This window comes from Panthera pardus, unplaced genomic scaffold, assembly GCF_024362965.1.
Source record: "Panthera pardus isolate Hobbes unplaced genomic scaffold, ASM2436296v1 HiC_scaffold_13, whole genome shotgun sequence".
In the NCBI taxonomy this organism is placed as follows: domain Eukaryota; kingdom Metazoa; phylum Chordata; class Mammalia; order Carnivora; family Felidae; genus Panthera; species Panthera pardus.
Window position 1 is genome coordinate 92172814 of NW_026526688.1, and position 144179 is coordinate 92316992.

General features: G+C 36.5%; 1 protein-coding gene and 1 long non-coding RNA gene across 5 annotated transcripts; one reads left to right on the top strand and one right to left on the bottom strand.

Moving 5' to 3' along the window:
• Positions 1 to 17522: 17522 nt before the first annotated feature.
• Positions 17523 to 80329, bottom strand: PCDH10 (protocadherin 10). Of its 3 annotated transcripts, none has more exons than XM_019419650.2 (5): positions 77219 to 80329; positions 75579 to 75637; positions 74915 to 75021; positions 66721 to 67026; positions 17523 to 18022 (listed from the first exon to the last, which is right to left on the bottom strand). In XM_019419650.2, exons 1-5 carry the CDS (start codon positions 79847 to 79849, stop codon positions 17955 to 17957), a joined length of 3171 nt encoding a protein of 1056 aa, XP_019275195.1. In that variant the 5' UTR covers positions 79850 to 80329; the 3' UTR covers positions 17523 to 17954. The 3 variants fall into 3 exon arrangements, with proteins under 3 accessions (XP_019275195.1, XP_019275205.1, XP_019275201.1); XM_019419660.2 differs by lacking the exon at positions 17523 to 18022 and adding an exon at positions 35779 to 40271; XM_019419656.2 differs by lacking the exon at positions 17523 to 18022 and adding an exon at positions 60793 to 61069.
• Positions 80330 to 80878: 549 nt separating this feature from the next.
• Positions 80879 to 89830, top strand: LOC128776538 (uncharacterized). Of its 2 annotated transcripts, none has more exons than XR_008421675.1 (4): positions 80879 to 81038; positions 82261 to 82352; positions 82781 to 82858; positions 87064 to 89830. It is a non-coding gene; the product is annotated as an uncharacterized LOC128776538 (long non-coding RNA). The 2 variants fall into 2 exon arrangements; XR_008421674.1 differs by lacking the exon at positions 80879 to 81038 and adding an exon at positions 81864 to 81970.
• The last annotated feature ends 54349 nt before the right edge of the window (positions 89831 to 144179 follow it).

Below are 144179 nucleotides of genomic sequence, written 5' to 3' on the forward strand. Positions count from 1 at the left end.
ACTGTGAAAGGTACTTAGAATAAAGAATTGTATAAAAAGTGGTTTCCTCATCTTAAAGTAACTGAGGATCCTGTGCAGCAGGCAGATATTACAAGGTAGCCTTTGTACCTCTGAATCTGTCACTTCCACACCCTGTCCTTCTCACTTCTATCCAGCCACTGATAGCCTGCCTTTATTTTTCAGATGCACAAAAGACTTTCCATCTCAGTTGCTTGTGCTGAAGTTTCTATCTGCCTGGGGTGCCCGATGTGACCAGCTATTTCCCAAACTAAGGTCTTTGGAATTCACTAATAGTTGCCAACTCTGTATGCTTATTTCCTGTCTTTTTGCCTAAAATTTTACATGGAGGAAAAGATGATGCTTATTCCAAGCCAAGTATAATAAAAACTGTATGCTTTCTTAATTTCCTGTCTATTAGGGCATATATATTCCCCAGTTGTAATACAATGTAGGCAAAAATCTGTTGGACACTACACTGGGAGATCTGTTGTTTCTCTAAAAACATACAACAAATGTAACTACTCCTTCTTTCTGCTTTGAAAAGAGGTGGGATAGATGGAAATGAAGAAGCTAGTGGGTAACCATGAGACAGCAAGCAGGAGGGAGAAAGCAACAGGCTAACAATAAGTATGTCGCTGGTTGCATAACTGAACACTTAAACCACTGTAGCAAAGGACTACTTCTAGAATTCTCAATGAGAAAAAAAAACTACCTATTTTTTTAATAAATTTGTTTTATTTTTTAAAGTGTATTTATTTATTTTGAGAGAGTGAGAGAGAGAGAGAGAGAGAGAGCCAGCCCAGGCAGGAGAGGGAGGAGAGGGGGGAGAGAGAGAGAATCCTAAGCAGGCTCCACACTATGTTTAACTGACTGAGCCACCCAGGTGCCCTTATAAATTTTTTTTAATATTTTTTTTTTTTTTTTTGAGAGAGAGAGCTGGGGAGGTGCAGAGAGAGAGAAGGAGAGAGAATCCCAAGCAGGCTCTACACTGACAACACTGAGCCTGATGTGGGGCTCTACCTCACAAACCATGAGATCATGACCTGAGCCAAAATCAAGAGTGGGACACTTAACTGCTTCAGCCACCCACGCACCCCAAAACTATCTATTTATTTTTATGCTACTATAGTTAAATGCCATTACTGACTCGTACAAAGCCCCAGTTCAAGTTCTCTGTTCAAACCATAGAGGATGTTCTCTAAAATTCCTTCCCCAACTAGTTATGTTTAAGTACCTGAACTTTTTTTATTTACTTCCAAGCATGTATAATAACATGTGATTTTCTCATTTGTTTTATGTGTTCACTTGTTTGTTGTCTCTCTCCAACGCTGGATGGAATGGAATCTCCACGAAGGCAGGGACTTTGTCTTTTCCTGTACCCTTGTATTGTCAGCACTTGAACCTATCAGAGAGACAACACGGCGCAAGTGAAAACTGCCCGAATCTAGGAGACAGGAGAAATTGTGCATGTGCATGGAAAGGAGAAATATTCTAGGCAAGACAAACTAATTTGGGAAAAGACAAGGAAACTTGAAGTGGCAAGCAGTTCTTCCTGGGTGGAAGAGTGTGATTGAAAATAGTACAAGATGAGGTTGTAAAAGATGTCACGTGGGCAGGAGATTATCCCTCACCTGCTCTAACATGGGGACTCTCTGATGGAATTGAGTCAACAAGGAATGCGATAGTTATGCCTTTCCAACAGGTGAGTTTGATGCCTTGTGTCTTAGGGAAGGTTGCTACCAGTAAAAAAAAAAAAAAAAAAAGAAGAAAAAAATTCTGCCACAGTGAGTTATGCAAAGAAGCTTCAATCAGGTTGAATATACTGGGATGGAAGAGGACAGGCGTATTAAGGAGACTTGGAGCTAGAACCTATGTTTTGGTGATGAATTATAAGAAGAAGTTTCGTATCGGTATTTCAGAAGAAGGAACACATTAGGTATAACAATAAAATTGATTTTATTCATCTTGATTATGAAGTGCCTGTAGAACAGTAAGGTGCCAGGATGTAATGATAATCAACAGGCGGTAGTTAACCTGGACTGGAACTAAGATAAACCATCACGTCTGAAGATGCATACAGGTATGAGTTTAAAAATGTGGACGTGGAGAGATACCTTTCAGGCAGAGCATGTAGAAAGAGACGATGGAAAGGCCAGAGGAGAACTTTGGAGAAAACCAATATTGGATGGAAAGGAGGAAGAAAAATGAGAGAAGTTATAGTTAAAAAAAAAAAAAAAAAACTAAGAAAATCAGAAAAGAATAATTCTTCAGAATGCAATTAAAAGGACAGGTCAGCATCTGGTGAGAAAATATTTTAATCTCTCCTCTTGGAGCACTAGAAAACTCTCTGTTACATTTAAAGTTTTTCTGCCGATAAGAGTATACGTGCACAACTTTCTGCTCTTGTCAAAAGAGGAACAGAAAAAAAGGAAGGATCTCCATTAGTTGGACATCTCCCGACTGTGGTAAATGTGATAGGAGAACCAAATTCAATCTAATTTAGGAAATCATAAAATGTGCTGCTTCTGGCACACACATGTTCTGCAGCATAGTATGCCTACGGGGTACAAATCAACAGCACGACTAAAGATGACTACCTCGTGCACAATAAATAGAATACATCTTGTCAGTGGATATAATTCCATCAGGAGCAAACCATCCATCCTTAACTTACCATTTCCAGTTATTTTTAAAATCCGAAATGACAACTGGTAATAAATGTTACTGAGTCGGGAACAGTAGCACTCACTATTCTCTCAATGAGAGAAAAGACTCCTCTATTTAATGAGGGATATTTCTGACTTACAGTTACATGGTAACAGCTGAATTTGTGCCTCCATGTTACATGGCAACTCATGCACAAACGATGATTTAGTTTTGTCATCTTTTTTTTTGTCCTTAAATTCTCTTAGCTACTAACTGTTTCTGCATTTATTCCCACAACAGAATTCTCCAACATTTCTGAAAAGGGGTTTCTTGTTTTTGTATGTCTCTGGAATAACTGTGTTCTTGGGTATGTTTGAATTTTTGCTGAAATTAAACTGCATTGAGAAAACTGCACGTCATGGGGTCGCTCACAAACAAAGTGCCCCTGAATGATCAGCACCTAAAGCAAGACCTGGAATTGTACCAGATCCTAATCCTTCCTTATGCCTGTTCAGATATTACTGAACAAACTATAACCATTACCCTGAATTCTAACATCATATATTATTTGGTCTTTTCTTGCACCCTATCTACACAGAATTTTACAACGTGTACTCTTTTGTGTCATATTTTATTAGCATAACATTATGTTTGTGACATTTATCACATTATTATATGTAATTATAGATTATTCATTCTCATTGCTATATAATATTTCATTGTATACCTATAACTAAAATTTATTTAGCCATCTATTTTTGTTAGCCATTTGAATAGTTTTAGTTTGCTTTCTGTTTTCTTTTATGAGAGTTACCTGTTTGTTTCTTTTTTTTTTTTCCAGGTTTTGTTTTTTTGTTTTAATTGTGTATTTGTATGTCTGAGTATATGTTTACTACAAATAGAGCGGGATCTTAAAATATGTTTATGTTCTTTAGCAAATATTGCCCATATTTCCATACTGTATGAGAGTCCCCATTGCTCTAAATCTTGCCCCCAAATTTGTATTATCTGTTTTTCATTTTAGCCATTGCAATGAATGTGTAATGTATCCCATTGTGGTCTTAATTTGCCTTTGTCTGATGACCAACTCAGCACCATTTGTATGTTTACTGCATTTTGGTTATTTGGATTTTTTCTTTTGTTAAATATATGTTGAAATCTTTTACCCATATTTCCACTGGATTTATGTGTTTTCACGATTACTTTGTAAGAGTTCTTAATTTATTTAAAAGTCTTTTATTTGAATACATGTACTGTAAAATCTTCTCCGTTGTATGGGTTGTTTTTTCACTCTGTGTCGAATGTCAATTGAAGGTAGACATTCTTATTTTTAATGCAGTCCAAATTATTTTCACTTCTCATTAGGTCTGTTTAAAAAATCTTATCTACTTCAAAGTCACAAAGATACTGCATGATATTTTCTTCTACAATACGACATCAATCTACAATTGATTTTTATGCATGATGCAAAGGAAGGGTATGTAGGCATCTGTGTGGTATATATGTGTATGTACATATATGTGTGTGTGTATATATTAGTTGTGCAACATAAATGGGTGAAATTCTAAAGCTGCGGATTATACAATTCTTTACTCTTAAATGTTAACCTTAACCCTCTGAAACTTTCTTACAATTTTAACAAGGAAAAAAAAAATGTTGCAGTGAAAGCAGACCTTGCTATCCTAAAAACTACTACAGAGAGTTAATTACAATAGGACGCAGAAAATCACAAACTAAATCTGCATCTTCATCAGAAAGATCCAGGAAAGGTATACTCACACAGAGAACAGTGGGCCCTGGATGAAAGGAGACAGAAAGACTGGAAGGCAGAGTAGAGAGTTATATAATAGAGATATATTTATATATATTTCACAGGACATCCAGCATACTATATAATGTAAACATTTTAATATGTTTCCCCTACAAAAATCTTTGGCAATTTTCTAATAATGTTCACTAAATAAAGAATATTTATTTTATCAATCTGCATTTGGCAGCTCTATTTCTTTCTTAAATCTTCGTACATATTCAGGTTGGCCTTGTATTATATATTCCATCATGTTTCATATTTGTTAGCCAAGAACATGTAGCCTAATGCAATGTCTGATAATAAAAAAAAGAGATATGAAATGACAAATATAATACCAGATTTGCATAAAAGATTTCAGTAGTCTTCCTTATTAAACACATAATTTGGTCTACAATTCATTAGATGGCCCAGGATATTTTTATAGCAAGTAATGAAATATCAAAGTTGTATTGTTTAAATTCTGTGAGTCAAATGACATTGATGGCCTAAGTTATCTGTAATATACAAATACATAAAAGTCAAATAGATTCTCAAAAAAAAAAAAATCTGTCTCTGAACAACCTGAGTTAACTATTAAAGGAACCAATGAATTTATCATTATCAGAGGTTTCTTTTGGCATTTTAAGTCCATAGATCAATTACCATTGATATTTAACTTGCTTTGATGGGAAAATAAAGTCAGCATTTGTAGCCCATATAATTTAATAAAAATTTCATTGGGGTATTCGTGTTTTGCTTCATTTCAGATTTGATTTCAGACTTGAAGAATGGTTTGTCTACTATGGAGCTCACAGCAAACCTCAAACCAGAGAATATGCTCAAAAAACATATTCCATAGTTATTAGAAAAGAATGCTACTGAGCACACTATCCTTGACTATACAGAAGATAGATTCTTCCTAGTGGCTGTATGCTTACATGTATATTGTAAACAAAATGATATGTTCATTCGTTTATATAGTTTAGAGAACTTTTTGCTCATTAAAGTTTCCTACTCCAAAGCAGTGGTGGTTTCTTGATAACGGCATTTTCCTGACTATGGCAGTGACAGAATTGATACACCTGCTGATCACGGACAAGACAGTGTTTCTCTTACAAACTTGCTCTTGCAATGTCGCATTAAAAGGGGTTCCTAAATTCTCACCCAAAGATCTCTTTTCCTTAACTCTACTTAGGATTATGTGAGACAGTTAATAATCTGTAATAAATTCCCTCCTGCTTAAAATAGCTAGAGAGGATTTCTTTCTTTCTAATATACTTTGACCAATAGTATGTGGTGCAAAAATTAAGTGTGATGTAAATTGGTTAACACAGTGACTGGGATATAGTTAATGTACAACAAATGTTAGTATCGTGATTATTGAGGAGCCCTTAAATATGTATGAGGTATAAGGTATAGCTAACTAGTTGTATATTAAACAAGCTTTTGAGCAAAGTTCAAAGGCAAAGAAAATTCCTGGGAATTTTAAGATACTTTTGGCTATCTTTTACAATCTTTCTTATTGTCAAATGCAATTTACAATAACCTGGGGATGTTGATCTTATTCTTATCTTCATAGATGAAAATTTTGATGCCATTCTGCCTCAGTTACAGTTCAGAGACTTTGTAAACTCATCTGTGATTGCCTTTAAACAGAGTCTGGAACATAAGATATACTTGAAGACCAAATGAAGGAATACAACTCCTCTTTGGATGTCCTCTAAGCTTATCTAAGTATTTATTTCTAGGAAAAAAGGGTATTATTCTGCTCCATTTGAAATGAAGAGAAGGTGAAACCTTCAGACCAGATGAAGATAATTTGGACAAGCTTAGCCAGTTTGCATCATAGTATTTTTCATGATTATGGAATACTCGTGCAAGCAAAGGAACATTTGGATATGATGTTCTGAACTGCCAAAACTGCCTCACCCATCCATGAATCCCATGATCTTAGCCCAGGGCTGGTAGGGCGGCTCACTTGAAAATTATCCTTGTCACCATTAACACCATAGCAACCAAAAAAAATCTACCAATTACTGCCACTTTATAGTTTGTCCATGTGACAGTGTTTGGGGAAAGATATTACAAACTCAAATTTACCCAAGTAGGCTCTGAGAATCATTGAAATTACCCACTATTACACCAATAGAAAGTGGCAGAACCAAACATTGAACAGAGATTTTTCTAAAAGATCTCAGTGAGTGAATGAAAGAAACATCCTTCAGTATGAAATATCGTTCTCCCTCCCCCCATGGCAGTTCAGAGATGTTGCTACTACTTGCCTTCCCCAACTATCATTTTTATCAACTGAACACAATGCGGATTTACTGACCCCTCTACTTCTACAACTGAAGATATTGTGTCTCTTCAAGTTTCTCCTTTGCCTTAAAGAAAAAAAAAAAAAAAAAAAAACCCGACCTACAGGAATTCCTTCTTGAAGCTATTTTTTTTCTCTATGATTAAATGAAATAATTGTATTTATTAAAAAAATGGCATTGTATTAAGTAAATAAATGTCAAAACATAAGATAAAACTGGGGCACCTGGGTGGCTCAGTCGGTTGGGCGGCCGACTACAGCTCAGGTCATGATCTCGTGGTCTGTGAGTTCGAGCCCCACGTTGGGCTCTGTCCTGAGCACTCAGAGCTTGGAGCCTGCTTCCGATTCTGTGTCTCCCTGTCTCTCTGCCCCTTCCCTGCTTGCTCTCTCTATGTCTCTCTAAAATAATAATAATAATAATAATAAACAATAAACAATTTAAAAAAATATGAAACTAAAATGATAAAACAGATTCCATAAGAAAAAATGGCAAATATTTCATATATTTTGTTTTTGTAAACACTAAAATAAAACAAAAAATAAAAATAGATAATGAACATTCTTTGAAAACTATTATATGTACAGTTGACAATTGACTTTTAAATAACGTGGGGGTAGAGGGACTGAACTCCTACACAATTGAAAATCCACATGCAACTTTTGACTCCCTAAAAACTTAACTACTAATAGCCTACTGTTGGCCAGAAACCTTACTGATAACACAAAAAGTTGATTAACACGTATTTTGTATGTTTTATGTTTTATATACTGCATTCATATAATGAAGTAAGCTGGAGAAAAAGAAATGTTGTTAAGAAAATCATAAAGAATAAAAAACACATTTACAATACTATACTGTGTTTATTTTTTTATAATTTTTTTTAAACGTTTTTATTTATTTTTGAGACAGAGAGAGACAGAGCATGAACGGGGGAGGGTCACAGAGAGAGGGAGACACAGAATCTGAAACAGGTTCCAGGCTCTGAGCTGTCAGCACAGAGCCCTACGTGGGGCTCGAACTCACGGACTGTGAGATCATGACCTGAGCCGAAGTCGGACACTCAACCGACCGAGCCACCCAGGCGCCCCTACTGTGTTTATTTTTAAAAATCCACGTATAAGTGGACCTGCTGTTCAAACCCAAGTTGTTCAGGGTCAACTGTAAATATAATTGTGTCTGTAAAATTAAAGGAAACAGTTATTCAAAGAACTCATATCATTTCGTGAAGGCAATTAAGTCACACCGTGGAGATAGAGTTGGAAACCTATCCAGATATTCCTTCTGTTGCCAAAATAAACTTTCTCTGCTTTTATAACATTCTATGAAAAAAGTCACGTTACTTCTCAGATTAATGCAGATCATCACCTGAATTGAACTGCTTCATTCATAAAGGCTTTTAACTCAGAATAAATATTTAAAGTATACTAAATATTGGACAAAGTGCTAAACTCCTAGGATGATAAAAATTAATTCTTTATAGTTCCTGATATTGATATCATTACTGCTAAGCCAAATGCTGGAAATAGAAAAATCTTTCCCAAATAGTTTTGATGAACATGGTTAAGAAAACTCAAAATGCCTTTTATTTCAATATTCTAAAAAGTCTAGGCTGTACTTCAATGACAATGTACAGATAAGATGGTAACGTATATATACAGCAATAATAATAATAATAACTATTCATAAACAATTTAAAATCTATGGCTGTTATATTAAACTGGTCACTTTTTCAACATATTGCTTTAATGTATAAACATTACATTAACAAAATTGGAGCACTTGGGTGGCTCAGTTGGGTGAGCACCTGATCTGATTTCGGCTTAGATCATGATCCAAGGATCGTAGGATTGAGCCCCACGTTGGGCTCCACGCTCAGCATGAAGCCTGCTTAAGATTCTCTATCTCTCTCTCTCTCTCTCTCTCCCTCTGCCCCTTTCTCCCACTTGTGCTCTCTCTCTCAAATAAGTTAATTAATTAATTAATTAATTAAAGTGGTCTTTACCATAATACAAGATTTATAAAGAGCATACATACAACTACTAATAAGTGATAATAGAGATAAACTAGTCACTAGTCACACATAGTATACTTTCCTTTGTTTTCTGTAATCTCTAAAACTAATCTCTATAAATAAATCATCCCCAATAAACTCTACATAGACTTACTCCATAATTTCTCACTTCATAACATATCTTTTTTTTTTTAATGTTTATTTATTTTGAGAGAGAGACAGAGAGCGGGCAGGGGAGGGACAGAGAAAGAGGGAGACACAGAATCTGAAGCAGGCTGCAGTCTCTGAGCTGTCAGCACAGAGCCCAACATGGGGCTCGAACCCACGAACTGTGAGATCATGACCTGAGCCAAAATTGGATGCTTAACCAACTGAGCCACCCAGGCGCCCCACTTCATAACATATCTTACTTAGACAATGCTTGTAAATTGTCTTCCTCATTCTTAAGCATTTTGCATGTGACTCTCAGATATATCTAGATTATAAACAACATAATGGCAAAAGTCATTCTTCGATTTATTTTCAAGTTACTTCTAGAAGAAGTGGAACAGAATCAAGTAAAAGAAGGGTAGACATTTATCTAGAGCAGTAAAGATGTCACAGAATAATCAGCATTTGATTGATTAAGGAGTGAAGAATGAATTGGGGTTCCTTAGAAAAAGTGACTGAGACTGTTCCACACAAAATGAATATCAAATGTCCAGGGCAAAGAGATTGAGGGAGGTTTGTTCAACTAAGAAATACAGCTCAGGGTTCCTAGACTAAAAATGTGACGCAAACTTAGGGAAAAGAAAGGTTGACTCACTGGTCAGAATATGCACTGAAGTTGTTTATGTTTTATCCAGTAAGTCAACGGTGTTAAAATATTTTAGAGGTAAAAATATTTTGAAATATTCTTTGGTATCTTAAACATAAAATAGACAAAAGGGAATTGCCAATAGTTTCTGGATAACTTGCTGTAGCTTTTTTTTTTTTTAATGTTTATTTATTTTTGAGAGAGACAGAGACAGAATGTGAGTGGGTTAGGGGCAGAGAGAGAAGGAGACACAGAAGCAGAAGCAGGCTCCAGGTATACCTCAGAGATACTGTGGATTCAGTTCCAGACCATAGCAATAAAACCAATACTGAAATAAATCAGGTCGAGTGAATTTTTTTGTTTTCCCAGTTTATATAAAAAGTTATGTTTGCACTGTATTATAATCAATTAAGTGTATGATAGCATTATGTCTAAAAACAGGTACCTACCTTAATTTAAGAATACTTTATCACTAAAAATTACTCTCATCTGGGTTTTCAGCAAGCCACAATCTTTCTGTTGGTGGAGGGTCTTGCTTCGATGTTGATGGCTGCTGACTGAACAGGATGGTGCTTGCTGAAAGGTTGGGGTGGCCGTGGCAATTTCTGAAAATAAGACAACAGTGAGGTTTGCTTCATCTACTGATTCTTCCTTTCATGAATGATTTCTATTTGATAGCATTTTACCTGCAGAAACTTCTTCAAAATTGCAGTCAGTCCTCTCAAAGCTTGCTGTTGCTTTATCAGTGAAGTTTGTATAGTATTTTAAATCCTTTGCTGTCGTTTCAACAACCCTCACATCATCTTCACCACTAGTGGTTTCCGTCAAGGAACCACTTTCTAATTCTAGTGCTTCTGCTATTTCCACGACACCTGCTCTTACTTTTCCCACCGAAGTCTCGAACTCCTCAACGTCATCCATGAGGGCTAGAATCCACTTCTTTCAAACTGTTGATATTGATATTTTGACCTCTTCCCATGAATCATTAATGTTCCTTGTGGCATCTAGAATCCCTGTTCGAAGACTTTTTCAATTTACTTCATCCAGATCCATCAAAGGAATTGCTACCTCTGGCAGTTATGTCCTAATGAAATATATTTCTTAAATCGTAAGACTTGAGAGTAGAAATTACTCCTTTGTCCATGAGCTATAGAATAGACGTTGTGTTGCATGAATCTTGTTATACCTTTCCATCAGAGCTCTTGGATAATCAGACCCATTGTCAATGAGCAGTCATATTTTGAAAGGAATCTTTTTTTTTTTTTTTTTTCTGAGCAGTAGATTTCAACAGGGACTGAAAATATTCCGTAAACCATCTTATAAAAAGATGTGCTGTCATCCAGGCTTTGTTATTCCGTTGACAGAGCACAGGCAGAGTAGGTTTAGCATAATTCTGAAGGGCACTAGGATTTCCAGAATGATAAATGCGCATTGGCTTCCATTTAAGACACCATCTGCCTTAGCCCCTCGCAAGAGACTCACCCTATCCTTTAATGCTTTGAAACCAGGTATTGACTTCTCCCTTCTAGCTATGAAGGCCAAGGTGGTATCTTCTTCCAATAGAAGGATGTTTCATCTACACAGAAAATCTGTTGTTTAGTCATCCTTCTTACTTATCTTATCTAGATCTTCTAGACAACTTGCTGTAGCTTCTCTATCAGCTGCTTACCTCACACTTTTATGCTGTGGAGATAGCTTCTTTTCTTACACCTCATAAACCAATCTCTACTAGCTTCTACTGTTCTTCTGCAGCTTCCTCACCCCTTTCAGCCTTCATAGAGTTAAAAGAGTTAGGGCCTTGCTCTGGATTAGGCTTCGGTTAGAGGAAATGTTGTGGCTGGTTTGATCTTCTATTCAGACAGCTGAAATTTTCTCCATAATCAGCAATAAGGCTGTTTTGCTTTCTTATCATTCATGCGTTCATTGGAGAAGCACTTTTAATTTCCTTTGGGAACCTTTTCTTTGTATTCACATTCTGGGTAAGTGTGTGGCACAGGAGGCTTAGCTTTTGGCCCATCTCCGTTTTCAATAGGCCTTCTCACTAAACTTAATCATTTTAGCTATGGTTTAACGTGAAAACCACGTGACTCTTCCTTTCACTTGAACACTCAGCGACTATTATAGGGTTAATAATTGGCCTAATTTCAGTATTTCAGGGAATAGGGAGAGGGAGAGGGGTGGGGGAATTACCAGTGGGTAGGTCAGTGAGAACACATATTTATTGACTCAATTTTCTGTTTTATCTGGGTACTGTCAATAGTGCCTCAAAATCGTAGCCTCAAAAATTACTGATCACACACACAGAAAAATCACTGATTACACATCACCGTGACAAATATAATAATAACAAAAATGTTTGGAGGGCACCTGGGTGGCTCAGTCAGTTAAGCGTCTGGCTCTTGATTTCTGCTCAGGTCATGATCTCACAGTTCAAGAGATGGCGCCCTGCATTGGGCGCTGTGCTGACAGTAACAGAGCCTACTTGAGGTTCTCTTTCTTCCTCTCTCTCTCTCTGTCTCTCTGCCTCATCCTCATGCACTCTCTCTCCCTCCCAAAATGAATAGAAACCATAAAACATTTTGAAATATTGGGAGAATTACTAAAATGTGACACAAAGACATGAAGTGAATAAATGCCATAAGAAAAATGGGACCCCAAGACTTGATGGGGTCCTTTGCCACAAATCTTCAATTTCTAAAATATGTACTTATCTGTGAAGGGCAATAAAGCGACTTATACCTGCTATTCCTTTAGTAAGAGGAGGCCTTGGCTCATTTAAGTTGGAAGTGAATCCACAAAATTTGTTAAGTGTGAACAGAAGAGCTGAAAAGCAAGGATTCTCAGAGACTAAATAGTGTTTGGCTCTAGCTTTGGAGAGTACCTTGATCACTTTTGTGGCAGAGGTAAATCAGCAGTACCAGGACAAATTCTGTAGGGTCCACAGTGAGGCTTTAATTTTCTGGTGTGTTGAGTTTGAGAAATCGGCGTGAGAAACATGAGGGTTTGAGGTGAAGGGACATCGGAGTGGTTGAGCCAGGATATACAGAGAGAAAGTGAGAAACCACACATATATCAATCCAGATGTTGTGTAAGTGTGTATTTTTAAGTTAGGGTAGCTTGGACATGTTTATATACCGAGGGACAAAGCTGAAATGTTACTGGAGAGGAGAAAAGAAAGGAAGAGATAATTAATGGAGCAAGATGTCTAAAGAGCAAGCAAGAAGAAATGGGATTAAAATCATAAGTGAATGGATCAACCTTAAATTTAAGACTTAGTCTTGTTTCTCACTTGGATCCTTGAATACACCCATGCATAGACCTTTCAGTTACCTGAGCCAAAGTACTCCTTTCCTCTTAAGCCAGTGTAGGTTGACATTCTGTGGCTTACAAGTCTTGACAAAGACAAACAGTGACAAAAATTTTCCTTTTAAGACGTAAGGATGGATGCAGATGATGTTGAGACTATGAGACGTTTAGAAGAAGTTACAGGATCCTTTCTGATGGCCAAACTATTTCTCTAAATTAGGAGGCAAGCTCACCCCTGAAACGTATGGGTGAGACAGGCTTAGGGTTCAGGCTTGAGTAGAGTAGTGATGGTTTAACATTGAGCAGGGAAGGAATAGAAAATAGTATGAAATGAGATGGCATTGCAAAGCTTAGACTGTGTGATGCCTGATTCGAGGAAATTTAACTAACTATAGAAGGTATTGTCAGATTATCCAATTTGCTAAGAACCATTTTTCAGAAAAAAACCCACATTTTTATCAAATGTTATGTTAATTCTGATATCCCTTGGTTTTTGAATTGGAAATCTAGGTATCCTTACCCTATATCAACTCTTCAAACTTGAAAATGTAGTTACATGATCTGGTATTCCTGATAATTGCACACATCAAACATTAACTAGACAAATCATATTAGAAAGGCTTCCCATTAGAAAGGCTAAAAAAAACTATCATTTCCTCCAATGCTTATATTAATTCCCCTCTCTCCATTAAAGTGTGTTTTTGATTCCTTTTAATTAAGAATAACTAATGAATACAATTTATCAGTGTCTTAAAAAGTTCCTGATGAGCCTTGATTTCATGCAAATCAATTACAAATAATTTGTTTTTAAACAAAAAACACTGTTTTTCACTGCATTTCTGAAGGATGATATACTTTTAGATCATCAGGTAAAATGTTTATTGCATTTTATATATTGTATAACATGCAGGTCTGTATTTATATGCGTGTGCATACATATGCACTTACTTGGCTAAAAAGCATTAAACAGGACTTTTTTAAGTTGTAAGACTCCTGTGAGACTTTTTTTTTTTAATTTTTTTTAACGTTTTATTTATTTTTGAGACAGAGAGAGACAGAGCATGAACAGGGGAGGGGCAGAGAGAGAGGGAGACACAGAATCTGAAGTAGGCTCCAGGCTCTGAGCCATCAGCCCAGAGCTGACCCGGGGCTCGAACTCACGGACCGCGAGATCGTGACCTGAGCTGAAGCCGGACGCTTAACCGACTGAGCCACCCAGGCACCCCAAGACTCCTGTGAGACTTTTAACATGGCAAGGTGAATTATAAATCTTTCAGCATGCAATGTTTACTTGAAAATTCCTGGGGCTCCTGGGTGGCTCAGTGGGTTAAGCATCTGACTTTTGATTTTGGCTCAGGTCATGACCTTACAGGTTTATAAGTTCAAGCCCCACATCCGGTTCCATGCTGACAGTGCAGGGCTTGCTTGGAATCTCTCTGCCATCTTAAAAAATGAAAACCAAGATTCCTATACTTTTCCCTTTTCCCCCACTTTCAATGAAGCAAAACTAAGTTCATGTAACACGTTTTTGGAAATTTTAGACAAGGAGATCTCTAAATCCCATTTTACTGCAGCATATTCTATGGAACTTTATTCTATACTATTTTGTTCATGTCCAGTATTGTGACCATGAAGTTCCTACCTCATTTTACACACACACACACACACACACACACACACACACACACACGCATACAGGGTCTGTATGCATTGTAATTTAAAGATGTAGCAAAAGCATACAACCTACAATTTAAATCTGCTCATCTTTTTCCTCATTTCTAATACATGTAACACACGCTTTGTTTAAACCACAAGGATACGTGGTTTAAATGTGAGAGAAATATATATATCTTAGTTTATATTTAAAATTTGGCATGTATCTATTTGGGGCATTTCTAATGAAACATAATATGCTTAATTGCCTCATTTTATTTTTTCTTCTTTCCATATTATTTTTTTTTAATTTTTTAAAAGGTTTATTATTTTTGAGAGAGAAAGAGCAAGCAGGGGAGAGGCAGAAAGGGAGGGAGATACAGAATCTAAAGCAGGCTCTAGGCTCTGAGTTGCTAGCACAGAGCCCGATGCGGGGCTCGAACTCACAGACCATGAGATCATGACCTGATCTGAAGTCAGACACTTAACCAACTTAACCACCCAGGTGCCCCATTCTTTCCATATTATTTAAGGTAGCTGATAGCAGGGGTCCATATGTCAGAAGTTATTTTTAAGTTTCAACACTCACTAGCCTTATAATTAAGAAATAATCAAGTTTACATGCTTCTCATAGTTTCATCATCTGCAAATTGATTAAAACTCTCATTTTTTGATCTAAATGTTGTGAAATGTTGTTTCATATAAATGCACAGTACTTGTCACGGATGGAATATTTAAGAAATATTAGTTTTCATTATAACCTTAAAAGTATCATAGTTTTGATTTTAAAATGAGCCCTATAGGTTTACCTTGGTTTGTGCAACAATTTGGAATTGTAAAAAAATTCATGGTAGCAATAGTTTATCACCTTTATCAAGAAAAGATTATTTGTAACACCCACCAATATAACTTAGAATATAACTATTCTCCATCACTAATAACTAGAACCATTTTAGTAGGTCCTTCACGGGATTGACAGAGTTTTTTAGTTTGTTTTTTATGCTAACCCAGAACTTCCACTGAGCAAGGAGTTTCACATGAATTTCTGGAATGAGTATGCCCCCCACCCTGATCATAAAAGATTCTCTCTAGAAAATGAAGATTGTTTTCTTCTTTAAAAAAAAAATAATGTTTATTTTTATTTTTATTTTTGAGAGAGACAGAGAGAGACGGAAGGAGAGAGAGATTGAGGGAGCGGGAGAGGAGCAGAGACAGAGGGAGACACAGAATCCGAAGCAGGCTCCAGGCTCTGAGTTGTCACCACAGAGCCTGATGCGGGGCTTGAACTCACAGACTGAGAGATCATGACCTGAGCCGAAGTAGGACGCCTAACGGACTGAGCCACCCAGGCACCCTGGGATTGTTTTTTCTTAAATTATTCCCAACTCAATTTTGATTCATGACCCTAATTTAGATATGAGAACTGATTTGAGTCTCCAGATCAACTTCAGAAATTTACCTAGGTCACATGATTTTCAGCAGACATAGCAGAATCCAGTTTGAAATAATTTCAGAGGTATCCTGCTGCTCCTTACACACTGTGTATTTTCTACAGTATCAAAGTTAAGAGTGGTACTAATCTAATATACACATTAAGTATATACATTAAGTTACATGACATATATATATATATATACACACATATATATATTTTTAAATTATAGCGCGAAAGCTAATTAATGATTATGTTTTTCTCAACTACTGCTTGAGTTATCATTTCCTTTCATATATATTTTGCAGATTAATAAGTGGTAAGCTTTGCAAAATGCCAAACACAGCACAATTCCCTAGCTGTATTGAACACATAAATACTATACTCATCATCTACTCAATTCTGCTTGAATCAGTATTAGTATCAAAGTGTCTATTTTGTCCAAAGTTTTGCCCCACTCTTGTTCTGATTTCAATTACACTTAGTATCTCTGCACAAGCTAAAAACACCAGAGTTTAGACGATTTTCATCTTCAATTTTAAGACATATTTCCCTTTACTGACAAAACCAGACGAGATGAATATTTCATTCTTCTGTTTGGATTATAATTTCAAGAGAGCATGTGCCCTTTAAGCAGAAAAAAAAAAAAAAATCTTTATTCATGACTGATCCAAAGAACACTTCTAAGATGTACTTTTACTTAACGCAAAGCGGTTGGGATATTAAAAATGAGCAGTGCGTACTCTTTCAACATAAAGTTAGGGTTTTTAGAGTCTCCTCGTAAATAAACATAGTATTGATTTTCAGGTTTGGAACATAGAAAATGCACTGGTTTCCTTTTATGCTTTTATCTCCCCGCTAGCTGTAAGGAAGAGTGTGGGCGCTTTAAATCCTCTTGATGTGTCTGTCACTGGCACAATAAACTCCCCTCCTGTGCGGAAGAGACCCTTGTCTGTCACTGGATCTCTACGGAGGTGACGATTGCCAAGTGGGTTTTCTGTCGACTTCCTAAAATGTAACCTCCTCATCTAGGCTGCCATCTCTCGCGTGACAGATTGGGTGGATGATTCCATCATGGCATCACACTATGTTTTACCATGTGGGGCCAGATGTCGTCTTTGGGGAAGAGAGTTAAAGCTTTTGTCAGAGAGTATTTCTCTTGTTTCGCTTAACATCTACTCACCTTTTGGTATTGAAAGAATAAAACATACAAACTGATAACACTATCCCCAGGCAGAGTTTTCATGCTACCCAAAGCAGTCTTGGCAGTTATAAAGATCCTTCAATAATCTGTCAAAAACTGACATCACTGTGTAAAGAGCTGTTCATTTCTATATCTCATTTTGGATTGATGTACGTGCACTTTTATATCCTTCAGTTCGATATAACATTTGGCCTTTCATGTTCTCAGTTTAAGCTACAGGGAATTCAAAGCTATTTCAAAGCATAATTATATCAATCTGCATATAAAAGGCTCTATGTCCTACAGAGGGTTCGATGGAAAAGCAAACTCTTTCAAAGAAGAAAATTAGAAGTAATTCCCACAACTAAAATTCACAAAAGTTAATACATTTTTCATCTGATGAGAACAGTTTTATTTTTTTTAAGCCAATAGAAGTTTAATCAAGAAAGTGATGGGGACTTTTGTGTGAGGTAGGGAGGAGACGAGGAAGAAAGGAGAGCAGAAAATTGGAGAGGAAGGCAAAGAAACGATGCACGTACATTATACATATTGTTCGATTATACACATCACATCAGAAAACATCAAGAATTCATATTGCTGTGGCAGACAACAGGATTCTCACTTCCATATTGTATTAGTTATCTATTGCCGCATAACAATATATTCCAAATTCAGATTCGTATGATTCAAAATTCTTAGTGCACTTTAACTGGGTGTCTCTGACTAAGGTCTCTTCTGGGACTGCACTCCAGATGTTGGCAGAAGCTCTGGTCTCCTTTGAAGATGCCGCCTGGGGAAGGGAGTCTGCTTCAGGGCTCACTCATGTGTTTGTTGAGAGGCCTTGATCTCGCGCCGCGTGGGTCTCACCACAGAGCTGCCTCCAGATCTCTGCAAGCAATCCAAAAGAGAATGAGAGCGTGTATAAGAAGCTTCCCAAGATGGAAAACATAACCTTTTCATAACTTAACATCAGGACCACATTCTGTTTCATAGAAGTGGGCTCCGTATCTCAACGAGCTTCAAGGGAAGGGGGGTACTCAAGCGTTCAATACCAGGATATGGAAATCACGATGGGCCATTCCAGGGGCTGCCTACCCTGTGTATATACATCCATGTGAAGTTACTCTGGGCACTTTTTTTTATATTACCAAAGACTTTTCAAAATAGAAGTCCTGTGAATATGGTTTTAACCTGAAAGTAAATGTGACTACACGAATTTATTTTTTCCAAATATTTGCTCTCCAAATATGATCTTAGTAGTTTTCAAATGTTTCATAACTTGAAAATCGCAAGTACAGTTGCTTCAATCTTTAAAGTGACCCTTTTTTATCTTTTTTTTTTTTTTTTTATCATAGCATAAGGAACATTTTTTAAAAAAACCTCCCAAACAAAATTCTGTAAATTCTGGAGCTAGCAAAATACTTAGCACCGAAGTTATGGAGCATATGGTTATCCTCGTCCCAAACAGTAAAATGCGTCTGTCTGTGCCAGCTCTTAATTACCGGCTCATTAACACTCAGGTGCCAATTGCTGGTGGCAAAGGCAATACCCAAATGGCCTAGTGTCTGTCATGCACAGTGTAATTACATTGACCTCAAGTCCTAAAGCTCGCAAGTTGCCTGATACTATTTGGACACTAATTTCAGGCACTATTCAAAGTAGAATGATATGGTGAACAAACCAATGTAATAAGAGAAAAGCACTATGAGGTTTCAAGTTATTTTTTTCATATGAAACTGTAACCTTAAAGACAGTCGACTGTTCTGTTACATACAACGACACATAGGACATGTTTGGTTTTAACATTACTGATCTAAAATTTTGTTAGATCTCAAGATAATGATAAAGTTGTTATAAGCCAAAAGTGAAAACTAAGTTGTTGTAATAGTCACGTTTGGGAAAATAGAAATTCCATATCATAGTTTATGATCTCATTTATTGATATGTAATGGGAGCATTATTTATATCTTACATTTAAATTATGAATTCCCAGGAGGGCCTGGGGGGCCCAATCGGTTAAGCGTCTGACTTTGACTCAGATAATGTTCTCACGGTTCATGAGTTCGAACCTCACGTTGGGCTCTGTGCTGACAGCTTAGAGCTGGAGCCTGCTTCGGATTCTGCGTCTCCCTCTCTCTCTGCCCCTCCCCACTCTGTCTCTCTCCCTCAAAAATAAATAAACATTAAAAAAATTTAAATATTAATTTAAATGTGACCAAATGTAAAGCAAATCTATATAATCCTAGCAACCAATAAATATGTACTTCCAGCAAGAATTACACCATCTCTTAATAATCTAAGAGCAGATTTCTTCATCACTTTCTGTTTAAGACTTTGCTATTATGTGCAAAGCTTATTTTTAAGGTTCCAGTTGAAAAGAGAGAAGGGATGAATTCATGCACGAAACTTAACTTTTATAAAACTTCACAGAAACGAAAAGAACATTTTATATGGAAAAATCTACAAGAACAGTTAAAAGACAAAAAACAAAACAAAATAAAACAAAACACCCACCACCAACAACAACAGTGAGAAAACAACCGTAACAATATTTTGGAAGTTTGGAAATGGACCACCAAAATGTTATCGTCTTACTAGTTTTGAAAATGTTTAATTTTGAGCTGAAAGTTAAGAGTTTAAAGAAAAAAAAATCTGATTTATCCCACAGAATATTCCAAAGTCTCAGGAATTAATAGAACAAATTAGTTCTGAAGTGGGAGTGAATATAAAAATAAAAAGAAGGATCAAAAATGTCATTGAGAGGCAATTAGACTCCCAGGTTTCCCTCATCCACAGTGCATAAGTAGGTGATCAATTATCCCCTCTGGTTAGAAGACAGGAGATTTATTCTCAAAGGAGGTTAAAACAGAGGTGTCTACATCAGAAGACAGCAGGTACAGTTTAATGTGAGATCATCATACCCAGAAAACTTAGGATTTTGAGTATTCCAGACATCTTTCCCCAATTAACTTTCAGCATGCATGTGCCCAGGCAGAAGACCCAAAAATACTTCCCTGAATATCTCCAACTAGCTTAAGAAGAAAAATACACTGAACATATTTACACTGGGGTTTCCTTAACTAAATGATCCAGCAAGATCACCCTATAGACAAACATATTCAACAAGCTTTCCACACAAAACAGTTTTACCTTCAGCAATTTTGAATACTGTTTTTTTTTAATAATTTATTGTCGAGTTAGTTAACATATAACATAGTCTTGGCTTCAGGAGTAGATTCCCGTGAATCATCACTTATGTACAATACCCAGTGCTCATCCCAACAAGTGCCCTCCTCAATGCCCATCAACCACTTTCCTTTCTCCCCCAACACCCATCACCCTCAGTTTGTTCTCTGTATTTAAGAGTCTCTTATGTTTTGCCTCCCTCTCTGTTTGTAACTTATCTTCCTGCTCTTTTTTTTTTATATTTATTTATTTTTGAGAAAGAGAGTGAGAGCAGGGGAGGGGCAAAGAGAGAGGGAGACAAAGGATCTGAAGCGGGCTCTGTGCTGACGGCAGAAAGCCCCATGGGGGGCTCAAACCCAAGGACTGTGAAATTATCACCAGAAGCTCAACAGACTGAGCCACCCAGGAGCCCCTAGAGTACTGTCCTTAATTATGGGTACACAGCTAAGTGTAAATGTCACCAGACATCTGCAAAAAATCCCTACCATAATTCCAGAGATATTATTCAGGGAAAATGAAATGCAATATAAACTATCATCACTATTTTCAGATGAATAAGAGAAAATATTGAATACATGAAAAGAGTTCAAAATACCTTAAAAAAGAATTTTGGGAAAACACGAAGAACTTTTATACTTAAAATAATAATAAAATAATGAAGTTAAAAACTCAGTAGAAGGTTGGAAGATAAACATAAGAAAATCACTGAGAAAGTAGATTAAAAAACTGTAGAAAGTAGGGAAGAAAACATGAAGAATATTGGTAGGTCAGTAAAGGAGGTTCTATATTCAAATAATAAAGGATAAAAAAGATGAAAAAAATGGAAGAAATGATGAAAGCAATAATTCAAAAAAAAAAAAAAACACCCAAAACTTGAAAGGCTTGGGTTTAAAGATTGAAGAAACTTAATAAGTGTCTGCAATTCAGATGGACACAGATCCACATCAAATTACATGATATTATGAAATTTCAGAACTTGACAAATAGACCCTCCCATAAGAATCCCATAGGAGGTGGGGGACCTATGTTCATAAAAAGTTTAGTTTAGTTTTACTTTGGAAAATGTTCTACTTTAAAAAACAATATAGAAAACCTTTCAAAGAATCAAAGCTTAATATCTGACAAATTTGGTTTGAATCTAGTGACCAAGACCTACATCCTTCAAGCGGTCTCAGGGATTTTGGTCCTCTGAAACATACTGTTCATTCTTGCAGTATGACCAAAATTAAGCCCAATATATGTGTTGTCCTGACATCTGGCATAACCAGGAAGACTTGAAATAACCTAACTCCAAGTTTCTCTCTCCATTCTGCTCCCAAAGATAATATTCCCTAGCAGGACAACCCTACTGGCCAAAGGGCTCAGGTGAAGGTGGGTGTCAGTTCCCTACTAACTTGCAAAACAAGCCAATTCAAAAAGCCTATCCTATCTCATCAGAATCAGGGAGCACCTCACCCTCTTGATGCTACAAAGACTTGCCTCCATGACCCCTGGTTGTTCACTCTGTTTCTGAGTGCAGCCCTGTGAAGCCTTGTGCAGGATCCTTCCTGCCACCTTCCACCCCAGGGTTGTGATTATATGAGACTAATAAATTGCTGTTGGTCTATTCTGTCCTATGTCAGGTGCTACATAGTCTCCAACTCCATTCTGGAGCAGACATTTTCCCCTCACCAATGGAGTGATTAGGAGGCAAGTTAAACAACCCTAAACAAGATGATCCAACAATGACCCAGTCAGCTTGAATTAACTGCTCTTGGATAACTTAAATGGTTTCATGATACAGGGAAGGCTGCCTGGGACTAAACTGCTTGTTACTGGTGGACTTGCACTTCGGCCTACTGGACCCTGTGTTGTCTTTAGCAGGTATTTCCCTCCCTTTCCACCCCAAAATGCTCTTGTTCTAAAGAAGAGAATTGTGGTTAATTCCCTATACCTCAGCATGATGTTTTGTCAGTTTTAGTCTACATTTGGCAGGTGTCTCTAGGACCTCTGCCTGTAAAAGCAGTGATAACACAGCACCATACCTGGTCTTCTGGTTCTTCAGCTCTAATTACCAAGGAATAAGCTAGAGCTCTCTGGTCACTGGATCTAACTTGGGAATCATTACTAGCTGCTTGGGCAGCCATCTGGACGTTACTGTGATTGCACACCATCAGAGGGATTCCAGGGATGGCTCATTATGTGGTTCGTGGAAAAGAAGGACATCACTACCCTACAGAAGATTACTCATGGAACCTAAGTCACTTAATAAGTCATTTTAATAAGAGTCGTTCAGGCAATGGCATCTACCTTGCCCATTTCTTGTGCTACTGTTTCCCGTGCTGCTATCCCAAGTATTTTCCTGATCTCCAAGTATAGGTATACATGTCTGGCAACCCATGGACCAGGAACTGATGAAAAAAAAAAAAAAAGGAAGAAGAAGAAGAAGAAGAAGAAGAAGAAGAAGAAGAAGAAGAAGAAGAAGGAGAAGGGGAGGAGGAAGGAGAAGAAGGGGAAGGGGAAAGAGCATTGGCTACCAGTTCCTCCCCAAACAATGGAGGAGGTAACACAACTGCCATCTCAATGAAAAGGCCCTACCAAGGATGCCTGGGTGGCTCAGTTAGTTAGGCATATGACTTTGGCTCAGGTCTTGACCTCACAGTTTGTAGCATTGGGGTCTGTGCTGATAGCTCAGAGCCTGGAGCCTGCTTTGGATTCTGTGTCTCCCTCACTTTCTGCCCCTCCCCTGTTTGTGCTCTGTCTCTTTCAAAAATAAATAAGCATTAAAAATTAAAAAAAAAAAAAAGATAAAAGTCCATAAACAATGTGCCTGGGCTTGTCTTAGTGCTGCTGGCTACTAGCATGCCAAAGGGCTAACTTTCTAATCATAGGGCTTGACTGCATGACTAGCACCATAGACAGGAGGATTTTACTAGAGGTGAACCCTGACCTTGGGAACATCGCTTAACCCTGGAAAAGGAGATAGCTGTCTACAGGAGTTGCTGGGCTGCCAGGTTTTTCTCCTCCCCTATGCAGAAGGTCTGCACAAGGTTGTAAGTTTCCTGTGGACTTCTGATAAAGGAAACTGCTCTCCTTGGCCTTGCACTATATACCATTAGAGTGGTAGTTCTTGGCCACACACTGAGCTCTTCTGAAAACAGTCTCTCACAGCCCCCTGTGCATCTATTCCTCCATACCAAGCCAACCATTATGCCTTGGGTCGTGGAGCTAACATGCTCCATGCTTTGCACGGCTCACAAGCTTTGCACAGTTATCAAGCCTTCCGTTCTACAAGCTGGAGTCAAATCTGACCCTCTGACATATCCCATCTGCAGGGTGGTGTAGCCCCACCTCTCCTCAGTTCCTTGACACAAGACATGGTGGTAGAGGAGATGAACCCTCTCCTAGAACCCTTAGCCACATGGAGAGCCCCTTCGGAGCAATTGAGTGAACAATTAAAGGGAGTTTATAAACTTTATGGGCCATATTGCCACTCTTCTCATATATGATGGAACTTGGTGGAATGTTGCTGGGTTTCATTCTTTATTCAGGATGTCCTTGTAAAACAACAGGATCTAAGGGTCAGCCATACATCAGGTAGTCATCTTAGCACCACATACCCTGGCCAGCAAATGGCTCCATACGTACATATTCATAAACTCTTGGTGTATTACATAAGAATTGCTTCCTTTGAGGTAAAGCACTCTGGGAACCGCTTGTCTAACAGAGACCCAAAATATAAACCAAGGTAGCAGATGTCACTACCTGTACTAAAGCCACGATTCAAGGATTTGCCGGTATACTCTTCATCCCCTTTGGAACTTCAGAGATTATTGATAGTGGCCAAGGCATTCATTTCACTTCTTAAAACAGACAATGTTGGACTCTTGAAGAAGACATTCAATACAACTTCCATGCCCTCTATAGACCTAATGGCCCCTTCAAAGAATTCCAAATAGAGCAAATAACCCCCCGTGATTGCCACAGATATGGCTTAGTCTCAATCCACGTGCCATGGGGACATGCAGTCCCTGTACTAATGCCACCAGCTTCCTTAATTTCTTTTATTGGTCATAAAGGGAAGACCTCTAAAGTTCCTGTTTTTGAAGGTCACCTCACTATGTGGCCCTCTGTGTTGGGGGGCCCGTAGCTGATGTATTAAATTAAAAATATGCAGTTTATGATCTGCTGAATGAGGAGGCATAAGTCATCCATACACGTTTGGCAGATAGCTCCCTCAGCATCTGAGCTCCCACTTTGGGGAAGTAAAACCCAGGATTATTTTTTATCAGTAACACAGTGTCAAAATACTCACACAAAGGAAATAAAATCACAAGGTTTAGTAGTTACAAATCTCAGGGTGGGGGGCAAAGAGCCAGGGAAAGGGCAGTCCCCTGTCCCAGGCCATGAGTAAGGAGACAGAGAGCAGGGTAGTAAGCACCTGTAAGGTGGTTGGGGTGGAGATCACTAACTTTTCACTGGCTTGATTCTAAGTGGTTGTTCTAAAAGGTGCCCTGGGAAAAGCAAAGCAGGAACTTTTGACGGGAATCCTAAGCTCAGGTCCTTATCTAAATGTCCAGACTCTGGGTCTACGCAGGGTTATCATACTGTGGAATGCTTAGGCAGCAACTCAAAATAGTTCTTTTTCTCATCACACTGCCTCTTCCTCCAGGTCAAGTGCCTACTTCATGTGTTGGAGAGGTACTTCTCTTACCCAGAAATCTCAGTTCATCACCAAGATAAAAATTGATGTCAAGACATCGGGGAGTCAATTTGATATGAGGACTAAAATTAAAGCTCAATATTATGTGGTGCCTTGACACCTGGCCTATCTTAGAGTGCCTTGAATGGTCTAATCTTACCTCCCTCATTCCCTTCTAGAAAAGGAGATCCAAAGAGCCGAACAGCTCTGCTGGACAGAGGAACCAGGCCCAGTTCATTCTTAAGTAGTGAGGTTTCATTTCCCTGCTAGCTCCACTGAATTCTCCCTGGTCACATCCTCCAGCAGGAACCAGAGAGAATCCCTCCCTCTTGATACCAAAAGAAAGCCTGCCTCTCACGGCCCCTGGTAGTGTCGCCCTGTGTTTCGTGTGATATCCTTCTTCCCCAGCCTGTGAAAATACATGACTCATAAATTGTTGTCAATTTCATCTGTCTGTCCAGTGTCAGATGTTGTATGTTCTCCGTCCCCATAACTCTAGGATGGAAATCTCTCCCTCTCCAACAGGGTGAATAGTGGATGACTAAAACCACCCTTTACCTAATTTCTTCTTTCTCTTTCAGTATTTCACTAAATTAGTTGAAGTTAGTTGACGATGATTTTATAAAGTCCAGTTATTCAGATCTATTCTTGGTGAAGCAGCAGTTGCTTTATGGGATTTCTCTGGGAGATGTACTCATATTTGTTTGACTTTAGTTTTGCTTATTCACTGCCAACATAGCATGTTGTTAAGAGGAATAAAAATGCATATGTTAAGACAACATTTTATTCTAAATATAAACCATAAAAGGACAGTCAAAACTGTCTAGTTTCTTAGGCCACATTTCATGGTGCCTTATACATGAGAACCATCCTTAGAAATGAGCATGTGGCATAGGGGGAGCATTGAAATTTAAAAATATGAAGTGGAGTTCTAGATGCTATAACTTATTTTTGTATTTTTTAAATATAGTTACTTCTAGGATTTCAAGTTAAAATAAGACACAGGGACTAGAAATGCAGCCTGGAACAGGTGAAGAATTCAATCAAGAGCTAGGGTTCAGGCGTTAAGTTCATGGTTATGCTCTGCCATCATCTGGTCTATATTGGTCTCATTTTCTTCATAAGTAGGTTAAGGACCAGAATATTTTCAAAGACTTGCTCTGCACTAAAAACCTATTATTCTGTGGGGCCCACTTAAAAAGAAATAAAACATAGAAAATAACATTCATTGCTGATAGTAGTTGATGAATAAAGGTCAAACACCATGAAGGTGTTTTGATTTAAAAAAAAAAAAATCTGGGGCGCCTGGGTGGCTCAGTCGGTTGGGCGTCCGACTTCAGCTCAGGTCACGATCGCGCGGTCTGTGAGTTCGATCCCCACGTCGGGCTCTGGGCTGATGGCTCAGAGCCTGGAGCCTGCTTCCGATTCTATGTCTCCCTCTCTCTCTGCCCCTCTCCCGTTCATGCTCTGTCTCTCTCTGTCTCAAAAATAAATAAACGTTAAAAAAAAAAATAAAAAAAAAATCTGCTGAAAATGTTAGTTGAACTTAGATGGAAAGGAAATATAAATAAATAGATTTTATGATTCTTATAACTTTATTTTTATTTATGTATCTTCCTCTTCATTATGTAGTATCATGCATGTGTCGCAAAAAGAGTGAGAGGGTTTTTGACTTAATCTGCATCCTTTTTAAATTAGTCAAGACCCCTTTTGGCATATACACTAGCCAAAGTTGCACAGAGAAAAAGAAGAAAACCTTTAAAAATATTTCTAATTTACATATTACATATGTATTACATATTACATATGTAATTATTTCTACATAAACATAATGAAAAAATTCAGGTTAAGAGACATAATTTAAATGATTCTAGTTATATTACTACATGGAGAATAAACTAGAATACAGTAGAGAGACTACTTTTGATATAAGGATAAAAATCTAAAATTTTATGGTATGTTTAAATATAACTCAGTTCAATTTCCACTTGGATAGCAAGCATAGCAAAAAATTGAATGATAAAAGGAAATTAGCAAACCCTGCTACAAATAAGATTACCTTTCTCACAAAGCTTTTACTTTCTTTTATGTTGCCTTATTTAAGTACAGCGTGATCCACTCAGGTACACACAAAACCCCCGTCATAGTTACTTCTCCCTCTCTTTCATCAGTCAGGAAGCAAGTATAATGTTTTCTGAAATGTCTCCCAGTTGTGTCCTTCTTCCATTTTTACTAGTCCAGACTGAAAGTTAATTGTGCTCAATTGCTTCTTAGCTAAATATTTACAATAGATCTCTGTTATCCCAAATTCTTTTTTTTTCTGTTTTTTTTTTTTTTTTTTTTTAATTTATTTTGAGAGAGAGAGAGAGAGAGCTGCATGAACAAGGAAGGGGCACAGGGAGAGAGAATCTAAGGCAGGGTCCATGCTCAGCACAGAGCTGGAGGTGGAGCTTAACCTTATGACGCTGGGATCGTGACCTGAAACAAAATCAGGAGTCAGTCGCTTAACCCACTGGCCCCCCTTGCCGCCCCATTTTTCTTGTTTTTAATGTTATGAATTGTCTCATAACATTATCTAAATTAGTAATGCTTTTACATTATGTGCAGCATTTATTTTCATCTTTTCATTATTATTATATCTAATACTGGAATAGACTCTTCTAGAGTGCCAAAGGAAGTATTACATTTAAACGAAAACTGTGCTTCATATGTAAACTTTAAAAATACTAATAGGGGCGCCTGGGTGGCTCAGTTGGTTAAGCGTCCGACTTCGACTCAGGTCATGATCTTGCGGTCCCTGAGTTCGAGCCCCGCATCGGCCTCTGGGCTTATGGCTCGGAGCCTGGAGCCTGCTTCCGATTCTGTGTCTCCCTCTCTCTCTCTGCCCCTCCCCTGTTCATGCTCTGTCTCTCTGTCTCAAAAATAAATAAACATTAAATTTTTTTTAAATAAAAATACTAATATACTTTGTTCACTTCACCCAACTGATGGGCGATTGAAAACACTCTTCCCACCTCAGCAGCAATACTCTTGACTAATAATCAGTGTTGTAAACTTGCCATGTAGCTTTATGAAATGTTATGTCAGTGTCACCTGATTCTGCATGATCTGTTCACAGTATTCCCAGTTTCTCCCCTGTACTGGTCCGTATAATTGCAAATGCATTTTCTTAAGATGATTGAGACACCTTTGAACCCAGTAATATTTGCACACATTGTCATGTAAATCCATACATCCTTGTCAGAGAAGCAAGGCACACAAAGCAAGCATCTACAGAGGCATCCCAATGAGATAGCTTGGTATTCTTAGATTTTAAAATAAAATTTATATATCCTTTCTGTGTTTTACTCCTTTCTAGGGTATACCAGGTCACTTCACCTCGTTCTTTATTGTATTTTAACTAGAAATACTCAACCATCTTTTATTTTCATTACTTTTCTCCTTGTTTTAACTTATATATGTATACGACCACATGAACTTTGAAAATCATAACTGCTTCTCAGTCTTTTAAAACTTACTGGAGAATGAAGGAAGACAATGGTTATATTCTCTTTCCTTCTTTTTGGCCTCACATTTCTTACTTTCTCTCTCTAATTCAACTTTACTTGGTACATTTTATCATAAACATTGTGTTGTCTCTTTGTGGTCTTTGTCACCCGGTATAAAATAAGGGTTCTTATCAGAGAGTGTCAAAAGAAATTGACTATTGATTGCCCACCAGTGGAAAAGCCCATGGTAGGAGCGCCTGGGTGGCTCAGACGGTTGAGTGTCCGACTTTGGCTCAAGTTGTGATCTCGAGGTTCGTGAGTTCGAGCCCCGCATTGGTCTCTGTGCTGACAGTTCAGAGCCTGGAGTCTGCTTTGGATTCTGTGTCTCCCTCTCTCTTGCCCCATCCCTGCTCATAGTCTCTCTCTCTCCCTCTCTCTCTCTCTGTTTCTCGAAAAACAAATAAACATTAGAAAAAAATTAAAACAAACAAAAATAAAACCAGAAAAGTCCATGGTAGCTTGTTGAAGATCAACCAGGTTTTCTGATAGTCTAAATATTAATTAATAAAGGGGCACAGAATGTGTGTGTTTGCATATAGGATGATTCCCTTCATGTATTCCTCCATGAGTCTCCTTTGTGTTGCTTAATACCTCTCTCCATCACACACACACACACACACACACACACACACACACATCAATTTTGAGAAAAATGTATTGCCAGAAAACCCTGAAGTTGGCCATTCTCTCCATTGTTAATTAGGAAACACAACTAAGAATATAAACACTATCACACTATGAGGATACAATTCAGTTTCAGGCTTATGCAATTCACCACACCAACGCTTGTTTTCTTCGCTTTTTTCATGATTAAAAGAAGAGTCACTCACAATGATAAAGGGAAAAAGAGGATGGTGACTGTGTTCCAAATTAGATAATTGCAACATTCATTAAATGTTTCTTACGCCCAGGCAGACTGGTTGAGCAATGACCCAATGATTAGCAACTGCTCTCAAAGAAAAGTAAATATGTAAGATGAAACAAAACAAAAACTGTCTTCAATTATACAATATTCTCAATAGAAGTTTTTACATGGATTGATACATTTCTTTTAAAATAGAAATGCTCCCTCTGAGACATTTAGTCACAGATTAATATGAACTGGTTTATTTGATAAATTTAAAACCCTAGCTTTCAAAATAAGGAAATAAAAATTGCGATTGATTAACAGAGAAAAGCGGAAAATAAAATAATTTTGAACAACCCGAGGACAGCTCTAGAGAACCGGGTCTGCCGAGCTAAGAAATTACAAGTTCAACAAGTCTACGGTTAGAACCACCAGTGAAAAAATCCATTTGATAGAGCAGATACTAAATACTGCAGATTTACAGGGCACCCCTTTAACTAATCCTGATGTAATCTTGATGTTTACAGGTCATGTTGTAGAAATGAAGAAAGACATTTCCAAGCTCGCCAGGTGCTTGCTTTCCAATAAGGCCTATTTGAAAGGGGGAATTTCCCAACAAGTGAAGTTAGACCAACAAGCAGATCCCAGGCCCTCACCAGACCATGTCAGTTATCAGAAGGACAAACTGTTAATATTTATACTAACAGCCAGTATGTTTTGAGGGATGTTATGGAAACAAAGGGGTTTTCTTATGCTCTCTGAGACCCCAGTCAAAAACAGAGAAGTAAATGAACTATTATTTTACTTTCTGAAATTGCTCTCATCAATATTGGGGCCCACACTGAAAGGACTGAACCTGAATCTCAAGGAAATGCCCTAGCTGACTTTCCTGCACAGACAACAGCAACAGAATCTTAAAAGTTGTGGCTCAGGTGGTGGACTTTATTCTGCTTCGGCAAAAAATTAATCCTCATTGTCAGACTTTTTTGTCATCCTGATGTTCTTGGCACATAGTAATTGTCTGTTCCTGATTCAGAGAAAAAAAATAATAATAATAATAAGATAAGCAAGCAGTGGTTTAAATCAAACAGTTTGGGGCTATGGGAGACCCAAGATGATAGTTTACCCTGGCTCCCTAGTAAATCCCAACTTTGGGTTTTTGCACTCCTTTATCTGCCATGGTGCATTTAAGAGGACTCAAATTATGAATAGACATTGGTATAGCAACTTCTATACAATTGAGAAACAGTTTACTACCATCTAACCTGTCAAATCCATAACACTGGAAAACTATTTTTGTCCCAAGAGGCCTCAGACTTAATCCTTCTGGTCCTTTTCAGCACTGGAAGCTGGACTTTATTCAACTGCTACTTATTATGGGTTATTGATATGTATTTCTTATTTTATTTATGTTTCCACATGGTTTGGAGCTTCCCCCTGCCACAATGCTGATGCTCTCGCCATGGCAAAGAGATTATTAGAGACTGTGTTTCCCACTTGGGGCATACCTTCCACAATCTCCAGTGATCGAGGCACCAACCTCACTGGATAAATCATATGAGCCTTAATGAAAATCTTGCAGACTTCTTGGAATGATTGCTGTCCCTATTATCCTCAGTCATCAGGCAAGGTCGAGAAAACTAATGGGATCCTCAAACTCAAAATCTCTAAACTTTTTGGAACTACTGGACTCCCTTGACCTAAGGTATTGCCTCTGGCCTTGCTGACTGCTCGCAGATCCCTTTCGGGAAACAAACTAACTCTACATGAGATAGTCACCAGTAGACCAATGTCTATTGGTATACAACTTTCTGCTGATCCCTTGTTGTCATGATAGTATGACTCCTTACCAAAAGTATTTAATGCCTTATATTAATATATATTAATAAATATGTAAATGTCTTATTTAGTGTCTTATATACGATCATTATTTAACGTTTCTAAGTATCAACAGATTAAAGAAGACTTCCAAGTCTTGGGATCCAAGATCCCAATTCAAAAGATTCTGTTTGTTGGTCATTGTCTGAAGCCTAGTGACTGGGTATTCTGGAAACATCAACCTGAGCCCCACTGGAAAGAACATTACTGAGTCTTCTTGACCACTGACACTGCTGCAAATCTAGAAGACACTGAGTCTAAGGTACACATCTCACAGCTAAAGAAGGCTTTACCTGACATCTTGGCCTGTACAGACGCTGAAGACCCCCAGATCAAACTGACAAGGAATAGAAGCAGCTGACATGAATGTAGGCTCCTTCCACCCAGGACACCAGATCCACATTTCATACTTTAACTGAACATGAAAGCTTTTTTTTTTTCCTTCTCTTTCTTTCCTTTACTCTGACATTGGTCTGGAAAGATACACAACACCCCCATCCATATTTCCTACACCAATGCTAATGGGGGTGAACTCATCAATCTTGGAAGTCTCTTACCAAGTTCCACTTTTATGATCAGAATATCCAGTGCCTTGTTTTTTTCCCTTTCTCCAATTATAGCTGTATTTAGGCAGTTAGACCCATATACCTATGTAAATATTTGTACAATCCCACTCCCACATTGCCATGAGCATCTGGATCAGATCTGCCCACTAAGAGATCTCTTCAGCAGCACCCATCTTTGCAAGGCCTTTTTATTTCAGACAATGAGATTTACTTTCTGAATGTGCTGAGAACCTAGTTGAGCCCTGGGTTGAATGGGGCAAATGCATTAATCTCTGTAAACGAATCCATTAACAGAACCTCCTTAATGGGAATGGTTTGTGCCCTAATTGGCTTTGTCTTTGTCTATGATACTTATCATTCTTCTTGGACCTGAATACCTAGTTATGGCTGGTACATAACTGGGCCATGCCTCTTGGGTTATCCAACTGTGCCTCTAATTTTCCACAAACTAAGATACTTCGTGAATTGACTCCCCTGAATTCACACCATCCAATTAGAAAGAACTTCTCAGGAGGCACTAGTGACTCAGGATTTGCTTCCTTTGACAGGGCCATACTTCCTTGGCCAGGAGTAAATGTAAATGAGAATATGATGGGAAACCTCTCTCTAATTCTTGAAGATATTGTAGAATCTGATGCTAAAACAATAGCTACCCAAGAAAAATTTTTAGACGTTGCTGACCAAGGTAGTTCTTAAGGACAAGATAGCTCTTGATTATCTTTTTTTTTTTAATTAAAAATTTTTTTTAATTTATTTTTGAGAAAGAGAGAGACAGAGCATGAGCAGGGGAGAGGCAGAGAGAGAGGGAGGGAGACAGACAGAATCTGAAGCAGGTTCCAGGTTCTGAGCTATCAGCACAGAGCCCGACACGGGGCTTGAACTCACAGACTGTGAGATCATGACCTGAACCGAAGTCAGACACCCAACCGACTGAGCCACCCAGGCGCCCCAGCCCTTGATTATCTTTAAGCTCAGCAAGAAGGTATCAGTGCTATGGCCAACACCAATGTGCTGTACCTGGATTAATACTTCTGTGGAAGTTGAAACCCAGTTATATAAGATCATTGAGCAAGCCACTTGGCTGAAAAAGGTGACTCTTTTAGGGGGGTCTTTCTTTGACTTTTTTGATTTTGATGGGTTTGGGTGTGGGGGACCATGGCTCCAAAGTGCACGCCACACATTAAAAACTATCCTGCCTATTATAATTATAATAAGCTCCCTAGTGCATTGTATTCTCTCAAAAGCTTTAAATGTATGTTCACAGCTGCTAACCACCAAGAAAATGATCTCCCCAAGACTGGGATTTCAAAAAAAGAAGCAAAGAGAATGATGAATCTAAGGACTATGAACCTGGAACAGTGACCTATGGAAACCACACAAAGAAACAACAAAAGCTGCGAGTGGTAGCCGAGAGGGGTGCTAATGCCTTCAATTTTGATGACATATCTCAGTCAAGCTGACAGTCTGATCTAAAGGAAGGAATTGTTAAAAAGGAAACCACACATCCAAAATGGAGTTGCTTCTGCTAGGCCCGCATTGCCAAACAGGGGCTTTATTCCTAACCTAATTGTAGTTTCAACCTTCCCCAGAAACGCAATCTTAGTAAGTCTGGAATTCTCTGCTCAGCACCAGTGAAGTAATCCACATAATAAGTCCCTGTTAGCCCCCCAAAGGGAGGCGATCTTGCCTATCTTGCCTGAAATAGCCCTTTGTTTGGTTTATGATTCCCTTGTTCTGGATTTATGAAACCTTTCCCTTTCTGTAGCCCTTTGGAGCTCTTTTCTACTTGCTAGATGAGATGTCAGATTTCTGAATTGTTCGATAAAGCCAGTTAGAACTTTAAAATTTACTCAATTGAATTTTTGTTATTTAACACTGTCCAGACTCATTTTATGCTATATCATATGCAAAAAAATATGATTCTGTCAATTATTCAGTAACTCCAACAAACATTTATTTGCATGGAAATAGAAAGTTATTCAAAAAGCACACTGGGGGTCAAGGGGAAATATCAGGTAAATATATCCTAGTGCAATCATACATATATATATTTTTCAATAGTAGGGATGGAGGGCTATTTGAGAGTTGCAAAGGGGGTGAGGGAAATGACTGGAGCTCAGCAGCTGTGAGTTTTACTTCCTGGACTCCATACCACCAATAAATAGAGAGGCAAAGGTGAACTGAGCTGATGAGTAGATACCAAAGGCAAGTTAACTTTCATCTTGCAAATTTGCAATCAGCGCTGCTTAAATACAACTCAGAAGCAGACTAGAGTTTTGAGAAAGGAATGATTTCCATTTGTTGCCTGTATTCCATACTTTTGAGCATCAAGAATAGCGACAAAGTGATGAAAAGCAATATTAATAATTAAATACACCACTTAATGTGCGTTAGCATTGTGCTATGCATTTCACACATGTCAGTTCACCTAATTCTCATAAGAATTTCACAGCTAAGTGTACTTCATATTTTACAAAAGTAAAGATCAAAATTCAGATGTGAGATAACTTTTTGAAAAGATCTCCCCTGACTTTCTATAGCATTAAAGAAATTTAAATTTGAAATAGTGATCATACGATGCGGTGCTTTTCAAACATTTGGGTAATGATTCACAGCGAGAAATATATTTCACATTGTGACCTATTTTACACATGTATCGGAAAAAAAAATGTTTCACAAAGAACTATTTGTTTTTACCATGAGTGACGTGTTTTCATACTCTTCTACTCTACTTTTTTTCCTATTCTATTTACTTCTAGTTTTATTTTTATGTTATCATCTTAATACACTGAATTACTCTTGTGACCCACTATTGGGTTTTGACCACAAATTTGATTACTTAATTATTTGACTGTTGAATTATTTAACATTTTCCTATAGTTTCTTTGGTTCTCAAAGCAAACTAGAATTTTCATGAAGGCAGATATTACTATGCATTCCTACCTCTCCTCATTGTTGGACCTTAATAGAAGTGTGTAATTTAACAAAATTTAATTTTTACATCTGAAAATTCATAATCTTGGTTACATAGAAGAGTCCATGATATGATTCCCAGAAAGGGTAAAAGTAAGGGACAGGAGGGACAGGTCTAGGGGAACAAAGCAACTTGTAACTATCACTGTTAACATTCTCTTGAGAATCATTCCTGTATATTTTTATTAGTTTTTTTTCCACCATAGGGCTGGCTTTATTAGACATAAAGAGCAAGAGAAATACCTAGTCCTATCCTTATCCCTTGTTGCTTCATAAAATGAGTTTCTGTCCAGGTATGTGTAGTTTGAACTCAAGAAAATTGGTTACGTAAACCACACATTAGGTTACAAAGCACACTTTTCTTTTACCTTTTAGTTATTTCGGAATATAAATTTCTGTAAGATTTGTCCAGATTATTGTTATCATTATTAAAAAACACTATACCTTAATTTACGTTTTCTTCTTGGAATATGATACCCATATGAATTTTATTTTTTTCTTATGTGTCCATTGATTTTAAATATGAAATAATTTGTGTCTAAAATTTTAGATAAAATATTTTCCTTTTATTGCTCGAAGGCACTCATAATATCCTGTGTCAAACATCTACATTATTCCTTGTGGGCCCTTGGTATTACTACAAATCAAAAAACTTAAGAAGAAAATATAACAATAGGTGGAAAAATATATACATTTAAAATATTCATTGTGGGTCTCATGAGAATCATATAGAATTAAATGCCTACTTTCAAAAGTGTAAATATCGCAAAATCCTTTAAACCTAGCATATGTTTCTTCGAATGAGACTCAGTTTTGAACAGATGTCCCCTTAGACCTGTTATATTAAGACTGAATTTACTAAATCAGCATTAGTTGTTTTTAAACTTAGGGCCATATTTTGCCACTGATTTTTATTCAAAGCTCCCACGGGCGTCAGTGGAAGATCCATGCATGGAAAAATGGCATAATATGTATCCTAGTTTTATTTATTTCATGTGTATACAGCAGTATAAAATAATATATTACATTTACACTCATTTTACTTATGTATTATTATAGCATTCACAGTAACAAACACTATAGTTAAGATTTAAACTCATCTTTTGTTATAATACCCTGTTTTCACTCACAGATAACTGTCTTGAAAATGTGTTTAGAGCTGAAATTCCCTGCTTACTTTCAGCTCTATGATGTACGGATGTATTGGAAGTCTGAGTTCTATCGTTCAGAAGTTTTTGAGTCTCATGCGAGATTTTAATATTTGCATCATTAATGCAAAAATTGCACGCAACTCAAAAACGTCTGAAGTGTAAAACTTCAAACTAAGCATGTGACAAGTTTTCAAGAAATAAAAGTCATTTTTCTAATTTTACAAATACTTAAAAAATAACAGTGGTTAGAAATACATGCATGCACACTAAAGGTATTAGAATTTTAGTCATATTATTGCCTTCAATACTCTGGCGGCACCCATCTCCCAGCATTCTCATAGAATGCTATAATCTAAAACCTATGCCAAGTTTTAGAAGAAACAAAAATATTCTATTGAACAGTAGCTTCACAAATTACTGTATAAGGATTTTGTTCGACCTAGCAGAGGGATATTCCTTGAAGTGCTAACAATATATATAAAATAATTTTACTACTCCATGGCATAAAAAATATGGAATTTTGTCATTTTCTGTTTTTCCTTGTTAAAAAGGAACATAAAAAGGATGTTAAGTGCAAAGCCTTTACCACTACAAAATTAGAGTTTTGAAAAAGATAAAGAACCCAAGAAATTGCAATATGAAAAATATAAGATTTTCAGAAAAATTATCAAGTATACCAAGATTTTAAATGTTTTTGAGTTCCTCGGGTATTAAAAGCACACATAGAAATATGAGGGGGAGAAAGAAAACCACATGTAATGACAAATAACAGTGCTATGATCAGTCAGCACCGTAAGTAATTTTCTTTATGCTGCCTAACATTTGCAACATTCTGAGTCAGTAGTTGTATTAAATATTAATTTTACTCCAGTAAACTATTTTTGTAAAGTTAAAACGGCATAATTAATAGACAGTTATTAAAGTTTATGTTGAGAATTGTGAGGATGTTTTTTCTTCCTCTTATTGAAGAAATAAGAAGGTTTCTACAGTACAGGAGATCCGGCGGCAAATTATAACACTATTAAGAAATGAAACAGGAGGAAATTAAAAGGAAACGGGAGTAATTAAAATATTTAAATCCTCTACTATAGTACTTAATTTGCAATGTTTGATAAAGGCATTGCATTTAATATCTTCAAAAAACAAAATATACATATTTCTCAATAGTTCCCAAGAAAGATGATACACTTAGAGTGATACCATTTTATCTGTAAAGTAATTATGATGTGATACTTAAATATTGATTTAAAATGATTTCACAAAATTATGTTTACAAGATAAGAATTAGAATTTTACACGTGGAGAAAATACTTCTAAAAATTGTCGTTTGACATACCTTTGAAACATTAAGACACTGTTTCCACAGGAAAATATTTTGACATTTTTACTACTTTAGAACGAACCGTGTTTATCAAGGAGTAAATGTCATGATCATTCGTTTCTGAAGTAATTTATTGATGAAATGTCATCTGATAATTTAGATAGTATTTTTTGATATGTATGGAATTATGTAAGACTGGATATTAAGATGACTAGATTAAACAGAAAACTATTCTAAAATTCCTTTTCATGGTAATCTAATACATGTTTTTTTGTAAACCTTTATTATTGATTGGTTGCATTTTTCTATTTTATAGTCCCCCTCTCATTGGTAGAAAACATCCTAGCCAAATACCTAAAATTATATCATTACTCTCTGGTAACTTCTGATTTATTCTGGGTACAATACATGATTAATAACTGTTTAGCATTTTAGCAAATTCTATCTTTCCCACAAATTGGGTAAAATTTTCTTGTTTTTGTTGTTTGCTTTTGTTGATTAATGATATAATTTAATAATTAGAATGTAAATTAGAATAACTGTTACTATGATATATAAAAAACGAATGCGTAAATATATGGCATAAGAAGTTTGTTCAAGGGAGATGATATACGATGACATAAAAGTCTAAATAATTAAAGAAACCTTCTTAACATTGAATGAATGAATATAAACATAATACATGAAATGAATATAACCTTATTTTTAATGCATGTGATAAGGCAGATGGATGTGTGTTTTCCGCCATAATTGGAAAATGATGAATGAAAGGTTTTAATTAAAGCAGTGATTCAACAAGAAAATCATTTTCTTGTTTAAAAAGCAATTACAACAAACAGACATTTTTCCAGCTAAATTATATAGAAACATATCCTTATTAAAATAGTCTATCATTCAAAATCTTAATGAAGTAGCGCCAAAAGTTTGAGAAAATGTTACTGCTGCACTTTTGTGAACGTATGTGCTTTTGTGTCATAGGCGATGGATTGATTTTACGTATTTTTAAAGGGTCCCCAAAAGACTGGAATATTACACATACTTCAGTAGATAAAATGATTGGGATTACGACGTATTAATCTCTGTCATTTGATAAGTCAAATGAGTGATGCCAAGATATCACTCAAATCTACATATCAAGGTCCTCTGAAAATATGTATGCATTTTATTGTTAAATCGAAGGAAAATATTCCCATTTACATGACCATAAAACTAGGTGGGAAACATTTGTTATGTGTTAAGCTTTAGTCTGCTCTTTAATAACATAGCGCAGCTCAAACTTTCACTGAATCCAGAAGATCAGTTAGCAGTTAAGGTAAATGTGTCAAAATTGATCTGTAATTTGGATTGGGCAAACATTTAGAAACGTTGAAGGCTTTCTTAGGAGGGAGCTTTGAGAATTCTGTTTTTTGCTAAGATTATCTCACATCCTCTGATTTTTCTCTCTTAATTTCTCTCTTAGTTAAGCAATAAACAACAGCTGGTAAAAAGAAAACTATGTAAAAGAAAGGAAAATACATCTAAATGAATTTAATAATTAACTTCGTGGACATGAAAATAAAAGGCAAGCTTAACTTTTCAAGGCTGACTGAAAGAATTTTCTCATTAATAAAACACTGACTATATTTAAGCTATAAAATCTTCACATGTAATACTGAAACAATAATGTACCATATTTTTATCTCCAAATTTATTTAACTTATTTTAAATTTAGAGATCACTTATATCTTATAGTTACTCTTTACCAGTTCAGATACTTATATATCTCTATATGTTCATATAGAGTTATAAATAGATTTTATATTCATGTGTTAGTAAGAGTCACAAAACTATGTAAAACTATGTAAAATAAAATTCTGTGTGAGTTATACGGTTGAGGACTTCTTAAAATAGTAATCTCAATTACGTATTTTACACCACAAAATGTACAGACACCCAGTGTTTGTTTTTGTTTTTTTTTCTAACAACAAATACAGGTGGATTTATAGATTCTTTATAAAAGCTTTAAATGATTCTAAATTCAAAGCCATAGAAATAGAATCGAAAGAATGTAGATTGTTAGATATTCTGATATTACATATTCAGTGCTCTTCTGATAACATCGACAGCTATATCTTTGGCATTGAAAATTCAGTACAAGTTCTTGACAAAATTGTGTAGCTTAGAGCTTCATTTTCTTTTAAACAAGGAAAAACAGGGTTGTATAAGATGAAAATTGGGAGGAAACTATTAATGATTATTCTTTTCTTAGTAAGTTTATCTTTGGGACCCTGAATTACCTTCACTTTACTATATGATGTGGACTGTATGAATCCATTTAAAAACCAACTGAGTTGTACCACATTTTAGGAAAATTATATAATATAATATATATATTTTATATTTATTTAGAAGCTTTGAAATAGTACAGTAAACACTTTGCAACACGGTGTATAAACTACAGAATGTCTTTGATATTTTGTGGGTCTTCAGAATACAACATTTTTTATAACCCACAGGTGAAAAGAACATAATCACAATCTGTCTTGTAAAGTTGGAATAGTTTGGGGAACACTTGATCACACAAAAAGAATATAAAACAGTCAAGTTTAAAACAGTGATATTGCATTTATAATGCACAAATTTCCTTTATCTTTATGACTGGCTTCTCGTGGTGAATATAAACATGTAAAGGGCTCAGTGACATTTGGAGAGAGAAAGATATATAGTGCTGTAAACAGGCACACACTGATCGGAGAGGCAAAAGCAGTTGCCTCTAAAGTTTCTACAGTTCTGCACATTTCAACTCATTTCTCAGGCCTGCTGAGAGCAATTAGGTCCTATAATTGGCCACGATGACTCCGCCGGCAATCTAGTACTCGGTTACACACAACTAACTGATGGCCAAGATAATGAAGTTGAAAAGTTGATGCTTTTGTTGGTCGACTTTGTGCAAATCATGCTGCTTCAGGTAAATCCTGTAGAATTGACTAGCATATCCTTTTCCGTGCTGTGAAAAAGAAAGAAAAATACTCTAAGAAAAGGAGCCTGCGTTTGGGAGTTTAGAATTGCATGTTACTGGAAAAGAAACAAATACAACTGGAAATAAGTCGTCTCCCTATACCAGACCCACGTCGTGTCAACGTCTTTCAGTGTTAGCCTTGGTTTCTAATTGTCAAGTCAATCCGTTGCGTGGGTTTCTAAAAATGTCAATTTTGGTATTTTAGAAAATGAGTTTTGTGTGGGAAAGGTATGTTTTATATATCAAGCACCAATTATGTGGAGATTAAACTTTTGAAGTTACATACAGAACAATCCCCACTTCATTACTTATGCACGATCAGAGTATAGAAAAAAAAAAAAGTGTGGCCTGTAAGCATTCTAGAATGAGTCATTAGAATATCTACAAATAACTGGTTATATGTTTAATTGAAAAAATTCCAAATTATATATATTAAATCAACATATACAGAAACCTGTACTAGAAAATGTTGATGTAATTAAAAAGTTAAAAAATGCTTCACATTTTCTGGTTTTACTTTACTTCATCGTTTATATTATGTAAAAACCAAACCTTTTAATGTGTACAAAAATAATAATAATAAATTTATTCCCTAAAAGGAATCCGTTTTCTTATAAAAGGGTGACAGGAAAAAAGATATTGAATTTGGTCCAGTCTTATAAAATGTACGAATTATGAGGTAGAATTTCCAAATCCAATCATTTAGATTTTATGATTTTAAGTATTTTATTTATTTATAATGATAACGGATATTTCTTCCTACCTTTCTATAATCTTTATATTAGGCAATGAGCACAATGAGAGCAGAAACTGCATTGGCTAGGTCAGCATCTGGCACGTAATAGATATATAATGAAAATGTGCGGAAAATAGTGTTCAATTGTGATAAAAAGCAGTTCTTTTGTGTAAAATCGATTGTAATAATATATATACATATATAAATTAAAATATAATTAAAAATTAAGAATTACACTAAATGGCATAACTGGATTGTTTCAATCTGGTAAATAGTTGGCTTTTTTGTTTCTTTTGTTTGTTTTTTTTAACACAAACATAAGAACATACTGATCAGAATAATTTTTCTTCTGTGGTATTTCCATTTATTTCAAGTAGATTATCTAGTTAATATATTTTTCTTAATTTATTTCTCCAATTCTCACATTTATTTTTCCTTACAAATTCAGTTTCTGAACAAATCACCAAACGTTTTTTCCCTAGGTCACCATTTAGCAGACACATCAATTAAAATTGGAAAAGTCAGGCACCATAATTGACAGAAATAAAGTGAAAATGAATATTTACATGTCCCTGGTGGTAACTCATATTGAGCAATCAAAATATATATATATTTGTAATATAATATCATGAATTATAAAACAAGTTAGCTACAACCCAGGATTATATGGTAGTTATTATAACTTACCTGGTCATAATGCTATAGAGAATATTCTATTAAAGAAAATAGAAATTTTCCTCTTTTTAAGCAATCAAATTTTATTTTCCTATGTTCTTGAATTCGAATTCCCTGTTTCATGATAAGCGTGAATATATATAGTTTAAATATATTTTGTTTATACCAATCAGAATTTAAAATTCCTCAGTAAATTACAATAATTAAGCACCATGGAAATTCAGGTTTATAAAATGAATTTGAACAAATAATTGCAGGGGTCAAATAATTTACTGTCTAATCCAAATAATTGTGTGAGTAAAAGGAAGCACAGGACATAATCTTGTGCTTTCATGGATAACTCAGGACACATGAACATTCTGCAAATAATACTACTTTTCTCAAGATAAGGAGGGGATACTACTTACAGGATGAAACTTTTTTTTTCTTAACATACTGATTTATAAGAAACAACTTTCTAGTAGTTTGAGGAGAAAACAAACTCGCGTGACCTATCCACAACCTATAGAGTAATTTATTATGTGTAAAAATTAATATACCGAAAAGCACATCGCAGTATAATGCAGAAATTAGTCAACCTAACACATATTTAAATCAGTAAAATGTTTCTCATTAGGTTAAAAAATACTTATGGAGAAACCCTTTAGCATGGATACTACATGTTTATTTCATGTAGTCAAAAGACAAAAACAAATTGTTTTTACTGAAATAGTCCAGAATTTTAAGAACACAGAAGTTTAGCACACATTATACTTGATACCTTAAATTTCAACATAAATTTAAAATGCATACTTTAGTTACTGCTTAGGGTTACTTGTGTGCCGCTTTTATTTAAAGTGCACCTATTTCAAGTAGTTGTATGAATAATATAACCGCCTTTTATTAAATTACCACCTCCCACCTATCTGTTAAGTCAGGAATGCAAATCTGAATAGGACAAGTGTAAAGGCTGAGGTTGAAGGTCAGAACCAAGTAGGATGGGAAGGAAAGATTTCCTCTATTTCAGCATCAAATTTCCCAAATGTGAAGTAGTGCCAGATAAACTAAAGAAAATGAAATATTATTACTAAAGTTATAGTCACATACATTTTCTTTCAAGCCCCTTAAGAGCTGATTTTGAATACTGAATATTCATTGTCCTTGGGGGCTGTCTGGGTTAATGTTGGACATGCAGCACACAAATATATATACATATATAAAAGCAATGTTACTACATTTTAGAGTCAGTGCCAAGAACAGTTATCCCACAGTGTTAACTATTATGGGTATGCATTTGCTGAAACATTTCAGGCTAGAGAGAATGGGTCAAATACGCTGAATCTCTATGCTTTATGATATATTCTACATATGTTTTGGAATTATGAAAGCGTACTTGAATTTTTTTTTTTTTTTTGCTTTTTCTGTTCACTTCACAAATGCATTTTTCCCCTAGTTATTCATCAGCATACATAAGGAGTTGGTCACTTGATATAGATGAAAGATTTTCTTTTCAGTCAAATCTAAAGTAAAGGCATTGCTGGTATTCTTTTTATATCAATTTATTCATTCACTTCATTTATTCTTCAAAGTGAGTCATAAAAATCTTACATTTAAGACCTTTATATTATTTTCTGAACTATGGATGAAAAAATTACTCTTAATGGAAAAGAGATATTCAAATATCTCCTTTTTTATAATTTTGCATACATGTATGTATGCATATATTTAACATTATAGGTATGTATATATTTAACATATATGTTTTTAATGACACTTATGATGCATATTTTTCTTTGTAATTTTTTTTAAGTTTATTTATTTTTGACAGAAACAGAGTACGAGCATGACCTGGGGAGGGGCAGAGAGAGGGAGACACAGAATCCGAAGCAGGCTCCAGGCTCTGAGCTGTCAGCACAGAGCCTGACGCGGGGCTCGAACTCACAAACCGTGAGATTATGACCTGGGCCGAAGTCGGATGCTCAACCGGCTGAGCCACCCAGGCGCCCCGATGCATATTTTTCTTTATATTGTGTCATACTGTTATTGCCTTTGATCATCTGTAAAGTATATTAAACTTTGGGACATTTACAAATTCTGATTAATGACGTAAGAAGAATAACTATAAGCATGTATGCTGCAGAAATAATTGTAAAAATAAAAGTGCTGATAATCTATTTATACCATGAATAATATTATAATTTGCCTGCCGAAAAATAATTTAGTATAATATATTAAAATGAAAATTAAATAACTAGAATATTCACATTTCTATATTTGCATAACAGGAAGCAAGTTATCCTTTATACTTTATGACAGTATGAACCACAGAAGCTAAAGAAATATATAAACGTGTGAAGTGATCTAACCTACTTCTGTGACTGAAAGAAAGAACAGCCTTCAAATATCCCAAATGATTGAGACTCCACTGCAGTGAAAAACTTCCAGATACTGAGATCAGTAACCTACTCCAGAGCGCATTCAAAAGTTTAATGAGCCTCAAGGTCAGGACACTTCTTTATAAGTAAAGTGAATCTAGCAGAGACAAGTTAAAGCCCATTACCCCTTCTAGAAATCAGAAACACCTGCCCTCTGTGTCCTGAGTAAAAGCATATCATAAACTGAAAGATCGTTTAAAAGGAAGTCTCCATTAGAGATCTGTCCAGCTGAATAATCAATTCATTTACCTTTCCTCTATCTTATTCCTGAGACATTTTTGAGGATTCTCTTTAAAAATCTATTTTTTTTTTCTGTTTAACAGTAAAGTCCAGAAATAAGCATAGTAGAGGTTACTATTAAAAGTGGGTCACTGCTTGATTTCTCTTTTATCTTCCCACTTGAACAGTATTATATTTGTTTTTATATTTTAAGATATAATCGTACATTGTCCATATTGTAAATGCTTTCCTTTTCACAAAAAAAATGACAAAAAGGTTTAAAATTTTAAGATCCATATAAGGCAAAAACTGATTAAATGTTATAATTATTATGAATTATAAAAAGCTTGAAAGCCTTCTGTTAATATAATATATATTGTCTTTTGTCTAATAGTACTAGCTTAGTGCAGCATAATCTTGAGGTCTTACATTTATTTCGTAATATTCACACCATCCTCATGTTAAATTTCCTTTTTTCCTTTCATCAAACAGTATGCTCTTTATTTTAGGTTGACAGAGCTAAGAGATTATAGAATACATTTAGAAAACGAGAGTTCATCTGGAGAAAGTGGTTCCCATATGTAAAGTTGATTAGTTTTTTAGAAAGAAAAATTTATAAAATGAATGACTCAAACAAGCCTTCAGAACATTCATGCAAGAAATATGTATTAAATCCAAGTGTTTAGTTTAGCCTTTAGACTTATGTAATGCTTACAATGTAGTTTACAATTAATAAATGTTTATTAAAAGTTAAATTCATGGGTGTTCGCAGAGATAGGTAATTGGCAAGCGTAGTTTTGTGGTATAGAATTTTACACCAAGAATGAGCAAAATGGATCATTTCTGAGAGAAAACAAGCATGTTGAGCATATTCTTTTCAGAAATATTAAAAAGAAAACCATTGCCTGCCGTTTTCATCTTTCAAAATGGCATCACTTGGACCACATTCCTATACAGGAGCCTCGTACCTAATCTATTTGCAGTTTCAACCTCTCCCTCCCAGAAATCCAGTGTTAATCGTCAGTCAGAAGAAACTTTTCTTTTTGATTAGCGATTAGGGACACAAGGGCCCTCTCTCCTCCCCAGAGGAAGATGAGGTAATTTGCATGATAAATCCCTTTCTTACCCCCCCTATGGGAAAGCAGCCTTGCCTGGAACAATCCTTTCCTTCCTTCCCTTCCTTTCGTTTTGCTAATAACTTTCTTGTCCCACCTTTCTTCTATAAAAACCTTCCATTTTGTAAAATTCCTCAGGGGCCCCCTGTATTTGCCAGATGGGATGCTGTCCAATTGGTGAATCATTTAATTTTTTTTTTTTTAACATTTATTTATTTTTGAGACAGAGAGAGACAGAGCATGAACAGGGGAGGGACAGAGAGAGAGGGAGACACAGAATCGGAAGCAGGCTCCAGGCTCTGAGCCATCAGCCCAGAGCCCGACGCGGGGCTCGAACTCACGGCCTGTGAGATCGTGACCTGAGCTGAAGTCGGACGCTCAACCGGCTGAGCCACCCAGGCGCCCCTGGTGAATCATTTAATAAAGCCAATTAGATCTTTAAAATTTACTCGGTTGGATTTCTGTTACTTAACAACAGTCACCATCTCCCCTAAAAATCCAAAGTAACCAATACTGCTATATTTCAGTTGTGGTAAAGACTATATACCAATTTGAGGCTATGGATTAAAAATGAATTAGGACTCATATTCTCACTGAGAATGGTTATGTACAAAGATACTTTATTTTATAAGCTGGAATGTGCTCCCAATATCAAGAAGAGGTTGATGTACTGTGCAAAGCCCTGAATTTACTACCAGGGAAAATTTCAGAAATCATTGCTCAAAATTTATTTTCAAGCCAAACTTTATCATTATTTAAAAGGTTTAACAACCTTCAAAATAGGAGCTTCTATTTGTCTACAAGTACAGTCCACAACTATGACATATATCATGACCCTCACACAACTCTGTATGAGGATGTGAGTCTCCTGAAACATCATGGGTTCTTTCTAGATAGAGGATCCATAGGCTTTTAGAAATTTCTATATACTTGCGTGTGTTTATGTGCATATGGGTATGTGTTATTTAAAATGACCTTCTCACAAAGGTACATTTACAACTGGTTCACTAGAAAATATCTACCCTGTGGGTTACTGCAACCATGTCAACTATCACTATTATTTTTAACAGGAAAGCTGTACAATTATAGTAACTCAATTTTGTTTTTAAAATCTTTAATTCTAATTAGCTAAATTAATTAAGAGTGCTTTGAACTCTACAGCAAAAACCAGTGATCATGTATCAGCTCCTTTAATTAGACAATACACTTTGATTATTATCATTATCTAAATTGATTCAAGCTAGATATCTAAAAACACAGTAATCATGCATAATTTTTCCATCTAAACACAAGAGTGGTCAGTATTCTAAATATCTGTTCTTTAAATATTAAAACCATTAAGCTTTTAAATTATTTATGAAAAAATAAAAACCCATATGACAAGGTATTGCATAAAAGTTACAGATTGAAGGAATCATCTAGAAATGTGGAAAATTATGCCTTAGAGGCTTAAGAAATTTTCCCTGAGAGGGGAAAAATAGTAGAAGGTGACAATACCTAGCACACATTGGCCACTCTGTCAGGCTCTCTTGATGAATAAAACCACCTTGCATCATTGGTATCTTAAAATCAAAGCTGGGGATTGAGTTAGTTTTTTAATACTTCCATCCCACATCGGCATATATTTAGGCAATGGAACTCTAATGTATATTGCCCTCTATGTTTATAATATCATCGAACATTTTTCTGTAATCCTTTATCATAATCCACTAAAATATGAACACTATGATTTGTTCCAGAGTTATTTGAAAACCACATTTTTTTTATGTTGGTAATAAAGAAGTACCCTTGAAATATCTCTTGAAGACAAGCCACTCAGTTATCTTGCTTTAATAATGACAAAGGATGCTTTCATTTAAGTTACACAAATACCATTAGTTTATGTATCTAAAATTCTAAGAAGATATCCTTATACTCCTTTACAGAATAAATGGTTCTTCTTTTTTCTTTGACAATTATGAGCGATAACATTTACTGACATTTAGACGCTTGTATTTCAACTAGTTTTCTTCAAAACAACATTATAAGGAGATCAAATTAGTTGTTTCCCTGTAAGGTTGCAATTAGCATTAATTTTCAAAGCAGAAGACATGAAAAATGCCTGAATGGGATCGGTCATTCCTACAGGTATAAGGATCTTATGTACATAGACCTATCTGCAACAAACATCATTGTACCACAATATTAGATCAATTATTAGTGATGTGTGCACCTTTGTCTTTTATATGAAAACTAATCATAAATTCCAACAATGAAAGATAGGAAAAACTTTAAAAACAAATACATAAAACCTTCATTTAAAAATATATAGCTATGCATTTAATTTATTAACCACTAATAACCTACTTAAGCCAAATACAATTTCAAAATAATGTAAGTAAAACCTTAGATAATTAAGCCATGAAAATAAATGCAAAATATTCAGGACTGGGAAATAAAATACTTATGACACAATTCACACAAATTTATTTTCAAAAAAGACACACACGATATACACAGCTTAGAAATTATGTATAAAAATATGGCTGTATATTTAATATACTTAATGATCCGATTTCCCCTAACATAACTCAGTTGCTTCTATGTGTAAACAAATAGCAGATTAAAAAGAGGAATTTGCAGGCTCAGATAGGGGTTGAAATGCTGACATACTGAGAAGTGAAAGCTGACCACTGTTTTTCTGTATTCAGAAAACAACCCTCACACTCAACCATGTCAGAAACTCCAAGACTACGTATGGGCTTCCATAACGCCTTGAGCAGGATTGCCAGATAAAATACAGAATGCCCTTACATTTGAATTTCAAGCAAATAATGCATAATTTGTTAGTATACATAAGCTCCATGCAACATTTAGGTGTCGTGTCATTTATTTGTTAAACCTGGAATCCCTATCCTAAAGCATCTGTTTCATGACACCACAGGTGACACTAGTTACTACTGGGTAAATGGTACAGTGTTTTCTAGAAAAAAATGTTGCGTTACATTTTCTAATTATTTTATAACACTGTAATTCCTAAATTTCATATGTATTTCAGTCTACAATGATTTACAATTAAGATAACACATTTTTTAACTTAAGATTGAAAATTCAAAGAAGAAAATAAATAAATAAAAATAATAAAATTCAAAAGACAGAGAAATGAAATGCAGTTATCTACAATATAAATTCATATGTAATGAATTTAATATCATACACGAATGTAATCTTTATTGTCATTTAAATTATTTCTTTGTATCATGATTAAATTGTAACCTTGGTTTTGAATGAAATCTTTGTTTTTATGAGATGTGGATATAGCATATTAGATCAAATCTTCTTTCTCTTTTTGCATAGTAACATAATTTTTAATCATTTATTCTAAAATCTAAGCTTACGTATACATTTTAATTTTAGTTATCTCCTAGAAACTCATTAAACCACCTCCCTCTTGCCCTTCCAATTTAACCTATCATCAGATAATTAAAGATTTGAAAACTGGTACGCAGTGAACTATACTCACCTTTAAAATAATCGCAAACATGCGAATTGTTGAAACAAGATTACATTATGCTTGTGAAAGGTTAAAATAATTTTAGTTATGTACTAATTAAATGACAAGATTTGGATCCTTAAATAGTTGTGTTACATCTCATAACTTTACACTTTTGTTTAAATAGGATTCACCTTAATTACTGTAAATATTTAACCACATAATAAATAAAAGTAAAAGTCATGTTAGACACTTAGTATTTATGAAAAATACCACAATAAATCTAGAAAATAATTCAAATTTTAAATAATCGATCTTTGCTGGGGCAGCAACAGATTATGGTTAAATAGTATCAACAGTGTATGTTTATATATAAGATATCTATATCATTATTAAAACATGACAAATGTACAAACCTACCTACATGTCTTACGATAAAGTTCTCACACAAAAAAATCAAAATTCTACCTTATGAAAAAAGAAGTATGAGATACTCAGTTGCCACAAGACCATAGAAAAAGAGTTGTCTAAGAAAACAATTTGAAAATAACTTTTGCAATAATGATGATGAGTAAAGATAACAAAGACTTAAAAACTGTTAGTTACACGGAAACCCCCCCAAACCTAAAGGAAAGTCAGTTAAATTGCCTGTAGCCATAGTTATCCTGTATTATTAACAAGTTCCTGCCGTTGCCCATAATCATGTATTTAAAGTGGATCTCCTTTTATGTTCATGTTTAATTATCTTATATTGACTTAATTTTTACAAATATGTTTGTAAATTATATACAACAAACCATTGAAAAAATATATTAGTTAAACGAGCAGTTGGTGATGGTGAAACATGAGGCTTAGGGAGTTTTTAAAGAAAAAGTAATCAATCAGAAAAAAAAAGAATAAAAAGACTAGTACAGTTAAGGCCAGAATAAAAAGGACAAATAAATTATGGAAGGTTAAAAATTGATGAAACCCAGGGGAGAGTATGTTAGGAGTAGAAATGGTTAGGTTCGGGGATTGTTTGTTTGCTTTGGCATTAAGAGATTATTACAATTCTATTAATTTGCATAAGTCGGGAAGATGCCTAGATAACCAAACAGGGGAAAAAAAAAAAAAGTTCTCAGTTTCAAGGTGTTTCATTTATTGATTCATTGATGCAGTCTATAAGCATTTATGGGTGTTTACTTTGCTGTAGACCTTATTCTGCGACTTGAGACTCTAAAATGAATACACATGGATTTCTGTTCCAAAAGATTTAACAATTCAGTGGTAAAAACAATGTTTTACAAGATATTTTAAAAATAACAATCATGTATAAAAATCTAGAAGAAGTTACAAGAAGAATGCATATCTCTTTTCGGACAGGCTTCATTATTAAAAGTAAAATGAGGGACGCCTGGGTAGCTCAGTCGGTTAAGCGTCCAGCTTTGGCTCAGGTCATGATCTCATGGTTCGTGGGTTCGAGCCCCGCACTGGGCTCTGTGCTGACAGCTCAGAGCCTGGAGCCTACTTTGAATTCTGTGTCTCCCCCTCCCTCTTCCCCTCCTCTGCTCATGCTCTGTCTCTATCTCTCAAGAATAAATAAACTTAAAAAAATTAAAAAATAGAAAGTAAAATGAGATGAATCTTAATTGACGAGTATGAGATGGCCAAACAGATGTGGTGAGGAGTGGTTTTGTAGGTGAGAGAGCATTCCAGAAAGAGAATAGAATGTGTCAAATCACAAGAAGCTGACAATCACTGAATGACATACAGCAAAACTACAGGCAGGGTTTAAACATAAAAAGCTTATAAAGCTACTGAACATCATTGTGGTCACAACAGGGAGCTTCTCAAAAATTTTAGAGGACTATCGAAGTCAAATGTCTATAAATATAAATTAATACTCTACTTAACAGTAGAAGCCAGATGGAAAAACGGAGGGATCTTCGTTAATTTTGGTGAACTAAGCACATAGGACCGGGCTTGGAGAATGTAAAAGAAAGTATACCTGTGTCTCCTCACAGAGCCCAGCAGAGAGGTTTATACTTTACATATCTGGAAATAATTTGCATTCCACCCTAAATCTCCCAAGTGTAATAAATTATTTTGCAATCAAATGACTGCCTGGGTGTCTTGGAGCTGATAATTCAATATTAAAGATAATTATGAAAGACAAAAATTGGTGAAAGGACCTGCTCAAAGAAGTGATTCTGTCCCAAATCTCAAGCCTCGGGTAGTGTCAGCAGCAATAAAACTAGGCGCCTAGAGAAAAGCGGGGGATGTTTTTTACACCCATTTTAACAAAGAAAAATTAAGGCAGATGATGCTCATAGCCTAACATTAAATTTACTTTATAACCATGAAACCGAAATTTTGTAAATAAAATATGGCTCCTGAGTTTATTCTTTCAAAGAGACACTCACAAGTAAAGCTCACCCTAAGAACATCTGGGTCCACAATTCACAGAAATAGTGAAGACACAGGAACAATTTTAATTGTTGCATTTAAAATAATATATTTTAGGGACGCCTGGGTGGCTCAGTCGGTTGAGCGGCCGACTTCGGCTCAGGTCATGATCTCACGGTCCGTGAGTTCAAGCCCCACGTCGGGTTCTGTGCTGACAGCTCGGAGCCTGGAGCCTGTTTCAGATTCTGTGTCTCCCTCTCTCTGACCCTCCCCCGTTCATGCTCTGTCTCTCTCTGTCTCAAAAATAAATAAACGTTAAAAAAAATTAAAATAATATATTTTAAGTGATTAAAGGTCACAGGCATTTGATCAAATCTTTCCTATCCAAAATTAACCCCTGTCATATCTCTGCCTACTAGAATTTTCAGTTATCACGTTACCTTGTATCTACTTTTCACTTCCAAAAATCTTGATACAAAAAGTACACATTTTTTACAGTCTCACAATTAACTGTGACACTGTGTAAAAAATTTCATACTTTTGATATATATTTTGCTTTTGCTACATAATTTTTCATCTTTTTCCATTTGATTGAATTGTCCTTTCAAGGGTGTTCCTAGCTGGTTATTAGTTTTTCAATCAAAATGTATTCCCTTTCCTTTAGTATTTGTATATAAGAGGGATGCAACCTTTTCCCAAACATTCAGTCAGAAGATTTCACAACCATCCCTGATAACTATTTTCTTTATCTTTTATTGCTACATTTAGAATTCTAATACTTCCCCTTTTTTTTTTTTTTTTTTTTTTTTTTTTTTTTTTAATTTCTCTAAAGGTAAACTTCAGCTGTCACTCTCCTCCGGGGTCTTATTGCCACGAAGCCTGACGACTGGAATACACTCTGCTGATAAAACAAAATGCAAAACAATACCGTACAATACATCCTTCCTGACTTCTCTCTGAATAGTGTCCAATTTCTTAAGCCTGGGATTCAAGTAGTGAATTGGTTACAAGTAAATGCTTACTCTAGAATCAGGTGGTCTCAAATAAAAAGCCTAGCTCTCCCTTGCTAGCCATCAGACCATGGACAAGTTACTGGACATCCCTTTTTCTTAATTTTATCATCTGTAAATGGAGACAGAAAACATTTCATTTGCTTATTGAGTAAGGCTTCAATCACTAGTTCATCACTAGTGCTAGGCTGACAAGTTCTTAACAACTCTTAGCTACTATCATTATTAGCATTATTATTCAAAACATGTCTTCATCCATCCTAAACATAACTTTCAAACTTTAACTTCCACTATTCCCTCTGGATTTATCTTATAGATTTGGCAACTCAGAATACTCACTTCTTCATATTTATTTGCTGTCTAGTTCCACATTTTTGTTCATTCAACTTTGTCCTCCTAGAATGCCATTTTTCTTTATCAGTTAAAATCATTCAGATAGTGCTCCAATAATGGCCCCAAAGTGGAGGTCTATAAATCCTTCCTTGGTTATACTCTAAGAGATCTTCTCCAAAGATAGCCAAAGACATTTATTATAATAAAGTAACCATCTTATTTATCTGTTAATGAGATAAGAAACTTAAAGTACAATCACCGAAAAACTGCATTTTGAGAAGAGAGAAATGCTTAATTGCCGTTGACATTGCAATTTCACAGATATGTAAATGAAACAAACAATTAAATCTGCTTTAACATTTCATTTTTGCAGAGTTGGGCAAAAGTACTATTAAATGGAGGAAATTTCACCATTTTATAAAAAAAGATGAGAAATTTTTGTTTGCATATGAGACATGAACGTAAAAAGACATAAGAAAATATAATGCTGGACTGTAATCAGGCACTAAAAGTTGTTAGGTCTCTTGTTATTCAGGCAAAATAGCAATGTACATATAAGGCAGTATATATGGGATATGTACAGGAAGGCAGAGGACAGAAAACAGAGAAACATAAGAGAAACATGAGAGTTACATAAGACAGCCCGACGAATAAACCGTAAACAGAAAGTAAAGTTTGGATAGTCTTTTAAGAATTTCTCCAAACAAGGCTAGGTAAGATCATTTGCTAGTCTTATGTTATTTTTAAAAGACAAAGTTACAAAAATATAAATATAATGCTGGGTGAGAGAATTCGGTTTATCAGATAATAGGATTTTAGGGCAGAAAAAGAGGCAGGGAAATATTGGAGTTCCTGCATGTCAAATACTGACTTACGGCAGGCAGAGTCTTTGGGATATCTTCTAGAAAGACTCTATTTTCACATAGTAGCAGACTGTTCTCATTTACTTTGTGTGATGATTTGGGGGCATCTGTGTCATCTACGCAGAGATATCAGAACTTTTTGGAGTAACAATGTCCTAAGGCCAGAATTTACTCTAATGGGCTAGTATAATTGTCGAAATGCAGATTATGTCAAATTAGATACGGGCATCTATTTGTACCACTTAAAATTTGGAGGGGGGCGGGGAGCCCCAAGAACATATTCTTTTTTCAAATATAATATGCTGCTTCTTACACCCAAATAAGAATCTGTTGTCTCAAAAGTGCATTCTTTGTCAAATTATTTTAACTGCTTGTTGTACATGATCAAGTATATTTACTCACTGTAAATACACAAGTTAAGTAAAATAATGAGAATATATATATTTTTTTAATTATAATCATGTTCTGTGACTAACATCACCACAAAATGAATACAACCCAGTCTTTAGTGGGCATCATACCTTTGGTTCTATTCAATCTGTCTCATTGGTTTTACAGATGAAAAAGAAAAATACGGATGCTGTCCTTTGAAAACATATGTATTATGTGGAAGAATATATACTGCAGATGTAACATAGTGATATATCGTGAAAAGAACATTTGGAGTCTGATTTTTCTCTGGGAGTAAAAGAAAGCATAATTAGTTCTATTTAAGCCAGAATTTTAATTTTCTCCATACTCAGGCTGATGTCATTGTTCCAATTTTAACTGAATATATGGTTGCCTTGAACACTTAATGAGTGCTTCCTTTGGGCCAGGCACTCCCTGCTTTAGATATGATAAATAATTTAATCTCTACAATGAGCTTTCGAGGATCTATGTCACAGATGAGGAAAATGAGTTACAGGAAGGTTAAATGAATTCTAGAGGTCACACAGCTAGTAACTGGCTGGATGAGTATTGGAACCCCGGGTAGATTGGCCCTGTAACCAGAGCTCTTAATTATACCTCATCACATCTCTGATATGAGGACAGACAGAAAGACCTACTCTTGTAATTATGTAGTAGGCTATGAGTCCAAAGCAAGTATGCACATACCTTAAGAACAAAATCAGAAAGTGATATTTGCTGGAATTAAAAATTCCATGTTCCCATATAGTCAAATGGGAAAAAATTAGTGATGCTTAGGAAAACCTACCTGAAAATAATAAGACTAGAATATTTTCCAAGTATTTGCTAAGACCACAATCCAACTAGGTAAGTAGGCTGTGTTTCATGTACATTTTAAAGGAAATGGAGAACTTTTCACTAGTGTTGGAAAATGCCAAGTTTTGGTTATTCATTTTTGGTTTTTTCAAAATTATCTCAAAAGAGGGCTGGTAGTTAGCATGAAGTATAGCATGGGAGGATATCAATAATTAAAAATGCTTTTGCGTATTTCTGGAATGGTGCAGAGCAGGTGACACTGAGATGACCTGATCTGAGTATGTTGATCTATGCTCTAGGGCAAACAAAACTGAAAATCACTGTGCCTAGAACATAGTTGGTGCTCAACTGTAAGTTTTCTTGAATGTGTGTCATACTGTTTTTGTCAGTAGCTTGGGAAGATCTGCCTAAAACAGCTGGTTAAAAACTTTTTTACAGTTCTAAACTGCCATGGCACCACTTTATAATAAATAATAGTATTACAAATAGTAGGACCTATTGACATCCTCTGAAATTAGAAAGTAATTGAAATATGAAAAACTTTGAAGGATTAATGAAGGGTACAGAATTAAAATTAACTTCAAAGAAATATAATATGCCCTTCATAAACTACATTAAATGTTTTTATTTAAGAGGAAGATAACATTTCCCCATATTAGATATATCAGCACACTTTCTCTATTAGCATTATGAAAACATAATTTCTATGAAGAATTCCTACAAAGTAAGCAATTGAAGTTCTCAAGGATTATGTCCCTAGATCCCAGGCTCAATTTTAAATGTGAGAGATGAAAATTAAATTATTTAATGTCAAGTATTTCCTAAAAATAATTCTAAGTAAGCCTGCATTAAAAAAATAAGTTTCTTAGTAATTTTAATGAGTCAATATTTTATTTTTATAATTTGAGAAATAATTGTCTTCATTCCTTATATAATTTAAAAAATATCATTTTCCCAAATCCTCAGCTTAATTCAAGTTCAAAGGAGTTAGAATTCACTCCAATCCATCAACAAAAGCCATTTCTACATTGTCTAATACCAAACAATCCCTTTGTCTCTATAAAATTAAGTATATTTATATAATCATAAAATATGAATATATCTAATTCAAAAATTATTTCATGACCCTTGATTGATAAAAAGAGCTATCCCCTTACAACACTGGTTGTATATTTATGAAATCAGTGCCTTTATTGTGTCTTATTTCATCTTTTCGTGCCTACAAAATGGGCACTCAGTAGTAGCTAGTACTGTTATTAAATTTAGACTTAATGTTTAGCTAATACAATTTACTGTTACACTGTTCTTTTCATTTTCTATTCTTTTTTAAAATTATTTTTAATGTTTATTTATTTTTGAGAGAGAAAGAGAGAGACAGAGTGTGAGCAGGGGAGGAGCAAAGAGAAAGAGAGACACAGAATCTGAAGCAGGCTCCAGGCTCCCCATTGTCAGCGGGGCTAGAACTCACAAACAGCAAGATCATGACCTGAGCAGGAGTCAGACGCCTAACCAACTGAGCCACCCAGGTGCCCCTCATTTTATTTTCTTAAGTGCAGAATTAACTCCTGCTTTCATGTTACCAAGCTAATGCTACATTTACTTTCCAAAATAAAACCCAAAATGTAATGATCACATATAGTCAGCTTGCTATATCTTCCAATATAATTAAGAAAGCTTGTATGACTACTAGGTTTAAGGAGTAGGCAACTTGACTGTGAATCATTATTAACGGCTGTTTCATTTTTTGTTTAATTGTGAGCCATTTCACAGTAACTGACACCAGGGATTTCCTTAAAATTCAGCAGAAGATAATATGATACCAAAAGGGGAAAATTCTTATTATAAGAGAATTAAGTCAGCTTGATAAAGATTCAATATTTGACAAAGTAAGCTATTTAAAAGCTATAGTCATCTGTCTTCCTGTTATAAATTATTATCATATATAATGTGAAGCTTCATATTTTTTAAGTTGTAATGCATACTTTTAATAGACACAATCTATGTTATATATTTCATATAAACAATAATTAAATAATTATTCAATAATTTAATAAACATTTTACACTGAGCTTTTGCCCTCTACACATTTCCCCAAACTTCCTTCTAAAACTATGATTTCTCAATTTCTGTTCTTGGATAGTCAATCATCAATTGCAATTCATTGTGTGAGGGGGAATCAAAGGCTTTAAGAAACCAATTTTTTTCCCTTTCAGAATCTCTAAGAAAGAATAAGAAGTCATCTATATAGAAACAGGAAGCGAAGGAAATAGATAAAAACCTAGGCTTCCTCAATTGCTTTTCCTTTGTCCTCCAGTAAAATTGAGCCTCATCCCTTTCACTCCTTCACCAGCCCCAATGCCGGGAAAAGTGTTTTGCAGGAAGTACATCACAGGGCTAGAAAGTGCCATTCTACCAAATCACAGTTGACATATGCCTACGTTTGTAGTTTGTAAAGCTTTCTAGGTAAAGTGTTTCCATATCTCTCAGGAGAAAATACCAATGTCAGGGTCAGGATATTTCCCATAATGTGCAATTTACATCTCTCAGGATGCAATATAGATCCATTTTCTCTGTTCTGCTCTCAATAAAGACAGATTAACCGATCACTATCTTATCTGTGTAGTATTTGTTTAAGCACTTAACATTTGTTAAGTCACCTCTCCCCTTTCTTCTCAATTCACAGTCCCTCAATCCTTTTAAACTCTAGTCAGATATGCTGTTTTCCAAAATGTTAATCTCTTTATTTTATTAACTCTCCCTTCAGCATCATGGGTGCCAGTTTGCCACAGTCCTCTAACCTAGACTCAAAGAAATGTGAAATACAGACACTACGATTTTTCTACTCTCTTGTTTTAATCTGGTATTCAAATCAATATACTTAAATATTTGTTTCTATAAAACACCTCTAAGCTAACAGATTATGTTTCAATCAAAAATAAAGATATAAAGGCAGGTACCAAGCATTTCTGAAAGACTAGACAAGAATTCCAAAAAATAGCAAGATAAATCATGTTCAAGGAGAATACATGTTAACTGGTCTTTTTAGCTTACACATTTTAAGCTCTGCTGATTGCTTTCCCTGTATTAACAGAGAGAATAACTGGCTATTACATTTTAATGAAACAAATACATTATACTATTCCACTTATTCAAATTATATAAAATTGAAAACCCAGAAAAGCTAAATTTGGTTAGGGGCTAGGATAGTGGCACCCCCTGGGGTGGTCATAGCTGGAAGAAGACAGAATACAGGACTTTTTTAGGTACTTGTAATGCTTTGGCTACTCGACCCAGTTAATGTGGCCACTGATTACACACGTGAGCTCATTTTGTAAAAAGTGGAGTTATACATCTGTGATTTTTGTATTTTTCTATATGCATATTTTACTTTAATAAAAAGTTTAAAGATAAAAATGAATTGCCATGTATGGAACTTATTTCAAGCATGAATCAAATTAATTGTAAGTGTAAATAATATTTATGAGAAAATTATGGAGATGGGAACAATAATTAGACAAACAATGATAGTAAAAACTTTCTTGTTTAAGAGGAATAGGTTCTTGTGGTGATGTTAAAAATAAACTTCATCTTTAATAAACATACGCTGAAATAGTAACGGATTAAGCAGTCAGAACCCTGGATTTGCTCTAAAAATGTGAGGAAAAAGACAGTATGTTAGCATTTGGATGAAATAAATTTGGCCAAAACCTGATAATTGTTTAGGCTGGAGAACATAGAGAGTTTAGTACTATTCTCTCTATTTTATATACTTGAAATTACCCATTTTTTTCTTAATTTTTTTTTTAACATTTATTTATTTTTGAGACAGAGAGAGACAGAGCATGAACAGGGGAGGGGCAGAGAGAGAGGGAGACACAGAATCTGAAACAGGCTCCAGGCTCTGAGCAGTCAGCACAGAGCCTGACGCGGGGCTCGAACTCACATACCGCGAGATCATGACCTGAGCCAAAGTCGGACGCTTAACCGACTGAGCCACCCAGGCGCCCCTACCCATCATTTTTTAAAATGTTTAAAAGTAAAATTTAGTGGAACTCTACGAGCTCCAAGTAGTATTGTTTTCTATTACCATAGTTCTCATAAAAAAAGGTTGACGTAAATCAAGAATCAAGATACATCTACCAAAACAAAACTAGGTTTCATGCTCTCCAGTGTAATCATCTGAGGAGTATTTCTCTGGCAAACAAAACTTAAACCCACACCATTAGTAACTGGCAAGGGGACGAGTTCTTGTATAAGGTTTATCAACAGTGGGGAAAACAAGTACCATGGTTTTATACTAATTTTACAGGTTAGCCTCCAGATTTTGTATACATTTTCTAACAGTAAAATGATAGCAACTGTCAAACTAGAACATTAACCTTCCTATCTAGGGACCTATTCCTAAAACTATTTTGATTAAACCTACAAGTGAGATATTTCATCTTATGTACACCATCAGGTATATACCATCAAGACAACATGTATGCTTATTCTACTGTTGCCCTTGTTGACTCCGAACTTTCTACCGTGTGTTGTACTTTGAGACAAAACCCAATGATGTGTTCAGTGAGATATGAGACAGACCCTTCCCCATAGCTACTTCTTTATCCTGGGTGATTCAAAATTTAACTCAAGAAATATACATTTGATACTGGCTTTATTTATGTATTTCTCCTAGGCCTGGGTCTTTTCATCCTTTTTAAGGCACTTATTCGAAAATTTTAACAAAAACACATTTACAACTATGGTTTTTATGGAATAATGCAGTCATTGGCCAACTTTCAGCTGAAATATAGTGACTGGCATAAATATAAACCTTAGGACACTCAATAACAAACGAAGTCACTTTTCTAGGAAGTATAAAATATATGATTAAATATCCAACACAGGTAACTTGGAATCTGGTACAGGATTCTGGCTGATAGCAACATTAAAAGAGGAAAAAAGTCCTATTCATTACAATATTTTTGCAAACAATAAATAAAAATAAATTAAATTAAATTAAATTAAATTAAATTAAATAAATAAAAATAATGTTTTCCTCGTAATACAGACACCTATTTCCTCTACAGGTCAATTTTGCTCTAATGTGCAATGTGAACTGGTCCTCAAAAAGTACAACAAGCACCTTAAAAAATAAAGAAACGGACCAAAACCGATTGCCACTTATCTGTTTCTCAAAAAGTGCCAAATTCTCATGTTTAACAGTTTCTGATACTGAAGTAGCCATTAGTTAAATAATCATGCTCTGTTCTTTCTCTGGTAACTGATAGATATAATTAAAAATTAAATTAAATTAAAAACATAATGCTTCTATATGGGATGTCTATATGCATAAATGCATCCATATAACAGAATCATGACTACAGAACACAGAAAAAGGATTTACAATCACTTGTTGAGCTCATTGTTGAGCTCAATGACTTAAAAGCTGTCAGTGGTAGTTTTTGTTTTATTTTGTTTTGGTTTGGTTTGGTTTGGTTTGTTTTTGGGTTTTTTGTCATTGATTATTTAATAACACTCTACTGGCCAGATTACAAAAAATTTGTTGAAATGAAGTTCATATACTCTTTTGAATCCTCACAGTTAAAAGTAATGTATCTCCAGGAGAAAGAATACAGTATGTGCCTAGGTATAAGGTACAAATATAATTTCATGCAATGTATCAGTTAAAGAATCAGAAATAAAACCCTGAATTTTATCTGCGAAAATTTCTAGCTTATAATTTGTTTTCATCTGTGTCCTTTTGTATGTAATTACGTTTTTGGGATTCAGTGTTTCCGAATCTTCTATACTGTCCCTACCTAAACTGATGTAGGTGATTAGGGGCCACTAATGCAGTAATTAGGAAGTCTTATGAACCTTGATACAAAACTTCCAGGATTTTATTACACTTTGGGAAACATTAAATTGACTCACATTATGTTAAGTTCAGTCTTGATTTGAGAGTATTATTTAATCTTAAACACTAAACCTCAGAGTACAAAACAGTTTCCAAGCTCTATTACCTAAATGACACTATCTGATTCCTATTAAAAGGACTTCAGGAGACGCAGACTCACCCAAAAAAAGTCTGGCACATTGAGTATTGAATAATGTTTAATGATATTTATAAGCAATTGAATTTATATATTCCAGACTTCTTTACAATATCTTTATAACTCAATGCATTTAAATTTTGACCCACACATCTTCAGTATGATGAGGCAGGAAAAAATCCCAGGTAGATAATCCTTTTCATTGAATAATTCTATTTATATTTTAATTGATAATCTTCCTTTGTTAGGCTCACATGGCGGACAAATGCTTATATGGATTTATTTCCAATGTACAAAATAAGAAAGAGGATGGAAATGATCTGTAATATAAAATCAGGTATATAAATAATATTAATATGCTAAATGTTTGCTCAATAAAATGCAAAGTATGCACCAAATAAACTGCTTTAAATAACTGATGGACACTCACACATGGAGTGTAAAATACTGAATAAAGATATAAATTACTTTTAGCAATTAAGTTTTTTCTATAGACCGTTAAATATATATTTTATTGAACTATATATCTGTGAATTCAAAAACAGAATTAATAACATGCAAATAAGTAATTCCTACATGGGAATTATATAAGAAAAACAAGTGATGATACCAGAGGAAAATTTGGATCTATTAACTTTACAAAGAAATGAAAGATGGGACCGAAACAATGAGACCTGTTAGTAAATAAAATATGTCCAAAAAAGCTTATCTCAATGACCTGGTAAGAAAGGGGAGTACTTAGAAGTATAAGAGAACTAACAGGTATGAAACAAACTTAACACTTTTTTAGGATATAAGTTCTTAGAATGAATCAAAGGGAAGCCTCAAAGCATAGAAAAACTCCACCTATATACATAACAAAGCACCTTGGTTGGGTGCATTTCAATATTTTGAATGAGTTCACGATCTACTTCCCCTTATAAAAACTTGGAGGTAATAGCACCAGAGAAAGACAACTAATTTAAAACATATTTTAAAAATTAGAAGAGAAGAAAGTTTGCCTGGAGATTAAAAACAACTGCAGACGTGTGTGTAAATGAAAAGTATAATGAGAGCATTAAAGATTATTTGGATACTTTAAAAACACTCATTCAGCCAGTCATTCATTTTTCATCACATAATTATTTAGCATTTATAATATGCACAGCCGGGTAATGAGTCTCAATACGCCAAGAGAGTATTGGATACTAACTAGTTCCGATGCACCCAAAGGCACACATTTTAAATGACATGTGATAAGTCACAGAGAAGCACTGATGTCTGAATAAGTAAAAACAAATTGCCTACAGAAATTGCCATATGTATAGATGTACAGATGAACTGTTCACCTCAGAAGATTTTTACAGCTTCCGATGTAAATCATATTAATTGAGGTAGACCATTACTTAACGAAAGAAGAAATAAGATAATATTATAATATCTCATTTATCTGGAGTTACAGGAAAGTTCCAGGCAGCTGCTGCATCAGCTAACTGGAGTAATGATACCAGTTGTGAACAGATTATCATTTTTCAAAGAAGTAAAATATCATAAAATTCAGTGAACATTAAATCTAACAATAGATATGCAGAGAATATGAACTGGGATTGAGTTATCATTTGTTTCCTGTTCACGGAGTTGAGGTGCGTAAATTATGTTGATTATGAAAGATCAATTCTTAATCACTAAACAAAGGAATTTAATGAAAAATAGAAGGACTGGTGTGACTCAAAGACTAGAGATTTGTCACAAAGAGATAAACTAAAAACGTGAGAAAGTTAGGTTCACAAATCTAGAGCTATTCTTATAGAGAAGAGTGAGAGGAGCAAAAGTCTCAGAAATAGGATATTATAGAAAAGTAACACAACTTGGAGACAAAGGGAACAGAAATTAACATAAGTACTAGGAAAAAAAATAATCCTGAAAAAGATGTGCATCTATTTAGTGATGTATGGAGCTAGGAGACAGGAATGTTAAAAAGGCCACAAACAAGAATGCTTATTTGTGGACTTTAATATTTGAAAAAGTCATGTTATGTTTATGACATTATAGGAATATACAAATCCCAGAGAAAACACTATATGAAGATATGTAAATATGAGGGTGCTGTGTGCCAATAAGAGAAGTTGTTTATTTTGAATCCTATGTACACTCTTACCACACTATTGAGTTCAACAGATTAAGAAAACTCACAGAAGGCAGATTGAGATAATGAAGGGATTGAAAGAAATGTGACTAAACAAAACATGGTCTACAATTTTAATCAACTGAAAACTTGAAGTGCACCATAGAAATAACATCGATGCCCAAAAGAATTTTCTCAAAATGACGTTTACTGAAAAGAAGTCTACGTAAAGTGTCAGCAATTTTTCAAATGGAATGTTTCAGAAGTTCTGACACCTTTTCTTGTGTTAAGAGCAAATTGAATTGAAGTTTGAAGGGGATTCAAAAAGTAGGCAAAATTAAAATTAGGTCAGGAGACAGCTCGTAATTTTTTGGCATGCATGGACTGGTCTAAATGACGTGTAATACGAAGGCAACATGGACCATGACACTTCAGTAAATCGTTCTTTACAGTTCTAGAAACCTAGAATATTTCATGAATACAGTATTTAAAAATTAATTATGTCACTATATTTCTTCATTTCATTCAACATAACTTATTACCTCATGACCCTTCAAATTAATGAAAAAAAGATTTTCACAAATATATTTTTGATGAAATTTCATTGGTTATTGTCTTTTGACTGTTGCCAATTCTTAGGCACTGATTATGTTTATCAACAAGAAATCAAATTTCCAAATAATGAATCCTGAAATCCTGAAATCCTGAAATCCTTTGTTTCATTTAGGCTTATTTGAACCGAAAGATATGTCTCATCCACTGACAAAATCAATCGTTAAGTGATGATGTTCAAAATGTGCCAAAATCATAAGCAAGAATGATTGCCAAAATAACATAATTGTTTTAACTACTGGGATTTTCTAAAGTACCTTGATAATACAGCTTTTATCAGCTATTCTGGAACTTAAATTATTTTTATGCTACTTATTTGCTGATATTATTCAGAATGTGTCATTTGAAGGACTGATTTTATATAAGGTGTCTATAATACTAAAGAATTTCATTAATTCTTCACTATAAAATGTGATGTTATTTTTAAAGTCCAGGTAATATTTTTTTGTGTTTCATTTTAATAAATGTTCAAAACAATGATTAACTTTTATTAAAAGTTAAAGGGATACTTTAGAATTTTTTATTATTCTAAAAAAGGTAAAGCCAAGCTAAAATTCATCAGCATTTTAAGATAAATCTAAACACTGAGTTTTGAATATGACCATATTCTACATATTTACATTTATTTCTTCAGTCCTTCAGTGTATCCCTTTGGTTTTCACCAGAGCATTGACAAACTACAATATTGTAACAAAAATAAGAGCAAACAAGCTCATAAGGTGTTCATGACTAACGAGTATTAATAGAAACTTTCAAAATCGCTCCTGATTTAAAAACGAACTTTCATTTCATTAAATGCATCACGTATATTCTTCACAGATCTTTTCTTACACATTGGAAAAAAAAAAGAAAAAATGTAGCTGTATGTGAGCATTTCTTTAAAAAAAGAAACACAGAAACTACTTTCTTTAACATGTGCATACACGTACTTTTATGTAAAAGTTGGTTTCTTGCAAGTTTAAATTTTAAATTTTGCAATCACAAGTATAGAAACGGGAAGTCCTTGGGCACAGACAATGATCTCATTTGTATTATTAAGCATATTACCATTTCCTCATCATTTTATAAATGGCAGTGGTAGCTTCATTAGGCTTTATTTTTAGAGCTCTACAAAAATAACCAAATACACAGTTGTTTTTCTCAACATCAAAATGTACGTTATGTTTACTAAAGAACTAAATGCATGTTTAGCAAAATAAAACTCTACCTCAATAATTATTTAAACATTCTGATTCAAAATAAGTTATAGATGTCAAAATTTTAATTTAGTTATGTAAGGGACATGCTTTCAATTTAGAAGATGAGAATACTTCCATTCCTGATGATAAATAATACAAATATGAATGACTACCACCATGTGAATTTGGAGGGCAAAATGGTCAGGCATGGTTTTGATTTATAGTTTATACTATTAAATTAACCATAAAATTGACTATGTCTATTAATATCGGGCTCATGATGTAATTTTAAGTTAATATTAAACACTAAAAGTTGAAGCGAATAGCTAAGGAGAGTATAAGTAAAAACAACAAAATACTTATATTTTTGCTTCTTTTTCACCTAGGGCACACTTCATCCCAAACCCTAAATTTTGAGTGGTGTGAGCTGGCTCAAACAGAAAAAAAAATAGTTTTTTAAAACTAATTTATTCTACCGTATCTGAGTAATATGGAAAAAAATCTTAATTTTCTTAATTAAATGATATATGAATTATTTGATTTCTAGCAACACACATAATAACTATTTTAGGTTATTTTAAATCACTAATGTGTGTAGATGCGTGAGCTAAACTTTATGACTTTAGCATCCAAATTTCATCAGTTATGATGTTGGACATTTCAATACTTTCTAAGTATATGTGGTCTCCTTGCATTTTTATAAAGCCAAAAAATAAAGCAAAATAAATATCAATAGTTTATAGACAGGAGTAGTTATTTGGTTCTGAAATGATATGGGGTAATGGTATTTCCAAGAAATCTGAAAAGTTGATTTGAATCCTTCATAAAACAGTTTAATCAGTGTTGCCATCACAACATATATAACATATAACAACATATATAAATATAATATAAAATACTTTATATTTCCAATGGCAGATCCATTCCTTTATCAATGTCTAGAGTAGTAGTCTTGTCCTCGGTGTATTCAATTCATGCCTTTCATATTTACATTCATGAGTTAAAATATATGTTCTTCTAGTTTGTCTTTCCTTTAGGTATTTTTTTTCTATTTCCCTCCCATTCCTGAAGTCATGAAAGTAATGATACATCTGCAAACTGTTTTATTTTTGTTTCTAGCTTATGATCCCATGATTTTTTTTTTTTTTTGTACTAGGGGATGAAAGTAAGAAAACACCATGTACGTTAGATTTGCAATACAAAATAAAAGTCATCTTTTGATTGAGTCTTTATGAGTTTCATCCTTATCAAGTATTAGTTTATGTGGTTTGACCAAACTATTGAATTGCCAGTGGTATTTACCGATTAACTAAAAGAAAAAAAGATTCCTATGTAGCAGAGAATAATAGGATAATTTCATTACCAAGACCCTCAAAGAAATATACTACAGAATCTCTAAGCATTTTTATTTTCACTGTGGTTGTATAAAATAATCCACTTAGAGAATATGGTCCCAATATTGAAAGAGAGGAGTACAATTTTGAACATCTCCATTGTTAGAAGAATGTATTATTTTAAGTAAATGAAGAATATTGCTTTATTCGTATGTTTCCATCACATAGTTCCTCTGATTCTGACCATATGAACATATTACTAAATCACGCTGAATGGTCAAAGTGATAGCTGCGCTGATTTCTTAATTTAGCCTAAAATGTTTAATGTCACTGTGGGAAAAGGATGATTATGTGAAAATGCTGGCATCAATAAAAAAATGAGATCTCCCAGTGACTCAAGTGTCAAGAGATGTTTTTCCATCTTAATTAAGCCCTTCAAAACACATGGAAATCAAGTAAGCAAGCGAGCAATATTCAAAGGAAATATGAAATGCATTTGAAAAATGTTTTCAACATCAAAAGTTATGTTTGATTGTTGTCAACAACCATGTCCTAACACAGAAACCTGTCTTCCTGTTAAGATATTCATTTTTCCATAGTAAAGGACTGCCTGCATCCAAGAGTCACTTTTATCTTTGTTTCTGAAAAACAACCTGAGCTCTATTTTCACTAAGAAGAATGGCATGTTGAACTTTATTCCCTCAAAGGGAATACTTTGATAAAGGCTTTTATGTAATACTTACTCAAATATGGTGGTTTGTAAGGCGCTCGTGTATTAGACAGCAGTCCATCCAGCTCCTTCCTCTCCAGGGTGCTGTGAAGGGCCTTCTCTTTGCCAAAGGTGGAGAAAGACCTCTCCGCCCCAGGCTGGGCTTCTGGAGTTTCAAACACCTCAGTGTCTGGAACAGAGTCCATGCCAGGAACATGCAGATTGCTGCGATAATCCGCAGCCTGGCGTCCATCCGCGGGGACAAAAGAAGGCATCCAGCACCGATCTGAATGGCCCAGCGCTTTACATTCCTCAGTACAGTTGGAGAAGAGATCCATGCCTGTAAACAAAAGGGAAACTATGGATCCAGGTTTCACTAATGTGAAAGATTACAGGTAGCATAAAGAGTGCTGGGTGAATGCGTTTTAACAAATTTTTCTTGCCTTAACCTCATAGACATCAAAAATGTCTTTGTACTATTGTGCAAAGGGTTAGACTCTTCTAGCAAAGAGGACCTTAAGGTAGATAGATCTTTCTAAAATTCTCAGAGTTGGGAAAAAGCTGTGGGAAAAAAACTAGGGAATGGTGAGTAGAAAAAGAATGAATATTTTTAAAAATCTCTGGTGAAATTCATAATAGAGAAAAATATAAGTATAAAGCTTTTATAATCCATAATCTCTAATGATGATAAGGCATCCAACATGTTTATTTTTCCGTTAGAGACAAGAACATCAGAAATACGTAAAGCACAAATGATGATATTTAGATTAAGAAATCTAGACATTAAACAGAAAGTGAAATTCAAGAGAAATACGGCACACATATTGCTAAACCAATAAATAACAAGAATGAAACAACATTTTGTGAGTGGCCAAGAGCATGCTTTCTTAGGATCTCAGAAAATGACCCTAAAAGGTATAGCTCAATGACATTCTGGTAGCCCATATTACTACTTATTATTCGCCACTGCAGACAAACCCAGAACAAATGACTATAATTAGTGAAACCAAGGTAATCAAGTGTAATGTGAGTCAGCTGCAGATACTATTGACAAATACCTTATTACTTGTTTCACACTGGAAACGCTTGTCCTAGTGAACACAGAACTGTTTCCTTACTAATCCTAGGATACTAAGATTTCAAATGACACCTTCAAGTTTCATCGTCTCCCACAGATTGACAAGACTATTAAATATTATCTGGTTGTGACTCAAGAAAGCTCAGTTTCTTAGGCAAAGCATAATAATTTTGAGCATTATAGAATACTATTTGACATTCATTTTGGTAACTACCCTTATTCAGAAAAACAAGTACATAAACCATAATCACATTTTAATATTTTTCTAAACATACTAACACATTTATTGTGCATGTTTTTAAACAGGATCAATTTAAAATAACTCAAGTATGATTATTCTGCATAAAAGAAGCTCTCAAATGCATGAGCAGTCTGGAAAAACGATGAATTTCTTTTTTAATCAACAGAGTCATATTTATTTAATGAACCCATCTGATTGTTTCTTCTTACAAATATCAGGAGTGATTTTGAACTCTTGAGTTTTGGTTTTTAAATTCCTAATGGCCTTTTGTCACAAACTGCTTTACTTGTTTGTGTGTGTATATATTAACATCTGTATATGATAAAGTATAGAAAATATTTTTTTCAGAGTATCAATCTTCTAGATTGTCCACAAGTATTTTGGAGATAAGAACAGTTAATTATGTAAATTATGTTTAAAGAAATAAAATGAATCTTCTTATCATATATTAATCTCACTTTATGACTTTTTTATTTTAAATTAAACTATGTATAATGCCGAGTCTGGCTTCGATTATAGTGTTCCATTGATAATTGTCATGCATAAGCCTTGAAATAAATTACTGATCAGTGAACTGTTGAGGAACTTAAACGTGAGCTGAAACCTGGATAAGGAACCAGGTTAAGAAAGCATGTAAAATATGTCAGTGTTTTTTTGACACCAGGGTAGCTGAGGTTTTTTTTTTTTTTTTTTTCCTATTTCATCACAGAGATATTTAGAAAGAAAAAGAAAAAGGAAAGAAATTGATACACATTGACATCCTAGGTTGGTAGAAGCTATAGAACCAAAGAGATTTATATTTTGAATACTGTACTAGAAACGCTCCCTATTTGAAATATGATAGAGCAAAAAGAAAAGATTTTTTTGACAGATGGAATTACTGTTCAAAGTAAAATGATTGTGAGCAATTATTTATTTTAAAATTAAATCAAAATCATAATTAAGTTTGAAGTTGGTGGAATTAATACAAATATTAGGATAATACTACATTATTAAACAATAATAACAATGGGTATTAATGCAAAATTTGGAATACAGTTTTTTTCTCACATGACCGATGAATATCATTTTAAATATACCACATGATACCATTAACAATCTTTCCCATCTTTTTGAGCAGCTATACTCTCAAGTTCTCTCATAATTTTAAATGTGATCATCTGTCTTAAATTTTAATAAACTAGTCTCTCAACATTAGTAAGATGCTGTATGTGTTAGGAGGTACTTTTAGTAGAACTTGTTTAATTAAATAGTTTATACTCAGTTGTGCCCATTTTCTTTTCTTGAAGTGTCTGGTTTCCTGGTCTTCGGCTTCTTTAATTATTAGAAACTAGTTAAAATTCTCTCAGACGATGTAATCAAGTTCTCACGAGTCGAGAACCTGTACAAAAATGATATCATGTGCATAACAAGAAAAATGAGAAATAGGATGAAGTTTTATGCTGGAAGAACAATTTTACTCGACAGAGAAAACACTTGTAAATGATGTTCTTACTGAATTTATGAACTAGTCTTTTAAAAGTGTGATTCCCACAGTAATACCACACAGCTATATGTAACCAGAATGAAAGATAAGGTGCTACAAATTGTGCATGAACATACTCCACCAGTTTTACTGACAAAACAAGTGTACCAGTTTCTCATGAGGAAAATGTCAGACTCAGAAGCAAAATTAAAAAATAATAACATAAAAACTACATCAATACATGTCAAATCATTTGTCTTTTAGATGCATGATTTGAGAACCAAGTAAATATACCTGTTACCATTCCTCACTTGAGGGAGTCACTGAACGACTAACTATTCTTTTCTTTTTTTTTCTTTTTTTACCTTCTTTCATTTATCGCCAGTCCCGTTAAATATACTATTTAATGGCCAAATAAACAGAAGTATATTTAAGTTCTGTTGTGATAAATGACTACATGATACACAGGAATGCCAGGTCTTCTGGGACAGGTGACGTATTAAAATGTATGCTTTTCACATTGCTCTTGGAATTTTTTAATAGCTCAAAGTGAAGGCCCCAGAGAAAACAAATTTAAGGTGATTTTTATATTTTCTCATTCAAATGCCCCTAAGTATAGAACCTGTGAGATTTGTTTAGCAGAAAAATACAGGCCAAACCTCAGTTTTGAAGTTTTGGTAATTTCTAAGAATCATCTCAACATACACACACACACACACACACACACACACATACATATATATACATACACATATACACATATATGTATATGCATGTATATATGTATATACATATATACACATATACATACATACGTATATATATACACATGTACACACATACATATACATTACTTGAAATTTCTTCTCCTAGTTATTTATTTTTCCCACTTCTCAGAAATAATCTGTTCTACAAGGCATGACAGCTGACGTGATAGACTTCTTGTTATGCAAAGATATATTTAGACAAATTTTAAAATACATATTTTTGAACTGGCAAGTAACTTGTTCTTTATAGTCAGAGGCAGTGCTATTACCATTGAGAACAAATCATGATTTCAAAAATATTATACTTGTATTCAGTTTGTGCTGTTTTCTGATGAATGTAACAATATAAAGTTATGTGTGCATTTCTTTCTCATGCACCAAGACTTCATAAAAAGGTTTATTTTTTCGTAACACGATAAATTAATTTTAAAGAAAATCAAAACTTAATTTTTTGAGGAAATTTCCAGTCTTCCTTTAACCACTTACCAACAACAAAAAAATGGAGAGATATTTATTATAACCGCAAAAATTGGCATAAGTTTTAGGAAAAGATAGCTTGGACACAGATATTTATTAACATGATTCACTCATGAAAAAATCAAAACATGTACATCAAAATTTCTCCTAATTTATCAATCTTCCAGTGTGTTGATATTTTTCTCCATTTTCTCTAATATTTTGTCATATGCGTTTTTCCAATTATAAATCTCTCTGTAGCATCAAGTGGCAGTTCAGATTTTCACCAGTAACACGAATAAGCTTTTGCAAACAATCATATAAATTCACTTTATTGACAAATCCAGATGCTAATCTGCCAGTATCTACATTCTGAGTGGAGCTGGGAAAGGGAAATTTGTATTGATGATAAATCAAAAATTGTCTTGTTGGTCTTGTAAGAATGTGCAATCGCTGAATATGTTTCATGGTATACTTTACTAGTTTGGAAATACTGTCAACTCCAGTCACTTTGTTTTTTTAACATGTAGCCAAATTTTGACCGCATATCCTGCATCGATCTCAATAATTAAAATTAACACACCTAGTCTAAGTTTCCTTGTAACTGAAGGTCAAACGTACAAGGAAGAGCGGTTTGACAATTTTCAGGTAAACTATAACACGTAACATTAACAGAATCACTTATTAGATTGTCCTTTTCAATATATTTTTTAAGAGGACACAAATATTAGAAATAAATTGATAAGTCTAATAGTGTGCATATCACAAATATTTAATAAGCGAGGCAAAAAATTCTTATAACTAAATATATCTCCTTAGATGTGCCTGTAATAATGTTAAAATGTTTAAGGATATGCAACTAAAATTTTTGTGTCAGTATTCCAAATCAGAAAAAGATATCTTAATCTCATGATATAATAAACAAAATTGAAACCATATTTCTTTTAAGTACACTTTGACTTATTTGTGGCTATTTAAGCTGTGATTAATCAGATTTTCCTCTTGTGATGGTTTATGCATACATTTACCACATCTCCCTGGACTTCTGCCATATCTAACCAATACATCAATAGCACACTGAAAAAAACGGAAAGCACCTTGACAAGGCTATAGAAAGAAAATGCCACAGAGCAGTGGTCAAGCCGAAGAATTTCACACATGGAGCCAGGTGCAGTAGAAAACTGAAAAAGCTTATGTGATTCTCTGTGCAGCTGCCTCCGTGTTTAAAGCCCTTCTATGAACAAGATTGGTGACTCCAAATGGCTTAGAAAGGAGAAAAGCAAGGAGGGGGGGAGGTGGAGAAAGAACAAAAAAGAAAACTATTCATAGTAGAATAAATAGAAGGCATATCGAAATAAATAAATACAAAATAATGCTAACAGAAAAAGAAATCAGGGATAAATAAAAAGTTAGCAAGTTTAAACAGGTGAAGCACTGAGCTAAATAGTGTATATAATGAACTATGGAAGAAGGTACAAACTGAAGTAGAGATTTCAGAGTCTGTATCTTTCTAATGTTATTTTTCCATGGCAATCTGGTGTTCTTCCCCTAAAAACTAGCTCAGTGAGATTTGCTGATATGTATGTATTTTTTTTCATACCCTAAACCTGGATATAGACATGCTATGAATAATATTTCCTAAATATTACACAACTAGAAGATCATTAGTACCTGGCATTACAAGAAAATAAAACAGATGTACTTATTTCCCTGAAATGGGCTTAACTTTTAGGAAATATTATAGCCACTCGGTGTGAAGTTTATAGGACACAACATCAGTAGGGACTGGAAAAAGTCATTAAGTAAATGGATTTCAATTCTCTGCACTTAGGGTTTCATACTTAAAAAAAGAAAACACTTCAAAATCATTCTTACCATAAAATTAGACATATTAAATCTGATTGCAATTCAGCACACAAAGGTGAGATTACTTCTTAATACAAGCGTGTCATTACAATTCTAAAAGAGCAATTATCGCACTCAGTATGTTGTGCCTGCCTTGTAACTGCCAAGGAAATACAAAAGTAAATTGTTAATTCTGTGATACTTTTCGTGTTTAAGAATGTAAAGGCAGAGGCAAATTTTACCACTGATAAAGAAAAATACAAACTGCCTTGCTTTTTGGAAATTTTTCCAGTACACAATGTAGCATTTTAATTTTCCTTGTAATGCTTTGATATCTCAAATAATTTGAAAGAAACATTACCGAAATGGCAACACTGAGTGCCTGTGAAATAAAACAGCTACTGGGAAGACGCATTGATAAGAATGTATTCCCATCCATCTTCCAAATTTAGTACTTTTTGCAGATGTTTATTCGTTTCTCTTTCTTTGGTTAGGTTATTATGGCTCATTATGTCTGAGGGACTAAACTAATTGAAATGTTCATTGAGATTGGAGTGCTACAGAAAACAACAACAACAACAACAACAACAACAACAAAAAACAAAGCAGAGGGTGGGGGAGTGGGAAAAGAATAAAATGCACCCAAGGAAACATGCACCAGATACTCTGTTTTAATATTAAACATTTTGTTTTAAAAGTTTAAAAAAGGCTAACTTAAATTAGAAACCCTGGAAAAAGAACAGGAATGAGCAATTCTACATGTACAGCTTTTTAAAGATAACAATAAATCATATGCCATATATAGGCCAAAAATGAAAGGGACTTTGTACTCAAATATAAACTTCTGGCAAGATCTGGTTTGTTGTCAGGTTCCCAGACACTAAATAGATGCTCTGTTCACTTAGCGTGAAGGCCCGCAAGGGGCAGGGACCTCCGGGGATTCTTGGCAGTTCTCAAGTCTCATTAGGTCTGCATATTAATGACTTGCAGCAATATAAAGAGACCCTTGAGCAGCCTTTCCCCCCCTCCTCCTGCCTGTGTTTCCCAAGGCTAAGTCAGTCTCAGACACAGCACACATTGGCCAAGTGGGAGGCTTGCAGTAACTACTGCTGCCAGGCGACCGTGGGGTGTGGGCTGCCCTTTGACACACTGCCTCAGCACGGTTTAGAGGTCCACCGAGTGTGTTAAGGAATGTGTGCTCTCTAGGACCAATATTACCTTGAGAATCAGGACTCTCTCACTCTAGGGTTACATCGTTAACCAAAATGGAGCTCAAAAGCATGTGACCAGAGTTGAATCCAGAGATGGCCCAATGATGGACATTTTTACAAGTCACAAAAGTTAACTCATTCGCCTTTCCATTTCTTTTTGCATGTCAGAAAACCACAAACCTCAAAAAAAGAAAAATTAAAAAAAAAAAATACAACAATCACCCTTCTTGGTTGAAAGGCCAACGAGGTAGAAAATCCAACCTCATTTAATCCAACCTCAAATATGAAATCATTTTCATCATTGTAAGGTACATATTTTATTTTTAAAGTGTCTTCTTTAAGTATTAGTAAGCAGAGTTATCAGCATCCTATAAAACTTAACAGTTAAATTTATATAGACAAAAGTAAAGCAAATAAACAATGTAAAACATCTGTGTCACATTGCAACCCCATTAGTGACTATCATTAAGCTCGTATACAAATACACACAGGGTTCAACTTTTGACAGGTCATGGACCCTATTGAAAATATGAGGAAATCTAGGATGCTCGAGAAAATACACATTATCAAATGTTTCCTAATGTCCTGAAGCCTAAGAACCCAGCATTGGAAACCCTGCTTTCAGGCTATTCATGACTTTTCATCACCATTCCTTCTACCATTCAATACTCAGTGGCTTACAAAATGCACTGCTCTCAAAAGCAAGAAATTTGGATTCTAGTTCCCAATCATCCAATTATTCTCTTGTGACTTTGTACAGTTCAATCAATTTCATTTATCTTCAGTTACCTCATCCATAAACAAGTCTAATAATACCTTAATTGACTAAAGACTGAGGACTGGACCAGGTGAGAAATCTATAGCTCTTTGTATGCAATACAATTGCACTAAAGAACATTACATAAGGAAGAAATAGCTCATATTCTAACATATTTCACAATAAATCTCTAGCTTTACCTCTCTGAAGGAACATCAAATTTTTATAATCCTCTTTGAATATACACTTATCAACATAACATGACACCATTTTTTCTGTGGATTTACCAACATTAAACCTACAGAAAATTACCTAGGACATCATTCTTTCTAGATTTATTTAAAACAACAACAACAACAACAACAACAAAAACCATAAAAGTCAGCATTGCTCTTTGAACACACTTACCAGCTGACTGGCCGCGGTTGGTGGCATCGTGATCACTATCTCCTTGTTCACTGTCTCCATGACCACTGTCCTTAGAGCTTACTATGTCAGCTTCCTGGAATGCAGAACTAGAAGTACAAAAACGTGAATATTAGAATAAAAAAAGGTGAAGAAACACAGAAAACATTCTTCTGCCACCACATGGTCAACAATGGTGCTGCAGATTCATAGACCTCTCAGTTGTCTTTATTTCTGCATAAAGCTGGTTTTCATCACCTTAAACTTAACTCTTTAAAACTGAGCATAGCAGGTGGTTGAGCCCTTAAGGCATATCTAGTTTAGCCATTTTCTATGATTAGAGTTATGTATATGTTTATATGATTTTCATAAAAGAGAGTATCCACCTGGAACAGTTAGGGAGACTATCAGAAGCAGCGTAGGCGTGTAAATTGATAAGATATTCAAATATATTCAGAAAGTTGTATATAAATGAAATATGCCCAGATTTTAATGTATTGTCTAGGAACCCCAACATAATCAGCATGTATGTTCTGCCTTAACTGGAAATGTTTTATACATTTTATATTTTAATATTGAATAATACCCCTAATTCCTAATTTTAGTAGGTTGTAAATTGTCCACACACCAAGGTAGGAAAAAAAAAAAAAAAAAAAAGAGTCCATACCTGTTAACTCGGCGAGGTCTGTCAACTAGATAGCTGAGCTCGGCTCGCTGGTGTTTAGTCTAGAAAAAAAATAAATAAATCAAGAGCATTTGAATGCTAAGGGTTTAACTAACAGTCCTTTTTTTGAGGTAAGGAACTGAGTCTAGTTTAAGTAATTGTGTGCATTTTTATGAATTTTCAAGCTATTCTAAGACCTCACCCTAGTGACTGCTGGGTAAGGGGTGGGGGGGGATATGCAGAGACACTCAATCTAGACTTTCAGTAAAGGTTAAAAAAAAAAAAAATCCAAAAATGAAAAGCCAATTTTAAACGTGTGTATGTGTGTTTTTAAGGAAAGAATGCAAATGACCTCACAGCTAGGGCTCATAAACTATTGTCCCTAATAGAGTCAACCTAGGTAAACTCTACAGTCTTTCTTTCAGTGGCCTAAAACAGTGTTTAGGTGCATACTGGTTGACACAAGAAAAACAGCACGCTCAATAAGCAAAAAGTTTGGATATTTTATGGAATTATTTTGTTGTTTATTTTCAAAATGTGCTTAAGATACAAATGAACTGTACAAATATTCATGAAAGTCAATTAATAATATCTAAGACTCAAATAAAATAACCTGCCAAGAAAGGAATTCATAAAGCCCCCCCCCTCCCCATTCTTTTCCCCCTCCAAACGCCCTCTGCATTCTCCTCCCCCCACCTCCGGCATCCACACACCTTTTCCGGTCCAAACTTTCTAGTACATAAATCAACCCTGTTCTCCCCCTCCCTCCCACCTTCCAACTTTGCCACTTCTCCATCTTTTAAATAGAAATCGGAATTGACAAGCCAAATTCTTTGAGGAAGAAAGCCAACAGTGGTGATTTATCAAGAACAGTGGCAAGAGGTGATTATTAGTTAAAAGATATATTTAAGGTAACAATTGTTTAAGCCTTTCTTTAGTTTACGCTTACAGGGGTTTGTGCCAAAGTAACTTCATTCAAATTCACACTGTGTGGGCCTTGGGTTTCAAGAGCGTCTGTAAATGCTGTCCAGAGCAGAACTGAAGGCTTTTCTGCAACCCGAGTTCAGGGGACAAGGATCTGATAACTTATTCGCTAAAACATGCATTCGAGTTTAGACGACTGTGCAAAGTTAAACAATCTATAGCTTACTTTTACACGCGACTGAAAGCATCGATAAACAAAGCAAACAGCATTAACTTTATTAACGCCTGGGACAAACGCAAAGAGAAAAAGACCTTTGCCGGTGCCAGAAAGTCCCTCCATCACATTTCCCTCGGTCCCCCTCCTACTTTTCCCTTTACCCTCAGAAAACTGAGAAGGGAAAGGGCTGAGAAGGGGTTAGGATTTTAAAGGAACGATGCCCGAGGGAAGAAGGAAGGTCCAAGGTGGCAAAGCACCAAGGGGAGGAAATGAAAGTAAATGTGGAGGGGTGGAGCGCAGAAAATTAGGGACAACACGAAGTTTAGGTTACATACGAAGGGGTGGGATAGCCTCCCCCGCCCAATTCCTGCCCCCACAAAGATACAAAGAAGTTAATATCCTAAATATAAATACAGAGTGCACCAGAGATACAAGGGCCGGGCTAGAGGAGGCTTTCAGATGGAGGAGATGAGAGATGGTGGTCCTTTCGCTTCAGCCTTACCTCGTTGGACAAAATGCTTCCGTTGGAGATGATGTCGGGCTGCTGGTCTGTGTAGCCGGTGACGATGGCCCCGCAGGGGTTGTGCTCAGTGTCCGTACTCCGCGAAGGGCTGCAGGGCTTAAGGAACATCAGGTCGGTCTTGGCGGACTCAGGGGTCAGGCAGACCTGGTAGCAGTAATTCTGGTTGTGGTGGTGGGAGCCAAAGCCCCCGGACTCCTCCACCGGCACTTGGGCCGGGTTACTGGGTACGTTGGAGCTTTGCACCAGCATGATGTCCGACTTGCTGAGTTTTTTCTTGCGCGCCCGGGCTTGGCGGCCGCAGCAGGTCGAGCCCCCACCGCCACAGCAGCAGCAGCAGAGGCAGCAGTCACTGGCCAGACAGGTGTAGATGTTCAGCTTCTTCTCTTTTTGGCAACGCACGGCAAGCACGATCATGGCTAGCAGGAATATGAAAGACACCGAGCCCAGCGCAATGATGAGGATGAGGGTGAGGTCCAGCGAGGTCTCCCCGCCGCCGGAGCGGCTGGGGCGCTGATGCTCCCCTGACCCCCCGCTACCGCCCCCGCCCCCTCCCTGGGGCTCCACGGCTCCATCCACCAGCTGCACCACCAGTGTGGCAGTGGAGGACAGGGGCGGCTGCCCGTGGTCGCGCACCTCGATCACCAGCTCGTAAGGCCGCTGGGGGTCGCGCTTGGCCGGCACCCGGCGCGCGGTGCGGAGTTCCCCGGTGCGCCAGTCCATGCGGAAGAGGTTCATTTCGTTGCCCCGCACAATGCTGTAGGTGAGTCGGGCGTTCTCGCCGTCGTCTGCGTCCACTGCGGCCACGCGGGTCAGCAGGTAGCCTGGCTCCGCCGACCGGGGCAGCACCTCCCGCGCTGGAGTCCCGTTGCGCCCAGGCAGGGGCGCCACGATGGCAGGGGCGTTGTCGTTCTGGTCCACGATGAGGATGTTGACGGTGGCGTTACCGGCCAGAGCCTGGGGGCTGCCGGCGTCCCGAGCTTCCACCTGGAAGCTGAAGTCCTTGAGCTGCTCGTAATCGAAGGAGCGCAGGGCGTACAAGTAGCCGTTCTCAGAGTTGATGGACACGTAAGTGAAGACGCTCATGCCCTGGATCTGGCACTCGAGGATAGAGTAGGCTAGCTGGGCGTTGGCGCCCTCGTCGCGGTCTGTGGCGCTTACCGCGTAGATATAGGCGCCGGGCACGTTGTTCTCGGTCACATACACGTCGTAGACCGGCTGGCTAAACCGCGGTGCGTTGTCGTTCACATCTGACACTTGCACCTGGATCGACTTACTGGTGGAGAGCGCCGGCTCGCCCCGGTCCCGAGCCACAACGGTCAGGGTGTAGGAGTCCCCGGCCTCTCGGTCCAGGGGGGCTTCGGTCACGATCGTATAGTAGTTCTTGAAGGAAGACTTGAGGCGGAACGGCACATCCCCCAGCAGCTCGCACTGCACCTGCCCATTCTCCTCTGAGTCGCGGTCGGTCACGCTGAACAGGGCCACCACGGTCCCGGGCGCCGCGCCCTCGCTCACCGCCTCCTTCACCGTGCTGAAGCTGATCTCCGGCGCGTTGTCGTTAGCATCCAGTACTCGCACAAGCACCTTGCAGTGCGCGGGCACCGCGTTGGGGCCCAGGTCCTTGGCTTGTACGTACACTTGGTACACCGGGCTCTCTTCATAGTCTAGCTCTCCGCTCACCTCCAGCCGGCCAGTGCGCGGGGAGAGTCCAAAGAGCTCCCGCGCCCGGGGCGAAATGTGGCTGCTGAAGGAATACACGACTTCGCCATTCTGGCCCTCATCTGGGTCTGTGGCGTTGAGCTGGATTACGAGCGTGCCCGGCGGCGAGTTCTCTGGTAGAGACACAGTGTAGACGGGTTGGTCGAAGGCGGGGACGTTGTCGTTGGAGTCCAGCACTCGGATGGTGAGTAGGGCAGTGCCGGTGCGCTGCTGTTGGGGGGGCAGGCCCCCTCCCCCGCCGCCTCCCCCTCCTTCTCCTCCTCCTCCCCCTCCTCCCCCGTCCACCGCGGTCAGCACGTAGCGGTGCACCGCTTGCTGCTCTCGGTCCAGCGGCTTCTCCAGCACCAGCTCGGCGAATCGGTTGCCATCCCCCTGGGTCTGCACGTCCAGGGAGAAGTAGCTGTTGGGGGTGATCTCGTAGTCGCGCAAGGAGTTGGTGCCCACGTCTGGGTCGAATGCGCTCTCCAGCGGGAAGCGGGTGCCCGGCGTGGCGCTCTCAGAGATCTCCACAGTCAGGTCCGGCTCCGGGAAGGAGGGGGGGTTGTCATTGATGTCCAGCACTTCGATCTCCACACGGAAGAGCTCGAGGGGGTTCTCCAGGAAGACCTCCAGGTGCAGGACGCAGGACGGGCTCTGCTTGCAGATTTGCTCGCGGTCGATCTTCTCGTTCACGTACAGCACCCCGGTCTCCAGGTTGAGGTCCAAGTAAGGGGTCCGCGAGTTGGGCACCGTTTGAAACCTGCGAGCTGAAAGTTTTGTAATGTCCAAGCCCAGATCTTCAGCGATATTCCCCACGAAAGTGCCATGTTCCTGCTCCTCCTGCACTGTGTAGTGAAGCTGGGAAAAGACTCCTTCCACCATCCAGAGCAAGGCAAAGAATAATAGCACAATCATCTCCAAAGGGAAAGGAAGCAGCTTCCCGCAGCCAGTCAGCCACCCAATCACCTCCCCCACCACCACGAAAAAAAAAAAAAAAATCTTAAAAAAAAAAATAAACAAATAAAAGTGCGCTGTGTGGGGGGCTCCTGTGGCTTTCTGTCCTGAAAAATCTTATTCCTTTTGCTTCATTTTAGGGCTTCCCCCAACTCAGCCTCATTTTTCAATCTTAGCGCAGGAAGGGTGACAGGCGTCCCCTTTCCTCATCGGTAATCTTCCCACTGACCAATTAATAAAATAATAATACAATAGTCAGCGTCCTTTATTCCGACAGTCTTGGCGCAACGCGGCGCTGGCAAATCCCAAGGAGGAAATTTCGATATTTCAAGACTGTCCTCGGTTTGTCTTCTTGCTGATGGGAGAAGGAGGAGGAGGAAAAGAAGGAGGGGGAGGAGGAGGAGGAGGAGGTGGTGGTGGTGGTGGCGGTGGTGGTGATGGTGATGGTGGAGGAAGATGAGGAGGAGGAAGATGAAGAGGAAGAGGAGAAGGAAGAGGAGACGCTGCTGGCACCGCTGAACATGCCTCAATGTCAACGGCTGGCAAATGCAAAAGGGCTTAAAAACAGCAAGAGAATTTTTTGCCGGAAAAACATAGAACGGCTCTGCAGCATAAAACTTTCATTCTCTTCATTTCTCCGGATGGATGTTCTTCTTGGCATTTTCTCCTCTTTCGTTTTATTTGTATTTTTTGGCTCTCATAGTTTTGTCTTTCTCTGTCCTCATCTCCAGCATCATTTGCCTCTCTAGAAGTGTGATGAGCGGCTTCTTTCCTGCTGTTTTCTTCCCAAGCCTCTTTCCCTCTAACCTGTCTCTCTTCCTTCCAGTCTTTCCCTCCTCCTGCTTCAGTCCTAGAGACTGTGATCTCGGCTGGCAGTTTCTGAGCTCCGAGCGCTCCGCTTTTCTGTTTTTGCGCAGCGCCCTCATTCTGCCAACCAATCGCTGAAGAGCACCACCCACCGAGCCACCGCTAACTGGCAGATCTGGCTGTCAATCATGAGCGTCACTCGGCAGCCGGGAGGGGCGGGATGGAACCCGCGTTCGGGCGGGCTGCCGGGGTGAGTGTGAGTGTGAGAGTGAGAACAGCCCGGCAGGTCCCGAGGCGCTGGCTGGGGACTCTGCCGCGGAAAGTTCCCAGTCCCCAGCCGCAGGTAATGGAGAGGGAATAGAGAGGTTCCCCTGTTTGCATCAGCAAATGCGAAAACATAATAGCAACAGCAGCGGTATCCTCTCCCAGGAGCGGGGTTTCCAATGACGCTAACATTCTTTTTCCTTTAAGGTGTTTTCCTTTACTACCGATCGTGGAAATAAATCACCGAGAAGGGGAAAAGTTGCAGAGGGGCCGCTAACTGACAGGGGTTACCTAACGAAGGGGCTCTGGCCGAGACTGCCTGTACGATTTTAAAAAAGGGATATAACATGGGTTGTGTCAAACTAAGCGGGAGGGTCTATCGGGGCTGGATGCAGCGGAGTGAGGCAGTTGGGGCGTGGGGCGGAGGTGGGTCCTGAAAAGCCGAGGAATTCACGCCGGGAGATGTGGGCTGGCAGCTACTATAGATGTGCAGACGCGTTAGACGTGCCTCTGCCCTTCTTCAGTGTATATCCGTAACATTCTTACCAAACAGATTATTTCCCCTGGGGACCTAGTTAGGGCTACGAGCGCTTTGATCAATGACTGAGGAATTCCATTTGAGCACTACCTGCAAGCACGCCAGCCTAACGCCGGACTCGCTGGCAACCGAGCGCCGCTGGGCGCTGTAAGGCGCCTCGGATATCCCTGCGCCTCGCCCTGCCAAGTGCTTCGCTGCGGCGGCGCGCACGGGCTATTTTCTGCTTTTTGTGACATTTGGAGATCCCCTTCCCCGCCCCCATTATAGACCCGGGCAGCGATTCTTGCCCAGTTTGGGGCAAGACCGCTAGGTGAAAACGGCCGGGCTGCTGAGAACACGCGCAGGGGTGGGGGTGGGTAGGCGGGCAGGGGCTGAGCACATGCGGCGCCCGAGTCTGTGCCTCTGCGGTTATCAGCGAAGGCGCTCGCACACTGACCGCGCTCGCATCCATCCTCCCCCAGCCCGGAGCACAGGTCTGTGAAAGCCCCAGCGGAGTCCCGAACGCCCCACCCGGATCTCGAAGGATGCGCTTGACGAACTCTGAGGGCCCACTGCCGTGGCGCGGGGGCAAAGCAGAGCATCCATGCATCCACTTCTTGTGAAGTTAAAATACAGCGCGAACTCTTGTTAGAGAGTGGAATGAATGTCCATTCTCCGAGAAAAAGATTTTTTAAAGCATGTTTTTATACTAATTAATGGGCTGTACGGGGGTTGTTTATTCACTAAAGCTGCCCCAGTTTAGTCTTCTTATGCCACAACATAGGACGGTCCCTCGCGGCTTCCTGGTAATGCATGACCCGAGGGTAACACCAACACAACCTTCGAGAAAAGGCGGACCATTTCCCCAAGCCCGAGGTACGTTTTCATCTCTTCGTGATAGGGAATTAAGGAGAGCAAGTGTCCACGGGCGTGATTGCAGACGGAGGCATGCCTCTGTGAGTCCCGAGAGTGCGTGTCTACTGCCCTGCCCCCCCCCATCCGCCACCACCCCCCCTCCGCCCCGGGCTCTTTCATGGAGATGGGTCGTGCCTTTGAGCGGTTGGAAGGAAAGGATGCCAGCAAAAATGGCTAATCCTTTTTCAGCTGCAGTAAATTGACTACTGGCCATAGCCAAGAGAAAACCGCTGCAGTTAAAATGATTTTAGCATCACGTCTACTGCTGAGAATGGAATGGCAGTTTATAAAAACGACCTGTGGATCAATGAAAAGGAGATTATAGTATATCTGAATATTAATAACGGCATTGCATCTGTACTTTCCACCCTTCCCCCCTTTTTCTTTAGATCTGCAGGACTGAAATGAAATATTTTGAGCTCTTCTAGCTGACTCATCAGAATCCTGGAGCATTTTTTAAAATGACGGTAATTTTCTAATGTTTTCATTTATACATATGGAAACACTTGTGTGTGTGCGCGCGTGTGCACGCGTGTTTGCGTGTGAGAGACATGTGGCTGAATGACAATGCAGATCTGAAACTGTTTGGGGAAGAGGGTTTGTGTTTTCAAAATGTAGATGAAGTTTGGGCGGACTTGAGGCGTTCTCTGCGAGCCAAAGAGCTTCCAGAGGTGGAGATGAGAACGTGGAGAGATGGCCAGATTTGCCTGTAAATAATCACTACATCCACTGTAACACTTGAGCTGCTTTTTTTTTTTTCTTTCTTTCTTTCTTTCTTTTTTTTTTTTTGGAGCTGTTGTGTTTGAGCCGGGAACTCTCTCGCAAACGTGGGTTACAGGCGTCTCCTAGCGGCGAAAGCAGCATAGGGCAAGCCAGAGAATTTTGCTTTGGAGCTCCCATTCCGCAGGGTTCGCCTGTTGGGGGCTCTGCAGGATTTCTTGGGTCACAGAGGCCTGTGTCCGCGCAGGCGACGCCGGCCCGGGCCCTCTAGAGGTCTCGCCTCTCGAACTTCTATCTCTAAGGCTCCCCTGGACTCTCAGGGTGACAGCGGGGTCTTCTGCTAGGGGGAACAGACCCGAGCCCGGCCTTGCCTTCCCTCTAGGTAGCTCCAGCCAAAGACAACTGCTAGAGCATTTTGTTCCAAACAAGATTCAGATACTGGTATTAATAGCCTTTTCCGCTTCTTTATCCTGGAACCATTAAACAGCCCCACCCCGTCACCCACAAAACAACAGCCTTTTAAAAATGCCTCTTAATTCTTTTTTCTTTTACGTGCCCTTCGGTGGATCCCAGAATTTAGTGAAGCCATGAGTAAGTAAATAAGAGCCTCGGTGGTGGGGTTCACGACCTCTTTGAAGTGCGGAACATCGTGTAATAAACCGCGTCCCCTCTATCCCCCTTCCCCCATTACTGGACCAGGAAGGGAGCAGTGATACCTATGGAGCACCTCCCTACCCCTACCTCCAACACCTTCTCCAGGGGAGCCAACCGTCTGGGCTAAAACAAATTGCATCCTAAATCAGAGTGGAAAAGCAGTAATTATTATTTCGAGAGGTGTATCAAAATCAATTTTCATAAAGTCCTGGTTGGTGTATGAGAGTGATAATGCACATTCGTGTGTTTCATTGGCCTCTAAGTGCAGCAGAAATTGGGGGGTGCAAAGGATCCCACAAATGCTTTTTATATACATAGTTAGAAACTTTGAAACTAGGTAACAGGGTTGCTTTCTTTCTCACCCTTTTGTGGAAAAAGCGGGAGGGAAACAAGTTTGTTAACCAGCGGTTGGATAAATGAGTGTTTGCAGTGATTTAACTTGACTTGAAAGCAATTTGTTTCTAAATCCTCTTATTATTGCAGTGTGCCCAGAGCTTTGAGACAAGATTTTTTTTTAAAGAAATGAAAGAAAAAAAATTTAAATTGTCAATAAGAAGTCTTTCAGACACCAGACCTGGCCAGGATTGAGGTAGATGGTTCCTGGCATTTGCCATTCGCAGCAAGGAGAGTGCAGAGAGCAATCACAAAGGACCTGGACTGCGTTGCATCTCTTATGGCTATGAAATAGGTTTATTTGTGGTAGTGCAACCTAACTTTAGAGGTGGAAAGTTTTGGAGCCAATGCCAGGGACGCTGATATTTTTGTTCATCTAGTTATAGAGACAATGTTGACTAAGTTTCTAGAAAAGATTGATAGCATATTGTAAGCATTTAGGTAACTCCTTAGTTACTGTGTTGTAATGCTCTCAACTCAACAGAGAACAAACTAATACATATTTTGGGGACTGGGAATACTAGATATTCCATTAAAGCATTACTTGATATTCAAAGTAGAAATGTTCTTCTCCATTTTGTTTAACCTCGTTAATATTGGTACGGCTTCACATTTCAGTGTCTTTTCAGTTATCAGTCAGGGCCAGCATTTTGTTAAACTCTAAACAGTGAATTAAAAGCACTGATGAGCTGAAGCAGCCCTCTAATGCAAAATGACAAATTGCACTTAAGCAGCACATGAAGAAGAAAATGATTTATGGATTTTTACAATGGTCTGAGCAAATGAAAGCAACATGAATTATACATCCTAATGCTCACGATATCATTTTCTAATAATACTGTTTCAGTTCAGATGCTACACTCTCATCCTTTCTATAAGAGATATTGATCAATAAGAGGTCCAGGAATATTTTTAAATTAGGCAGTGGTGTCCGATATGGGTTCCAGATATATATTTTTTCCCTGAGTATGGGTGGTGAACATTGAACATACTAACATTCTGGTCAGTTCCTTCACATACTGTATCACTGAGTGGTAAATAGTCTTTGGGAAACTAATGTTTTGTTCCACACCTTCTTTCGGAATGCAAATAAATAGATCTAATTTAGAATGACAATCCTTATTATGTCATGACCTCTTTCTCTGAAAATCAAAGTGTGTAATCTCATCTTACCTTTTTCTGTCATTGCTTTGGATATTGAAAAATCTGATTTCTCAAAAATGTCTCTTATCTTCTTCATCTTTGTTTCATCCTATTTTTCCAGAACACTGTTTACTTCCTTAGTGTGTTAAAGACACACCTGAATTAGTAAAAAGGTCATATGCCTTAGTTTTATTTTGGCCTTAGTAGACAGAATAGTTCTTTTGGCCATCTTAAATTACAGGAAAAAAAAAATCAATCAGATAAAATTTTATGTGATGCTTGTTTTTTGAATCTGGAAAAAAACATCTAGTTACCTCTATGTTATGATGGGTGACTGCTCCCAGCACTTTTATTTAACCATTTGTGTCTTATGTAAGTATTTTAGCGTGTGGGTAGAATTTTAAGAGAAGATAGTATCTTTGCTGTATTACACATTTAACCTCAGGAAACTTCTAACTACCCAGAGGCCTCTGCAGTCACATTATTAGGACTAATCTTAATTGTCCAGGTAGAAAAAGAAAAAGAAGAAGAAAAAAATGAATCACAGCTTCTGGTTTTGATAGCATTCATATCACTCTTACTGAAAGTTTACTGAAATCAATGATATTATTAGGATTGTGAGTAAGAACTACAAGACATCACATTTAAAAAGCAAGCTGTTTTGCTAACATGAATGCTATGTGGGTTTTACTGATGGGGTCCAGAGGTAGAAATGAAGGTTTGAACATTTAGATCGGTTCAGAACAATTTCAAAAATTAATTGCAAGCCCTGATTAAGTTTGTCTGAGTAAGAAAAAAGGTATCTAGAATTCTGTGTTTTTTCTTCACCAGTGTGTTTGCTTCTTATCTGACAGTGATACAGTCAGCATAATGCTAGTGTTTATTTGGCAAGTATAAATTGTTTTCTTAAGGGGAAGCCCCTTGAGTTTATAAATACAGAATGAGATTATCCAAATTTTGATAATCCACAAGCATCCACATTGATAATCCACAAACCACAGCATTATTTTCTGAAGAGTTTGAAAATGTTATTGGAGACAGTCACCATACAAAGAATATCAAACATAACTTGAGAATTATGTTAGTAATTAGTAATTGGAATTATAATAGTAAACAGAACAAATAGATACTTCATTAAAAAAATTATCTATCTCAGTTTGACTGGCTAGTTAGTGTAATTTTTTGTGTTAGAAACTTGATTTTCATGATGCCTCATTTAAATGGGCCTGGGAACACTGTACTGTAATATTCTTTATTTTATTACAGTTTTGATTTTTTTTAAGTGAAACTGGATAATTAACTTTAAAGAGCCAATGTATTCCAAGCATTCTTACATAAGTTAGCATAACCTCCCATATCTAAAGGTATTATCATTTCAATATCATAGGTAAAGATAATAAGGATGTTCAGAATTTAAGTAACTCACCAAATCAATACAAAACTCAAATCCAGACCTCTTGATGCTAATGTTGAAGCTCATTTTTCTACAACACGATATTTCTCTAGTTCGAGTTAGATTTACTTAAAAAGTAAAAAAAAAAAAAAAAAAAAAAAAAAAAGAACTAATTTAGAACTGGGGTTCATTCAGATTTTGTACTGACAAGAATACAGCTTTCATCATAGTCAAATGGCTAGTACTTCATTGAGTTGAGCCATGAAAATGTATTTAAGGAGGTGTTTTGTGTGTGTGCATGTGCGGCGGGGGCACAGGGCATTGTCAGGAAACCGAAACTTGAATATGTTGTTTCTTTTTTTTTACTAGAGTGAATAGACTATAAGCAGCCATCTCTTTCTCATGCAGACCAGCCTGAAATGGAAATTGTAGGTTTTAATGATTGAAAATGGAAATTGATAGAACACACGTGCCCAAGAGAAATGCATCTCCACTTCTTCCAGTCCTGAAAGATAGGATGTTGATCAGCGGTCCCAAAAGCATTGCCTTGATTTCTCAGAGTTTGTTAAAAGCTAGGGGAAAAAAAAAAGTGTAATCACTCTATACAGTGCAAATATCTGTGTTTATTTTGTATATATTTCTGGTCTTTAAAAGGGAAATTCTGTTTCAACTATCATTTGATACTAACTTCTTCAATGTTGCTCAGAAAAGATTGTTTTAATTTGAAATTTCAAAGTTAAATTTATTTGACCATCTTGTGCCAGCAGAAAATGGAAAGAAACAACTTTAAAGACTCTTAAATGCAGAAAGAAATAATCAAAGGAAGATGATTTGGAATCTTATATACCTACTGTAAGTAAAATATGTATTATTATTTTGATAATAAGTACTGACAGAGGAACAATATTGTGTTTCTTTTAGAAGAGTACTTGGTAATTCAGGGTATGTGTATTGGATGTGTACAGGGTAGGTTCTCTATGCGACTCATTTCTAAAGGCACCCAACTATGGCAGACAATGATACAGTAAATTATGAAGAACATAAACTTGAGAATTAAGCCAAATTGGGCTCAAATCCCTGCTTCTCAAAATATGTGAACTTGGGCACACTCCTTAACTTCTTTGAAACTCTGTCAAAGTGTGTCAAACATGCTGAAAATCTGTTAAAATATGATGATATATTGACCTTGTTGAGTCATTGTGAGGCTTACCTGAAATGTTATATGTAAAATTCTTGGCCTGTTGTAGACTCTCAGTCAGTGTTAAATATTTTGATAGCCAGATGTTTTGAATGAGGTATCCTGAAACAAGATAATTATGGAGAATAGTTGGCATTGATTTTCCTAGTGGTTTTATTTCCTTCATGAAACACAAACTAAAGAATTTACTTTGAGGTGCAAAAACAGTTTAACATTGTTCCTATTTTACGGAAATTACGATATAATTTTGAAGATTGGATGCAAATAATGAATGAAGAAGACTAAACTAACAAAATTTTAATTAGGCACCAAAACATAAAAATCAATAATGACCTTTATTTCATAATCATGTTTTATATTGAAACTTTTATTTACTTTTTTCCAGATAAGTTTACATTTTCTATAAGCTTTAATTTATATGGTAATACTAATATGTAGATAGATTTTTAAAATCATCTTGATAAGAACATGGCTCTTTCGTTGCAGAAATATTTTTCTTCTATATGTGTCACAATTTTAGGATTAAAGTACTCTTATTTGATAGATTCGCTTATCTTTCTTCCAGTTCCTTGATGTAAAGCCTTAATACCTACTACTCTATCCATGCCGTTGAGTACTAAAATTCTCAAAACTAAAAACAAATTAGTGACAATCAGTGACTGAAAATAGAATGAGTTTATTAGAATGACCAATTCTGAGTGTCAAGCCTCAATTGTATTTGACTTTCTCTTTAGCATTCTCCTCCTTGCAATTTCTCTGCCTAGTTTTGCTGTTAGTATTCTCTTCAGTGGCTTCTTATAAGTTTAGAAGCAAAAGCATGCACTGGTGCTTTTATGATAGGAGCACAGCCATAGGAATACTGAAATAATAGGAAAAAAAAATGTAGGGGGAGGCTGGGTGGCTCAGTCGGTTAAACATCTGGCTTGGGCTCAGGTCATGATCTCGCGGTTGGTGAGTTTGAGCCCCGCATTGAGCTATGTGTGCTGACAGGTCAGAGCCTGGAGCCTGCTTCAGATTCTGTGTCTCCCTCTCTCTCTCTGCCCCTCCCCTGCTCACGTTCTGTCTCTGTCTCTCTCTCAAAAATAAACATTAAAAAAATTAAAAAAGAAAAAAATGTAAATCATGGGTATATTTTTTTAAGGATTCACCCTCAATGTGATAAATAAAGAATATACATTAACAGGTCTGAACATTGAACAGTATGAAAATAAACCTGTTAAAACATATAATGACTATAAATGTTGAGTGCATGGAGAATAGAGAAAAGACTAGAATAACACCAATTAGTTAAGCAAAAATTTCTAGAAAAGGGCAGTTTTGTTACTGTTTTAAAGACAACAGTGATATGGGTTAGTAGAAAGACCTATCTGAAGTAAGTGTGAAGGACTTGCGCAGTGACGAAGTGAAGGCAGTGACAGCATAAAGCTTTTCTTACAGAGATCATCAAACAGCAAATTAATCTTTTCAATTACGGGGCAACATCCTGGCTTTGGACTCAGTTTATCCTGGCTTTGGACTCAATCTCATTGGAGATTGGCTTAAATCTCCAATGTCAGAAGGCCTTAATTTTATTTCATTAGATTTTCCCCTCCCCATCACCACGTGCAAGAACTTGACCAAATTTAAGGTCAGCAGAGAAGGGTGAGATCCTCATTCAGCATTCGTACCTGAGTAATGCTTTGGGTATGATTTGGGCCAATAGCCAACTTTAGACTTAGAATTATGATAAAACCTAATATTATTGCTTGTTCATTAGCATATATATTTGAGGACCTTGGCCGCTGTTGCTAATCTAATGATGAAGTGCTGATTGCTGATTTTCGCCAACCATTTTTTAACCTTGCCTAGTCAGACTACCTAAGTATCGAATTTATCAAGAACATATTGTCATTCTGCTGAACAGGATAAGAGAGAGTACTGTTTAAGCCCAAGGAACCTAACAAATGTTCAGCTGAATGGTCACATTTTTTTTTAATTTTTTTTTAACGTTTATTTATTTTTGAGACAGAGAAAGAGCATGAACGGTGGAGGGACAGAGAGAGGGAGACACAGAATCAGAAGCAGGCTCCAGGCTCTGAGCCATCAGCCCAAAGCCCGATGCGGGGCTCGAACTCACGGACCGTGAGATGGTGACCTGAGCTGAAGTCGGACGCCCAACCGACTGAGCCACCCAGGCGCCCCTGAATGGTCACATTTTTGATGAAATTGTTGGCTGCATAACCAGTACTTAATAAAGATGTGCTGGCTAAACACATGAATGCTTGACCTTTTCACTTTCTGCTATTATTCATCTTAAAAGATATTTCTAAGATACTTCACTCAATTCCACAATATATGTTTTTAATAATGTGTATTTGAAAAAGGTCTTTTCAAGTAGATTATTGCTAAGAAACCTAATACGGAAAGCCCATGGTACGAGTGTGTTAAAAACACTTTATCTCTTACTTTCCACTAATGAAATGCATGGCTTCTCTCTCCAATTGCTATCATTATGATTTTCTTTGTTGTCTAATGTTAATCTTATTTTCTATTTACTGCATTGACTGTATGAATATGAATAGAGTAAGCAAAAAAGCCAATATTCTGGATTGTTTTATTTCTTTTGTAAGGTCATGATGATAAGGTAAGAAGGAGTCCTCTGTGATTAGAATGTTAGATGTTAAGGGTAAACAGAGAGGGAGATGGGAGAACATTTGCTGCCTTAGGTAGAATCGGGAGATACTATAATTTAGAAGAGTATTTCAGGGTTAATTTAAAAAGAAATGTTGATTAACTTTGTGGACTCAAAGCAATATACTGAATTTCAAGCCAGAGGGGACACTGTCTTGCTCCTAGCTTCTCATTTCTTCAATCTCCTGAAATGGAATTATGTCACTTCAAAAAAAAAAAAAAAAAAAAAAAGGCTATTAGTTGCATATATATATATATATATATATATATATATATATGCATTTCCATATTCCCCAGCTTCTTCATTCCATATTTGACACTTATATTATGGTTTAGATATTATGGAGTTTGGATATAATTCTGTAATTAGGCTCACAACTATTTTGCACATGCAAAATTAAGAGTAATCCTGTGAGGTTTTTCACAGTCTAATAAAGTCAGGATTAGTTGACCAGAGTGAAAGGATTTAAGTATAAAGGTAAAGTACACACGGTAGGGAAAAAAAAAAAAAAAAGGTATAGCAGTTAAAACTATGTTTTTTGGTATAAGAAAATAAAAACATATCAGTGAAACAGGGCAGATGACAGAACTTCAGGTGATGTAGAAGTTTGCGTGGTTTAAAATGGAGAAATTTCGTGTCTGTTGTGAAAAGAAAGGTTTAGTTTTTCATCTTTCGTGATATACAAAGATGAATTCCCACTGGATTTGAGCATTAATTAAAAAAAATATAAAACCATGGGCTAACTAGATCTATGATAGCATCTGTGGAAAAAAAAAAAAAAGGAGGTAAATGGAGGAAAGTGCAAATACCAGAAATTTAGTTTATTTGGGAATAGCAGAAGAATTGCACAGGGAAGGCAAAAGGTAGGAACCTTTTGCAAAGTCTGAGCGCCTGGGGAGGCTGCATTTATCTGGGAGGAGCCCAAAGAATAGGGAGTCCAGCCAGAGTCCAAGCAGTGAGTTTATTGGCTTAAGAAGGGGGATAGATTCTTTGCAGATGTTCCTTGGCTGGAAGAGAAGTTTCGGTCTTCTGTAAATAGGGGATTTACGGGGGCAGCCTTCTAGTTCTTCAGTTGTGTGTCCCTTAGAGTGCATGGGTGAGATGCTCCGTTTCAGATGCTCTGTTTCAGAGGCTCCATTGGTGCTTTCGATTGGAATCCTTTCACATGTGGAACATTTACATCACTCCAGGTTCTGGTTACAGGGCTTACCATTGGGCTGTTCAGGTCCACTCCTGAAGGCAAATAAGAGAATTTCCCAAACAAATATGTGAGAGACAGCAGAAATTTTGCTCTTCCCACGAAGTGAGGCACTCAAATGGTGAGCAGGAGCCCTCTCCTGAGACCTGCTCATTCACTCCTAGGAGCCCCTGTTCACTGAAACCACTGATGGTGGCAACAGATGGAGGTTCTGGAAGGGGAAATCAAGGTTGTAATTATATGGACCTCTCTTAATTGCAGTATGAGGTGTTTTTTTTTTTTTAAGTTTTTTTGTTTGTTTGTTTATTTCTCTATTTAGAAAGAGAGCTAGCATGTGCACACCCAGAGAGAGGAGGGAGAGGCTCTGTCAGCTCAGAGCCCAACATGGGACCTCAACTCATGAACCCTGGGATCACGACCTGAGCAGAGATCAACAGTCTGCCTTTAACTGACTGAACCAAGTGCCCCTACATGGTGAGTTCCTTTTGACATTGATGTGGGAAGACAGGAATTAAGATTGTTACCCTTTCAATAATTTCCTCATTAACAGGATTTTAAAACTTCCCAATTTTTAGTGTTGACATCCCAGAAACTCTAAGAGGCTTGTTTCAGTTAGAGAGTCCTGAGATAATAACCCGTTTTTCACATTCCGAGTGGAGAGTATTTCTAACCTGCATAAAGAGCTTTGACAATGTCTTCTGATTGGAAAACTAAGTTACTAGTTGTTTTATGGTTCTTACTGAAATTCACATTAATATTTGTCTAAAAGGTTTTTGACTTTTCAGTTATTTATGTTTTAGTATAGCATTCCTTATTTGAGTAACTATTTTTCTAGAATTAAATGTATAAAATAATATTTATCTCTGAAAGGCAAAAAAAATGAGTAAATATCAACCAAGAGCATGTGATTTATTTATCTTAAAAATCTATTGATCTTCGTCATAATTCTTTTTAATAACACACCCAAATTAATCTGGGATGAGAAAATTCATTTACAATTTTAAAATAAATGCCCATTTAAAAAGTTCCCTTCTTCCTCACCCTTAAAATTAGTAGTTTGGATTTAGCTGGTTTTCTCATAATTTATGTAACATTTTTATGTTTAAAATAAGGACATGCACGAGAGCATAAGATCTGATTCATAGATTGGAGAGTCTAACAAGAACAATTTATTTCTGTGCACTTAAATTTTACATATGAAGAATTTTAGATGTAAAGGCAGCAATGTTACTGACTTTATAGTTTTATTCCAACTTTAATAATTGTGGGTAAAATGGATTAAAAAGTAAAGGTCACAGCATTTAAGAATATCTTTTTAATATGGTGCTGTTCTCTTAAATTGCTGATGATCACAGAGTCCCTGCTGATTTATATTGTGTTCAGCAACATTTGCAAATTTTCTTTTTTTTTTTTTTTATCTGAGAAGAATGTGTTATATTTCAGTGAATTATAGGTGGCAGTATACACAGCTAAATTCCATGTTTTATTGCAGGTAGATAGAAAATATCTCAGTTGGTTAGCAATTTCATATTTAAGCTCATTGCAATTTTAACTCCCATTCTAAACTCCCCCTTCCTCTTTGTTATTAATATAAGAACATCAAGTAAACTCTCACAAATAAGAGAATGCTCTTGGAAAGTATTTTAAATCTCAGGTTTATTCTGACAGATACAAAGTATTTTTTGTAATGTTATTAAAGATACATTACAAAGAGTGTAATAGTCACTGACCAGTTGACTTAATATTAACATCAGAATTTTAAAGCTTAAAGCCTTCTTAGAATTACATATCAAGCCAGTGACAAGAGAATTTTTTATTCTGTCTCCACCTCTTCTGTTTTAAAAGTTACAAGCAAATGTGTTTTGACTGCTAAGTTGTAAAAATTCAATACTTTCTTGATTTACTATCTTGAGGTGTGATATCTATCTTTGAGAATAAGTACAAAATTGCTATTCTTTATGCCTCGTATCCACTCCAAAAGCATTATATCCATGAGTATAATAAAATTATACATGATATAGAGAAAGAGAAAACTTTAAATTGATGATCAATAGCCAGAGTGTGTCGTCTCATGGAGAATAAGAACCTTAGGCAGTAAAGTGGTCTATTGACACCATGCCTTCCAGAACTTTTCACAAGTGAATCCAGAGGTTTTAGGAAGGTTACTGAGAGACACGTGGGGTTGGAAGATGGGGCAGAGAGAGTGGAGGTGAGAGCCAAAGAGGCAAGCAGGTCAAACTCTGGTGCCCTGCAATTTTCCTGTTGTTTTGTTTTACATATTGAACTTTGTAAACTAACCTCTTTCCCTTCTAAACTAAAATCATCTTATCTAATTCAAAATCCTCATGTTTAGAGCAGGTAATTGAGAATGGAGTAGATTCAGACACTTGCTAAGGGTCAAGTCAATAATTAGCAGTGTAGGGCTGACATTATGAATACTAACCACTGTACTGCTAACCAAGTAAGCGGTATTTACTTTGTATATGTGTTTTCTCCAGAGTCTTTTTTTTTTTTACGTTCATTTATTTATTTTGAGAGAGAGAGAGAGAGAGAGAAAGAGGGAGAGAGAATCCCAAGCAGGTCTGGATCCCAGGAATTGCAAGAACATGACCTGAGTCCAGTGCTTAAGCGACTGAGCCACCCACACGCCCCTCCAGTGTGGCTTTTTATGTCTGTTTGCTGACTTGCTTTGTTTGTCACTTTCCCCACCATAACTTGTTTATTCATTTTAATGCAGCCAATTACTTTGCAAATTTTGGCCTATATAGTAGCTTGTAACTTTCAAATAGATATGCTTGCTTGCAAATGTTCATGTTAATGCTGGGCAATTGTTTTAGGATCATTTGGTTCTCTCAAGCTGATATTTAAGCATTATTAATTCTAATAAGAAATAAGTAGACTTAGAGAAATTCAGAGAGAAACTATTCATTTTTTTTCTCTTTCAAGGTCAGTAAGATAAGTTCTCAAAACTTGAATGTTTCTTAAGTACTTGCCAATGGATTTTATTGTTTTTTGATAAGATGGAGTTCTCTAGCATTTGGAAGTATGAATATCCTTAAGCATTTGGAGTTTAAAATAGGCATAAACCTGTAGAAACACAAGAAGACATCAGCTAAATGTATTGAGCTAAGTTCATTTGAAAAATAAATTGAAGCCATGAAAATGTTGGGAGACCAACCCCAAATCTCCTGTTTGGGTCGGAGAAATGCAATGGGCCCCAGGTTGTAGCCTCTTTATTTTTAAATAATTTACTCTTGAATAGCTTTTGAATCAAATAGCATGTTAAGAATGGGCATCTTTTCACCTGAAAAAAATATGCTTGGAGCTACCGTATTCCTATGGAGTATGTCTAAGAACTTTTCCATTATTATATTAGTTGAGATCTCAATCTTTCCCACTACTGATGCATATGTTTAATAAAAAGATAAACATAAATGGATATTGCAGTATGAGTGCAGCTGACTTATTTTGCATGTGTGGTTAGAGCCTAGGAAAAAATCATTTATTTAGGTTGTGCTTGCATGGTCCTATGTGATAAATAGTTCAAGTTTATGAACTCAAGTTTATTAAATATAGCCCCCACCCCAGTAGTTAATAACTTGTAATGCTTCATGTAACTTCAACTTGAAATTAAAAAAATAGGAAGAAATTTTGGTTGACTAATTCATTTATTTATTCAGGAAATACATATTCAACATCTCTGCCAAGCAAGGTGTTTAGGATATAATAGCGAACAAAACAGACAAATGTTCTTGTCTTCATTTAAGTGTGTATAAGTACAGACAACAACAAATGAACATATTAAATAAATAAGTCATCTAGCTTTTCAGAAGGTGAAAAGTGCTATGGAGAATAGGAAACGTTGAATAGGTTAAGAGGATCTTTTAATTTAAATTGAGTACCTCTGAAATTTGTGAGGGTTATGGAATTCAGAGATGAAATACAGAGGGTTATTAGTAAATGACTATGGTTGTTTTGCCATGGGAAGAGAAAACAAACACAACTTAAGCTGTTCTTTTTAAAGATTTCCTTCAGGAGTTGCTTTAAAGTAGATTTCTCATTAGCCATTAAATTGAATGTTTTCCCACTAGGCAATTTGCCCCAAACACTAAATTAGTGGGAGACCCACTAAAATAACTTTGTCATTCTAATGGCAATAAGGCTTTTAAAGCAAAGGTGTAAAGGGAAGTCTGGATATAGAGTAGGTTTCCTTTTTCTTTTTCCTTTTTTTTTTTTTTTCTCTTGGCAGAAATATAAGGTAGGATTTAAGAACATGTCAGTGGAAGCAAAACTGTGGTTTAAGACGTTGAGTCCCCAGCAGGAGACATTTGAAGAATTTCTTGGTTACATTAACAAAACCCTTATCTTCCATGGGTAATAACTAAACAATAATAAAAATACAGGCAAAAAAGAAAATGTAGTTATTGTCACTTGAGCAAGTAAGTTTCACATGAACACTGATGACAAAAAGCTTTGTCAAAGTTGACTGCTCTAAGAGTCCACCTTCATTGCCCTTTGCAAAAATACCATTCTTACACAAGCAGTGGTCTTAGAACAAGTAATGTCTTCTGTGAATGCAAAATCAGTGATTACAAAGTGCTCACTCTTGTTTTATCCTCTGAAAGATTTTCTCCTGCCTAATTTTCCTAGTTTTATTTTAGAAGAATGTGTATCCCCCAAGCTTATTTATTTTCTGCTAATGTCATATATGTATTTACTCACTTGTTTAAAAATGTGCAATGAAGTCTTCTATGTTTGGGACATTGTGCTATAAGTGCATACAAAACCTTTTTCTGGTTAAAGAAATTCCTGTGAAAGGTGGCAAGGTGATATGGCTAGTCTGAGTACCTGATTTAAGAGCCATTGGTTAGTTCTTTCTAGTTTACAGCTGTATGACATACAGCTGTGAGTCAACCATTTGATGGCAGGGAAGATGTGCACACAAGTATCACTAGATTTGGAAGCAGAGAGCCAGAAATCTGGGTGAATTCAGGTAGGTGCTACATATGTGATGGTGTACACAATAAAGAAAAAGAGAACAAGTTAAATGTTGTTTAATAAGAATAAGAGACATTTTTAATACATTTCAAAATGATTTCAATACAGTGGCCCACATTTATAGAAAGTTAATAACAAATTACATTAATGATAGTGATCCTTTATATATTTAAGAAGTTTATGAAGTCCTTGATTAGCTGTTTTTTTCTTAAATGTTTATTTATTTTGATAGAGAAAGAGAGGGAGAGAGAGGAGAGAGACAATACCAAGCAGGCTCCATGCTGTCAGTGCAGAGCCCGACACAGGGCTCAAACTCATGAACCATGAGATCATGACCTGAGCTGAAAAGTCATACACTTAACTGGCTGAGCCACCAGGAGCCCCTTTGATTAGCTATTTTTCCAGTTCTTTTGTAAAGAAAATTATTTTGTGTGGATTATTTTATTTTTATAATTTGATGAATAAATTACGCCATTATAGATTGCATTTAATCTATTTTTTGAAAAAGATGCTCCATAAATATTTAGCTTACTGATTTGCCATACCTGTTTTGCTGCAAACCTGTTATTTCTATAAAGACTCTCCTATATTTTATGGATTCACAGTGCAATTAGTGAATGTATTTACAACCCTAAATGCTAAAAGAATCATGTTTAGATCATTCTTTCATTTACATACAAGGAGCTCAGTCCAGTATACCATATCTTGTACATACTAACTTGTGGATATCTTGTTTCCAACAATTTCATCATGTGAAATTGGAAATGTGCACTTTAGTTTCTATAGAATGACTGTTAAATTTCACATAATATCTTTCTGTGAGAAATGTGAGTAATTAAGAAGCATGAAGCTTCCTATTTAATTAGCCTACTTGTATCCACAGAAGAATGTTTAGTTGTAAAAAGTCAGAGGGAGCTTGCCTTTAGTTAATTGAATCAGGGGATATTTTACCTTTTTACATTTCCCCCCATTCATTTTATTTAGTTTTATTCACTCTACATGACTCACTGAAAAATTCCAGACTGTATACTTTTGTCTCAGTAATATTTTGTTGAAGCCTCTCTATGGTCAAATCTAGGGTCAATATCAATCATATTTTGTGACCAAAAAGGCATGAATATGTTTTTATGATAAAGAAGTATTCAAATATGAAAACAGAGTTCATCGATCTTTAAAGAGTAAGGGATTTAATGTTTTGACATCTAATGAATAGTTCAAAATGCAGTTTGATTGCTGCTTAATCTTTCTTTCGAGTGGATATTGCTAAACCACAGGTGTGGAGAACTTGGCTTACATATAGGTCCTTCTATCCCCAGATAATTGTAGTATTTACGGAGATGAACTTTATCTGTTTCAGCTTAATATTTCTTTGAAAGGGCAGTCCTAATTTAGAAGCAAGTGAATCTAAAGGCATCATGCTTTTAATTACTTTTTAAAAAGAACCTGAGAACCTGATTCTTTCCCCTTTGAATACCCTAAGTGAGATTAAACTTTTCGGGGAGAAAGAAAGCACAGGGAGTTGTCAGTGGAAAAGTGTTTTGAAGCCAAATAGAAGTTACCACTCCTTCTACGGAATGAAGGAAACTAAGGAAAACAGCAGCTGCCACCTCAGCTCAGTAACTCCAGTAACTCCGAGTGAAACCATTTGGAGACTGCTGAGTAGAAATAGTTTAAAGGTCTATTGTAAAAAACAATAATTTTATGCATTAATTAGACTTGTCAGAAACTGCTTTGATTTTGCAAGAGTGAATAACCTTTTATTCCCTGGTTATAGTGAAGTCCTTAAGCTCATTTGATTTCCTGTGCCCCACTCGATTTCACTTTAAGGTTTCACTTTTGCAAATGCATTATACCTGGCCAATCCCATTAAAGTTTTCATTTCCCTCTCGCTTTAATAAAAAAGCAAAGAATAACTTTTCTTAAAATGAACATAAGACGGGGTGGGGGGGTGTAAATTGCAGAATTGAAGGCACGAGTAATAGAATGAGTAACATTTTGTTTGCGTGTTTCCTACCTCAACCTCAGACAGATGATGAAGACTGCTTCCTTTTTTCTTACGAGTGATTTTTTTTATGTTGCACCATATTGGATTTTTATGGAGATTGTTTTCAGTTTTGCCACTTTTTAGTTGAGGTTGATTCAAAGGCAGAATTTATGCCAGCATTTGGGATTTTGCTGTCTAGCATCTATCATATGTTAATTCACACTTGATTACTGTAGAATTTCTGAAAATTTCAGTGTAGTATTGGACTTTTTTGACACAGTGGAAAAGAGTACACTAAACAAATAAATAGCGTAAAAAATTACATAGGAAAAGTATACATACTTGGAGATCAAGCAGTTTTCAAAGTTTTAAATATAGCTGAACATTTTCAAAGCATTATTTTTCAATCATTTTGACATGACAGTTTCAACTTGCTTATTAATTATAGTATTGATGTTACTAAGAAACATTGCCTTGTTTTAGGTTTTAACATATTTCAAGTTACAGTTTCTTAAAAATAACAAATTTTTAATTTTTTTAATGTTTCTTTTTTTATTTATTTTGAGAGAGAGAGAGAGAGAGAGAGAGAGAGAGAGAGAGAGAGAGAGAAGTGAGCGGGGGAGGGGCAGAGAGGGAGACTGAGAATTCCAAGCAGCCTCTGTGCTATCAGCACAGAACCCGAAGTGAGGCTCAATCCCAGGAACCATGAGATCATGACCTGAGTCAAAATCAAGATTTGTATACATTTTAACTAAATAGTTCAGTGTGTAAAATACAGAGATCTTCTGCTCCCACCCTCCCCGTCTCCCCATCCAAAGTACCCAGGTTTTTTTTTTGATAGTTTTAGTTACATATCTAAACATCTCATTGATATTTAGTTTTCTTGACCTCTCAAATTTAGGCTGCTTCTAGCTATTAACGTCCCAGAGTAGAAGCTCTTTTAACAATCTGGGTATACATATAAAAACACGCTCCTACTGCTTCCATTATCCCACTAGAGTCTTATTATAATTTTTGGTTAAAACATTACTTGGTGTTTACATTATTACAAGTATGTAAATGTTTTTATATCTGAGTTAAATGCCATACACTAGGAAAATAATTGCTTTCTTCTGCAACTGTTTTTTTTTTTTTCTGGAGTTGATAAATTATGTCTTTAATTTGTATGTACCTATCATTCCAAATTCTCCAGATACACTATGAAATTCTCTCAGTACATACACATCAGATAATCTTCTAGATTTTTTTTTTTTTCACTGCCAGCTTCTTATTTTATTCTGCAGCTTCTGAGCTGTAGGTCAGTGATACCGCTATCAATCCAGGACTTCCTTCACTATCATCCCAATATTTCCTGTGTGTAGCTCTTGTGTTCAGTTTATTTTTATTCTCCTTCCTGGTTATCCCTTAATTTTAGGTGAATATGTCCTCCAGAAACATATGAGAAAGGGATCTTGGGAGTTAACATTTTTGAGAGCCTACAATTCTGAAAAGCATTATGGAACACTGTATTTGACTGAAAATATAATTCTAGTTTAAAAATGTATATTTTTCCAAATGTTGAAGATTCCATTTCTTCCCCCTTCCAGAGTTGCTCTTGAAAAATCTTACTGACATTCTGATTCTAAATCTAGCTCTTTGTGATGGGACCTATTGTGCTTATTTATGTCTCCAGAAGATTTTGGGATTTTCTCTTTATCTTTGGTATTCTGACATTTTAAGATGATACAACCTGTGCGTTGCTCCACACAAAATATGACATTTCATTGGGCTCAGGACTCACTAGACCATTTTGCATTGTAAAATGTGTGTGTGTGTGTGTGTGTGTGTGTGTGCTTAAAAAATATATATATTTATATATTCATACATATATATATATATATATATATACATATATATATATATATATATATACATATATATATATTTATACACACACACATACAATCTTTCAGTTTGGGGAAATATTTTGATAGTATTTCTCAAATGTATTTTCTTCTCTTTTGTTGTTCTCCTGTAATGCCCCCGATTTCGAATCCGAGAGACCACCAAGGAGCCGATACGGATGCAAACGCACGAGGGTTTATTTGCAAGCTTGAGCTTGGGCCCAAGTATACCCTACACAGCGGAGCAGGAACTTGGACCCCTAGGTTAAGAGGCGTAGCAGTTTTATAGGGGCCAGTGGCCAATGAGATTGTAACACACACAGAAAGTTGCATAGTCATGCCAGTCCACACGCAGGTGGACAATTGAATTACAATTTACCCTATAGTAGCTGTTTGAACTAGCCTATCACTCTGGTCAGAATTGGCGCGCAAGTTTGGCAGGCAAAAGGCGGGGTTTAAGAATTGGCGCACAAGTTTGGCGGGCAAAAGGTGGGGTTTACATTGTTTGGCAGTTAGGGGTTCCCCATTCCTATATGAGCCGGTTTCCACTAAGGGTGTGCTCAGCGGCTTGACTAGGGTGGGGGAGTGTCTTAAGCAATAAGCAGGTCATGTAGGGGTTATACATGAGATGGTGGGTGTAGCACAAAATGGAGTTAGTCTTGCTCTGCTTGTCCAGGGGTAGGGGATTTTTGTTACATTCCTTGGGCCCCACACTCCTTTTTCTTGAAACTTAATTAAATCGGTGCCTTAATTTTATTACATTTTCCTATTATCCATGTCTTTGTGATTTTTTTCCTGCTGTCTAAACTTTTTTTTCAATTTGGCCTTCCAAGTCTTCACCTGGTTATTTTCATTTCTGTTATCATATATTTAATTTATAAGCGGTGTTTTACTCTGAATGTACCTTTTTAATATCTGAAAAAATATTTTCTTTTGAATTTTTTCAATGTTTTATTTGTTTGAGAATGAGCAGGGGACATGCAGAGAAGGAGGGGACAGGGGATCTGAAGTGGGCTCTGCACTGAGAGCACAGGACCCGATTTGGGGCTGGAACTCACAAATTGTGAGATTACGACCTGAGCTGAAGTCGGACGCTCGACTGACTGAGCCACCCAGGCACCCCTTTTTTGAATTATTATCCTTCACCTTTATTTATTCTCTTTCTTCTCTGATCCTATTTTCTGTTTATTGAATTTGTTCACTGTTTTTCATTTACAGTATTCTTTTTCGTGTGATGGCCATTGACCATCCATTCAGTTTTAAAAACAGAACTAAAATGTTGCTTTAAATGATCTGAATAAAAGAGTTCATTACATGCTCAGCATACAAGGGTCAGTTTGAGAATGGTACCTGTCCCTTACAGTAGGGAGAGCCATTTAATCAGGGATTTTTAAATATCAATGTCGAGGGATCATTTATCCTCAACTAATCTGCATAAAACAGAATCTTTTAATCTCTTCCAGATAAATATAAAATGGGCTGGGGAATGCAACTTTTGACTATGCGGACTTTCATGTTAAACCTTTTGGTTTTTGGGGGGTACCTCACCTTCACCTCTGTCACCTTTGGTGACCCAGAGACAAAAGCTTTTTTCTTTTTAGGTTTATTTATTTTGAGAAAAAGAGAGAGAGAGAGAGAGAGAGTGCAAGCAGGGAAGGGGCAGAGAGAGGGAGAGACAGAATCCCAAGCAGGCTCTGCACTGTCAATGCAGAGCCAGACGCAGGGCTCAAACTCAGCGAACCGTGAGATCATCACCTGAGCCCAGATCAAGAACCAGACACCAACTGAGCCACCCAAGCACCCCAATAAAGTATTTTTTGTTTACCATCTCCATAAAGTTAATGCGTGTTAAGAAGAGGTAGGGGTACTTTTAGGACTGGCGGGAAGGTTAGAAAGATCTGAGAAATTATCTAGTCCATCTTTTGACAAATCTCCCTATTTTCAGTTTTATCCTATATGCTTTGCTACTGGTAAATTCAATTCCTGAAAAATTCAGTGGCCTTTTGAAGTGGGACATGACTTTCCTCCTGTGAGGGCACTTCAGCATTGGCTTTCTTTGCTGTCCTATGTCAGTTATCATGTATCCATCTTCTTCACCTTTCCCAAAAGAATTTCCTGACGCTTCTCATCTGCTGTTTCTTCTCTTTCTCTTATGTATATGTATTTTTTTATTCATTTACTTGTCACTTTATTTTTTTAATTTATTTTTAAATGTTTATTTATTTATTTTGAGAGGGAGGAAGGGAGAGAGAGAACCTCAAGCTGGTTCCACGCTGTCAGCACAGAGCCAACACGGAGCTCAATTCCAACAACTGTGAGATCACGACCTGAGCCGAAATCAAGAGTCAGACTCTTAACCCACTGAGCTACCTAGGCGTCCCTTTTAACTTGTCACTTTAATAGTTTTAAGAGGCAACAGAGGAAAAACCATGTTCAACCGGAAGTCACATAATATAACTTCAATTTGTAAAACTGGCAGTTCAGAATTTTTATTATTTTATTTTAGTGAATTCACACTAATGACTGGTTACATTAGATGAGTGGCAAAATGTTCTCGTGAAAAATTATTACCCGCTGACTACAGTATTCACATCTGATCTTTTCTCCGCTAGAATAAAGATGATTTAAAAAAACATATATTTATATACTGATTGAATTCCTTCATCAGTAAAACTGCATCACTGATCATACCAGAGCGTTCAATTGATTTTCTATAGTACTCGGTTTCAAATGTTAAAAATGTATGGATGAGATGTCCTATCGTAGTATTGGTATCTGTGTTTAGCCTGTTGATAGAATAATTGCCACTGTCGTTGTAAAATGCAATGTTGTTGCATTTTAGGCCTTGCTAATGCTTATAAAAATATTGATATTATTGGCCAATATCATAAAATGTCCTACTCAAATGTATAGAATTCAGTAAGCATACTGACATGTCACATTAAATTTCTGTAACTGAGGTAGAGATAAGAACATACTATTCTTAGTATGGGGGCAAACTCAAAAATGAGATGACGGCAAGTCAATTCAAGGTAGTATCATTGACTATTCTGTATTACAAATGAGAGGAAGCTTCCTAGGAAATGTAGGTTTTGAATAAGGGGGCAGATACTGGTACGATTAATTGAGGCATGATGTATATAGGAAAGAAGTTTGCAGGAGACAGATGTTTTGGTTTCAGATGGATTAGCCTTGAGGATCTTTTGAAATGTTAAATAATCTGTAATGTAGGATGGGAACTCATCAGAAAGGTCTCGTGTAAATATATAGAATTGATCCGGTTAGCTAAGCTACAGCTAACAGGAATATGCCCACATCACAGGTGCGTAAACAAGATAGAGAATTATTCCACTCTTGTGGGAGAAGCATAGTGGAAGGCAACTAGGGCTGAGGTGAGCACTAAAAATTCATCGAGACTTATTTCAGATCTCTATTCTGCCATTTGAAAGTGTGGCACTCCTTCTACTCCAAAGTCTCTGGTGTAAATGCTTCATCACAGTGGTGTCTCCAGTAGCAAAATGTAAGAAGGCAGAGCTCCTCCCTTTAAAGAGACTTAGCCAGACTTTCACCCCATTCTCTTTATATCTCTTTTATGAGAATTTAGTCATATCTCACCAAACTACCAGGAAGCCCTGAATATTATATTTTATTCTGTATGGTAACATGGAAGGCTAAAAAAAAAAATGGTGTTTTATATTTAAATAGAAATAAGGGAATGGTAAATGGAGTATGCATGTCGCAGTCCTGTATTAAGTCACTGGCATATAGATTGCATTTTGAAATGTGGATATGTATGAATCACAGCGTGTATATTAAAAACCTTATTTGGAAGTCAGATTTCTGTGGATTGAGCAACGAATGGCAGATGAGGAACTAAAGAGAAACAGACAAATCCTTCAAAAGGCTTGGATGAAAGACGAGGGAGAGAGGACAGTAGTCCAAACATGGATTTGTGGAGAATGAAGTGAACTCAGAATGAGGTGAATCAAGAATGCAGGGTGTGATAAGGCTGATGACCAATTAATATGTATTAAGTGATCCTATGTATTGGTGCTGTATTGAATGTTTTTATATGCACCAACTCCTTGCATCTATCATCCCCATTTTATAAGCAAATAAACTTAGGCCCGAAAGATTAAATGACTTAAATTGAGACCCAGAGTTGCTAAATACTAGCGCTAAGAATTTTACACCTAAGGGACCCTTTGTCCACTCATAATTACAATCTACCTATTTCTTCTTACTTAAACAGGATCTCTCCTCTTAAGGACCATCCAACTTAATTACCTTTGTTTTTAGTTAGGAAGTTAAAGAGCTCAGGTGAATGGATAATCTTAGAAAGGACAATGCATGAGCAAGCTTTTGGTGGAAAAAGCCTTCCTAATGATGACAAATTTCAAAACAGTTTTACCAGGAACTTAGATTAGGTGCCAAAGGTACATGTTCTAGTTGTGTTTCCAAAGCAGAAACTGATCATCACATTTTAAATTAAATTAATGCTCAATCCTCTTTGAACTATAAATACTGCCTTAAAAGAGGGAATTAGTATTTGTGTTTTACATTTCATTATTTTTTTATTTTTGTTTGATCTCTCATCATTTAAAATTTTCACAAAAGCACAATTTAATAACTATGATAATGTTATAATTACAGTTAATTTTGTTTATGTGAAAATGATACCATGGATGTCTATGTAATCGGTGACAACACTTTCAGATGATTTTATTCTTTAGAACCATGCTTTACACTAGAGGTTCAAATAAGTGTACAGAATAGGAAAAGGGTGTGCTTTCTCCTTGGAGAAGGGCCAAGGGTTTATTTCCTAAAAAATCTTCATTTAAGTGGACTTTTCAAAGTTGCTGAAGAATGTGATTCTTTGAATATATTATGTCTGTTTCTCTGGTATCATTTCTTATTGACTAACAGTGTAAGAGGGATATACACTAGTAGAATGTATTTAAGCCCAATTATAAGTAATTTAATAGAGAGCAGAGCTGTGTTACTAGAAAAGCTCCTTTACTTCATGTGGTTAAGCCTCTGCTGGGACCAGTTGCTAGGTGTTTCTGAAATGAGACTAAGGCAAGCTAATTTAATTTTACAGTATTATTAAAACTAGTCAATTCATTCATCTCTCATATGATGGCGTTTTCTGAAGAAAAGTCCATTATTTGTGGTGCATTGTGAAGAGAGGATATAAATGTGTATAATTATCCGGGCCCTTAACATGTACCAGTGTACTGAGGTCTTTTTAATGCTTTTGTTTTCCCTTTATTGCAACCTTTTCAGATTGGTAATGTTATTCTCATTTGACAGATGATAAAACTGAGGTTAAAAAAACATTATGAATCGTTCAAGGGTTGTAAATGATTGACTCAGAATTGTCACCAAGGCCAATTCCATAACCCGAAATGGAAAGGACTCGGTGTACAATATTGCCTATAGCATGCGTTTATCAGATTCTTCAGAACGCTGTAACAAATTGTCACCCACTTAGTGGCTTAAAATGACAGAAATTTGTTCTCTCAAAGGTGTGGAGGCCGGAAGTCCAAAATCAAGGTGTTGGCTTCCCACAAAGACTCTAGGGAAGAATTCTACTTTGCCTTTTCCAGCTTCTGTGGGCTCGTGGTTTTCTTTGGCCTACACCCATGTAACTCCAGTTTCCTCCTCCATTTTTTCATGGCCGCCTTCCTTGTATCTCTGTGTCTCTTCTTTTCTGTGTCTTGCAAGGAAATTTGTTATTGGATTTAGGACCCACCTTAATCCAGGATGGTCTCTAGGGATTCTGATCTTAACTCCATTTGCAAAAACCCTTATTCCAAATATGGTCACATTCTGAAGTTCCAGCTAGACCTACCTTTTTAGGAGATCACTTTTCAACCCAGTACAATGGACATGGCCACAATTTTAAAAACATTTAAAAATTATAAGATAGGGGTGCCTGGGTGGCTCGTCGGTGAAGCGTCAGACTTCAGCTCAGGTCATGTTCTCACAGTTTGTGGGTTCGAGCCCTGCATCGGGCTCTGTGCTGACAGCTCAGAGCCTGGAGCCTGCTTCGAATTCTGTGTCTCCCTCTCTCTCTGTCCCTCCCCCACTCACACTCTGTCTCTCGCTCTCAAAAAATAAATAAAACATTAAAAAAAAAAATTTAAACATTGTAAAACATAGCAAAAGGACAGAAAAAAATATAATGCATCATATACAATATAATTAATAATAATAAAGTGATCACCTGAGTAGCCACCACCCACATTAAGATATAGAACTTTCCCAGCAATCTGAAAATATACTGTTTCCTTTAATGAATATCTCCCCATCTCTGTTCATTAGAACTGTTTTGATTTTATGGCAATAATTTCCTTACTTTAAAAAAAAAATGTTTGCTATTCATGTAGCAAAATAATAGTTTTATACATGTTTGAATTTTATATAAATGAAACATGACTGCATATTTTATTTTGTGTTCTGCTCTTCAAAAAATGTTTAAAATGCTTATTTATTATTGAGAGACAGAGAGAGCCAGAGCATGAGCAGGGGAGGGGCAGAGAGAGAGGGAGACACAGAATCCGAAGCAGGCTCCAGGCTCTGAGCTGTTAGCACAGAGCCCGACGCTGGGCTCAAACTCACAAACCGAGAGATCATGGCGTGAGCCGAAGTCGGACACTTAACCAACTGAGCCACCCAGGCGCCCCAAGTGTTCTGCTCTTTTAAAATAATACTGCATTTATAGGAATCATATGTATCATTGAGGGTGGCTATAGTTAATTTACTTTCTTTACAACTTATACATTTTATTTTTGTTGCATATGTTCGTTAAATTCTCTTTTTTGGGCTATCACAAACACTATTGTTATGAACATTTTTATTATATTTATCCTCATATAATTGCACAATTTTATGTGAGATATATGCTTAGTAGATGATAACATATTTTCTTTTTTATTTATTTTTATTTTTATAGAGAGAGAGTGTGCTGGGGGAGGGGCAGAGGGAGAGAGAGAATCTTAAGCAGGCTCCATACTCAGCACAGAACCCAACGCAGGGCTCCATACGACCACTGTGGGATCATGACCTGAGCTGAAATCAAGAGTCAGAAGCTGAACCAACTGAGCCACCCAGGCACCCCTGAGAACATATTTTCAAAGCAATTATAGCAATTTACCTCTTATCAGCAGTTTATGTGAGTTCCTATTGCTCATAATAACCCATGGCATCAGCTGAAATTTTAGTTATCTGATAATTTCATAAGTGTGCAGCCAAATTCCATGACAGTTTTCACATAAGCATCCCTAGTTACCAATGAGTATCATAAATTTACTGGATTTGTACTTTTGTGAACTGACAGTCATTTCTTTTTCCCATTTCCAATTTGTCTTTCCTTATTATTTCTTTTTTCTTATAATTCTGGATAGGAGCCCATTTTTATTATATGTACTGTAAATATTTTTCTACCATATAATAGTTGTTTTTGTTCTCTTTTAGTGTATGTTTTGATGAACAGAAGTTCTTTTTTAATGTAGTCATTTCAATCCACCTTTTTCTTCATGATTAGGGCTTTAAACTTTTTTTTTTCTATTATTTTCTACCAATGTTTCTGTTTGCCATCCTTTTTTGTTTGTTTCTTTCTTTCTTTAAACAACCAAATCCTTTTCTGACTGACATATTCTTTTTTAGACATGGTATATTTCGACTATAAACAAGCCTTGCTTATCAGAAGCAATTCTTTCATTTTCAGGTGTGTTGTACATTTAGTTTGTTGATTTTTCTAGGCTAACTTAGAGGCCAGTCTTAATTTTCTCATTTTACTCTTCTTGGGGAATTTGTTTACAGTGGGCCTTAGCTATCCAGTAAGTATGGATAAAAGTGGGTTGGCTTTAAAATTGGTTTTACTCTGTGCTTTTTGTATAAAGAATCTCCTCAACTGATTTCAGTGTCGGTCATACTTCATATTAGGTATCTGACTACATGGAAAATTTACCTTTACCAAATATTTGACATGTGATATTTCAATTATATATCATAAAAGCTATTAATATATATAATAATTATCATATTATTGATGTAGATTACGAGATTGAGTGACGACATTAACTAATATACTCAAGGACAAACGAGGAAGTTACAAATTAAAAATATGTACTCAAGCTTCATTTTTTTCAGACTCCTTCGATGTCTCTCTTTAAATGCAATTTCAAACTTTAAAGTTACAGATTCACGTATTTTAAATGACATCGCCAATTTAAAAATAAGTGAAAGAACCCTGCTCTAATTTAAACTACTTCCAAATTTCTCCCTATGAGCATTCTTGCCTTATCCATATTCAAATAAAATTATTTACATTTATAATCCTTTTGAAAGTTATTCCTGTTGTTTTTCATGTTAGTTAATGTGATGTATTTTCTTTTTCTTTGAGGAATTTTGGGGTGAGTCATAGGGAGTCTTTCGAGGACAATTTGCTTAGCAAATAAACTCTCTCCCTTGTTTAATACTTTTTAGCAAGTATTTTAGATAAGAGTAAAAAAGGCAAGATGGTCAAGGCCAGAAAAAAGATCCAGTTAGAGAAGTTCACTTACCATTTGTCTGCAGTAGATTTTTGACTACGGTTGCTGTTTTGAAAGTTTATTCCTAAGAAGATATTTATTTACAGTTAAGTTATTACAGTTTTAGAATACATAAGTTTTATTTGCTTTAAAACCTTGAAAATCATATTTATAGATTTGTAATGGGATGAGTTCCAACCTTATATCTCAGGAATTATTCTTCAAAAACAGATTCAGTAATTCTAAATGCTTCTACTAATTCCAAACCAATGGTGAAGGCTACATGTCTGAAGTTATGGGATAGGCAAGGGAAGTGGTAAAATGAAGTGGGAATATCTCTCTTTTGAATCTATTAACACAAAGAGATGAAAATATAATAATTAACTGATAAATGTTGAGAAAAAATTTAAAGTGTAGTATCTAGTTTAATAGAGTATCTTCAGATAAATGTGCTCAATTTGTGAGATTTTCTAATCCTCATTTGTCTTCTAGCAATAAGGCTATGCATAATTTATTGTGTAATTAATTCTTAGAAATCATTATATTATTCATACAATGCTGAATTCTAATGATAATTTAGTTATTTAAAATAAGACTGAACCTAGACCAGTATTAGCCACTAAATGTCTATATTAGACACTATAAGCTGTCTTCTGCCCATGCTCCTACCTATGGTTGCTTTTTAGTATGATTTCTCATTTTGAAAAATCTTTTGTAGTTCCTAGGTTTGAAATCTTAGAATATATATACTTCTTTCAAAAATTACTTGTACTTTGTAATTATAATTACATTTCTTTCAGAAAAAGAACAATAGAAAAGTTGGCTATTATATGCTAGTCTCTCAGATGGATTATATTCTATCATGCTGCTGTTGTCTAAATACAAATACATTGTATTACTAGTTGATATAGATTGAAATCTGAGTAATCTATATTATCATTCTACTGGGTGTTAGGGTTTCCCCTTAAAATCATGCTTTTCAATTTCCTTTGAGTCTCTTTGGTTCAATCTCCTGCTGTTGTAATCATTAGAAGTCCATAGAAAGTGAAATTTCTCAAAATATAGACAGCTTTATTCAGAACATGAGCCCTCAGGCATTTCTTTTCATTTTTACTTAGCTTGGGATATACAGATGCACCTTTGACTTTAATGTACTTATAGAGCCTGAACGCAGAGTATGCTCTCTTCTGCTTTCAGATACAGGTGGCAAGAATTCTTGGTCTGCCAAGGAATTTTATTTGCTCCTAAAGTCTCACTATCCCATTATATGACTTTGTTAGATTAAGATTTTAATAATGCAAATAAGGGTCAAGCCTTCTTTGTTGATGAAATATTAAATCACTCTTTGGTCTTCTTACATCTGACAGTTATTTTCTACTTCATCTTTAAAAGCGGAAGTGTGAGAGCTTTTCACCCAGCGGAGTAGCTGGAATTTATTCATATGAGTTCAGACCCATTGAAACCTGCCAACCGTATAAAAACAGTTGCCAATATGGAAGAAGTCTTCCTTGTGTTGTGATAGAAAGGGTTTCACTGTTTAGATGTGAGCTTAAAATAAAAATGTATCCCTCCATTAAAAAAAAAAAAAAGCATGTGCCTGCTTGTCCCAGATGGCTTTCTACAGGAATTAGGAACAAAGATTTATTTGATAACAACTTAAATCTTAAATTACTTTTCAGCTTATATGTGTATGTGCTTACAAACATATTTTAAATGAACATATACATATATACATGTGTGTGAGTATGTGTGTATACACACATGTAGATATATATCTAATGTTAGAAACAGTCTTAATTTAATATCAACTTTAAATTGGATACAGAATTTATTTGGACTTGTTTTTTGACCAACTAGGCAAGCAAGCAAAGATTTTTTTTTTTTTTTTTTATAATTTATGGATTTGTTTTTTGGACTGTGACTGATACTTTGGCATGTGGATTTAAAAACTATTCAAAGTGATCTGAATTTTTATCAGTGAATGTTTCTTGACATTAGTATGTTTTTTCTTTGCTACCTGTGTTCTTTTGTTAGTCGTGTTGTTATCATTCTAATCACCTGTAGCAGCAAACATGGGGTCACAGTTAAAAACATCAAAATCCTGGCTCACAGCTTCCCTGCCCAAGACGCTGGGAGTTGGTGAAGCCAAGACTCAGCAGGCATGACTGAAAAGGGAAGTCCCAATGGTGCTAGAATGGTGCTGCAGTGGCAGAAGATAGCTCATGGGTGAGGTCTAGAAGAATGATAGGAAGGACATCCATCATTTGCTCCAAGGTATGAAAGTCGAATCCTGGGGAGAATCATGACAATCCTGATCCCTGCGCCGTTACAGAAGCAGACTCTGGATGAGCTGAAATGCACATGCTTCAGCATAGTTTGATAAAAGGCCACTCTTCCTGCTTCTCCACACTCCCCTCCCCTTTGTTTTCTGAGGCCGTTTGTTGCTATTATTTCATCCTTTCCCTGTGCTGTAGGAGTTATGGTACTTTTATTGGAAGAGACCTCTAAAGTCTGAAAACCCAACAGAAAAGGAATGGGGAGGGTATTTTTTCCATTGATAGAGGAAGGACACCAAAATGTCGGTGAAGAGGGATTTGAGATGTTGAAAGATGTGAATTGTTGTTTCGGATTCTGTGTCTCCCTCTCTCTGACCCTCCCCCGTTCATGCTCTGTCTCTCTCTGTCTCAAAAATAAATAAATGTTAAAAAAAAATTAAAAAAAAAAAAAAAGGGGCGCCTGGGTGGCTCAGTTGGTTAAGCGGCCGACTTCGGCTCAGGTCATGATCTCGCGGTCTGTGAGTTCGAGCCCTGCGTCGGGCTCTATGCTGACAGCTCAGAGCCTGGAGCCTGTTTCGGATTCTGTGTCTCCCTCTCTCTGACCCTCCCCCGTTCATGCTCTGTCTCTCTCTGTCTCAAAAATAAAGAAATGTTAAAAAAAAATTAAAAAAAAAAAAAAGAAAGATGTGAATTGTTTTACACACTCACTTTGGGAAGACAAGAAGTGAACACTTAGGAGTTCCTAACATCCCTACTGCCCATGAATGGCAGGAGTGAGCTCGAGAGGGCTTCCTAGAAATCTCCATCCTGAACGTAAATCATGATGGATATTCTCTCTCTCTTAACCTTTGTTTGAGATGCAGACATAAAACAAAACAAAAGAAAACAAACCTCAAAATCCTGTTTATTTTGTCTCTTCAATGTTTCCCAATCATTTATTCCCCCTCCATTCATCCTATCACCACTCTCATTTGGGTCCTCAGTCGCTAACGTTCAGTTTTTTGCAGTTTCTGTCTATTTTACTTTTCCATTTCTCTCTATCCAATTCATTCTAAACATTACCTTCACTATTATTTTTCAAAAATATAGCTTTTATCCCATTATTTTCCCTGCTGCAAATTTTCCATAGATCTTTGATTTTGGAATAAGTTTCAAATTCCTTAGAAACTTCTCAGCTCAAGACAGTCGCCACAGCCACGTGCAGGCCTTCACATTTAAATGTAAACTTAATTAAATGTAAGTAAAAGAAATTAAGTTCATCAATCACAGCTTCATTTCATGTACACAAAAGCCACTGTGGCTGCTGACTACTGAATTGGTTAGCATTTAGAATATTTAGAATATTCTATTCTAATATTTAGAGTTATCTACTTGATTTAGAATATTTCTATCCTCACAGAAATTGTTATTGGACAACTCTTAGAATGTTGTCCTTCTAAGGACATGTTCTAGCTTACCTTTCAGCCTTATTTTTGTCTACACAGTGTCAACACACCTCAATGATCCAGTCATATGGGTGTACTTATTGTTGAAAGCATCAACCATGCAATCTACAAACTTTCATTGAGTTCCTTTGGTATACTAGCCATCATTATATTGGCAGCACTACTATGAATTAAAACAAGACAAAAAAAAGACTTCTCTCATGGAGTTTATATTAGTGGGGAAATTATAAACATCCAAAATATTAAAAATGTAAAATACGCCATGATAAGGGGCATGAGGAAGAAAAATAAAAATGGTAGTGTTCAGTGAACAATAGGTGAGTGTTTAGATGGGGTGTTCAGGTAAGGCCTTTTTGTTGAAGGGTATTTTAGCCAACCCTGAATGAAGTGAGGAAATGAATCATGTAGCTCTCTGGGGAAATATGTCTTTCATTCTATTACCTTCAAGATTTTGCCCCTCTTATGTTTGTGGGAATATCATTTATAAAGGACACATCATCATTAACTGGTAGCCTTTATCTTGCTCTAAAGATTTTTGGTCTCAAGTCAAGATGTAATTGGGATCATAGACTGCTAAAACAAGAGGCAACTATAGAAATCATGAAATATGGCCCTTTGTAGCAACGTGGATGGAACTGGAGAGTGTTATGCTAAGTGAAATAAGCCATACAGAGAAAGACAGATACCATATGTTTTCACTCTTAGGTGGATCCTGAGAAACTTAACAGAAACCCTTGGGGGAGGGGAAGGAAAAAAAAAAAAAGGAGGTTAGAGTGGGAGAGAGCCAAAGCATAAGAGACTCTTAAAAACTGAGAACAAACTGAGGGTTGATGGGGGATGGGAGGAAGGGGAGGGTGGGTGATGCGTATTGAGGAGGGCACCTTTTGGGATGAGCACTGGGTGTTGTATGGAAACCAATTTGACAATAAACTTCATATATTGAAAAAATAAAAAAAAGAAAATAAATCATCTAATCTATTTCCTAATTTTTAGGGGGAGGTAGCTAAGATTCAGATAGGCCTAATTGATTTGTTTTAAGTGGCAAAGAGAAATAATGGTAAAATGTTGATTAGAACCTAGTCTCCTGGCCTCTACAGTTGTCTTATTTAGGACTGAGTTTTCTAAATAATGAGATCAAAATGAGGAAGACCTCTTGAACCTTTTAAGAATCTTTTTCTTTAAATATTTATATTATTTTGGCTTCCTTCAGAATTTTGTTGATATTGATGTTTCAAATGAACCATTTGTTTTTCTTTTTACACTGCAAATCTATCTAGTTGTTCAGACACATATTTGTAATTATTTCTACATTTAGTTGTCTTTTAAACTTTAGCTTACCACTGCTGTAAAATATTTTTTAGCATTGTAAACATGACACATACACATATATATGTGTTTCTGTACAAGGTAGATGTATATGTATACATCTCTTTGCCATCAATTATGTGTGATGTTTTTGTGTTCACACAGTGTATACATAAAAAAACAGAAACCTCCTTTTGTGTGGTCCCAACTAGCATAATTTGAATTGATTTAAGGCCTTATTTTCCAAATGAAATCCTGAGGAATTGCTCTGAGAATTCACATAGAGGGTGGGCTAGTACTTAATTTTCTAGAACATTTTTAAGGAATTAGAAACCTTAAACTCGTCTTTGGTAGGTAAGGGCTAAGGCTCCTCTTCTTGCAGAATGCAAGTTCATGGCACATTATTCAAGGTTGATAGTTTAGTAGTGTAATTTTATTATACTCACTATATTGTCAATTAATAGTAAGCTCATAAGGTGCCTCTTCATTTAATTATTTGGAAAACAGTGTATTTCAGCACTGAAACTACAGCTACTGAGAATGTGTATTGAATTACATGCTTAAGAGAATGCCATCACCAATATACCAACACAGGTCATTCTTGATTTTGCTCCCCCATCACAAGAAGAACAATTGACAGCTATTCAAGAACAAGATATCATTGAGAGAATTCTAGAACATGGCAGTGAGGCCGAAGTGTATCCTGGCACTTTAGAGACCAAGGCAAACTACATTAGAAGGGTAATGGAAACAGCCACACGTTGACCACATTTGCCCCTTCACCAGGATACCAGAACACCATACAAATAGCTCTCCCTTGAGCCTCTGTTTATTCCAGTAGGAAAAGACAACAAGGAGGTCAACCAGCCTTCCCCAGCATTGTAGGTTGCTTTGTGGGAGCCCTCACTCTGCTCTTGCATCATGGAGATTGCAAGGGAATCTGCAGGGCCATCTCTGAGAATCTGATTGAATCTGATTGCCATAGAGAAGGCAGAGAGAGGCTTACAACAACCAGCACATAGATCTTGGCAGACTGAGCTCATACCTGTAGTTCCCAAGTAGCAATCCCAGATAGCACATCTGTTCATTTGCAGAACCTAGTCAGGGGTGCCCTCTGACCAGAGACCTTGAGGGGGGGATGCAGATCTGCCTGATTCAGGTCATCAAAGGAGGCATTTGCTAGCCTAGAGCCCAAGATGCTTACAGTCAAGCAAGGTGATGATGAGCTGTAGCTCAACCCACTACAGAGAATGCCTTCTAGGCCCATACGACCAGTAGGCTTGATGACAACTCATGAAGCTGTTCAGCCCAATGGCACTTGAGCTGACAGGCAGACAAGAAGAATTGTTTTTCCTAGAGCAAAACTTGTACCCAATGTTGAAGCTTCCTGTGCTATGAATAGGCAGGAGAATTAATGCATAGAAAGCGGAGTGTTGCTCTTGGCCCCAACCAAACAGAGAGCCTGTTTAGGTGAGTAGCTTGGAATGGCTCCTTCCCCTCCCATCTAGGCAAGGAGGCTGATATATAGTCCCACCTGCTGTGGAGAATGTCTTCAGCCCCTTCTGGCCAGAAGAACAGGCAAAAACACCTGAAAGCTATGCAGTTCAGTGTTCAAGCCGAGAGAAATGCAGACCGAGCCAGTAGTTTGTAGAGCAAAGCCAGTGGCCTTTTATAACCAGGGACATTGGGGTGCAGGTCAGCTTAACTTTAGACAACAAAGAGTTTCACCAGTTTTAGAGCTATTTTGCCTGCACCTTGTTAGGGAATCTAATTCATAGCCCTGCTATTGTTAAATATAGCCTTCAGCCTGTCCAAAGAGAGCACTTAGTAAGAGCACACAGGAAGCTGCATTGCTAATTCAACAGTGGGACTCTGTATACAGGGGTCCTTGAACAGAGAGTGTTGCCTGTCTTCTTCTCTCTGCAGAACAAAACTTGTGGCCTCATCTGACCAAAGAACTCAGTGCACATTCAGCCCTGATTTGGGCCCATCCCAAAGCAAGCTGTACAGGCCCTAGGCCCTGGTTTGCTATCTTAGCAAGGAAGCTAATCCATAACCCTATCTACTACTAAATGTAGTACTCAGTCCCAAATATATAGTAAGTCTGATGAGAGTATTCACAAATGTAGAGTCTATCCTACAGCCTCACTTGGGTAGTGAGTAGGGTTAATCTAACTATTCTGTCAGTGAGACCGCCCCCCCATTCCTGTCTTCAGAACTCAAACAGTTGCCTAGCTTCAAAACAGCCCATGACAGCAGGCCTCAGCTGCCCAGGGGCATTATCAGCAGACATACTCAGAAACCCAAATTGAACTGACTGGTGAAGAATGGTCTCTGCCAAAGCAAACCCGTAAAGTCTGGAAGAGGAGTCCCATTACTTAAAGGCACAAATACCAATGTAGGGGATCAGGGATCACACAAAATCAAGTAAATATACCACCAAACTAAATGAATAAAGCTTCACTAACTAAACCTCAAGAAATGGAGATCTATGAACTGTCAAAGAATATATAAATTAAGAAATTAAGAAAACAATGCCTGAACAAAATAAGAAGTTTGACAAGGAAATAGCAACCATCAAAAACAAAAACAAAAAAGAAATCCTAGAGTTGAAAAATATGATAATTGAACTGTAGAATTCAATAGTGAGTTTTCAAAGTAGACTTCTGTCATACAGAAGAAAGAATCAGCAACCTGGAAAATAGGATATTGGAAATTAACTAGTCAAAGAAACACAAAGAAAACAAGAAGGAAAAAGAGGGAAGACAGCCTACAGGATTGAGGGCACCATGAAAATAAATAGTATTTACACTATGGGAATTCCAGAAGAAGAGAAAGTAAGGAACAGAAAGTATATTTAAAACAATAATGGTTAAAACTTTGGTAGTAATTACACAACAGAACACAAGGAAATAGTCAAAGTGTACTGATACTAAAAGACATCAAAACACAAAGAAGAACACAGGACCAGAAATAGGGAACAATGGGTCTATATAACAACCAGAAAACAACGACATACCAATAGGTAAGTCCTTACCTGTCAATAATCACTTTAAACTTAAATCAATTAAATTCTCCAATCAAAAGACATAGAATGGTTAAATAGACTAAAAAAATATATCAAAGTCCAATAATATGCTGTCTATAAGAGACTCACTTTAATGTTAAAACACTCATAGACTGACAGTAAAGGGATGGAAAAAGACATTTCAACCAAATGGTAACCAAAAAAAGGCAATATACCTGTACTTATGTAAGTATATTTATATAAGAAAACTGTAAACTATACTTAGACAAAACAGATTTTAAACAAAATGGTAAAAAGAGGCAAAGAAGGTCATTATATAATAAAAGGGTCAGTACATCAAGAATATATAACAGTTGTAATATTTATGTACCCAAAATTAGAGCACTTAAATATGTAAAACAAAAACTAACAGAAGTAAAAGGAGAAATAAAGAGTAATGGAATAATAATCAGGGACCTTGATACCCATTCTCAACAATGGCTAGATCATTCAGACAGAATCGATAAGGAAACAGTAGACTTGAACACTATAGACCAAAAGGACCTCACAGACATATACAGAACATTTTGTCCAACAACAGCAAAATGCACATCATTCTCAAGTGCACATGAAACATTTTCCAAGACAGACCACATATTAGGCCACAAAACAATTTTTATAAAACTCAATAAGATTGAAATTATACCCCAAGTATCTTCTCTGAACACAGTGGCATAAATCTAGAAATGAATGGCGAGAGAAGATCTGGAAAATTCATGAACACATTGAAATTAACACTCTCAGAACAACTGATGGATCAAAGAATAAAAGGGAAATAGTTTCTTGAGACCAATGAAAATGGAAGCCCCACATAGCAGAACTTACGGAATGAAGCAAAAACAATTCTAAGAGGGAAGTTTATAGGAATAAATGCCTACATCAAGAGTCAAGAGCAGCTAAGATGTCAGAGTAGTAGGAGGACCTTCGGCTTGCCCTTCCCTTGAGGGATATTTATCCCTATGTAAGTATCAAATTATTCCAAATACCCAAAAAATTGATCTGAGGACTGACAGAACAAACTGCACAACTAGAGGGAGAGAGGTCATGTCATGGAAGGTAAGAGGCACAGAGATGGGGAAAAATGGATCTTGGGTGCCATGGAGAAGAGCAAGCAAGCCCTGGTCAGGGAGAGAGGCAATGAGAAAGAGTGAGAGAAAGAGAGAGAAGAGAGAGAAGGACACAGGAAATTGCACAAGGAAAACACTTTCCTGAAGCCATTGGCCGGGTAAAGGAGAGAGGCTGATTTTTGTGAGTTTTTACAACCAGTGGAGCTCAAAGTTTTAGAGGTCTGATGCATGGCTGGTATAGAGCTCTGAGGGCACTGCGATGTTCCTGTAGAGAAGGCAAACAGGTAACCCCGGGGGGTGGGGCACAGGCGGCATTGTCTCAGGATCACCTTGGGTGCAATGGGAGAGACAGTTCCCCCTTTCTGGAACACATCTGACAGAGGTAGTATTGCCTCTCTGGGGACAAAGGAGCCTACAGGGACCATTTCTCTCTCCCACCCCTCATCACAGGCACAGAGACACCTGCTGAGGACAGCTAAACTGGACACCGGCTCTTTAGTGTGCTTTGCTCCAACCCCCACGTTCCTGCTATCTGGTGTGACTGCCCTTCTAGGTCAAACCGGCATCAATCCCAGCATGGTGAGTCACTCCCCGAGAAGACCAGCACAGGTCCCGTCACACCAGGTCCCTAAAGTTTGAAGTTACAAAAGATAGCAGGCTTGGCTGGGATAGAGCCCAAAGTGCACTGTGCTGTTCCAGGCAGGCAAGCAACCTGGACACAGACACAGACATTATGAAAACAGCAATCTGAAGAACACCTAGGACACACGAAGGACATTTGTTTGCTCTTCTAGGAGGGCTTTCCTGACAGCAGCAAGCACAAATCCCCCTCTCCAGGCACAAAGGGGCTGGCTGGTGCCATTTCCATACCCCATCCCTCAGCATAAACTAACCTAAGTAAACAGCACTGTGCCAACACTGGCTGCCTAATCTGCTTACACCAAGCCCCACCCCCACAGTGCTCTGCTGGTACTACTTTTCTCGGGCAAGTGGGCCTGAGAACCACTACCCCCGGCCCCTCTCCCAGAAGACCAGCACACACACCCTCCCCCCTCCCATGCACCATGGCTACTGACCATACTGACCATAGAGTTCTACAAAGCTTCAGCTCTAGTGGAAATAGCATCAGGTCTCTTTTACTTTTTTTAACGTTTATTCATTTTTTGAGAGACAGAGAAAGGCAGAGCAAGAGTGGGGGAGGGGCAGAGAGAGGGAGACACAGAATACGAAGCAAGTTGCAGGCTCTGAACTGAAAGCACAGAGCCTGATGCGGGGCTCGAACTCACAAACGGTGAGATCCTGACCTGAGCCGAAGTCGGACGCTTAACTGACTGAGCCACCCAGGCGCCCCGCATCGGGTCTCTTTTAAAAAGCAGACAAGAACACACCTTGTTAAAATCTACATCCTCTGGCCAAAGTTTAAACACTTCCCACTGCAGGCAAGGAGAAACTCTGCAGAGGACTGACCCGAGGGACAGAGCAGCCATAACATAGCAGCAGAGTGCATGCAGCATACAACAGAGACACTTCCTGAAGCTCCAGGCCCTGGACAATATATGGTCTGTTTTTCATAAAGCCATACTCTCGGGGGCAGGAAACATAACAGGTTTTCCTAACACACAGAAGAAGAGAGACACCTAGACAAAAAGCAGAGACAGAGGAATTCATCTCAAAAGAAAGAGCAAGAAAAGGTCATGAACAGGGATCTAACCACAACAGACATAAGAAATATGCATGATCCAGAATTTTTTAAGTTTATTGATTTATTTTGAGAGAGAAAGAGTGCAAGTGAGGGAGGGACAAAGAGAGAAGGGGAGAGAGAGAATCCCAAGCAGGGATTGATCTCATGACTGTGAGATCACAACCTGAGCCAAAATCAAGAGTCGGTTGCTTGGGGTGCCTGGGTTGCTCTGTTAGTTAAGCTTAATAACATTCATATCATAAGAGTCCCAGAAGAAGAGGGAGAGAGGGGGGGCAGAGGTTTATTTGAGGAAATTATAGCTGAAAACTTTCTTAATCTGGGGAAGGAAACAGACTTCCAAATCCAAGAATCACAGAGAACTCCCCTCAAAATCAACAAAAGCAGGTCCACACCAAGACATATAACAGTTAAATTTGCAAAATATAGAGATAAAGAAAAAATCTTAAAAGCAACAAGACAAAAGAAGTCCCTAAGGAAGACAAATAAGATTAGCAGCAAATCTCTCCACAAAACTTGGCAGGGCAGAAGGGAGTAGCATGATATATTCACCATGCTGAATGGGAAAAATCTGTAGCCAAGAGTATTCTATCCAGCAAGACTGCCATTCAGAATAGAAAGAGAGATAGAGTTTCCCAGACAAACAAAAACTAAGGGAGTTCATGACCACTAAACCAGCCCTGCAAGAAATATTAAAGGGGACTCATTGTGTGGGAAATAAAGACCAAAAGTTACAAATACTAGAAAGAAATAGAGAAAATCTCTAGAAACAATGATAAAACAAGTAATAACACAGCACTAACTTCACATCTATTACTAATTACTCTGACTATAAATGGACTAAGTGCTCCAATCAAAAGACATAGAGTGTCAGCATGGATAAAAAAACAAGACCTATTCATATGCTGAATCTCTGAGAGACTCATTTTAGAATATGCTGCAGATTGGAAGTGAGGGAATGGAACAACAATTACCAGGAAAATGGATATGAAAAGAAAATGAACATGAAAAAGGACATGAAAAGGAGTAGCTATACTGATATCAGACAAACTAGATTGTAAACCAAAGACAGTAACAAGAGATGAAGTAAGGCACTATATCATAATAAAGGAGTCTATCAAGATCTATCAATTATAAATATTTATGCCCCCAACTTGAAAACACTCAAATATATAAAACAATTAATAAAAAACATGGGGCGCATGGGTGGCTCAGTTGGTTAAATACTCGACTCGATTTTGGCTCAGGTCATGCTCTCATGGTTCGTGGGTTCAAGCCCTGAATCAGGCTTTGCGCCAACAGTGAGAAGTCTGCTTGGGATTCTTTCTCTTCCTCTCTTTCTCTTCCCTTCCCCTGCTCATGTGCTCACTGTCTGTCAAGAATAAATTAATTAATTAAAAAAAAAAAAAACACATAAAGGTACTGATTGATAATAATACAATAATAGTAGGGGACTTTAACATGCCTGTTACAACAATGGACAGATCATCTAAGCAGAAAATCAATAGGGAAACAATGGCTTTGAATGACACACTGGACCAGATGGACTCAAGAGATATATTCAGAAGATTTCATCCCATAGCAACAGAATATATATTCTTTTCTATTGCACATGGGACATTCTCAGGAATAGATGACATACTAGGCCACATATCAGACTTCAACAAGTATAAAAATATTGAGATCATACCATGCATATTTTCAGACCACAACATTATGAAACTTGAGGCCAACCACAGGAAAAATTTGGGAAAGAACACAAATACATGGAGGTTAAAGAACATCCTACTAATGAATTGATGGGTGACCAGGAAATTAAAGAAGAAATGTAAAAATACATGGAAATAAATGACAGTGAAATCACGATGGTCAAAAACCTTTAGAGTGTAGTAAAAGTGGTCATAAGAGGGAAGAATATAGCAATACAGGACTACCTTAAGAAGCAAGGAAAACTCAAATTTTCAAACTAATCTTACACCTAAAGGAGCTAGAAAAAGAACAGCAAAAAAAGCCGAAAGTCAGCAGAAAAAGGGAAATAATAAAGATGAGAGCAGAAATAAATGATAGACAAAAAAAAACAAAAAACAAAAACAAAAAAAGAAGTAGAATAGATGTATGAAACCAAAGAACCAGCTCTTTGAAAAACTTAATAAAATTGATAAACCTCTAGCCAAGCTTATCAAAAAGGAAAGAGAAAGGACCCAAATAAGTAATATCACTAATGAGAGATATCACAACCACCCCACAGAAATACAAACAATTATAAAAGAATATTAGGAAATATTATATGACAACAAAATGGGCAATCTGGAAGAAATAGATAAATTCCTAGAGATATATAAACTACCAAAACCAAAACAAGAAAAAATAGAAAACTTGAACAGACCAATAGTCCACAAAGGAATTGAATCAGTAATCAAAAATCTCCCAACAAAAGACCAGGGCCAGATGGCTTCACGGGAGAATTCCACCAGACATTTTTTAAAAAATATAATTTATTGTCAAATTGGTTTCCATATGATGCCCAGTGCTCATCCCAACAGGTGCCCTCCTCAATGCCCATCACCCACTTTTCCCTCTCCCCCACCCCCATCAACCCAATGTTTGTTCACAGTATTTAAGAGTCTCTTATGGTTTGCCTCCTTCCCTCTCTGTAACTTTTTCCCCCCCTTCCCCTCCCCCCGGTCTTCTGTTAAGTTTCTCAGGATCCACATATGAGTGAAAACATATGGTATCTGTCTTTCTCCGCCTGACTTATTTCACTTAGCATAACACTCTCCAGTTACATCCACGTTGCTACAAATGGCCAGATTTTATTCTTTCTCGTTGCTAAGTAGTATTCCATTGTATACATAAACCACATCTTCTTTATCCATTCATCAGTTAATGGACATTTAGGCTCTTTCCATAATTTGGCTATTGTTGAAAGTGCTGCTATAAACATTGGGGTACAAGTGCCCCTATGCATCAGCACTACTGTATCCCTTGGGTAAATTCCTAGCAGTGCTATTGCTGGATCATAGTCTACCAGACATTTAAAGAAATGTTAATAGCTATTCTTCTCAAATTATTTGAAAAAGAACAGGAATGGAAGGAAAACTTCCAAACTCACAATGCTAGGCCAGCATTATCCTGATTCTAAAACCAGACAAAGACTCCACCAAAAAGGGAACTATAGGCCAATATCCCTGATGAACATGGATGCAAAAATTCCCAACAAAGTACTAGCAAATCAAAAGAATCATTCACCACTATTGTGGTTCAATATTCATAAATCAATCAACATGATACACTACATTAATAAAAGAGAACCATATAATCCTCTGAAAAGATGGAAAAAAAGCATTTCTATTTGGTGCAGCATCCATTCTTGATAAAATCCCTCAGAAAGATAGGAAAGAGGGAACATACCGCAACATCATAAAGGCTGTATATGAAAAACCCACAGCTAATATCATCCTCAATGGAAAAACCAAGAGCTTTTTATCTACAGTAAAGAACATGACAGGGATGTCCACTCTCACCACTGTTATTTAACATAGCACTGGAAGCTCTAGTCTCAGCAGACATCAAAAAGAAATAAAATGTTTCCGAATTGGAAAGGAAGAAATTAAACTTTCACTAATTGCAGAAGACATGATACTTTATGTAGAAAACCCCAAAGAGTCAACAAAAAATGGCTAGAATAGGGGCACCTGGGTGGTTCACTCGGTTAAGCGTCTGATTTCAGCTCAGGTCATGATCTCACGGTTTGTGAGTTCGAGCCCTGCACTGGGCTCTTGCTGACAGCTCAGAGCCTGGAGCCTGCTTCGGATTCTGTGTCTCCCTCTCTGCCCTTCCCCCACTTCTGCTCTGTCTCTGTCTATATATCAAAAATAAATAAAATGTAAAGAAAAATTTTAAAAAATGGCTAGAATTGATACATGAATTCAGCAAAGTTTCAGGATACAAAATCAATGTTGCAACAAAAAACATAAGATACCTAGAAATAAACCTTACCAAAGAAGTAAAAGTTCTATACTCTGAAAAGTATAAAACACTTATGAAATAAATTAAAGATAACACAAATAAATGGAAAAAACAAAAGCCCCAAATGCCCAAAACAATATTGAGCAAGAAAACAAAGCTAGAAGCATCATAATTCCAGACTTTAAGCTGTGTTACAAAGCTGTAATCATCAAGACAATATGGTACTGGCACAGAAATAGACACATAGATCAATGGAACAGAATAGAAAACCCATAAATGTAACCACAACTCCATAGTCAACTAATCTTCAACAAAGGAGGAAAGAGTTTCCAATGGAAAAAAGACAGTCTTTTGAAGAAATGACATTGGGAAAACTGGACAGCAACATGCAGAATAATGAAACTGGACCATTTTCTTACACCATACACAAAAGTAAATTCCAAATGGATGAAAGCCCTAATTTGAGACAGGAAACCATCAAAATCCTTTGACATTGGCTGTAGCAACTTCTTACTAGATATGTCTCCTGAGGCAAAGGAAACAAAAGCAAACATAAATTATTGGGACTTCATCATGATAAAAAATCTTAGCACAGCAAAGGAAACAATCAACAAAACTAAAAGGCAGCCTATGGAATGGGAGAAGATAATTGCAAATGACATATCTGATAAACGGTTTGCATTCAAAATCTATAAAAAACTTATAAAACTCAACACTCAAGAAAAAAATAATGCAACTAAAAAATGGGCAGAAGACATGAATAGACATTTTTCCAAAGAAGATGTAGAGATGGCCAACAGACATATGAAAAGATGCTCAACATCACTCATCATCAGGGAAATACATATCAAAACCACGATAAGAAACTATGTCATACCTGTCAGAATGACTAAAATTAACAATGCAGAAAACAATAGATGAGGACGTGGAGAAAGGGGAAAACTTTTATACTGCTGGTGGGAATGCAAAATGGTGCAGACACTGTGTAAAACAGTATGGAATTTCCTCAGAAAGTTAAAAACAGAACCAGCAATTCCACTAGTAGGTATTTACACAAAGGATACAAATACAATATTTAAAAGGATACATGCCCCCTGATGTTTTTAGTAGCATTATCAACAATAGCCAAACTATGGAAAGAGACCAAATTTCCATTGACTGATTAATGGATAAAGAAAATGTGGTACACATAACAATGGAATATTACTCAGCCATCAAACAAATGAAATGTTACATTTTTTTTCAATATATGAAATTTATTGTCAAATTGGTTTCCATACAACACCCAGTGCTCATCCCAAACGGTGCCCTCCTCAATACCCATCACCCACCCTCCCCTCCCTCCCACCCCCCATCACCCCTCAGTTTGTTCTCAGTTTTTAAGAGTCTCTTATGTTTTGGCTCTCTCCCACTGTAACCTCTTTTTTTTTTTTTCCTTCCCCTCCCCCATGGGTTTCTGTTAAGTTTCTCAGGATCCACATAAGAGTGAAAACATATGGTATCTGTCTTTCTCTGTATGGCTTATTTCACTTAGCATCACACTCTCCAGTTCCATCCATGTTGCTACAAAGGGCCATATTTCGTTCTTTCCATTGCCACGTAGTACTCCATTGTGTATATAAACCACAATTTCTTTATCCATTCATCAGTTGATGGATATTTCAGCTCTTTCCATAATTTGGTTATTGTTGAGAGTGCTGCTATAAACATTGGGGTACAAGTGCCCCTATGCATCAGTACTCCTGTATCCCTTGAGTAAATTCCTAGCAGTGCTATTGCTGGGTCATAGAGTAGGTCTATTTTTAATTTTCTGAGGAACCTGCACACTGTTTTCCAGAGTGGCTGCACCAGTTTGCATTCCCACCAACAGTGCAAGAGGGTTCCCGTTTCTCCACATCCTCTCCAGCATCTATAGTCTCCTGATTTGTTCATTTTGGCCACTCTGACTGGCATGAGGTGATATCTGAGTGTGGTTTTGATTTGTATTTCCCTGATGAGGAGCGACGTTGAGCATCTTTTCATGTGCCTGTTGGCCATCCGGATGTCTTCTTTAGAGAAGTGTCTATTCATGTTTTCTGCCCATATCTTCACTGGGTTATTTGTTTTTCAGGTGTGGAGTTTGGTGAGCTCTTTATAGATTTTGGATACTAGCCCTTTGTCTAATATGTCATTTGCAAATATCTTTTCCCATTCCGTTGGTTGCCTTTTAGTTTTGTTGGTTGTTTCCTTTGCTGTGCAGAAGCTTTTAATCTTCATAAGGTCCCAGTAATTCATTTTTGCTTTTAATTCCCTTGCCTTTGGGGATGTGTCGAGTAAGAGATTGCTACGGCTGAGGTCAGAGAGGTTTTTTCCTGCTTTCTCCTCTAGGGTTTTGATGGTTTCCTGTCTCACATTCAGGTCCTTTATCCATTTTGAGTTTATTTTTGTGAATGATGTGAGAAAGTGGTCTAGTTTCAACCTTCTGCATGTTGTTGTCCAGTTCTCCCAGCACCATTTGTTAAAGAGATTGTCTTTTTTCCATTGGATCTTCTTTCCTGCTTTGTCAAAGATTAGTTGGCCATGCGTTTGTGGGTCTAGTTCTGGGGTTTCTATTCTATTCCATTGTCTATGTGTCTGTTTTTGTGCCAATACCATGCTGTCTTGATGATGACAGCTTTGTAGTAGAGGCTAAAGTCTGGGATTGTGATGCCTCCTGCTTTGGTCTTCTTCTTCAAAATTACTTTGGCTATTCAGGGCCTTTTGTGTTTCCATATGAATTTTAGAATTGCTTGTTCTAGCTTCGAGAAGAATGCTGGTGCAATTTTGATTGGGATTGCATTGAATGCATAGATAGCTTTGGGTAGTAGTGACATTTTGACAATATTTATTCTTCCAATCCATGAGCAGGGAATGTCTTTCCATTTTTTTATATCTTCTTCAATTGCCTTCATAAGCTTTCTATAGTTTTCAGCATACAGATCTTTTAAATCTTTGGTTAGATTTATTCCTTGGTATTTTATGCTTCTTGGTGCAATTGTGAATGGGATCAGTTTCTTTATTTGTCTTTCTGTTGCTTCATTGTTAGTGTATAAGAATGCAACTGATTTCTGCACATTGATTTTGTATCCTGCAACTTTGCTGAATTCATGTATCAGTTCTAGCAGACTTTTGATGGAGTCTATCGGATTTTCCATGTATAGTATCATGTCATCTGCAAAAAGCGAAAGCTTGACTTCATCTTTGCCAATTTGGATGCCTTTGATTTCCTTTTGTTGTCTGATTGCTGATGCTAGAACTTCCAGCACTATATTAAACAACAGCGGTGAGAGTGGGCATCCCTGTCATGTTCCTGATCTCAGGGGAAAAAGCTCTCAGTTTTTCCCCGTTGAGGATGATGTTAGCTGTGGGCTTTTCATAAATGGCTTTGATGATGTTTAAGTATGTTCCTTCTATCCCGACTTTCTCAAGGTTTTTATTAAGAAAGGGTGCTGGATTTTGTCAAAGGCCTTTTCTGCACCGATTGACAGGATCATATGGTTCTTTTCTTTTATTAATGTGATGTATCACATTGATTGATTTGCGAATGTTGAACCAGCCCTGCATCCCAGGAATGAAACCCACTTGATCATGGTGAATAATTCGTTTTATATGCTGTTGAATTCGATTTGCTAGTATCTTATGGAGAATTTTTGCATCCATATTCATCAGGGATATTGGCCTGTAGTTGTCCTTTTTTACTGGGTCTCTGTCTGGTTTAGGAATCAAAATAATACTGGCTTCATAGAATGAGTCTGGAAGTTTTCCTTCCCTTTCGATTTCTTGGAATAGCTTGAGAAGGATAGGTATTATCTCTGCTTTAAACGTCTGGTAGAACTCCCCTGGGAAGCCATCTGGTCCTGGACTCTTATTTGTTGGGAGATTTTTGATAACCGATTCAATTTCTTCGCTGGTTATGGGTCTGTTCAAGCTTTCTATTTCCTCCTGATTGAGTTTTGGAAGAGTGTGGGTGTTTAGGAATTTGTCCATTTCTTCCAGGTTGTCCAATTTGTTGGCATATAATTTTTCATAGTATTCCCTGATAATTGTTTGTATCTCTGAGGGATTGGTTGTAATAATTCCATTTTCATTCATGATTTTATCTATTTGGGTCCTCTCCCTTTTCTTTTTGAGAAGCCTGGCTAGAGGTTTGTCAATTTTGTTTATTTTTTCAAAAAAAACAACTCTTGGTTTTGTTGATCTGCTCTACAGTTTTTTTAGATTCTATATTGTTTATTTCTGCTCTGATCTTTATTATTTCTCTCTTCTGCTGGGTTTAGGCTGCCTTTGCTGTTCTGCTTCTATTTCCTTTAGGTGTGCTGTTAGATTTTGTATTTGGGATTTTTCTTGTTTCTTGAGATAGGCCTGGATTGCAATGTATTTTCCTCTCAGGACTGCCTTTGCTGCGTCCCAAAGCGTTTGGACTGTTGTATTTTCATTTTCATTTGTTTCCATATATTTTTTAATTTCTTCTCTAATTGCCTGGTTGACCCACTCATTCGTTAGTAGGGTGTTCTTTAACCTCCATGCTTTTGGAGGTTTTCCAGACTTTTTCCTGTGGTTGATTTCAAGCTTCATAGCATTGTGGTCTGAAAGTATGCATGGTATAATTTCAATTCTTGTATACTTATGAAGGGCTGTTTTGTGACCCAGTATATGATCTATCTTGGAGAATGTTCCATGTGCACTCAAGAAGGAAGTATATTCTGTTGCTTTGGGATGCAGAGTTCTAAATATATCTGTCAAGTCCATCTGATCCAATGTGTCATTCAGGGCCCTTGTTTCTTTATTGACCGTGTGTCTAGATGATCTATCCATTTGTGTAAGTGGGGTGTTAAAGTCCCCTGCAAATACCACATTCTTATCAATAAGGTTGCTTATGTTCGTGAGTAATTGTTTTATATATTTGGGGGCTCCGGTATTCGGTGCGTAGATATTTATAAATGTTAGCTCTTCCTGATGGATAGACCCTGTAATTATTATATAATGCCCTTCTTCATCTCTTGTTACAGCTTTTAATTTAATGTCTAGTTTGTCTGATATAAGTATGGCTACTCCAGCTTTCTTTTGGCTTCCAGTAGCATGATAAATAGTTCTCCATCCCCTCACTCTCAATCTAAAGGTGTCCTCAGATCTAAAATGAGTCTCTTGTAGACAGCAAATAGATGGGTCTTGTTTTTTTATCCATTCTGATAACCCTATGTCTTTTGGTTGGCACATTTAATCCATTTACATTCAGTGTTATTATAGAAAGATACGGGTTTAGAGTCATTGTGATGTCTGTATGTTGTATGCTTGTAGTGATGTCTCTGGTACTTTGTCTCACAGGATCCCCCTTAGGATCTCTTGTAGGGCTGGTTTAGTGGTGACAAATTCCTTCAGTTTTTGTTTGTTTGGGAAGACCTTTATCTCTCCTTCTATTCTAAATTACAGACTTGATGGATAAAGGATTCTCGGCTGCATATTTTTTCTGTTCAATACATTGAAGATCTCGTGCCAATCCTTTCTGGCCTGCCAAGTTTCAAAAGAGAGATCAGTCACGAGTCTTATGGGTCTGCCTTTATATGTTAGGGCACGTTTATCCCTTGCTGCTTTCAGAATTTTCTCTTTATCCTTGTATTTTGCCATTTTCACTATGATATGTCGTGCAGAAGATCGATTCAAGTTACGTCTGAAGGGAGTTCTCTGTGCCTCTTGGATTTCAATGCCTTTTTCCTTCCCCAGTTCAGGGAAGTTCTCAGGTATTATTTCTTAAAGTACCCCTTCAGCACCTTTCCCTCTCTCTTCCTCCTCTGGGATACCAATTATGCGTATATTATTTCTTTTTAGTGTATCACTTAGTTCTCTAATTTTCCCCTCACACTCCTGGATTTTTTTATCTCTTTCTCTCAGCTTCCTCTTTTTCCATAACTTTATCTTCTAGTTCACCTATTCTCTCCTCTGCCTCTTCAATCCGAGCCGTGGTCATTTCCATTTTATTTTGCATTTCGTTTAAAGCGTTTTTCATCTCCTCCTGACTGTTCCTTAGTCCATTGATCTCTGTAGCAAGAGATTCTCTGCTGTTCTCTATACTGTTTTCAAGCCAAGCGATTAATTTTATGACTATTATTCTAAATTCACTTTCTGTTATATTATTGAAATCCTTTTTGATCAGTTCATTGGCTGTTGTTATTTCCTGGAGATTCTTCTGAGGGGAATTCTTCCGTTTGGTCATTTTGGATAGTCCCTGGAGTGGTACGGACCTGCAGGGCACTTCCCCTGTGCTGTGGTGTATAACTGGAGTTGGTGGGCAGAGCCACAATCAGACCTGATGTCTGCCCCCAGCCCACCGCTGGGGCCACAGTCAGACCGGTGTGTGCCTTCTCTTCCCCTCTCCTAGGGGCGGGATTCACTGTGGGGTGGCATGGCCCATCTGGGCTACTTGCACACTGCCAGGCTTGTGGTGCTGGGCATCTGGCATATTAGTTGGGGTGGGTAGGCAAGATGCATGGGGGCAGGAGAAGCCGGCTTAGCTTGCTTCTCCTTAGGTGATCCACTTCAGGAGGGGCCCTGTGGCAGCAGGAGGGAGTCAGACCCGCTGCCGGAGGGGTGGCTCTGCAGAAGCAGAGTTGGGTGTTTGCGCTGATCAAGCAAGTTCCCTGGCAGGGACTGGTTCCCTTTGGGATTTGGGCTGGGGGATGGGTGAGGGAGATGGCGCTGGTGAGCGCCTTTGTTCCCTGCCAAACTGAGCTCTGTCGTCCGGGGGCTCAGCAATTCTCCCTCCCTTTGTCCTCTAGCCTTCTTGCTTTCCGAGCAGAGCTGTTAGCTGTTAACTTATGACCTCCCAGATGCTAAGTCCCGCTTGCTGTCGGAACACACTCCATCCGGCCCCTCTGCTTTTGCAAGCCAGACTCAGGGGCTCTGCTTGGCCGGCAGGCTGCCCCTCCACCCCGGCTCCCTCCCGCCAGTCCGTGCAGCGCTCACCGCCTTGCCACCCTTCCTACCCTCTTCCGTGGGCCTCTCTTCTGTGCTTGGCTCTGGAGACTCTGTTCTGCTAGTCTTCTGGTGTTTTTCTGGGTTAGTTAGGCAGGTGTAGGTGGAATCTAAGTGATCAGCAGGATGTGCGGTGAGCCCAGCATCCTCCTACTCCGCCATCTTCCGACTACTCCAAAATGTTGCATTTTGAATGAGGTGGACGAAGCTAGAGAGTATTTGCTAAGTGAAATAAGTCAGTCAGAGAAAGACAAATACCATGTGATTTCACTCATATGTGGAGTTTTCACTCATATGTGGAAATAAAACACACAAACACGGGGGAAAAAAGAGAAAAGCAAACCACAAAACAGTCCCTTAACCAAACAGAAGAAACAGGGTTGCTGGAGGGGAGGTGGGCAGGGTGAAAATGGGTGATGGGTATTAAGGAGGGAACCCATATGAGCACTATGTATTGTATGTAAGTGATGAATCACTAAATTCTACACTGAAACTAATATACACTCTATGTTAACTAAGTGGAAGTTAAATACAACCTTGAAACTTAAAGTTAATTTAAAAAAAAATAAAAAAAAATTATAAAAAAGAGGCAAAGCAGTCCCAAATAAACAGTCTAACCATACACCTCAAGGAACTAGAAAAATTAAAAACAATGTGACATGAAAGTTATCAGGATGAAGGAAATAATAAATATTAGAGCACAAATAAATGAAATAGAGAACAGAAAAACAAAAGTTTAACCAAACTAAGAGTTGTACTTAAAAATGATGAACAAAATTGACAAACGCTTAATTAGATAACAAGGAAAAGAGAGAAAGGACTTAAATCTGCAAAATAGTAATTGAAAAAGACATTACAATTGATACCATAGAAATTCAGAGGATCATAAAAGACTTCTATGAACAACTATATGTCAACATATTGAATAACCTTGAAGAATTGGGAAAAAAATCTTAAAAACTTGACTGCATCAAGAAGAAATAGAAAATCTGAGTAAACCAATTACTACTGAGGATATGGGTTCAGGAAATAAATATCTCCCAATGAAATAAAGCACAGGGCCAGATTATTTTCTGTGGCGAGTTTTACCAAACATTTAAAGAATTAACACTAATCCTTTTGCAGCCTTCCAAAAATATCAAAGAGGAAGGAACACTCACTCCCAAATTGATTTTACAAGGTCAGCATTACCCTGGTATTAAATACAGAAAAGGATGCTACTAAGAAAGAGAACCATTGACCAATATCTCTGATGAGTAGAGATGCAAAAATTTTCAATAAAATACTAGCAAACAGAATTAGTAGCTTGTTAAAAAGACTATTCACCAGGATCAAGTGTGATTTATCCCTTACATGCAAAGATGGTTCAACACATGCAAATGACTGTGATATATTGCGCTCATACAGTGAAAGAAGAAAATAATGTGATCACCTCAACAGATGCAGAAAAAGCACTTGACACAATTCAACATCCATTTATGATAAAAACTTGTAACAAATTAGGCATACAAGGAACATATCTCAACATAAAGAAGACCTTATATGACAAGCCCACGGCAAACATCATACTCACTGGTAAAAGGATGAAAGCTTTTCATTTAAAATGAGGAACAAGAAATGTGTGTCCACTTTCACTCCTCCTATTCAACATAGTATTAGAGGTCTTATCCAGAACAGTCAGACAGGAAAAATAAATAAAATGTATTAAAATTGGAAAAGGATAAATAAAATTGTCTCTATTTGCAGAAAACACAACTTTATGTGTAGAAAATCTGAAAGATCCAGCTAAAATCTGTTGGCTCTAATCGGTGAATTCAGTAATTTGTAGGGTACAAAACTAACACACAAAAATAAGTAACATTTTTATACACTAGCAAAAAATTTCCAAAAAAAAGAAATCAATCAATCCCATTTACAGTAAGCATCAAAAACTTTCTTGTGAGAGAAATAGAGTGATAAAGGCTTTATTATTACGAGAAAAAAAATATTTTGACCTTGTGGACCCCTTGAAAATTGTTGGAATCACTAGGAGTCCTTTGGCCACACGTCAAGAACACTTTAAGAACAAATGCTATTGTAGAATATTATCCTGCTCATTCGATTTATGTTTATCTGTAAATTCCACATCTCTTAAAACCAGTTGCTTGTGGATTTTTATATTCCAGTCCTACAGTAATGGATTGCTCATGGTATTGAGATCTAGTTTGGTATTAGGGATGTCTCTAACTTTGCATGTATTATTCTCACTGCTGAGGAAGCTTTTACTCATCTTGCAAGTCTTTTTCGGATAATCAGTCACGTTCTCTGCAACACATTTAATCATTCCTGTTATCTTGCTTGTTATGTACTTCATACATACTTTTATTATTTTATAGTCATGCAGGTGTTACTTGCAGTCTAAAAGCCAAGATGTGTATAAAATACCACTTTATTTCCTTTCTAATTTACTTTACTTTGACTTTTTAACTTTCTAACTTCACAGGAAATTCCATCTTCAACATGGTAGCTTCTCCTTCCCTGACCTCATGTTCCTCCATACTCTGAGAGCCTACTTGTTACCCAGTGACTGGAAATCAGGATTTGGTGACTGTGATGGACATGCTGACAGTCCCAATGCCATCACATTCGGTAGAAATCTACTTGCTTGCCAAGTTTTAGCTGCTCCCATGCCATGCTTTTCGTGACAAAATGTCTTCTGAGTCTGATGATCAACGAACAGTGACAATGGTTACTTGTTTCTCTACTCCCATGCAGCCATTCTTTTTGGAGGCTACAGGGCACTGTCCCATCACACTTGTGTCTCTAGTTCCGGCCCCCACCAACCGAAGGCAAACAGTAGTTTAAAGGAAACCCCAACTTGCCTCATGCTTTTGCAAGATTCTTTTTGATTTATAATTGACCCCATTATGCTCAGTGGATCTTGGATTTACAAAACAAGGGTTAAGAATTCTGGCAGGCTATCATTCTTTTCCTTCCAGTTATATACTTGCCCTGAGTACATGAAGCTTGGCATTTTCTACTTTCTTAAAGGGGAGGCAGAAAAAAGAAGAAAATCTGGGAGATGGAAAAGACAACACTAATTCATCAAACAATATAGTATCTATCCTTACATGTATTAGACATGATTATTTTATTAAGGTTTATCTTTGCACACCACTCCCAAACACATATACACACATGTATGCACACACAATCCATGATGTTGATGTGAATGCCTTGACATAGGTAGTTTCTAGTGCCACACACAATGACCAGCGTATTGTAGAATTTCTAAATATTTGTTAAATCGATCTAAAAAAATATACATAACTAAGGTCTTTACCAATATATTTTATCTTAATTCTCTTTGAAAAAGAATCTAAGCTATGCCTTCTTGTTCTTTACTATTATTATTGAGGAATTAAAAGCTAAAGACCACGCAAAAAAATACTGATACCTTTCATTAAGGATTTAAACATACTAAAACAAGTTCTGGGTGTAATAAGAGCATTTACTGACTATCAATGCCAGGCAGAGCTCTAGATTGAGGCATTGGGAGGAAATACACAGTAAGTAGACAATGTGTCTTCTGACTCAGAATTGTTTATAAATTAAAATTTCCTTTAGTGTTGGAAAATTATTGCCATCTGGTAGGTACACTTAGGTATGCACACTAATTCATTTGTCCGCAGGAATTTCTTATAACACTAAATGAAATGATGTTTTAAAATAGCTAGTACACTATGTCATAGTTGTCATAGGTGATGCCCAGGAAATGGAAGCTATTTACTTTGCTTTATTTCCCTCTGACTATAGACCTGTGGGTCTATAGCACAGCTATTATGCAGCTTTGAGAAGTACCAGTTTTCCCTGCTGCCAGTAAATTCTTTTTGCACCAAGAAGAAATCTGGACTTCTCGCCGAATTAATGTGCATAACAAAATAACTATTATACAAGCAGAAAAAGGGAGGGACAAAATGATTCTGTAATGTCTTAGAAATGTACTTCACAGGAGACAGTGGGAAGAAATCTGAATTTCCCAGTACTTTTAAGGTTTTTTTATGACTTATTTGTCTGTGTTTTATGCATGCTCAATTTCTGCTATGTCTAGATAAGCTCACAGTATGTGTGCACATGACACATAATGCTCAGTTTCTTGAAATAATAGTCATAAGATCTCTTTCAGCATAAAACTTAGTCCTCATCATATAATGAAAGAATTTCCATAACTTTAAAAAATATTTATTTATTTTGAAAGAAAGAGACACACAGAGAGAGAGAGAGCTTAAGGAGGGGAGGGGCAGATAGAAAAGGAGAGAGAGAATCTCAGGCAGGCTCCAAGCTCAGTGCAGAGCCCAATGTGGGGCTCGATCCCATGACCATGAGATCATGACCTGAGCTGAAATCAGGAATTGGATGCTTAACTGACTGAGCCACCCAAGTGCCCCAAATTGCCCTAACTTTTTAATAAGCATTTTAGGAAGAATGATTTAGGGTAAATTTAAAATTTATTATAAAACTTCTATAGATATTTGATGGATTTGCAGACTGGGAATGTGTTCGGATAATTTTTTCAAAACAAAAATCTAATAATGTAAAATCTTTAACATCAGTCTTCTTTGTGTTGACGCTTAAAAATGTAGGGTGTGACATCTGTATCTTAATCTTGGCTCTCCATTGGCCACTGTGAGGAAATTTTTATATTTTCTGATACCCCAGTTTCACATATAAGACTGGAACTAGAATTAGGAACTTGTCATAGGTTTATTGTGATTAATAAGTGAATAAATCAAATAAGATGACAAAAGAGTATCTAGCACATTGTCAGTCTTCATTAAATATTAAGTATAATAATAAACTAACTTCTCATCTCTACCTCAGAACCTATATTTGTATATTTCATGAAATATTATTTAAGTTTTAAGAATTACTTTCATCTTGCATCTAAAATATGCTGCTGCTGGGGTGCCTGGATGCCTGAGTCAGTTAAGCATCTGGTTCTTGATTTCAGCTCGGGTCATGATCTTACAGTTTCATGAGTTCAAGCCCCACATCAGGCTCTGCACTGAGCACAGGGAGCCTTCTTGAGATTCTCTCTTTCTCTCTCTCTCTGCTCCTCCCCCACTCATTCTCTCTCTCTCTCTCTCTCTCTCCCTCAAAATAAATAAACTTAAAAAATAGGCTGAGCAATTATAATATATCTGGATGATGGATTATCTCATGGAACTATTCCTTATTTATTTCCTACTCCTTGATTTCAGGAATTAAAGTTTGAATTTAGAAAAGAAGTTAATATTCCTAATTGTAAATGCCATCTTTACAGTGTAGTTTAATCATAAACATGATTTATTTGACATCTTGTTAACAGTCTCTTTCACTTATGATAAAATAAATCCCTGTAGTATTGTTTGAATTATTACATTAGTTATGTGTTAAAAATCTCCTTTCTCTGAACTTGGTATTAATATACTTTTCATTCTTAGGAGGTTATAGGAAGTAGGTAAGCTTTTCCTCTGTTTTCTTTACTCAGCTCCAAGGTATGTACAGTGATGAGTATCATTGAAATTCTGAGATTTATCTCACTTTTACACTCACTGTTAACTGGCCTAACTTACTTAGTTCATGTAAGCTTGCGTGCAGATCCACTTTGACAAGTAATTTGGAAGGTTGTCATGTTTGACAGAAAAGCTTCTGTGATCATGGATTTTCTACTCTATTAATATTGTCAACTGGACTCTTTTCTGACATTTTAAAATAAATGTGAGCCATATTTACTATTATTCAAAAGACAGGTCACGCAACTACTTTGAATGAAAAATATTTCACTGACTAGTGAGAATTTTTTAAGACATAAATGTTATATTCAGAAATTTTAGTTAAATAATCATTAAAATTCCGATTATTAAAAAATCCTATTATTAAGTGTAATTGGGGCTTTTTTTTGGTACATACTTAAATTTCACTGCTGTGTTACACTTTCTTCAGCCAAATGAAAAAAGCAATACTCTTTTAAAATTTCAATCTAGACAATGGCTGTTTTGTGCGTTTCCATTTTAAATAAGCAAATAATTTCTCTAAAGGTTGCAATGTGAAAACACTATGGGGAAAATTCTCTCTTAAACCCCCCCCTCTTTGAAAGAAAAGGAGGAATCTCTTGAGTTTTTAGGTTACCCAAATTCAAAGCAGAAGTTTCTTCTAAAATGAAAGATTCTATCAAAGTGGTTCCAGGAAGCTAAGCCTATTTGCAAGAAAATGAGAGCAGCACTCCAGTAATTCAATCAGCATACCATAGTAGCTAAGATAAAGATTTTTTTTAGCCAGATGGCTTGGGTTTATTATTCTGTCTCTACTACCTGTGACCTTGATAAGGTTATATGCTTCAGTTTCCTTAACTATAAAATGGGGATAAAAAATCCTACTATCTCATCAGGTTATTATATGGGACAAGTGGATGTGTTTTTACTTTTTATTTTTAAAACACTTTGAATTGTGTCTGGCATGCACCATAAACACAGACTCAGGTGAGCTTCCCTGTTTGGCACTACTCAATGCATATTGTCATTTATTATGAAAAAAAATAAAAAAGGTACTGTATGAATGACTTCTCTGGGAGGGGACAACTGGAAGATTGTGTTTGGTGACTCCTGGACTTGGTTGATACTAATATGTATAGTTCTGCTGTAATAAACTATATCTGTGAGTATAATGCCATTTATGAGTTCTGTTGGTTCTTCTGTTGAATTATTCAGCCTAAGAGTGTTCTTGGGATCCCCTGAAACTTAAAATCCATGTCAGAAGTGAGGGTGATTTTGAGGACTCCTGAACTTTGCTCGTCCATTCACAAATATCTTCACACTCTATGGTTGTCCTGAAAGTTTAATGCATACTTCTCCTTTAGGCCTACTTATTCTGTTTTCATACCTTTCTTTTCCAATTATATGTCCAGCAGCCACCCTCAGCTCTTACCCATGACTACGAATGTCAGTATATCTCAAAACTTCTTTTCTTCTAAGAAGAGTGGACACCCAGGTATGCTGCCTGAAAGTATATCACTCACCACTGATCCTCAGTAATTCAGTAATTCTATGGCCATCCATATTCCTCTAACCAGGTCTGCATTTTTCATTTCCTGTTAACTGGTCACAGGGAAACCCCACTGAGGCCACGGCTATGGGTTTAGGAAGAGTTGGAGAGCAGCATGAATAGTCATCATTCTGAGCCACCAGCTCATGCAATTTAAATGCTTGGTGCTTTTGGACCTGGTCTCATACATAGCATTTCCATTTAATGATGGAGTAGATATAAACTAGTTCATGATGGGCAATTCATGCTGCATATTTACTTGATGTTCTTTAATTAGACATTTGGTATTTGCCAGAACCCAGTAAATTGCCAGGAGTTGCTTCTCAACAGTAGAATAGTTTTTGACAGAAGTAGACACAGCTTTCCTCCCAAACTAATGAGTCTTTCATGTGATTCTCCTATTGAAATTTATCAGATACTCCATATACCATCGTCATTGTCCGTGTACATGTCCAACATTGCTTTGATAATAATCTGCAGTTATTTTCTGAGATCTATCAGGCTTTCCCACTGTCAAACAGAAAAGGTAAAAATGGGTAGGATAGCAATCACCAGCCCTTCAACTCTTAAATATTCAAATAGTAGTAAAAATCCTCAGTTTCCTTACAGATGTAGTATTGCTTTTTATCTTCTATTTGTAAAAAGGGGGAAGGCAGTTCCAACAGGTTTTCTTTTTTCTTTCCTTTTTTTTTTTAAAGCTTTTATTACCCTAATAATGGGAGGTCAATGTAAGAATTCTAACTGTGCATTCAGGGACTGAAAAAATAACCACAGGATTGGTTGTGGATCAATAGTATCCATGGGGAGACATATACCATAATTCTGTCATTTGACCTCCCATTCTGTCAGTTGGGTCTCAGATGTACTTGTGTTCTGAACTTCAGTGTTAATTCACCCTGTAGATTTGGAGATTTGGGTATTTATCTGTATCCAGTTGTAAGGCATCCAAATAAATGGCTGTATATCTCCCTGGAGAAGGCTTGTACACATGTTCATTTAACATACCTATGAGTACCATTGCAGGGATCTTCCACAAAGCGTCTCCATTCATTAGTCAAAGGACTCATCATCTATGAATTGACTTAAGGCCATAAATTGACTTAAGTCTATTCTACTATGGTAATTTTTTACCCAGTGAACTGATTTTTTTTTTCTTTATTAATGTCAAGCACATACAGGTTGCTTATTTATTCCGTTCTAGGGATATCATAAGAAAATGCCAACTGCTTCAGTTTCCTGCAAGTTTCCTGCAATACTCTGATTACTACCCTTTCCTTGTGGTTTTATATTAGTTCCATATGCCTTCTTCATCTGGCCAATACTATACTGGGATTCCATTTTTCCCATTATAAACAGTGAACCCAATTTTCTTGGAGTATCCCTCACAGGACAGCTGCCATAATTTCTTCATAGATAGTGTTGCCTCCCTCATCAATATATTTATTAATGCCTCCAAAAAAGAAAACTCCCAATTATTATTTGTTTTTTTTTTCTTTCATGATCATCAGTAATTGTGCTATTTATTGGTTTGTTTGTTAACACCCCCATCCTTCTAATATGTAAGATTTCTGGATTAATAAGGTAAGCCTTATTTATCTTATTCTTTGGTAATTTTGTAGTGCCTAAAATAGGTCCTACTATCAGAGACACTTAATAAATCATTAATGAATGAATGAATGAATGAATGAATGAATGAATCAGTGAAACAATGACTATATCTGCATGCTTCTATGTGAATGTTAATATGGGATAGATTTCCAGAAATTTGAGTTGCTTTGTCTAAATTTATGGACATTTTAATTTTATGAAGTGCCATCTAATTGTCCTACAAATGGATTTTGCTAATGGACATTTTCATCAAATATGTATGAGAATACTCATTTCCACAAATTCTTCCTAATACATGGCCTTAGTTTTATTGTCAGTCTATATGTGAAAAAAATCCTATTGATTTAATTTGCATTTCTTTGATGACTGGTACATTCAAGTATTTCATATAAAATACATACGTATTTAACATATATGTATATATATATTATATATGTAAAATATACATGGTTCTGTTTATATATACTGGCCCTTTATATTACTTTATGTGTAAAGAGCTTGTTCATACACTTTGTTTATTTTCCCATTGAATTTTAAAAACTGTTTATTTGAAGAAGGTCATTTTGTTCTGTAGGTTCTGTTGGTTATATATGGATTTGGCAACCTTTATGAATTGTGCTAATTATATAAATTTTTCTATAATTTCATTTGTATTTTTTATATAACCTATCTTTTCATCTATGAGTAAAAGCCTAGGTTTTTCTCCCCAGTTCTTAAACATTATTTATTTTTCTTGCCTACTGCAAAAGCTTTAACTCCTGTACACTTCTAATAAGAAATGAGAATTATCTTGTCCTTGGTCTCAAAGAAAATGTCTCAATTATATTTTTGTCTGGAAGTTGTTTATTTATTTTTCATGCTTTTATTAAATTTAGGGAGTTAATTTATTATTGTATTTGCCAAGAGTTTTCTTTTTAAGAAATCCTGGATGGATGTTTAGTTTTACCAGCATATCTTTTGAGGGGACCATATAATTTTTCCCCATTAATATGCTGATGTGGTGTTTTGCATTGATTTTTAAAAAGATAACACCACACTTTTATTGCAAAAATAAATCCAATTTTGTCATGTTTCTTTTGCCTTTTATTAAAAGCTTGATTGATTCAGTTTGTCTATGTTTTGTTTAAAAATTTTGCACCTAAATTTAACCATGAGTTTTTATGTAATCTTCCTTTCTTGTACTTTTTTTTGATTATGTTTTTTTTTAATTTTAGAAAAAAAAAACCTCTTTTTCTAAAGCAATTTAACTTTTTAATAAAATTGAGAGTGTAATACAGGGATTTCTCATGTATTTCTTGCCCCCACAGATTAATAGCTTCCTCCTCCATCAACATCATTCATCAAAATTTTAAATCCAGAATGAAAGTACATTGGCACATCATAATTACTCAACTCCCATACTTTACATTAAGGGTCACTCCTGGTGTTGTACATTCTATGGGTCTGGAAAAACACATAATGGCATATGCTATAATATCATTAAGTTTCACTGCCCTAAAAAGCCTCTGTGCTCCATTTATTCGTCCTTTCTTCCCTCCCAATCCTGGCAAATACTAATCTTTTATTGTCTCCATAGTCTCCATAGTTTTGCCTTTTTCCAGAATGTTGTACAGTTGGAATCATACACTATGTAGGCTTTTCAGATTGACTTCTTTTCTTTTTTTAATTTTTATTTATTTTTGAGAGAGAGAGAGAGAGAGAGGGAGAAGGGATACAGAGAGAGAGGGATACAGAGGATCTGAAGTGGGCTCCATGCTGACAGCAAAGAGTCTGATGAGGGGCTTGGACTCACAAACCATGAGATCATGACTTGAGCTGAAATAAGGAGTCGAACACTTACTCCACTGAGCCACCTAGATGCCCCCAGATTGACTTCTTTCACTTAGTAATATGTATTTAAGTTTACTCCATGTCTTTCATGGCTTCATGGCTAATTTCTTTATAGGGATCAATAATATTGCATTGTCTGGATAAACCATAGTTTATCCATTTACCTAATGAATAACATCTTCATTGCTTCCATTATTTTACAACTATGAATAAAGCTGCTATAAACATCTATGTGCAAGTTTTTGAGTAGACATACACTTTCAGCTCCTTTGGAGAAATACTCAGGAGTGCAGTTGCTGGATCATATGGTTAAGAGTGTGTCTAGTTTTGTAAGAAACTGCCAAACTGTCTACCAAAGTGGTTATACCATTATGCATTCCCTCCAGCAATGTGTGAAAGTTCCTGTTTCTCCACATCCTTGTCAGAATGTTGTTGATGTTCCAGATTTTACCACCGTAATATGTGTGTAGTGGTACCTTGTTTTAATTTGATTTTCCCTGATGGCAAATGATGTGGAGCGTTTTTTCACATGTTAATGCTATCTGTATATCTTCTGTTAGGATTTGGGTTTTTTTTTTTTAATTGGGTTTTTAATGGGGTTATTTTTTTTTTTTTTAATTTTTGAGTTTTAAGAATCTTTGCATATTTTGGATAGAAATTCTTTATCAGTTGTGTCTTCTACAAGTCTTCCAGTCTGTGTCCTCTCTTCTATTATTTCGATAATGTCTTTCAAAGAGCAAAAGTTTTTAATTATAATGAAGTCCAGATTATCAACTCTTTCTTTCATGGGTTGTTCCTTTGTATCTAAAAAAAGCATGGTTATACCCAGGATCATCTAGATTTTCTTATATCTAAGAATTTTATAGTTTTGCATTTTACCCTTAGATCCACTTTGAGTTAATTTTTGTGAAGGGTGTAAGGTCAATATATATTTATTTATTTATTTGGCACATGGATGTTCACTTGTTCCAGTACTATTTGTTGAAGAGGGTGTCTTCGTTCCATTTTATTATATTTTATTCTTTGTCAAATGTCGGTGACTATATTTATGGAAGTCTATTTCTGGGCTCCCTGTTCTGTTCCATTTGATTTATTTATCTATTCTTTAATCCACTCCACACTGCCTTAATTACTGTAGTTTTATATCTCTTGAAATCAGGAAGCATCAGTCTTCCAAATTCGTTCTTCTCTTTCAATATTGATTATTCCAGGTTTTTTGCCTTTTCATATTGTATTGAATCTATAGATCAAATGGGAAAGAACTGACATCCTGAGTCTTATTGAGTCTTCCTATTCATGAACAAAGAATATTTCTCCATTTATTTAGCTCCTCAATTTCTTTCACCACAGTTTTGTAGTTTTCCTCCTATAGATCCTGTATAAATTTTGTTAGATTTGTACCAAAGTATTTGTTTTTGATTGCTAATATGTTATTATGTTTCTCATTTCAAATTCCACTTGTTTATTATAGATACATAGGACAGCAATTGACTTTTGTGTATTGATCTTGCACCCTGCAAACTTGCTATAATTACTTATTAGTTCTAAGAGTGTTGTTTTTTAAATTAATTCTTTGGATTTTCTACATAGGCGATCATATCTTCTAAATAAACAGTTTTATGTCTTCCTTCTGAATCTACACACCTTTCATTCTTTTTTTCTGCCTTATTACCTTAGCAAGGACTTTCAGTATGATGTTGAAAAGGAGTGGTGAGAGGAGACATCTTTGCTTAATTCCTGATCACAGTGAGAAAGCTTCAAGTTTCTCACCATTAGGTACGGTAGGTTTTTGTACATACTCTGTCAAATTGAAAGAGTTCCCCTTTATTTTTAAATTACTGAGAGTTTTTATCACAAATGTGTGCTAGATTTTCTCAAATATTTCTTCCCACATCTATTGATATGATCACATGATTTTTCTTTCATTTTTGTCTGTTAATGTGATGGATTATATTAATTATTTTTTGAAGGTTGAACCAGCCTTGCATACCTGGGTAAACCCACTTGATCATGGTGTATAAATCTTTTTACACATTGTTTGGTTCAATTTGCTAGTATTCTGTTGAGGATGCTTGCCACTGTTGCTGGATAAAGTAGTCTACAGATGTTAATCCTATCCAGTTGATTGATGGTGTTGTTGAGGTCAACTGTGTTCTTACTAATTTTCTGTCTATTCTGTTTCTGATAGAGGAGTATTAAAGTCTCCAACTATGATGGTGGATTTATCAGTTTCTCCTGGCAGTTATGTAGATTTTGCCTCATGGAGCTTGATGCTCTGTTATTAGGTGCATTCAGATTTAAGTCTTTTTGGAGAATTGGCTTCGTTATCATTATGTAATGCCCTTCTTTGTCTTTGTTAATTTTCCTTAACTTTTAGTCTGCCTTGTCTGAAATTAATATTGTTACTCCTACTTTCTTTTGATTACCGTTAGCATGGTGTATATTTCTCCAACTATTTACTTTTAATTCATATGCTTTTATATTTAAACTGGTTTTCTTTTTTCTTATTTAAAAAAAAATGAACATTTATTCATTTTTGAGAGACAGAGAGAGACACAGTGCAAGCAGGGAAGGAAAAGAGAGAGAGAGAAAGGCACAGAATCTGAAACAGGCTCCAGGCTCCAAGCTGTCAGCACAGAGCCGGACATGGGGCTCGAACCCACAGACCGTGAGGTCATGACCTGAACTGAAGTCAGGTGGC

Coding starts and splice junctions, on each gene's coding strand:
- PCDH10 (XM_019419650.2), bottom strand. CDS start 79,849: ATGATTGTGCTATTATTCTTTGCCTTGCTCTGGATGGTGGAAGGAGTC. Junction 75,638..77,218: donor GAAGCATTTTGTCCAACGAG/GTAAGGCTGAAG, acceptor TTTTTTTTCTAG/ACTAAACACCAGCGAGCCGA. Junction 67,027..74,914: donor CAACCGCGGCCAGTCAGCTG/GTAAGTGTGTTC, acceptor TTTTGTTTACAG/GCATGGATCTCTTCTCCAAC.